Here is a 135,175-nt window from a genome sequence, read left to right as displayed (position 1 = left end):
CTTGTCAAAAATAATTTTGTTATTAAAATTGTCTTTTTCTTATCAAAAATAAAATAGACAAAAGAGGGGCATAGTTAAAAGGTTCACGTGATTTTATCAATAAAATAACAAATTTCTTTTTTTTGGTTAAAAATAAAATATATGAAAAGGTTAGGTAATTATAAGGAAAAAATAAGGAAAAACAAAAGTGAAATGCACTTGTTAGTGGAAAACCAATATTGCCATTAATTTGGCAAACCAATTTTATAGATTTTGTTTGGTTAAAGTAGGAAAGAAAATGGTAAATTTAGAAAGAAAAATAAAAAAACATGTTAAGAGTTTGATAGCAGAAGAAAATATATTTTCTGTATTTTCTGTAAAATATATTTTCTTCTGCTATCAAACTCTTAACATGTTTTTTTATTTTTCTTTCTAAATTTACCATTTTCTTTCCTACTTTAGAAAATATATTTTCTTCTGCTATCAAACCCTTAACATGTTTTTTTATTTTTCTTTCTAAATTTACCATTTTCTTTCCTACTTTAACCAAACAAAAATATATATTTTCTTCTGCTATCAAACTCTTAACATGTTTTTTTATTTTTCTTTCTAAATTTACCATTTTCTTTCCTACTTTAACCAAACAAAATCTATAAAATTGGTTTGCCAAATTAATGGCAATATTGGTTTTCCACTAACAAGTGCATTTCACTTTTATTTTTCCTTGTTTTTTTCTTTTTTCTCTTTCATACTATTTCCGTCCAACCAAACATAACTTATAAAATTGAATTGGTATATCATTGGCAATGTTGGCACCCTTAACAAGTGCATTTCACTTCTTTTTATCTTCAATGAAGTGGAATTTTGATTTAAAATGTGAAAAAACTATATTATATTATTCAATTGTGGAGAATATATATTTATCTACTTGTACTTTGTTTACCAATTTTTTTTTATTAAAAAACAAAAACATTGGAATATTGTTATATTTTTAAAATACTCTTATGCTTCAATTTTTTTTCATGACTAGTTTTGTCATTTCATTTATTGCTCATCAATTTTATCTTTTGTCCAGAGCTGGACCTCATAAATGCTCTTTTCATTTACTAAAAAGTTCAAATGGGAGTATAATCCGATATGAATATGGTTGTATGAATAATCTTACCATTTTTTTTTTTTTTTATGTTACTCGTCATTTAATCAACTATATTTAAATGACTCTTGGTCCCTTAATAGAATGAAATGAAAATTCTGTTACATCTATTCTCTCATTTGATATGACATTTAGGCTCGATTGTTTCGACGCAAAAAAAATTGAAAAATATTTATTTTCAAGTAAAATATTTTTTTTTTTATTTTTACTTTGTCGATTTGGCAAAAGTCTACGTCAAGGTTGAAGTCAAGTCCATCATGCAGGACATATAAAATAACTTGATTTTTTTTTTTTACAACAACCAAACACCAAAAAATAAAAATTAAAAAATTAAAAAATATTTTACACCCAAACAAACAGATCCTTAAAGTAATAATAATTATGCTTTCTGCAACCACCCCGCCGCTTTCCACCATCGCCATCTTCTTCCACCTCCCCCTCCCTTCACCGCATCCATCGCTCTCTTAGTCACTGTCGACACTCTCACGAATACCTTTCATATAATGGTAATTACCCTTCATATATCATTACATCAATTCATATTTGTAATTAAACAATAAAATGAGAACCATGCCTTAATTTGACTGCGTGCCTCTGTGTGTGTGTGAATATTGTGCATAGAATCAGGAGTGGAGTCCGTATATGTTCAGGAGCACTTGCCCCCCTTGTCTAGACTGCCAACTATATTACATGTGATAAAGTAGTGATTTCTTGTTTTTCGTGAAGTAAGAAGATTCTTTCGCATTTTTTATAGTAATTTAATGATCATATTCTATATGCTTTCTTTTTAATACAAAACCACTATCACTATTTATAGCTTCCGAATTTAATATTTATCAATACTAATTATAACAATAAAAGGTAAATACTAGAAAAAATAAAAATAAAAATCTCTTCACTGCTCAAAATCATGTCTCACCACTAATCGGAACTTTGTTTTATTTTTAAAAAATTATAAGTATTAGAAAATTGCATCCATAACTTAATACTAAAGTTATCCACTTCGGATATGGCCTAACGATTTACTCGTTGGACTTTGGAATTCGGGTTCAAGTGCTGTTGGATGTTCTTTGTGACTAGTCTTCGCTACAGCTACATTGACTTACCCTACTCGAGTGGGAAGGCTCCCTTCAATTCTCGGTAATTAGTCGGGTTGTTGAGAGACCCTAAAGGTTCGTGCCATCCCGGACACTCCTGGTTAATAAAAAAAAAACTTGATACTAAAGTTGACATTGCCTATTTGTTTGACTGTGAAATATAAATTAAACATTACACTATTGGCATACGAAAACATTGACTAAAAAATAATAAAAAATTAAAAATAAAATATCTATTTTTCTATCTACTTAATCAACTTAAGGTAACCTGCTGTTTGCACAACACTTCACTTACAATTTAAAATATTGTATACCTCCCTAAATGCATGCTATTTAAAAATTAGAAATTCAATCTATTTTTCTCTGACCCTTTGTCACAAATTGTCTCGCCTTTCTTATTAATTTTGTTTTATTTTATTTCAGTTTCTAATTAGTTGTAAACGCATTCCAATTACTCATATGTCATAATAAGTAGAACAATATATTTTTTTCTAATTCCGCTATAATAACAAAAAATAATTGACGTAATTAGAATATTCATGACAAAACATGCTATTATTATACTTTCATATTTTATTTGTAAATTAGTTGTTTTTCTTAATGTTTTATTTAATATGCTATTATTATTGGGAGGCGATATCCGCACTACACTTTTCAATATTTGTACTACAATTTTAAATGAAATGGCAATTTTAACCGTAACTTTGCAAGTAAATAATTATTACTTTTTAAATGACAAAACTATCCTTTTAGATTTATTCTCCTTATCTATAATCTTTATTATTTCAGGTCTCTTTTGACAAAATAAAAAATAAATTGAATAACTGAATTTTTTTTTTTTTTTTTTTACGGTACCAAGAAATAAAAATTTATGTTGAATAAATTGCATATTTTGATTGGACAAAAAATAAATAATAATAATAACCATTAAAAAAAATTATCTCTTTTGACATGAAAAAAAACCCCGAATTTTTTTTTTTTTGAATAAATTATCTCTTTTTATAAGACCCCCCCCCCCCAAAAAAAAGTTATTTTTATCTAATAAATTATTTCTATTGACATAACCCATAAAAAATTATCAAAAAAAAAGAAAAAAGTTACCTCTTTTGACTAAAAAAATTTAACTTTGTTGAATAATATCCTTTCAATTATACAAAAAAAAAAAAAAAAAAAAGTCATTATAGAATAAATAATTTCTTTTGACTGTCAAAAAATAAATTATTAGTATGGACAAGATTATTTTCTTTGAGAGGACCTCTGCAAAAAATAAATAGAAAGGAAAAATAATAATAAATAAAGTAAATAAGGTAAAAAATGTTGAAGTTGTATAAATGGTAGCTATGACATTATAAATTAAAGAATAATGCATTAATGAATTTAAGGAACTTCTTGTCATTTCTTTTAAGAGAAAAAGGTAAGTGTAGTGCAATTGAAGAAAAATGGAGTGCATTTATTATTTAAAAAAAAAAATTTTTGAAAGGTAGCTAATATGTAAAGTTACAACAAATACATCAAATAAAACAAAAATTCGGATTAGTGGCGGTGAGACGTTCCAGAGGTGAAGCGATTTCTATTTTTATTTGTTTGGTAGTTATATTTTATTATTGTAGTTTACTACAAATAGTGATGGTGATTTTGTAATAAAAGAAAAGCATATAGGTGGATTTGGAATGTGACCATTAGATTTAATCTAATGGTCACTATAGAAAGTGTGAAATAATTTTATTGTTCCACGCGGAGTAAGAGATCACTACTATATATATATATATATATATATATATATATATATATTGTAAAATGTCCCCCTAAAATTATTAATTTCTAAAATTATTTCTTAATTTTCTGGTTGTTTTCTCTTTGACTATTTAAATTCCATTTAAAAAAAAAAAAAAAAAAAAAAAAACCTGAAATCCGGTCTCCCCCGTGCATAGGATCCCTTCAATTTGACAAAACACCCTAAAACTGCGAAATGACCAATGTTTTTTTTGGCTTGTTAACATTAATTGTGACTACACAAATATTTTACAAAACAAATTAGGGGTGCAAAGACAACAAATATTATAATTAATAAATTAGATCGAATCAAATCATAGAGTTTGGTTTGGCTATGTGATGGGATGGTTCCGTTGTGTTTTTTAAAAAATTTAAAACATCGATAATTATTTAATTGTGTGATTTGAGGAAGAAAAGGGGATCATAATGAAAATGATGCTACTATGGTCATTTAAAGATTTATTCAATTTTATAGTTAAATTGTGTTTTAATGTTTCCATTTTGGGTTGTTGTTAGAATTTTTTTTTTTTTTAAATAAAATGTTTTTATCGATAGATCTATTCATAAATTGTAGTCAGTAAACAGCATGTTAGGTGGTGTTTGATGAGTCGATGACACATTATAATAAGTATTTTTCACAACTAAATGATTTTATTTTTATTTTTTTTGTAATATATATATATATATATATATATATATTAAACACTTTTATTGCTAATTTTACAATAATATCCTTTAACAAATTTTTTACAATATCAACTTTATTAAGAAAGGAGTGTAATTATCATTACAAAAAATAAAATGCACAAAATTGTATAATGAAAAAATTTTACCTAAAATGTTCTAACATCTACTCAAAACGTAGTTTTATAAGTTTAAAATTATAACTTCATTCAAACGAGGAACTAAATTTGGTTACCATTTGTAGCGTTACCAAACAAATTTAAATGCAATTTTTAAAAATAAAAGTATTTTTAAGCATTAAAGAAGCAATTCCAATTCCATAAGAAAGAAAAATAGTAGATTGAAGGAAGATAAGAAGTGATGGATAAGACATCCTATAAAGTAGATTGAGTATTTATTTCTTTTTAGTTGGTTAGATATAAGATGAGATAATAAGCTTGTAATTGTTTATATTTGGTAAGAGATAATGAAAAATAAATTTTTAATTGTTTTTACTATTATATATAATAATATTTATAATATTGTAATTTATAGAAAATAGTAATGTAATTTAAAACTTGTATAATTTATGATAGTAGTTGATTTAAAACTTCTATAACAATCTACTTATCTTCCTTCCTTTATTCCAGCCATGAAAATTTGTAAAAAAGAAGAATTATCCTTACAATTTTATTTTATTTCTTCGTTTAGTTTCTACATAACAAAAGAAATTCATTCCTGTTTTCTCTCCACATATTTTCCATCATTCCACTAGTCAAATATTTAGAATTAATGGCCTATATGGTAGGCAAGAAAAAAAATTTATGCAAGGGAGAGAAAAAATGATGGATGAGACTTGTAGGGAAAAAATTGTGTATTTCTTTATTTTTTTGTTTTGTTTGATAGAAGAGAAGAGAATACAACAAACTCAGAGCATTTTCAACCGTTGTGTATATTTTGTTGTGACATAAAAAATTTGAATTATTTATTTTTAGCTTCAGTAGTTTTTTTTTATACACTTTGTGTTACAAATAACAACCAATCATTATCATATGTGGACCCCACATATTTTTTACAAATCTACTTAATATATGATTGATTCGTTAATGGAATGAGAAAGAGAGAATAGAGGAAATATGTTGATATGGTTGTGTAAAAATGTGGTATAAAATACATAATAATTGGTGATGTGACAGCGTATACTGTTTTTAATTGTTTTAACCATTCTATCCAATAATATTTATAGTATTATAATTTATAAAGAATTTGTAATTTAAAACTTATATAATTTAGGATAATATTTAATTTAAAACTTACATATTTACTTTCCTTTTTTTTGGTTCGCATATCCTCCTTCATACCAATAGTCAAATAAACAAATATGGTAAGAATTAAGCAACAATCTATTTAGAATTTAGTGTTGATTTGAATTATCAAAGAACAGATAACATGATTAATATTCATAAAAAAATATAATAATTTTATCAAAAAATTACTTAAATCTGGTTACACGAGGTCTTGGTTGCAAGAAGGCAAAAGTAGAAGGGAATTTATGAGATTGGTTTCTTAACTTGTTAATTGTTTTGATAAATTAGATTTGGACAAAACACACATGCATCCGGAGTTCGGACCATTCATTCAAGACCAAATTTTATAAAATAATAATATATATATTTTTTTACATAAAAAAAGGAAAAAGTATTACTGCCTTTTTTTTTTTTTTAATTTCGGCTACGGATAGATAAGTTTATGAAAAATCAAAATAATAAATGCTTAAACAATCTACGTGTATGTAAATATACTAAAAGTTTAGTATAACTCGACAGATAATTTTATGAAAAATTAAAATAATAAATGCTCAAACAATCTACGTGTATGTAAATATACTCAAATTTTAGTATGATCCTAAATGTTTTATGGGCCGAGGCAGATTCAGGTTGTTATTAATGGCCCTAAACCAAAGGGGGTGCTGTAAATATTTTTGTCCCGCTCCTAAACAAACGTTACACACGGTTAAAACACGGAAAGGGAAACGAATCGGAAGAAATCCGGAGAGGGGGCAGCGCTCGTTTACATTTTCACCCCAGGGTGCATTTGCTCTCTCTTTAGGGTTTCTCGCCGTTTGATATCGAAATCAATAAAGCTATATATATATATATATATATATATATATATATATATACATATTTATTTATTTATCAATAGAGAGGGGAGAGTTTTGGAGAGAAATATATTGTTTAAGAATAATTAGGGTTCAATTTACGTTTCTCTCCGCAACTCTCTCCAGAAATTATTTATTGTGAAGAACATGGCGGGTTGTTCACGGTCTGATGATGTAGACATGGTCCCATTATCGTCGTCCGAACCCCAAATCGATCACAGGTGAGATCAAATTTGTGTAACTTTTTCTTTATTATTTATCATTTGAATTTGATCATGGTGCACCGTAGAATTCCGGATCGAAAACTGAGAATTTGATTGATGTTTTACTTTGATCAGATTGTTTTTTTTTTTTTTGGGACTCGAATTTCAATACTGGATTGCGCAAAGTTCCAATTCCATTTGATTTTATTCTTTAAATTCCTATGCAAAATGGAAATCCAAAAGCTAGGATGCCCATATGATAATTGGACATGTGTCTACGTATATTATGCTTGAAACATACACAACAACAAAACATTTTCTCAATTGCTTGTGTCCAAGCGCAAACTTGGTCTTCCCCTCCTCCTGACTAGTTCACTTATTGATACATGTCCAAACATCTCAGTCTATTTTTTCTCATTTTATCCTATTATTCGGAATCGTCAACCTTTTTTTTTTATTTTATTATTATTATTATTATTATTATTATTATTTTATCTTCTAAGTTCTAACTTTAAACTTCTCAGAATCTGAATACTTTTTAAATTCGTTCGTGTATTTTTCAAAGAGGATAGTGTATTAAATTCACATTCTCTTAAAAAGACGGAGGAGGGAGTAATTCAACCGTTTCATGAATACTTTGCTTTACATCAATCTAAAAAAGTTGCATTCAACTTTAATTGTGTTGATGGTGAGTGAAACAAAATCTTCTCCCAACTTTTAAGATATTATTGAGGATAAAACCGGAAACCGGTGGGGTCTGATTTACTTTTGTATTCAGGAATTATGAAGTTAAGTAGTTACATACATTAATATAATGTGCAACCACCAAGGGCTTAGCCCTAGTGGTATGACCTCTTCATTCCAAATGGAAGGTTGAGTGTTAAGAGTCCTGATGGAGTATGTGATTCACCTAAGAAGAGAATATATTGTGGAATTCTTTTTCTTATTAGTTATATTACGTTTATCTATTGATCACCTTTATCTTATTATTAGTAACCTCAAGACATTCCCTATACTAATGGGAAAAGCTAGAAAACTTTGCGCAAATGGCAATTTATTCAAACACTGCCAATAACCTATAATATATATATATATATATATATATATATATATATATATATATATATATTATATTCACACACTTGCCCACCAATAGAGACCTTCTTATAGTTTTGACTAACAACTAGAAATTTGAAGATATAATTTTTGGTCATTGTTAGGAGGATGTGCATTGCACCTGAAATGTATGAAGACTTTAACCCGAGTGAAGTAAAAATTACTCCTAATTATAAGATTATTAGTAGAAATGCATTTGGTTGAGGATGAATCTGAACATTGTTGTATTTGATTAGCTTTCGCATTGAGGAATTATGAACTCCAGTAGTTTCATACTTAGAATCTGGTTGGGCTTTCTTGTCATTACCAGTCATATTACTTTTATTTATTTTTAGTGTGTGCTAGGGTGGGAAGTGGGTTTAACTGCCCCCTCCCCCACAAAAAAAAAAAAAAAAAAAAGAAAAAAAAAAAAAAGAAAAAAAAAAAGAAAAAGAAAAAGAAAAAGAGAGAAAATCTCCACCAACTTTTATGCATTTGGAGGTCTTGGATCCAACTTCCAAGTGGCATATACTTGAAAAATTACGTGTTGTGTGTATTAGGAATCTACAACCTTCATTTGGATCACATCTAGACTTTTCATAGTTGACCAGATTATACTTCCACCTTTTTCCCTATTAATACTTGGGAGCAGAAGAAAATTGTCACTAATTTTTGTGCTGAATTTTTTGTGACGCGCACTTGATTCACTTGCAGCATTGCATTCTGTATTTTGACTTGGTGCATTTTGAAATCCAGTTTGACTTGCTGGCCTTTCAATAGCATTGCATTCTCACTCACATACTTTCTAGTAAATGATATTGTGTTATATTATCTTCTGATTCAGTGGTCCTTCAAAATTTTGCTAGTGGTAGAAATGTCTTTTGCTTGTTAGCCCGGAGGGAGATATCCCCAAGAACAAAATGCTCTCGAAGATGGCAATGGGGAGAAGCCTCCAAACGCACTACTGAGTCCACTTTTGAGCCGAGAGGGACAGTGAGAGATGCAAGGCGTGGTCTTTATTCATGGTATTTGGTGCAGCTCTTAGTTGCTTATTTTACTGTTTTCATATATGTGGTGGACATATGTTGTTTCCAAGGCACTTTATTTGATAATAGAACAGGTTTTACATTTTTCATATTATGTCAGGGCCGAGGCAGAGTCATTTCGGCATTTATCAGCCAAATATTGCCCCTTGTTGCCTACTCCGAGGTCAACGATTGCAGCAGCATTTAGTCCTGATGGGAAAACACTTGCTTCTACACAGTAAGTTGTTGCATTTTGTAGGGCTCGTTTGACAACTGTTTCTGTTTTCATCCAAACCAGAGGAAACAGAAACAATGTTTTTGTTGTGGAGTGTTCATTTGTGATTGGAAGCATGTTTGGTAAAGTGAAATTGTTGCAAGATTTTTGGAAGCAAAAACATGAAAACATGTTGGTAAAAAAGTGTTGCATGTTTGGTACCCCGTAGATTTATTGATTATATTGCTAGCCTATAATCTTCCTTAAATTTAACTTGTTTTGTATTTTTCAGTGGTGACCACACTGTGAAGATAGTTGATTGCCAAACTGGAAGATGCTTAAAGGTGTTGAGTGGTCATCGAAGAACTCCTTGGGTGGTAAGATTGATTTGTGTGTGATGCACCAAATGGACTTTGTTAGCTTGAATGGTGATTATTGTTCAAAAAGTGTGATTGTTAAAGGATGGTTGATATGTTAAGAATTTCACTCAAAAAGTCTCCCATCTATTGGGATTTAATATGTTGGTTATTGTTTCTTTTCAATTCTATTTTTCTCATTATGCTTTATATTGGGCAATATTTTATGTTGAGTTGCACATGATATATATAAGAGTCTCCTATTTCTGAAATTCCCCATTGTTTCCTCTCTTTTTTGTTGGGCTTCGGGTAGAGATTATAGATCTTTGGAGGACATTGTTGTTTTTTTGGCCTCTTTGAAGGCCTAGTGGTTTTTGCTTCTTGTTGTTCCTTCGGGATGAAAAAACAACAATGTCCTCCAAAGATCTATAATCTCTACCCGAAGCCCAACAAAAAAGAGAGGAAACAATGGGGAATTTCAGAACAGAAATAGGAGACTCTTTTCCTTCAAAGTATCTTTTGTTTCTCTCAGGCGAAATGCACCACCAAATACAAAGAGGCGTGGCCATCCAAGCATCTCGAATGTGAGCCCCCACAAAAGAGCCTTTCCAAGCCTCAATCAAACCTCTAGCCGAGCCAGGCATGACCCAAAGAAAGCCAAACAGGCAAGCATCAAATCCCAACAGTCCTTGGCCACAGGACAATGCAGAAGAAGATGGTCCACTGACTCTTCATCCCGACGACACGTAGAACATCGATTAACCACCACCTGATTCCTTCTCTTCAAATTATCTTGAGTCAAAATCTTTCCCAAAACAGAGGACCAAGCAAAGAAGGCCACCTTAAGAGGAGCCTTAGAACGCCAAACAGCCCTCCACGGGAAAGGACTAGCATTCTCTTGAGTGAGACATCTGAAGAAAGACCGCACATTAAAGCGACCCTGAGCATTGGGAGCCCACAACCAGATATCAGGATCGCCGACCATAACACCCTGCCGATACAAAATCTCCAGAAGACGAATGGCATCGTCTACTTCCCAATCCTGAAACAGACGCCTGAATCGAACATCCTAAACCAATCTCCCATTATCAAGATGATAACAGTTGATCACCCTGGCCTGCCTATCCGAAGCAATCCTGAACAGTCGAGGGAAAGTAAGAGCAAGAGGGATGTCCCCACACCAGATATCCTCCCAAAAACTAATCCGCCTACCATCCCTGAGACGGAAACGAACATGATTGGAAAAATCAACCCAACCCTGCCGAATAAACTTCCAAACCCCCACACCCCTAGGACTACGCACCTTTTGGTGATTAAATTAACTCAAACATAATATGTATTATAGATCTTTCTCTTCTTTTTTGATCCTTGTTTTTATTAAGTTATGGTATACAAGGAAAATTTTTTCAATCTCTTGTATTCAGATCCTCGTTTTTATTAAGTTATGATATACAAGGATAGTAGTTTCAATAAAGTTAATTTCTCCAATCACTCTTTTAGGGTTTTGATATATAGATATGCTTTATACCATTAAAATACAAATTATTTTTTAACTAATAATTTACTTTCCATCTGTTTGGCGATCTTAATAACTGCATTTTTTAGTTATTCGTATAGATGAACCATGTCACCCTCCCTAACTTGTGTGCTTGTGGGGCTTTAAAAGGTTCGATTCCACCCAGAGCATCCAGAAATACTAGCAAGTGGAAGTTTGGATCATGAAGTTCGCTTATGGGATGCAAATACGTCAGAGTGTATAGGATCTCGTGATTTTTGTAATTTCTTCTCTTCCTCCTCCTCTTCTCCTCGATAAGCAACTTATTATGTTATATTTATTTTTTGAACTTATCTAATTGCATGCATGTGGTGAACATGATTGCTCCATTATTTTCTTAACAGACCGTCCTATAGCTTCCATTGCTTTTCATGCCGAAGGAGAAGTTCTTGCTGTTGCTTCAGGGCACAAGGTGTCTACTATCTAATTAACCTCATATGTGGCTCTAAATGTTCTATTTTTTTTTTTCTTTCTAATTTTCCTTAATCTAGTAAGTCTACCTTGTGAAAGTATTACTTCTGTAGAATACATAGTATTTACATTTGAAATCCATTTTCAGTTATATATATGGCTTTACAATAGTAAAGGGGAGACTTCATCACCAACTATTGTATTGAAGACAAAGCGTTCACTTCGAGCCGTGCATTTTCATCCACATGGCGCTCCATTTCTCTTAACTGCTGAGGTGAACTTTTTCTCAAGGGATTTGTGTTGGTTGTTTGCTTGTACTGTCTCATCAATTATACTATTGGACTGGTATGCAGGTCAATGATCTCGACTCTTCAGATTCCTCGTTGATCCAGGCAACATCTCCAGGATGTTTGCGTTACCCACCTCCTTCTGTATATGTAGCAAATGCTGGTTCCGGTTTTCATCTTGGTTCGGCTGCTGAACTCCCTCTGATGCCTTTACCTTTGTTGTGCTTACCTTCATTTGCAAGAGATGATTTGAGGACAGATCTGCAGCCTGCTAATAGACCTGTTAATTCAAGTAGCATACAGGTTGAATCTTCTGTTACAAATCAGTTTCAAACAGATGCAAATGCAGCGGAGCAGCATGACCATATGATGTCTTCTATGGAGATTTCTCCTGATATACCTTCTAATTCATGTGCTACTACAGAGGACACTTCAACCAATTATCGCACCATTGGAATGCAGTGTTCTGTTCGTGACACTGCAATGGATGTTATGGATACCACTGAATTGCAACTCCCAGAGGGGCACCTTCAGTGTATCTCTAATCTGGATTCTTCTGGTGGTGGAAATAGTGCAGAACCATTAATTTCTCAATCTAGTGGAATTCCTGGACCGAGATATTGCCTGCAAGATAGGGCTTCTGTTGAAATTAGGCAACATCAATTTTTACCTTACAGAGACCCTCCTACATGTTGGGGACTACCTTTTCTGCAAGGATGGTTAATGGGTCAAAGTCAAGCTGGCATGCCCTCAGCGCTTTCACTCAATGGTGGCACACATGAACGTTCATCTGAATATCTTGCTGTGGGATCTGCAATGCTAACATCTGATTTGCCTACTTGTAACACGGAGACCCCAGTGGCTCCTTTAGCAATGCCATCCAGCATAAACCGATCCGTGGTTTCAGAAAGATCTGGCTTGCAGGATCGTCATTCACACACCTTGAATTCTGGTACCGAGTTCAGGCAAGGTGCTGCTTCTATTAATACCCCTCATAATGCCACCAGTGATTCTCTTCGTATCATTAGTAGGATTCAATCTGAATTTGCTGCCTCAGTGGCTTCCACAGCACCGTCAGAGTTACCTTGTACTGTTAAGCTAAGAATATGGAAACACGATATAAAAAGCCCTTGTGCTCCACTTGTTGCTGAAAGGTGCCGCCTAACCATCCCGCATGCTGTTCTTTGCAGGTATGGTTGAAAATTGAAATTATGTGATTTTAAATCCACGAACTCAGTTTATATCTATGAAAGGAATTACACATGGATAATTTGAATGGTATTTGGCATCCATGTTAGGATTTCTGGATAAATGTTCTCATGGCACATGAACTAAGCTTGGTCAAAATCTTTAGCAGATGCTGCAATCTAGTAGATATGTTTGGTCATCTTGTGGTCTTCTGTATGTTACAATCTCATTGAATGAAAGTACGATTGCAGTGAAATGGGGGCCCATTTTTCGCCTTGTGGGAGATTTTTGGTTGCTTGTGTTGCATGTGTGCTTCCTCAAATGGAAGCTGATCCTGGAATACCAACGCATTTCCAGGATGTCACGGCAGCTGCAAGATCACCTACCCGACACCCAATCTCTGCACATAAAGTCATGTACGAGCTTCGGATATATTCCCTCGAGGAGGCAACGTAAAGCTTCAATCTCTTCATTAATTCATGTATTGTTTACTCTGATCTGGTAAATGTACATCGTATCTATAGTGATTTAGTGTTCCTTCTACTTGTATAGCTTTGGATCCATTCTTGTATCGCGGACAATCAGAGCTGCTCATTGTTTAACTTCAATTCAGGTCAGTTGGCTACATAGATATTTGGTATTGTTTCTTATATCATTTATTTATTGGATAGCTCTATGTTATGTCCGTCACATGTTTACCTCTTTTAAATTATATATATGGATAGCTCTATTTATTCGTAAATGTTTGGCATCGTTTTTCTATTTCACTATTGGACAGCTCTTGTTATGTCTATGTCACATGTTTACCTCTTTGAAGTATAATATGGATACAATGCCTCTTTGATGTGGTAACTCAATTGTATTTTTTATTTGTTGAACCCAACAGTTTCCTTGTATGCAGGTTGATTTTTGTTTGCAATTGCTTAATTTTTTTAATGAATTTCTAAGTACTGTTTTAATGTATGGGAGCTGGCCCATTTGGTGGTGTTCTGTGTAATTCTTTTCCTGCAGATACAAGATGGTTGTTAAGTGTAGGTAATTTGCTTAAACTGAACTTAAACGAAAGTTTAAGGACTTTAGAAGAACAGTTAAGAGGTTTATACATTTTCCAAGACGGGCAATTTTACTTATTTGGAATTTAATATGGACTACTTGCTGTTTTGGAAAGGGTAATTGATGTCCTGGATGGAAGATTTCTGGAGACATGAAACATTGGAACTGGCCCATTTTAGTGGTTCAAGTATGGTACTATATTTCATTTTACTTGAACTTTTGTCTTTAGGTGGTGCAAGGACTTCATAAGAAACTTGAAAATCTTATAGATCTATTGATGAGGTTATTGAAACAAACTTTTTGAATAGCTGGTGTTTGCAGTGAATAATTTACTGACTGAATGGACTTTTGGGAATCCTTGAGTCGCTGTGATGTTGCATGCACTTCAGTTATAGTTCATACTAGAGTTTTGGAAGTTAAAGACAAAAATACTAAAAGGCAAAAGAATGACGATGACAAAAATTGTAAAATTAGATATTTGAGTTTTGGAAGTTGAAACCTAGTATTCATATTGCATCCTCAATGGTATAATAAAACTCAGACGCCCTTTATATTTTTTAGCTTTAAATTTCACGCCCTTAATCTTTTAAATGTCAGAATATTGTGTATATGCTTGCATTTCTTTTTAAGTGGTCATACTACAAGTTATTAACTGTAATGAGTAAGACCTCATGGTATTGTATGTTGAGATTGGGCATTTACCTTGTGCAGTTCTCGCCTACCTCTGAGCATATATTGCTTGCCTACGGTCGACGCCATAGTTCTCTTCTTAGCATCGTCATCAATGGGGAAACATCGTTACCGATTTACACAGTTTTGGAGGTAAAGATTCAGTGTCCACTTACCTGTATACTTCGCAAGATCATTGTTTCTGACTGAATTTTATGTCATTCTTTGCTTTAGGCAAAAGATTGATGTTATTCTAAGTATATTTGGAAATTTGAAGTCCTTGTTTTCCATCTGTTACTTAAGTGAAAGGTGTTTCATTTGGTCTCTTTGTATGCAGCTGTTTAAATTAGAATGATATAGAGAAGGTTAGAAGATTCCTTCACAAGGGTCACATATAGAACTCGTTTTATATGTATTGTAGAAGTACAATTGATATTATTTCATTGAAGAATAAAAAGGGGATCGTGAGATGGATAAAAAGTATTTGAAGGCAAAATCTGTAGTGCCTCTTGGTTGAGTCTTTAAGGGGATCTATTCAGATGCTTTGACGACATGTTCAGTGAAGATAAATGGATCACCTATGAGCTTGATTGTAAATGTCCATATATCCGCACAAATATTAGATGAAATACTTATAAAAAAAAAAGAAAAATTATTAGATGAAGACTTCATATTATTGAATACTGTTAGGAGTTGTGAAGAGGCTTGGGAAAGCCTTAGCAACTTTTAAAATCTATAGAAACAGTTCAAAGAAACATAAATTTACGATTGGCAGTAAAATTCATCAAGGAGTGAACCAAGGTTTTCCTGGTTACAGTTCGGTTATAGCAGTCACTGAAATGATTTGTCATGCGAGTTGATAAAGAAGTATTTGGGTGTATGGAGAAGCCGATGTTTTGGGATTGTAATTTTAATAGATATATTATCAGCATATGGCCATCTACGTTTTTGTATTTTCTGGTAGGTAATTTTATAGAGAAATTGCAAAAATTGGAATATTCTAATAAAGAAAATTCTCTAAGAAAAAAGTTTGATGTATATTTATGAATATGTAATAAGCCTATCGATTAATATCACAGAATTTTCTGGTCTTTCATATATATATTATAAGTTGTTAGAATGTGGGGGGAAAACATGAACCAACCAAAATTTGTGGAGATTCATGATTGTACTTCCAAGATGTTTGGACGTGGAACAATAGTAAGTTGGTTCTATGTATACTGTCATCTGCACTTTCACGCTGCAGAGGAGATTGTTCTAAGAGGTATCAAAATTGGTTATACATAAACTTAGCATATGACTTGCTGTGGGTCTCGTGTTACAGGATAGACACATTTGCTAATATCTTATGCACTATGACTACTTGACTGATAGTGTCCTGGTTTTAGAGGTTTGTGTTATTGGTTGTCTTGTCCAACTTGGTATATGATTAGAAGATTTCTAAAGCTTTATGCAAACTGCTGTTTATCATATCATATGTGGAATTAAGAATCTACAATAGCATTGTATCTCCAGTGTTTTGTTGATCTTTGTTTAGATTTAACATTTTTAAACTTTTGGGTTCAGGTATACCGAGTTTCAGATATGGAACTTGTGAGTGTGCTTCCCAGTGTAGAAGATGAGGTTAATGTAGCTTGCTTCCATCCCTTAGCCGGAGGAGGTCTTGTCTATGGAACCAAGGTGTGCGTTTGAGAATTCAGAAAATTTTATATAATTCTACACCATGTTTCTGGATTTTCAAGATTCTGAATGATATTAAATGCAGGAGGGTAAGCTTCGGGTACTGCAGTATGACGGTGCTCATGGTGTGAATTCTACTGCACCAAATTTTTTTCCAAAGGAAAATATGGTTGAGGTAGAACATTATTCCAGGCCACGGTTGATACTTCTATATGTTTTTTGATGTTCAGTTCTGTTTTTGCGTCAAAATGTCATAAACCGATATTGTATTTAAGACACTGTACTAATTACTGAGAACTTTACCTTTTATTGCATTTTGTATCTAGAAGTAGGGTTGATCACGGATCTGATCTGTTCGGTTTGGGGTAAAGTTTAATCCAATCTAGTCCCCACGGATTGGTGAAATTTGAAACCGAACCGATCCGTGGGGACATTCAATCCGAACCAAACCGATCCATGAAATATTGGATCGGATCGGATCGGTTCGGTTTCCGTGGATTTGGGCTTTTCAAACAGCCCAATTTGATTACACTTTATGGCCCATTAAAATATCAAATTAGTAATTAAAAACCCGTAATGACTAATGACTTTGATACCCTAGGGTTAACTTAAAGCCTTAAATAATGAATAAAAAAAAAAAGAAATACAATAAGTATATATATAGTTATATATATATGTATATAATATTAATATATAATTAAGGTAATGGATCGGATCAGTTCGGTTAACGGATCGGATCGGTTTTTTCAGGGCCCAATCTGTTAACCAAACCGCGAATAGCAGATTGCTATTTTTCTAAACCATCATCGAACCATAAGATCCGAAAACCGAACCGAACCACACGGATCGGATTGGTTCGGACCGGATTGACGGATTATTTGCTCAACCCTATCCAGAAGTTTGTGGTTAGAAATTGTTTAGAAGTATTGGTTTCCTTCCAAATATGCTAAAAACATGATTTTGCTAGTTTAAAGCATTTTGATCTGTTCTACTCATCTTTGTTTATTACTTTGAATTTTATTGGTTTATGTTTGAGCTTGCCTACAAGGTTACAAGTGGTGTGTGGGTTATATAGCCATCTTAAATTGTTTGATTGGTTTCTTTGGATTGTGGTGTGTCCCTGGAGGCTGCTATGAGACGAATGGCATGAACGTAATGTAGTTTACACCGATTGATGTATCACACTCTCCCTTTTTCAATCAATCTTCTTGGTTGGTACAGACCGGACCCGCTTTCCGTTTGTTCACCATGACACCCGTATGTAGGGGTGGGAGGTGGAACTTGGGTGGGCCTTACCCGAGCAACTCGATTCCCGCATGATAGTTATATGGGAATGGGCTAAGGTCATTGAGACCATAGGATGGGATTGGGTTTAAAATTTGGAGCCCGAATTTATTTTGGGCGGGATTTGGGCCAAGATTTTAGTAACCCAAGGAACCCGAAGAACCCAAATAACCCAAAAATAGTTTATAACTTTTATACAAGACTATAAGTAAAATAAAGTTAAATTTAGATTATTTGTAGTATCATCAATTATGGATCCATGGTATTCACCTAACTTTGTTACTTTGACACCTTAATTTTTATAAAATAAAAACATATAATAATTGAATTTTAGTTGAGGAAACAAAATATTAAAAAATATCAACTATTATTGAGTTTTTATTATGGGAACTTTTTGGACCGTGTTATCTGTCTTGAAATTAGGAATGATTGATATATCTTTTATTAGAAATTATAAACTATTGCTATCACATCAAATTACACATAATTTGGTTATTTTTTTCACATGATATGAGAGGTTTTATTTTATGTCTAGTTTATGTCACTATATACAAGACTATAAGTAAAGTAAAGTTAAATTTAGATTATTTGTAGTATCATCAGTTATGGATCCATGGTATTCACCTAACTTTGTTACTTTGACACCTTTATTTTTATAAAACAAAAACATATAATAATTGAATTTTTGTTAAGGAAACAAAATATTAAAAAATATCAACTATTATTGAGTTCTTTCCAAGTTTTTATTATGGAAACTTTTTGGACCATGTTATCTGTCTTGAAATTTGGAATGACTGATATATCTTTTATTTGAAATTAGAAATTATTGCTATCACATCAAATTACACATAATTTGGTTGTTTTTTTCACATGATATGAGAGGTTTTATTTTATTTGAGGTTTTATTTCTTACAAATTTAGTTATTTATGGTTATTAAAATTTGGGACGACCCAAGAAATCTGTGAAACCCCTGCGGAATGGCGTGGGTCGAGATACAATTTCTCGGGACTTGGGTTTGGCGTGGGCTAATCCCTTGGCCCGCCCAACCCGCCCAAGTCCCACCCCTAGTATTAGGGATGTTTTAAGTAAATCAAATTACACAAACTTTGTTGGTGTTCAAGGAAAACAAATAATACATTGTAGTTTTTTTCTTTACTCGGCAGATGTAAATATTTTGTAGCTCCAGCCTCCAAGGTCCTCACAATTTGGGAACTTTATAAGTCAAACATTGTATGATGATAATTGTGAAACTTGATTTGGTGGGTGAAGAAGGCCCTTTCATTTAGATGAAGACAGTTTAGTACCGAATCTCTTATTAAATGCTTAAAATATATTAAATATAGATTTTATATGAAAGTATTATTGTAGCAAAGCCAATACTTCCCTTTTGTTGTGTCTAATTTTGCCTCTTTCATTTTTTCTCTTGTGGATTCTTTTTCATGTTTATTCATGGACAAATGTTGATTGAATTCAGAATTGGAATGTGATTAGTTGTATATCTTCTCATTTGTTGCAGGTCCAGACATATGCTTTGGAATGCTAGGCAGTGGTCATCGTAGTTCACATATGAGGTGTGCAGCTCAACTTGACTGGTATGCGCTCTCATTTTCTATATTCCCTATCGACAGTTGCCGAAGTTCAAGTTAAGGATGAGTAGATTAGGATGGAATAATTTTTCTGTATGTATATTTTTCTGCTATCCAATGGCTTTGCAATAAGTAAACTTGCATGACCATCTAAGGATTTGGTGAACTGTAGATTACCAATGAAGTTTTGGGATGCCCTTTTATCATATTATGGTGCAGCTAACACGAAATATGTACAAGTATGTACATGTATAATAAGCAAGAAAATTAGCAACCTGTTATTGACTATACATTTTATGAATTTAGCCTCCCAACCTCCAATTTATTTATTTATTTATGTATTTTATCAGTCTCCTAACCTCCAATTCTAGTTAAACCTAAGCAGTGTTTATTCTTCTCCAGCCACTTGACCAAAAAGTGATCTTCCCTTCATGATCACTAACCTTCCAAGAGCCATGGAATGAGAGTGCTTATCCAAGTATGTTATTTTTTAGTGGAGAAGATGAATAATTGGGGATTTTAATAAGGTGTTGACTTGGCTAATTTTTTCCATCTCTTGAGATATGTTTGAAAAGGTCTCTTAAAATCTGGGAAGTTGAATCCCAAATGGTGACTTAGACTGGATTGTCTCAGATCTTGTTTGTGGTGGTTAAATTGTTGTTATAATTTCTATTATTTCATTGGTTTAAATTTACCAAATGCTCTTGTAGTGCTAAACTGTCATAATAATCTTCATGCAAGTTTGAATCTTGGAAGTAGGCGCTTCCAACTCATACCTACAAGTGGAAAAGGCGATTACGACAATGATTTATTTATTTATTTAAACTTGAAGCATGTGGCCTGGTGTTACAAGGGGAGTCATGTCCCACATCGGATCTGGATGGGGAAGTGATTGGGTATATATGGGTTGGGTGTTAGCACCACCTAATAGCTTAAGCTTTTGGGTCGGATCGCGAAGCACCCGGCCCGCTACAACTGGGCTAGGGAATTTTATTTCTGTTTCCACTAGATTTTTTGAACTTGATTGTTAATTCACTAACCAGAACTCAACTTGTAAATGGATTGGTCCAATTGAGCCTCTTAATGCACCAATTTTAGTTCAACTTTTGAAATGTTTATTTATCCATTTGTTAATTTATTTAAATTTGTTCGTAAATACTAATTTATCGTGTTTTACCTATCTTTAGTATTGTTTATTATTTTATATATTATTTTTACTGTTGTCTAGAATATTCTTAGAATTTTGACGGGCTAGTGGCTCACCTCATTGTAAGCGGGGTTGAATATCTCTTTGCATTTTCTGACCTGATTTGGACGATCTGGATGCTATTTGAGATGTTTTTAGTGCAACCCATGGTCAGTTCTGATGTTGGCTATGTCAAACTTTGTTATGTGCTCTTCCCCAGGCTAGAGCTTTCTTCTTGGGGGAAAACTTGGAAAGACTGCGTGCACTTTGAAGGGGGAGGAGTGGCATATTCTATCAATCAAAGGGTGAGGAAATGTTTCCTTTATTCTCTTATATTGGTTCTATGTAATTCCTGCTATGTGGAATGCCAGCTTTTTGACTGCTAAAGTGAGTTGTGACACAGCAGAGAAATTATTACATGGTCCCGGACCATGTAAAAATTTCTCTGCCCAGCATCAAACCTTCTTCACATTGAAGGCTTTATGTACCACAAAAGTAGAAAATATAAATTCGATTTCTCTACATTTTGGTAGAGTTCTTTATATGATTTTACTACCATATCCACAAGGCTTTGTCTTCTCACAACCCCTTCATAAAACTACATCTTAAAATCCCTAAATTATCCTTTTAGATCCCTAAATCAACCCAGTAATGGCTTTGCCAGCCGACCCATTTTAAATGTTGCTTAATAAAATGGTTGGAGCGACTCTTTTCAGAAATTTGATATGCTTTTTTCTGAAATAACTGAGATGTCTCGCCTTGAACTCTTCCAGTATTTATAGTTGGGGTCTAATCTATGGGGTTTGTTATGGCTCCACAATTTGTTGCTCTTCTGAATAATACTTAATGTTGCTTCTTCAGGAACTGATGGCGTACTTGTTTTGGAGATGATCTGGCTCGTGGGAACTGGGGATCTTTTATTCCCTTTTCCCTTGTACTTCTGATGTGTGTGTGTGTGGGTGGGTGTCAACATGTACAATATGATGGTCCGGAACTATCTCAAGGCAAGCTTGAATCTTCTTTTTTGGTTCTCTCCTTTTCTGTTGTTAATCAATCATCTCACGATTGAAGCAACCAAAACAACATTGTATATTACCAGAGAAATAGCTCAGCGTTTGGGGCACACCGTGTTGTAATTCTAAAACATGAGCTGCTTGCCCACAATCAGCTGCAATATATAGCCTCTTTTGTTGTCACGATTTGTTTTAATTTATAGGTGATCTGCATAATGAGTATTTGTATAGAGTTAATTTGGCTGTTTATTTGATGTTTGAAGTAAAAGATTTTAGTTTTTTCCTCTCGGAAAGCTGCCAATACAAAATGTCCCTACTTTGGCAAATTTAAATAGTTCCTATCGATTGTAAAGACAATACTTGTTTGGATAAAGGTTGTGGTTTGTTTTGTTGGAATTAGTGCTATTTCTTTTCTTTTTTAGTTTCAAAATATATATATATTTTTTCATAATTGGTGAGTTGTAGCATTAAGAGGAAAAGAATAAAGTGTCTGAGCACAGAGGGCATACCTCATAGACAAAAATAGGCCTTCCATGAATGAAAATGCCCATTTCCAATACAAAGTAGAGTACAACAGTCCTATACTTGTAGTTCATGAACATTTTGGACATCAAGAACTTCAAAAACCTCTCGAAGCAAAAAGTGGTTTGAAGCTTACTAACTCGTCTTAAACTTTTTCTTTGAACAAACAATTTGTTCAATTTTTTCTTGAAAACCAAACTAAAAAAAAATATATGTATGCAATTTGATTAAAGACCCTTTATATGTTTCGAAATTGTTTGTAGTGCTTTTGAAGGTTGTTTTAACCAAATAGATGTTCTATATTTCAAAGCGGACAACAAAGGATGTCGTTTCATCAAAAGAGTGATATTCAAGAAAGAGGGGTGCTGATCACAGTTAGACGCGTGTATTTTATTTCTTAATAATTAATTACTATTTTTCTCTTAACTTTCTTTTGGGTCTCTCGTTATATATAATTACTATATTAGCCTCATAACTAAGAAACTTCCTCTACATTCCATCTCACTTTAAAATTTTATTTTTTACCAAATTCCATATCTAAATGTTTGAAGTTCCAACACTAAAATTTTCTTAATACAAAGTATTGCTCTGATTTTTCCGATTAAAAAAATTTTAAAAAAAAATTATCATAAATAAAAAGAAAAAAGTATTTCATCTCACTTTTAAATTTTATTTATTAATTCCATATATAAATGTTTGAAGTTCCAACACTAAAATTTTCTTTATACAAAAGTTCATATCTTAATGTTCAAATCTGAATTTTTTCAAATGTATTCAAAATATTGCTCTGATTTTTCAGATTAAATATATATATATATATATATATATCATAAAATAAAAAGAAAAATGTACTATAATTTTTTTTCAGATCATACTTTTTTTTCATGTGATTTTTATTTTTTTATTTAAAAAATAACCGAATACTTGAAAACAAATAATAGGGATCTGAAAAAATCGGATAATTTTAGAAATAGGATCAGATTATAGTACTTTTTTTCACTTATTTATTAGTTAGGAGAGTAGTATAGTAATTATATATAATGAGAGACCCAAAAGAAAATTAGCATAAAAACAATAATTAATTACAAAAATAAAATTTTAAATTGAGATGGAACCGTGTTTACAAAGTTTGTGATTAGCACCCCTCTTAATACGGCAAAAGACAGACAAACTTTATTCACTCCCCCAAATGCATCTTTAATGATAACCTTGGCAAGGGGCATTATTGTCTTTTTAGCATGTGAGTCCCAATAACACAATCCACATTTCTGCAATGGTGCCGCAGTATTCTAACAAATCTGTTCTATATTTAAAAAAATATAAAATAAACAGTATTCAAACCAGATTCAAGTTCGTTAGAAATCTCTTACAACACATAAAATTTTAATTTAAAAGATCTATTCTATATTTTAGCACATGGAACATCTATGTATCGACAAACCCAACGGTGATAAATACATGTATGTTGACCAGTCAAAGGAACTTTAAATGGTTACAATAAAACTCATAAATGAGGTTAGTTGAATAGTACATACTTTGACCAATTGCTCTCCTTTTGACTAAATATATCACTACCTTGCATATTTAACTCCCCAAAAAAAAAAACACAAGAAAAAAACTAGTAAGAATTTACCAAGATTGAAGAACACACTACATGGTGAGTTTAAAAAGCAGCAAGAGATTGAGAGTGTGATCTGAAATCTAGGATGAGTCAAACTTGTAGTATTTGTCAACTGCAACAGATACGTCCCAAGTGCAACTGAGTCCCTTTGGAATTATGACTAGATCGCCGGCTCCGAACTCAACCAACTCCGTTGACCCTTTTGGATACACTTTCACCTTTCCTTTCACCAAGTAACATGTCTCTTCCGCATCAAATTTTAGTTGATACTTTCCCGGAGAGCAACCCCATCTTCAACAAAACACAACCTCGATCATATATATATATATATATATATATATAAAACCAGAGGAAAACCAGATAGAGAGAGATGGAGGAAGAGACTTACTTGGGCCAAGACTTGATACCCAAGTCAGATAGTTGTGACTCTGAAGGATTTGCTTGGACTATAATTCTTAGATTTGATGAAGAGTCTGATGATGTCGACTCTGCTGCGGCAGCCATGAAAGATGTACAAATATAATATATCTCTCTCCGTTCTGTGCGTGTGTGTGTGTACTCTCTCTAGTATACTTATCTAGTTTCTGACTCTGTATTGTGTGTGGGGCTTCTAGAGAGAAAAGGACTCTCTACATGGAACGGAAAAGGGGATAAGAGAGACCATACGTATAAAGCAATGATTGTAACTTTGGATATTATGTTTCCTAATTTATTTTCGTTGACCAACCAGTAACACGTCTTACCATCTTAGATTCTTAATGACTCGTCGGTTAATTAAATTTCTCATAAAATAAAGGAAATTGATTTCTGCATTCTAAACCTACTTTTTTTAATTGATGAATTATGTAATAAATAAAAAAATAAAATCTTCTACTTAATTATATTTGATATAAATAAGTTATGTTTGGTGTGTAAGAATGACATGAAATGCCCATTCTAACCATTCATTTATTTGATGCGCAGGAATGAAATGGAATGATCATTCCAATGGAATGAAAATCCATTCCATTTCATTTCATAGAAAGATTAAATATTTTTATAATATTTCCAATAAGCCTTTCGTCACATTCTAATAAGGCAAAAATATTTTACATAGACCAAAAATATTTCACATTCCATTTTTCAAGTTTCTGGAGCTTCTTTATTAGACGTGGTAAAGGTCTTTCACCTTCCCTCTCTTCTGAATATATCTAAAGCTGACAAAAAAAATTACAGGACCCTTCAACCATATATATATTATTGAGAATGATGTATCATTAAATATATATATATATATATATATTAGTCTTTACATCAGCTTCTTAGGTTAAGTATTCAACAAGCTTAAGTATTCAATCCATTTTTGAATAAAAATGTACTGATAGAATATTAAATAGTTTGATTTTATTAAAAAGTAATGAAAATGGTATTTTTGAGAAAAATTATTTCATTCTAGATTTAATGATAGTCACCAAACACTAGAATGGTAATAATCATTCCATTCCATAACGATTCACCGTGTCACACTAGTAATACTCATTCCATTCCAAGTGGCATTTCATTTTATTCCTGCACATCAAACGTAACCTACAAATATTCAGTATTGCTATCACTATTCTAAAAATAAAAGAGTAATTATAACATATTTTTTTATTTTATGTGCAAATTCTTTGGTAATTTTTCTAAAAAATTGAGTTGTGAAGCCTTACATATCTAAATTGTGAGAAATTATTAAATGGTGGATTTTTTATGTGTCATATTTGTAATTAAATATTTTAAGATTTTTAATGTGAAAAATAAATATTATTATTTTGACCTTTATATTATATATTAAGATTCAAATCTAGAATCAAAATGTTGATTAAAGACTAGACACTAGTGGACACAAAGGTGGAATCCAACTCTAAAAAAGGCACGTTTTTAGCGTCCAATCGATGAATAAGAAGGAAAAAGTTTTATTTACCTGAAAAACAAAATATAGGATTTATAATTTTTGACCTGGTCAAAGAGGGTTGATCCAGATAACAATAGCCGGCATAGACACGTGGCAATTATTTATTGGAAGGAATGTATGAATGTTTGACTAAGAGTACCGTGATATTATTAATTAATATGTCGACATCACCGTCAGATTTTTATTTTTATTTTTATTTGTCCCCCTTTCAGAGTGAAAACTATGGCACTTGCAACATCACGTGCCTACATGGGTTCCTATCTCCATCTGATGTGATTGAAGAAAATAAAAATTCATTTGTCATGATTCACGAGCATTTAGCCTTGTTTCGCTAGGTCAAAAAAACAAAAAAAGAAAGAAAAAGAGGCTTGTTTCTCTTTACTTTTTCAACTTGTCAATTCAAGGCAAAATCGACCCTAATGTAATGGTATTTTTTAAAGATAAAATGGACTATTATCTAATAGGAAAAATTACATATAGATGGAGTTAAAGTTCCATATTTATTTAGAGGCTGAGTCAAAATTCCATATTTCTTTAAAATGGATTGCTGAGGTGGCACATAGTTTTTTACTGTTTAGAAATTGTGATGCCTAAAATACCCTTCCGCGAAGGTACTACTTTTTCTTCGAAGGTACTAATTTTTTGAACTGAAGGTACTACTTTTTGGCATCCAGGTACCATGTTTTTTAAACACTGGCGAAGGTACTACTTTTTCTCCGAAAGGTACTACTTTTTTGAACTGAAGGTACTACTTTTTTGAACTGAAGGTACTACTTTTTTATTAGGGAAGGACATTTTAGGCACCACAATTTTTTAAACAGTAAAAAACCATGTGCCACCTCAGCAATCCATTTTAGAGAAATATGGAACTTTGACTCAGTCTCTAAGTAAATATGAAACTTTGACTCCATTTATATGTAATTTTTCCTATCTAATACTAGTATTTTTTTAGTTTTAAAGTGAATGTATTTCTTTGTTTTTCTTTTTTAAAAAAATATATACACTCAAAGTAATTTTATATTACAATTTAATGAATTCTGGAGAAGTGAACCTCACCGCATGATGTATCATTATTGTACTTAATTATTTACTAAACACAATAATCTTATTAATGTGCTAGACTTTTGCATGCTTGATGTTAAAGACTTTGGGTATTATTCAGTGACCAAATTAGTAGACAGTTAAACTTTCTGAGTGGATGTGCCCGTATTTAAATCTCTCTTTTCCTTAATTTATTACCATAAAAAAAAATGTATTTCTATTAGTTTATCATGATAAAAAAAAAAAATTTACTATTAAATATTCTCACCTCATAACGAGAATTCAAATTCACTTGGGTCACGCTAGAGAATTAATTTTTCACATAGTAGACTATGGGGGTGTTTTAAGTAATTTCGAGAAATGCTGTTTGGCTGAGGGGCTAACTCCTTTTTATTTTGGTAAAAAAAAATTCTGTTAATTTCATTTTAGCAAGTAGTCGGTTATCATTTGTCGAAATTAAATAAAAATGAGAAGGCAATAATTTTCGCCAGCTCCGTCATTCACGCACACTCCAAAAATAAATTTGCACAATTGAACATGAGAAGCCGTCAAGGTAACAAAAAGCAACAATAACACGACAAGTCTCTTTAAATGGTTGTTGACAATGCCCTCCAAGAAAGGAAAAAATGACTCACACAACCTATGCTTTCCTTATTGCTTTGCTGATTTAGTATCCACCAGAGATGGTGAATTCTGTATTGAGTGGTGAAAAATAATAATTACTAGTATTTCATTTATCAAATTGCATTTGCAGTTTTATTCTTAAACTAAAATCTAATGCTATCCAATTGAAAATTAAATAATATTTCAGTTTTGTTCTTAAAAAACAATGAAAAATAAGTACTTTGTATTAAAAAGAGAGTGCAGAAACAAACCAAAGCATGGTGACACAAATGCAAAAATTATCGGGTTATGATAGAGTTAATCTGTCATCAGTTTGGGCTACAAGGCTCAGGACCCAAACCAAAACTTAACTCCTCTTCAAGCAAGTTAAATTGATTTAAGCAGAAAGGCCCAAGAACCCAGTAAGTCCAAATAGGTATCAAGCCCGGCCAGATTTATAGTTCATAAAATTGTAAACAACAATTTTATGTGAGATGTTATATTGACATAACCATAGGGACAATGTTTCAGTCATGCTCCATTAAGACAGATTGTATCTTGCACACTAACTTATCTTAATAAGAGTTTGACACCCCTTTTAAACTTAAAAAATACAAAACATGGGTTATACCTCTTTTTTATAGTTAAACTCAACAGATCTATTTTTTTTCCTTACTCAACTTTGAATGTTATTTTTAATTAACTTATGGAAAATTGTATCTCCTACATTTTCTGTTATTTTTCATTTTCTTAAGATAGAAAACTATCCTTAAAAAAATTGAACTAACCATTTCTATTTCTCCCTTTTTTAAATCTACCTCAACTGTTTTTGAAAGAAACCATTGTCCCTCTTTTTGAAAGCCAAAAAAACTCAAAATTTGAACAAAATCTCCTACTCAATTTAAGCTATTTGAAAGAGAGAAAAATTATAAGGCCGAACAAATATAATGTTTTAACATATTTTAACATATCTGTTTTAAGAAAATGAATCAATCATTGCTAAGACCAAATTGAAATCAAAATCCAATATGAAGTAAAGTGGTAGAGGTCCTGATAAGGAATATTAAGTTTGGAATGATTGGCGGCTAAGGAAAAAGAAAGATGCAGATTGATAGGGAAAAATAACCCTAGCCTATCTTGACTTAACAAAAAAGGGAATTAAATATTGACCTGCCACCAGATTTCTCCAACTCTCAGACGATAATATCTCGTTATTAAGGATAACCATTCTATTAGATAAGAATGATGACAAATCGTATCTAGGATAGGATTTGTCATAGGATAAGTTCAAATCTTATCAAGGATAGGATTTCCACGAGGTAGGCTCCATGGGCTAAGGATGATGAAACTCCCTTATCAAGAAGAAGGGAAGTGACTATAAAGACAAAGACGACTCGGGGATAAGGTACACACAAAAAAAACTCCTACTAAGCAAATTACGATTAAAATTCTCTATCGAGAATCCTTGCTAACTTGATCGTCGGAGGGTCAACGGCCGGCACCACACCGGTGTTTGACTTTGCCATCCTTATTTTGCAGGAAACGGTGTCGTACTAGACCGTGGCGAAATTCAACCTCAACAGTTGGCGCCGTCTGTGGGAACAGCAATTCCATTGAATCGATTTATTACTCGTTGGGTATAGACGTTTGCGGTCCGGTATGGTTACCGAAGGAACACCGTCGCAGGGATCTGGTCAAAGGGAAGAGTCGGGTGAAAATCTAGACGTCCCAAATGACCAGACACGATTTGCAGTGTTGGAACTGCAGGTCCAAACTCTGAATCAGGGTATAGACCAGTTGATCCAACAAAATGCAGCACTCCTGCAACACCTTGTTCCACCGGTTCAACAGGGTTTGCCATGCCAAGACCTCTCGAATCCAAACAGGGGTAATGGGAATCTAGAAGAGCAGGATTGTAACACCCCCACATTTTCCACGCATAAGTTGATCAAGCTTATACACGAAAAACGAGGGATATCAAAAACAATTGGCAATATACAAGCATGGAATACAAAATGATGGAAATGAAAGAATTTAGACAGGAAAGAAACATTAAATAATACAACATCCATCCATCCTTTATTTAATACAGTACTTCATTACAACTTGGAAATCCTACGTCAGGGATCCCTAAATATAACCCTGAGAGTTCAACGTCAAAAGTAAATAAAAACTGAAACTGAAATACTACATAAAACTTCTACCCTGCACTGGATCGTAGGAGTAGATGAGTTCGGATGATGGTCCCACACTGCTAACCTCAGCCTTGAAACGGATACTGACCGTATCCTGAAATAACAACAATGGTGGGTCAACCCCACGAGCAAGTCCTCTCTACTATGACCCAAATCAGAGAATCAAATAAATTAATCATTATGAATCGGATGAGTACTATATCTGTATACATCCTACGGGAACTATCCGATGTATAACATGACCTCAACCAGAATAGACGGTGATCACTTAGACTCACACTAGGTGGTTAAGTGTCGCCTTTCCCTACCCGGGAAATCAGCTATTATACATGGTGCACGGTACTGACAACACAGACTATAACGAACTACACAGTGATAACACCTCGCAAAGTACTGATGAATATACTGAGCATATAAATTAGGCAACACATGCCAACAATATTAATAAAGATACCGAGAATGTCAATTTAGGCAACACATGCCAATAATATTAATAAATATACCAAGTATGTCAGTTAGGCAACACATGCCAATAATATTAAACCACATACCCCGACAGCCACACATCTGTCTATCGCAACGAATGCATAAGGTATAAATGAGTCTAAACTTATTAGTTAGCTCACATGGTTCTATATGGCAACACATCCATATAATATAAATGCGACATAATAAACAGTCCATTTATTCCCTGAAATGCACACAGCATAATAATCATGATTTATATACGATTAACAGTATAAACATCCCGTAAGATATCATGGATAATTTATCTGACTAAAACCATGGCCTTATTTCATTTAACAATAATGTTTGATACCATTAAATACGATAATAACACTATTTATATTTAACAATGTCGTTAAATAAATCACATTAGTATCCGTACTGCGAACGAGCCAATAAATGCTTAGAAAAGATTAATCGGCCATAAAAATAAGTAACGGGTGTTAAAATAATAATTTCGTGGCCCGTTAAACCCGTAATTACCAACACAGTACCTAAAAATCCAAGTTTAAGGTTCTGGAATTTACAAAACAGGCCCTAGGGGTATTCTGGTAATTTCCAGCAGCTGTAGGGACCCCACACGCGCCCTCACGCGCCTCCCAGAGCCTCCCCACGCGCAGCCAAGCTTTCCCCACTCTCCCACGCGCCTCCACGCGCGTCTGGCATCAGCCACGCGCCCGCACGCGCTTCCACGCGCGTCTGGAGAGTCCCACGCGCGCGCACGCGCTGCCACGCGCGCACTAAGGGTGCCTTGCTGACGCGGCGTCCTCCGGTTGGTTGGCTGCATCAGCTTTCCTGCATGCGCGCCACACCGGATCAATCCACCTGCATCTCCTCCATCCAACGTTCCCTGATCCGGGTGTACCGCGGTATCATGGACCGCGATGCACCGGATCAATCAGACTCCATTAATGGCCAGGATGCGCGCGTACACCCTCCTATGGTGCGCCGCGTCGCACCGGATCACTCCGGTCGTCTCCCCCACTGCCGGCGACCGGAAAACTCGCCGGAAGGTCGCCGGAAATTGCAGAAAATGCTCGAAAAAATCTAGAAAATTCTAGAAAAATCCCTAAAGTCTTATTTAATTATTTTTTAGCCATTATTAATTTCATAGGACATTAAATAAATATATACCATCCTATATAATTAAAATTCCATTAATTTAATAAAATAAAATTAAGAATTTATTAACCTCCAAACCTTGGCTCTATGCATAAAAATAAGCTAAACAATTAATTTATTAATTCAAAGGGGAAAAGTAGATAATAACTTGCCTTTTTGGATTTAAAATAAATCCGCCGGTCTGCACGTAGTCGGGTAAAATTGCCTACACCGGTCCAAGCTTCTTTCTCTTTCTCTTTTCCTTTCACTCTTATAAAATAGCTCTCTAGAGTTTATACTTTGCTTCTAACTCCCTTTATTTTTTTTCTAAGGCAAGCTAGTTAATTTATACACAAAATATATAATATAAATATTACAAATATCTAATTTATAATAACTTCTCACCCATTTCTCATATTCCTACCTATATGGCTTTAAGACAATGCTATCTTTAATCAAGATATTTGATCCACCATTCTACCATACTAAATGAAATTCTATCCTAGTATTTAATTTTCCATCATTACATTGATTTATTATAACTATTATTATTATTATTACTAATATTATTATTAATAAACTTTTATTATTATTATTATTATAATATTATTATTATTATTATTAAACTAATATAATTATTATTATTGTTATTACAAAATAATATATTATATCATCATAATACGTTATAACACAAATATAATATTCTAATTAACTAATATTGCTTAATTAAACAAAATAAACAAATAATAATACATGCACAATTAAATACATAAATTTACTATTTTAACATACACAATTAATTTACATGCACCATTAAATGAACTTAATATAACAATGAAGCATGCACAATAATAGGTACAGGAATCCACACATAATTGAATTTAAATACACTAAACTCTTTAATTAATTACGGGGTATTACATTCTCCCCCCCTAATAACGGAATTTCGTCCCCGAAATTCACTACATACCTGTATTAAAGAGCTCTGGATACTTGGCACGGATAATATCTTCCCGTTCCCAAGTAGACTCTGTAGCACTATGATGACTCCACTGTACACGTACTAATGGAATAGTCTTCGTGCGCAGTATCTGATTCCTACGATCGAGAATACAGTAAGGTTGTTCCAAATAGGTTGCATCAGGTTGCAACTCAATCTCACCCACATCAATGTGTTGATATCGGTCTTCGTCCCGTAGAAATTTTCGCAGCATAGATACATGAAAAACATTATGTACCCTATGAAGATTATCTGGTAGAGCCAGACGATAAGCTACTGCCCCAATCCGATCTGTAATCATAAAAGGACCCACAAAACGAGGCGATAACTTACCCTTTGACCCAAACCGCATTACTCCCTTCATAGGAGAAACCTTAAGCAAAACCTGATCACCAACCTTAAACTCCAAAACACGAGTTCGACGGTCAGCATAACTTTTTTGTCTGCTTTGAGCTGTACGCATCCGATCCCTAATGATAGCGATCTTTTCAGACGTGTCCTTAATAAATGCAGGACCCAAAAAGCTGTTCTCACCAACTCCAAGCCAACAGACAGGAGACCTACACGGTCTACCGTACAAAGCCTCAAATGGTGCCATACCAATAGTTTTCTGATAACTATTGTTATACGCAAACTCTGAAAGCGGCAAATATTCCTCCCAATTGCCCTTAAAATCAAGAACACATGCCCGCAACATGTCTTCTAAAATCTGATTAACTCGCTCAGTCTGTCCATCTGTTTGAGGATGATAAGCAGTGCTAAGATATAGTTCTGTACCCAAAGCCTGCTGAAAGCTCCTCCAAAATCCCGATATAAACTTCGGATCTCTATCTGATACGATGGACAATGGTACTCCATGAAGTTTCACCATTTCTGCAATATACAGCTTAGCATACTGTTCTGACGTAAAGTTTGAACGAACAGGCAGAAAGTGAGCGGACTTGGTCAATCTATCAACAATGACCCAAATAGAGTTGTGATTATGCTGTGAAGTAGGTAATCCCTCTATAAAGTCCATGGAAATACTTTCCCATTTCCATTCTGGTATGGGAAGTGGCTGTAACGATCCTGGCGGTCTCTGATGATCAATCTTAATCATCTGACAGGTGCTACATTTAGAGACAAAGATAGCTATATCTCTTTTCATGCCGGCCCACCAAAACTGGCGTTTCATGTCCTGATACATCTTATCTCCCCCTGGATGTACCGAGAACTGAGAAGTGTGTGTCTCTCTCATCACAACATTTCTCAAATTGTCAGCTGAAGGCACAATTAAACGTCCCTTATACCTCAATCCTCCATCAGTCCCTATAGAATAAAAAGGAACATCTCCGGAGGCTAACTCCGAAACCCGATCAATACACTGTTGATCTGAGAGTTGCGCTTGAATGACCTGATGAATGATAGAAGGAGTTACTACCACACATGCCATAAAAGCGTCTGCTAACTCATCAACCGTCTTCAAAGCATCCCACTCTGTTGTAAACAAAGCTGAAAGGCTGACATAGGGTCGGCGGCTGAGTGCGTCTGCTACAACATTCGCTTTCCCTGGATGATACTGAATAGAGAAGTGATAGTCTTTCACGAATTCCAACCATCTGCGCTGTCTCATATTCAGTTCCCTCTGTGTGAACAAATACTGTAGACTCTTATGATCGCTAAACAATCGAAAAGTCTCCCCCAAAAGATAATGTCTCCAAATACGCAAGGCAAAAACCACTGCGGCGAGCTCTAGGTCGTGAGTCGGGTAATTAAGCTCATGAGGCTTAAGCTTCCTAGACCCATAAGAAACTGGTCGCTCTTCTTGCATCAACACACAACCCAAACCCTTCAGAGAAGCGTCGGTAAATACGAAATACTCGATTCCACTCTGAGGTGTGGCTAAGACAGGTGCAGAAGTTAACTTGCTCTTCAATTCAGCAAAAGCAGCCTGACAAGAATCATCCCATACAAATGGTACATTCTTCTTAGTCAGATGAGTAAGTGGACCCGCAATTTTGGAAAATCCCTGGATGAACCGGCGATAATACCCTGCCAATCCCAGAAAACTGCGAATCTCTGTCGGTGAGGTAGGCTGTCCCCACTCCATAACGGCCGCAACCTTGGCTGGATCTACTGCTAACCCTTCTTCTGACACTACATGACCTAGAAATTTGACCTCTTTCTGCCAAAATTCACACTTCTCAAACTTCGCAAACAACTGATGTTCTCGAAGTGTCTGCAATACTGTGCGTAAATGTCTAGCATGGTCCTTCTCCGACTTAGAGTAAACCAGAATATCATCAATGAAAACAATGACAAACTGATCTAAGTATTCTCTGAATACTCTATTCATCAAGTCCATAAAGACGGCTGGAGCGTTCGTCAAACCGAAAGGCATAACACGAAACTCATAAGATCCGTACCTTGTGAGGAATGCTGTCTTTGGAACATCTTGTTCTCTGACTCGTAGCTGATGATAACCAGACCTCAAATCGATCTTTGAGAAGTAAGTAGCTCCCTTCAACTGATCAAACAGGTCATCAATTCTGGGCAACGGGTACTTGTTGCGAATAGTGACCTTGTTCAGTTCTCTGTAATCAATACAAAGACGAAGAGATCCATCCTTCTTCTTTACAAACAGTACTGGTGCTCCCCATGGTGAAGTACTTCTGCGAATAAATCCCTGGCTGAGCAACTGTTGAATTTGATCTTTCAACTCTCGCATCTCCACCGGTGCCATTCGGTACGGCGCCTTAGCAATAGGCGTAGTGCCTGGAGCTAAATCAATAACGAAGTCTATCTCTCGACTCGGTGGCAAGCCTGGAATTTCCTGGAATACATCCTGGAATTCCTGTACTACCGGGATGCTGTCAAGAGATACCGCAGTCGCTTCCTGTGAGTCCTCCTCAAGAACGAATAAATAAGTGCTAGGCCCTCTATCAGGTTGTGGTACAACAAGACGATACATCTCCTGTCCTGGTATAGAAAATACAATAGACTTTTCGTAACAGTTAACCTGAGCATGGTACTGAGATAACCAGTCCATCCCAAGTATAACATCATACGAATGCATATCTAACACTAACAAATTTGCAAGAAATCGAAGCCGGCCCATATCTATAAGGATATCACCGCTATACTCTCGTAAACTTGCGCCAACTCCCAATGGTGTATAAATATTAAGAGGTTGGTCACATAACTGAGTCGTCATACCAGATAAGATAACAAAAGATCTAGACACAAAAGAATGTGATGCACCAGTGTCAAACAGTATACGAGCAGTTCTACCATGTATAGAAAACATACCCTCAATAGCCTGAGGAGCCTGCGCATTATGTGACATGAAGTTATAAACTCTGCCATTATGCAACTGCTGTGGAGGTTGTCCCGGAGGAAATGGTGGTGCTGGAAGTGCCGGAAAATTCTGAACTTGCCCACGTGGCATCGGTGGGGCCGGTAGAGGTAACGGCTGATTAGGTCTCGGCTGCCCATACTGTCCCTGCTTAGCTTTGGGACACATCTTGGCCGGATGCCCAATCTCTCTACAGTGATAACAACGTCCCGTAAAAGGACCTGCCTGCCTTCTCTGTTGATTTCCCGACCACTGTTCCTGTCCGGTCTGAGGTATCCCACCTTGTCTACCCTGATTAGGGACTCCATCCCTCTGCACATCTAGGTTTCCTTTGTTTTTCTTCCAAGGTTGATGTCCTTGAAATCTGCCCCGATCATTGGACTTGGCACCACTGCTGCTTCCTTTCTCCCCTGTCTGGTAGTCTCGGTTAGTCCGCTTATCTCCCTTGGACTTCCGGTAATCACTCCTCATCTGGCAGTGCTGTAAGGCGGCATTAACCACCTGGATATAAGTAGTATATGCAGGACTACCTAAGATCACCACTTTAATCGGCCATATTAACCCCTTCACAAAGCGGTCTCTCTTCTTTTCTTCCGTATTGACCTCCTCTGGTGCAAATAATGACAAATTTATGAACTTCTGTTCATACTCAGCCACAGTCATATCTTCCTGTTGCAGATCCAGAAATTCGGTCTTCATCGCTGATCTTACTGACATAGGAAAATACTTGCCGTCAAAGCGAGTCTGAAATTCAGCATACGTCAATCTGGTCCTCTCATCGACAGTAGTAATAGACTCCCACCACTGCAATGCATTGCCTATCAGCATAAACGTAGCCAGCATCTGTTTCTGCACTTCGGTACAGATTACCATCCGAAGATGACGCTCGCTCTCCTGTTTCCACTGATATGCTAACAAGACATCTGTGGACCCCGCAAATGTCGGTGGATTTCCCCGGATGAACGAGTGACGAACTTTGTCCCATGACATTGGCTGTGCCACTGGTTCAGGAACAGGTACTATCGGAGGAGGTTGCTGGTTTCGTAGAGCAGATGCTACTCCTGCTGCCACCGCTCGTGCAATGATATCAGCAACTTGAGGAGAAAATTCCTGATTCTCATTTTGAGTTGGGGAAATACTGCGATGACGGTTCGCATTCCTTGTCCCGCGCCGAGACATCCTTCTATTAAATTCAGAAAGAATCTAACGTCAGTACATTATCATGGACCGACTAAAAGAATACAAAGAACCCTAATACTTAGGCTCTAATTATCAGAATACACAACGCGGAAGTATAGTAATCACAGATCCCTAAGACACTCGAACCTGGAATGCTCTGATACCAACTGTAACACCCCCACATTTTCCACGCATAAGTTGATCAAGCTTATACACGAAAAACGAGGGATATCAAAAACAATTGGCAATATACAAGCATGGAATACAAAATGATGGAAATGAAAGAATTTAGACAGGAAAGAAACATTAAATAATACAACATCCATCCATCCTTTATTTAATACAGTACTTCATTACAACTTGGAAATCCTACGTCAGGGATCCCTAAATATAACCCTGAGAGTTCAACGTCAAAAGTAAATAAAAACTGAAACTGAAATACTACATAAAACTTCTACCCTGCACTGGATCGTAGGAGTAGATGAGTTCGGATGATGGTCCCACACTGCTAACCTCAGCCTTGAAACGGATACTGACCGTATCCTGAAATAACAACAATGGTGGGTCAACCCCACGAGCAAGTCCTCTCTACTATGACCCAAATCAGAGAATCAAATAAATTAATCATTATGAATCGGATGAGTACTATATCTGTATACATCCTACGGGAACTATCCGATGTATAACATGACCTCAACCAGAATAGACGGTGATCACTTAGACTCACACTAGGTGGTTAAGTGTCGCCTTTCCCTACCCGGGAAATCAGCTATTATACATGGTGCACGGTACTGACAACACAGACTATAACGAACTACACAGTGATAACACCTCGCAAAGTACTGATGAATATACTGAGCATATAAATTAGGCAACACATGCCAACAATATTAATAAAGATACCGAGAATGTCAATTTAGGCAACACATGCCAATAATATTAATAAATATACCAAGTATGTCAGTTAGGCAACACATGCCAATAATATTAAACCACATACCCCGACAGCCACACATCTGTCTATCGCAACGAATGCATAAGGTATAAATGAGTCTAAACTTATTAGTCAGCTCACATGGTTCTATATGGCAACACATCCATATAATATAAATGCGACATAATAAACAGTCCATTTATTCCCTGAAATGCACACAGCATAATAATCATGATTTATATACGATTAACAGTATAAACATCCCGTAAGATATCATGGATAATTTATCTGACTAAAACCATGGCCTTATTTCATTTAACAATAATGTTTGATACCATTAAATACGATAATAACACTATTTATATTTAACAATGTCGTTAAATAAATCACATTAGTATCCGTACTGCGAACGAGCCAATAAATGCTTAGAAAAGATTAATCGGCCATAAAAATAAGTAACGGGTGTTAAAATAATAATTTCGTGGCCCGTTAAACCCGTAATTACCAACACAGTACCTAAAAATCCAAGTTTAAGGTTCTGGAATTTACAAAACAGGCCCTAGGGGTATTCTGGTAATTTCCAGCAGCTGTAGGGACCCCACACGCGCCCTCACGCGCCTCCCAGAGCCTCCCCACGCGCAGCCAAGCTTTCCCCACTCTCCCACGCGCCTCCACGCGCGTCTGGCATCAGCCACGCGCCCGCACGCGCTTCCACGCGCGTCTGGAGAGTCCCACGCGCGCGCACGCGCTGCCACGCGCGCACTAAGGGTGCCTTGCTGACGCGGCGTCCTCCGGTTGGTTGGCTGCATCAGCTTTCCTGCATGCGCGCCACACCGGATCAATCCACCTGCATCTCCTCCATCCAACGTTCCCTGATCCGGGTGTACCGCGGTATCATGGACCGCGATGCACCGGATCAATCAGACTCCATTAATGGCCAGGATGCGCGCGTACACCCTCCTATGGTGCGCCGCGTCGCACCGGATCACTCCGGTCGTCTCCCCCACTGCCGGCGACCGGAAAACTCGCCGGAAGGTCGCCGGAAATTGCAGAAAATGCTCGAAAAAATCTAGAAAATTCTAGAAAAATCCCTAAAGTCTTATTTAATTATTTTTTAGCCATTATTAATTTCATAGGACATTAAATAAATATATACCATCCTATATAATTAAAATTCCATTAATTTAATAAAATAAAATTAAGAATTTATTAACCTCCAAACCTTGGCTCTATGCATAAAAATAAGCTAAACAATTAATTTATTAATTCAAAGGGGAAAAGTAGATAATAACTTGCCTTTTTGGATTTAAAATAAATCCGCCGGTCTGCACGTAGTCGGGTAAAATTGCCTACACCGGTCCAAGCTTCTTTCTCTTTCTCTTTTCCTTTCACTCTTATAAAATAGCTCTCTAGAGTTTATACTTTGCTTCTAACTCCCTTTATTTTTTTTCTAAGGCAAGCTAGTTAATTTATACACAAAATATATAATATAAATATTACAAATATCTAATTTATAATAACTTCTCACCCATTTCTCATATTCCTACCTATATGGCTTTAAGACAATGCTATCTTTAATCAAGATATTTGATCCACCATTCTACCATACTAAATGAAATTCTATCCTAGTATTTAATTTTCCATCATTACATTGATTTATTATAACTATTATTATTATTATTACTAATATTATTATTAATAAACTTTTATTATTATTATTATTATAATATTATTATTATTATTATTAAACTAATATAATTATTATTATTGTTATTACAAAATAATATATTATATCATCATAATACGTTATAACACAAATATAATATTCTAATTAACTAATATTGCTTAATTAAACAAAATAAACAAATAATAATACATGCACAATTAAATACATAAATTTACTATTTTAACATACACAATTAATTTACATGCACCATTAAATGAACTTAATATAACAATGAAGCATGCACAATAATAGGTACAGGAATCCACACATAATTGAATTTAAATACACTAAACTCTTTAATTAATTACGGGGTATTACAAGGATACTCATCCTCCCCGACATGAGACCAAAGTTGAACAAAGCCAGGTGGGAAACCGACATAGAGAGGTGATCCACCCCTTTCTTCCACGGAGTTCCCGACCCCATGAAGACACGACCGTCATTGAAAAGACCGAGGAAATTTTCCACGTTGACCTAGAAATGCAGGATCTCAAGGCAAAGATGGAGGGTGTGATGCAGGCCATGAAGGGAAAAGGCATTGCAGCCATAGATGGTTTGGTGCAGAAAACCAATTTGCCATTCAGCCCCTCGGTTATGAAATGCCCTTTGCCAAGCAAATTTAGATAGCCCACAATTGAGAGTTTCGACGGAACTAAAGATCCCCTCGACCACTTGGAGACTTTTCAGGCGCTTATGCACCTACACGCGATGCCGGATGAGATCATGTGCAGGGCTTTCCCAACGACTCTTAAAGGATCAGCACGGGTATGGTTCAACAAACTAAAGCCAGGAACCATCGAAACCTTTGAAGAATTGAGTAAGGGCTTTGTGGGCCATTTCATTGCTGGCCAGAGGCATAGAAGGCCGGCTACCCACCTCCTTACTGTGAAGCAACAAAAGGGAGAGTCACTGCGAGATTACATTAGTCGTTTTAACACGGAAATGTTACAGGTGGAGGAAGCGGATGACAAGGTGGCCCTAGCCGCCTTCATGGGAGGATTTCAAACCTCAAGATTTCTCTTCTCTTTATCAGAGGAACCTCCTACCAACATGGCCGAGTTATTGGTTCGAGCTAAAAGACATATGAATGCTGAAGATGCAATGATTGCAAGAAAGGGAAAGAAGGGGAGGATAAGAAGTCAGACAAGAAAAGGCCGGCCCTGACGATCAGAGATGAAAAGGAAACCAAGTATAAGAAACCCATGGTCAACCAGAATGAAAGGGCATCTCGCTATAAGAACACGGAGAGGTATACAAATTACACTCCTTTAAATATGCCGATAGATCAAGTTTTCCTACAGATCCAGGATGAACCATATCTGAAGTGGCCATCGAAGTTGAAGTCAAATCCGGCAAGGAGACCTCGTGATAAGTATTGCAGGTTCCATAAAGACCATGGGCACGCTACAGAGGATTGCTTCGACCTTAAGGATCAAATTGAGACTCTGATCTGAAGGGGGCACATGCGAAAATTTATTGTGGGGAATGACAGAACCGACATTAACCCACTAAGAGTAGGCCGAGATAACCACCCTCCTGATCAACAACCAATAGGAGAGATCAGGGTCATAGCCGGGGGGTGTGCAGGAGGTAGAGAATCGAGCTCAGCCCGTAAGGCCTATGCAAGGAGAATGCGAAGCTCATCTGAGGTGTGCGAAGTGGGAGTACAGATTCAATATCAAAAGATGCCTCGTTTAGGTGATCCAGTTATTACATTCTCAGATGAAGACATGAAAGATGTGCAGTCACCATGATGATCGCTAACTATAATACTCGGCGAATCTTGGTAGATAATGGAAGTTCAGCTGATATCATTTTTCTTGATGCATTCAGCAAGATGAAGATTGGTAAGGAGAAACTCAGACCTACCAGATCACCATTGGTGGGATTCACGGGAGACAAAGTCTATCCTCTAGGAGCAGTCATCCTTCCTGTCACTGCAGGAACCAGCCCAAAACAAGTCACTGTCATGGTCAACTTCCTGGTGGTGGATTGTCCTTCTACTTACAATGTCATCCTAGGAAGAGCGACCTTAAATTCGATGAGGGCTATCACTTCGACTTATCACCTATTAATGTGCTTCCCTACCGAGCATGGCGTGGGCGAACTAAGAGGAGATCAGTCCATTGCCAGAGAATGCTACGTTGCCTCTCTCAAAGAAAAGAGACAGCAGGAGGCTTTGATTGTCGATGAAGTTGAAGAGAATGAGCAAGACTGGGCTAAGCCAATCGAGGACTTGGTGGAGATATGCTTGAATGACACTGACATAACAAAAAAGGTGAAGATAGGGTCTCTGCTCCCCTCAGATTTCACAAATATTCTTATACAGTTCCTCAGACAGAATCAAAATGTATTCGCCTGGTCACATGAAGACATGCCCGGTATTAATCCAACTACGATTGAGCATCGATTAAACACAGATCCTACATTCAAACCTATCAGGCAAAAGCGAAGAACATTTGCCGCGGAAAGGAACATGGCTATATCAGAAGAGGTGAATAAGCTTATGAAAGCTGATTTCATCCAGGAGGTTCATTATCCCGACTGGTTGGCCAATGTTGTTTTGGTAAAAAAGGCCAATGGAAAATGGAAGTTGTGTGTAGACTTTACGGATTTAAATAAGGCATGCCCCAAAGACAGTTTCCCTCTGCCAAGAATTGATATGTTGGTAGAAGGGACAGCTGGCCATGAGCTGCTCAGTTTTATGGATGCATACTCAGGGTATAACCAAATCTCAATGCACACGCCAGACAGAGATAAAACCTCTTTCATCACGGACTGAGGTTTATATTGCTATAAGGTGATGCCTTTGGGCTAAAAAATGCTGGTGCAACATATCAGCGGCTAGTAAACCTGATGTTTAAGGACCAAATCGGAAGGAATATGGAAGTGTATGTGGATGACATGCTGGTAAAAAGCTTGAAAACTCAAGACCATCTGGTTGATCTACAGGAAACGTTCCAAGTCCTCAGGAAACACCAGATGAAGCTCAACCCAAGTAAATGTGCCTTCGGAGTCTCCTTTGGGAAATTCCTCTGTTACATGGTAAGTAGAAGAGGGATAGAAACTAACCCTGAGAAGGTCCAGGCGATTCTCAACATGCAGTCTCCAGCATCGACCAAGGAACTTCAAAGATTGACAGGAAGGATCGCAGCTCTGAACAGGTTGATTTCCAGGGCGACCGATAGGTGTTTGCCTTTTTTCCGTGTGCTCAGGAAAGCTTTTTCATGGACCCCTGAGTGCGAGCAAGCTTTTACAGAGCTAAAGGAGTATCTCACTTCACCACCATTATTGTCGCGGGCGATGTAAGGAGAACAGTTGTATTTGTACTTGGCAGTTTCTCCGTCGGCAGTAAGCTCAGCCTTGGTCCGCGAAGAGGATGGAAACCAGAAACCGGTATATTACATTAGTCGTGCATTCAGGGGGGCGGAAGAAAGATACCTAAGGATAAAAAAGTTGGCATTTGCTCTAGTTATCTCCGCGAGGAAACTCAGGCCTTACTTCCAAGCTCATACAATAATAGTATTGACGGACCAACCACTTAGGCAGGTTCTCCGCAAACCTGATACTTCAGGGCTACTCATGAAGTGGTCGGTAGAACTTGGAGAGTTTGATATCCAATACAAACCCCGAACAGCCTTAAAAGCCCAGGTACTGGCAGATGTTATAGCGGAATTCACACCAAAAGATGGGCCAGAGCATGCTGCAGATAAGCAGGAAGAAGCTGAATCTACTTGGACGTTATATGTGGATGGGTCTGTCAACTCCCGTGTAAGTGGGGCAGGGCTAGTAATTATCTCCCCAAATGGGGAATGCATCAAATATGCACTCAGGTTTGGTTTTAAAGCAACCAACAATGAGGCAGAGTATGAAGCCTTCCTAGCAGGCCTCAGGATGGCGAAAGCTTTGGAAGTTGAACGACTAGTAGCATATACTGACTCTCAACTAATAACTGGACAAGTCCAAGGGGAATATGAAGCCAAGGATGAGAAGATGAAGACCTATTTACATAAGATAGAGGATATCAAGGGTTTTTTTAAGAAGTTTTCTATTCACCGGATTCCCCAAGAAAAGAATGCGCATGCAGACGCCCTGGCTCGACTGGCAACCACAGAGGAAGATAAAGCCATACCCGTGGGATATTTGGATGAGCCTAGCACGTTCTAGGATTGGCCACAGAAAATACACCAGGTGGCCCATGGCATGGAGTGGGCAGAACCCATTATCAGGTACATTGAGAACGAAGAGCTACCCCAGGACCGCATGGAAGCACGAAAGATTAGGATGCGTGCGGCAAAATATTCCCTCGTTGATGGGGTTCTCTACAAGAAGGGATTTTCTCTACCCTACTTGCGTTGTGTCTCCATTGATGAGGCAAATTACATTCTAAAGGACATACATGAAGGCCTTTGTGGAAATCATGCTGGGGGCAGATCACTAGCGCATAAAGCTATCCGACAAGGATACTTTTGGCCTACTATGAGGACAGATGCACTTGAGTTTGTGAAGAAATGTAACAAGTGTCAGAGATTCGCCAATATCCCAAAACAACCAGCAGAAAAGTTAACCCCTCTTACAGGGCCGTGGCTTTTTGCCCAATGGGGGACAGACCTCATCGACCCCTTACCCCAAGGGAAGGGACAAACTAAATACGTAATTGTGGCTATCGATTATTTCACCAAATAGGTAGAAGCTGAGCCATTAGCTCATATTGGAGCGAATGAAGTAAAAAAGTTTTTCTGGAAGACAATAATCTGCAGGTTCGGAGCACCAAGGGTAATTGTGACCGATAATGGGAAGCAGTTTGAAAGTGAGCAGTTCCTCGATTTTTGTAATGAACTTGGGATCAAAGTTCATTTATCCTCTCCTGCCCATCCCCAAGCCAATAGGCAGGTTGAAGTCACGAATAGGACAATATTGAAGATGATCAAGACACGCCTAGAAAAGGCCAAGGGCTTGTGGCCTGAACAACTACCTGGAGTTTTATGGGCCTATCGCACTACCGTAAGAACCCCTACTGGGGAGACCCCTTTTGGGTTAGCTTTTGGAAGTGAAGCTGTGATCCCGGTAGAAACAAAGGTTGCTACCTTCAGAACCAAGTATTTTGAACCTCAACAGAACGGAGTGGAACTACGATTAAACCTAGACCTGGTAGAAGAGAAAAGGGAGCAGGCCCAGGTCAAGGTTGCGGCTTACCAGCGGATGATATCCAAGTACTACAATGCCCGAGTCAAGCCAAGGAGGTTCGAGCCAGGAGACCTGGTGCTTCGTGAGGTTACCTCGGCTACTAAGGAAAAAGGGGGAAGGAAAGTTAGCTCCCAATTGGGAGGACCCTTATCGAGTAACCAAAAGCAACAGACCGGGGGCATACTGGTTAGAGTCACTTGGTGGAAGCCAGCTTCCCCACCCGTGGAATGCAGAACATTTGAGGAAATATTACCAGTAGGTACTCATGCCAGGCTGTGTTTTATTTTATTATCTCACTTTTAAAAGTGATAGAATGTTTTTAGCTACAATAAAGCAGACCAGTGTGTAACAGATGCTAATATTCAACTATCGATTATTATTTTCGATAGGTCTTTAATAAAATGGTTATTCGTATTTATTGCACGTGTTTCTACTGAATTTTATAAGTCACATAAGGACTAGTGACACATTAAGTCCCCTTCTTTATTAAAAGAAATAAGTGACTTTTCCTTACTAAAGGGACGAGCTGGGTGAAGCTCGTAAAAATATGTTCCTTCGAAAGAAGGACGGGCTGAGTGAAGCCTGGGAAAGTAAAATGAGTTCTGTATAAGGAAACAACAAGTATGGAACAATACTATGAAAGACAAAAGTAGAGCAACTATTCTCTGGATTCAAAGATATTCTGAAAAGTTTTAAAGGAACAACATACTGAGAAATCAAAAAACCTAATATATATATATATATATATATATGACTAATACTATGGAATTCAATCTTCCTCTTCGCTCTCACTTAGAACGTCATACCTAGAAAAGTCTATGTCTGGACGATTTTTGCCGACAAGAGCTTTGAACCGGTCAAAACCATCACAGCAAGCCTTGCCTATGAGCACCTTGAATTCATTAGAATTTTTAAAACTCTCCACGGCAGCTAGCTTCTCGAATTCCAGCTTATCAGAGTATTCTTTGGTAAGTTTCACTTTCTCATCTTGAAAGTTTAATTTTGCATTAGTCAAGTCATCTTCTTTTATTTTAAGTGTAGAAGTAACATCTTCATATTTAGCCTTGAGGGAAGCCATCTCTAAGGAAAGCTTCTCGTATTCTTTGGCGATAACAATAGAGTATGTAGTGCCCTATAAATAAATAAATAGTGGCGAACAGTTAAAAATAAATAAATAAATAAACGAAAAAAAAAGAGATGCGCATAATAAGGGTAAAATCTCACCTGGCTGATTAGATGAAGAAATTTCTTTGAAAGCTCAGATGCTGGCAGACTCTGTAATCTGGCAGTGTCGTCTTTTACTACCATTTTATGTAACCTGTCATTCGCGACATTAGCGTCATCGAGAATCGATTCCCCGTGGGAAAAGGCTTGGTTGGTTGATATTGAACAAAAACTTTCGAAACTAGTAAGAACCCCACCAAATCCGCTGAAACCTAGAGGTACAAGAGTAGGACCTGATAACACTCCAGGGCTTGCGGATGTACCATGATTCCCTTCTCCTACCCTTCGTAATTTTTTGGAAGCAGGAGTAGAAGGGAGATTACTTGACCGGACTTGGGTTAGGAGTCTTTTACTGAGCTTCTTGCCTGCATAAAAAGTAATAAGGGAAATACTTAATGAGATATTAACTAAAAATCAATAAGTTCACATATAAGTATGTTTGTTTTTCTTACCTTTCTCTAAGTGGGTGGAGGTTTCCTTTGAGCTATGAGCTCGTACATACAAATCTAAAGCCTCGTCAGTTATGAGATCGCTAAAGGTCTTTACTGGGTAAGAAGAGGCATTACCAACATTCTCGGCTTCTGGAATGGAGAGGGTTGGTTTGTCTTTAAATTCTGGGAAAAAGAATAATAAGTTGCACCTAAAAAAAAAAAAAAAAAAAAGTTCCTATTCATGAACAGTACCCGAGGGTACTATTCCCTCGGGTGCACAAAAAAAAAAATAAATAAATAAATATTCCTATTCATGAACAGTACCCGAGGGTACTATTCCCTCGGGTGCAAAAAAAAAAAAAAAAAAAAAAAAAAAAAAAAAAAATCCTATTCATGAATAGTACCCGCGGTATTGTTCATGAACAGTACCCTCGGGTACTGTTCCCTCGGGTACAAAAAAAAAAAAAAAAAAATAATAATAATAATAATAATAATTTGGAAACTATATACATATAAATCTTACCTGTTGTATCTGAATTATTTCAAATAGTTGGAAATTTCCCGTATTCCCCGGAAATAAAGAAGAAACGACTCTTCCAACCTTTATTATTTTTAGGGGTTGCAACAAGGAGGAATGTCTTCTTTGATCTACACTGGAAGTACCAAAAATTGTCTTTTTTCTTCTTGGGATAATAAAAATGCAGGAATTGATTTACTATTAGACGGCCATTGCCACACTTTCCCCAAACAATCAAACAGCCTATAATAATTCTCCATGAATTAGGAGCAATTTGAGAAGGAGCTATCTTCAGATGAGAAAGAATTTCTTCTACAAATGGATGAATCGGAAAACGCAAGCCCGCAGCAAAAGTCGACTCGAAAAAACATACCTCACCCAAACGAATAGAAGAACATCTATCTTCTGGTTTGGGTTTGTGAAGACGAATAGATGAAGGAATGGAATATTTAACTCTACAACTCTGTAAAGTCTCATCCTTCATTAAGGATTCTCCTTCACGAGGAGGTTGCTTGGAAAAAGCAGTCCTTGGTCTTGAGGAGTAATCAACACCAGATTCATCAGCATAGTCAGGATCGAGTTCTTCAACACTTTCAGAGGTTGAGTCCTCGGGTTGAGATTCAGTATTCAAGTTATTTTTCCGCACGAACATGATGAGGTATCGGATATCGCGAAAATAGCGAAACCACTTTGGAATTACACCAATAACCTAGTAGAGACAACTTGACCTAATTACGTATCTACAACGATCCACAATAAACTCACAGTTAGGATCCAGTTTGGAGAATTTCAGACCAAAAAGAAAAGGAAGGTAAATAAATAAATATATAACTATTTATAGGAAAGGAAATTCTTTTTCAAGTAACAGTGAAGTTCTTGTAAAGGAGTCCTACTACAATATGGAAGGGGTCTGTAGTAAAAAGGAAACAAATGGAATATAGAAAGTATTTCCTTGGTCCACCACGTACCCAGAAATAGGGGGCAACTGATAGGGAAAAATAACCCTAGCCTATCTTGACTTAACAAAAAAGGGAATTAAATATTGACCTGCCACCAGATTTCTCCAACTCTCAGACAATAATATCTCGTTATTAAGGATAACCATTCTATTAGATAAGAATGATACGATTTGTCATGGGATAAGTTCAAATCTTATCATGGATAGGATTTCCACGAGGTAGGCTCCATGAGCTAAGGAAGATGAAACTCCCTTATCAAGAAGAAGGGAAGTGACTATAAAGACAAAGACGACTCGGGGATAAGGTACACACAAAAAAAACTCCTACTAAGCAAATTACGATTAAAATTCTCTATCGAGAATCCTTGCTAACTTGATCGTCGGAGGGTCAACGGCCGGCACCACACCGGTGTTTGACTTTGCCATCCTTATTTTGCAGGAAACGGTGTCGTACTAGACCGCGGCGAAATTCAACCTCAACACAGATAAAGATACATAGAAGGGAGCAAAGAGAGGAAAAAAAAAATAGATCTGTTGGGTTTAACACTAAAAAATCGGTATAACCCATGTTTTGTATTTTTTTTAAGTTTAAAAGAGGTGTCAACCTCTTATTGGGAAATAAATAGATCTCTAGGGTATAACCCATGTTTTGTATTTTTTTAAGTTTAAAAGAGGTGTCCTGCACACTAATGTGTCCCGTCAAGACAGATTATGTCCTGCACACTAATGTGTCCCAATAATAGGTTAACACCTCTTTGAACAATACTTCAGTCCTGTCCCATCAAGACAGATTGTATCCTGCACACTAACGTGTCCCAATAAGAGTTTGACACCTCTTTTAAAATTAAAAACTACAAAACATGGGTTATATCCCTTTTTTATAGTTAAACCCGACAGATTTATTTTTTTCCTTACTCAACTTTGAATGTTATTTTTAATTATCTATCTTGATGGGGCATGACTGAAGTATTTTCCTAACGATAATATTAGTCTCTGCTGAAAATATGCTCAAATTTATAAATAGAAAACCAACTAACATCAACAGCGGCCAAAGAGAAACTATTTTTACCTAAAATACTACTATTAGATTTAACAGTTGACCTTATAGCACATCACATTTTTACATCAACCAAACACGGTCCTAAATTCAGCCCGTAACCTAATTAAATGTCTTTAAATCAACCTATATACAGAGTAGTACAGTACATAAAATTAATCCAAAACATTAAAATTAACTAGATGTTATTGTGGTGCACCCTTGTCATGAACCCAATTTTTAAATTCTCGTCATCCTGATACGCGTACCCGCCATGGTCGGTCAAATCCATTCTAGTCATTTCATCTTCAGACGATATCCTCAACAGTTTTAACTTGTGTAACAACCTGAACAATGACCCCATAGTAGCACTTACCCAACCAACAATCATTACAATCTGAACAATGTGAGATGCCAACAGCTTTGCACCACCACCCATTAGAAACCCATACGGCCTCCCCGGTAGGCCGGGGTATATTTCGTTGACATACGTCTCATTGGCAAACAATGCCATGAATATAATTCCCCAGGCGCCACACCCGGCGTGAAGCTGCGCTGCCTCCAATGAATCATCTTACTTTAGTACCTCCGCCAGCTTGTTACACTTGATGAGTACCAAAGCTGCCACAAACCTACACACTACGGCCGCCCATGGATCCACTACCGAGCAACCACCCGTGATGGCCGCAAACCAGCCCAGTAGGCCGTTGCAAACATCAATTAGATTCCAGTGTCCTATGAGTAACCTTTTCCCGAACAGAGTGGTCAATGCGGCTGTGCATCCTGCGAGTGTTGTTGTGACCGCGGTTCTTCCGACTGCGCTCCACTGGCCGTAATAAGAACCACTCTCAACATAAGCTTTCAAGATTGTGATAAATGAATCCGGGTTCAACCCGTACCTGCCGAACCATAACAAGAACGTGCCTAGGACAAGCAGTGTCCCGTTGTGGTCACGCAATTGAACCGGTTTGTCCGAGTGATCGAACCGGCCTATCCGTGGGCCTTCGATAAGGGCGCCCCATAACCCGGCAATGCCTCCTACCATATGAACAACACCAGATCCAGTGAAGTTAATAACCCCGGATCCAAATAAGAGTTTATCAGTTTTAGCTGCACTAGCCCAACCATCACCAGACCAAAACCAATGAGAAACAACTGGGTACATAAAACCGGTCAAGAAGGAAGAATAGATCAAGTAGTAGATGAACTGAGTACGCTCGGCGATTGAGCCACTAGTGATCCGGACCGCCGTAATGGCAAAACACCACTGATAGAGGAAATAGCCGCAATCGAATGAAGGTGAAGGGAACTTTTTGACGCCGAAGAAATGTCGGTCGATAAAGCCATTGGATGGCGTCCTAAATGCAAAGGCGAAACCAAAAAGATAGTAGAAGAGGCCACCTGCGGCGGCGTCAAAGACATTGGTGAATATGATGTTCACGGTGTTCTTGGCGCGGACGGAGCAGGCACAGAGCATGGCGAAGCTGAGCTGCATGATGAAGACGAGGTAGGTCGAGAAGAGGAGGTAAGTGGTGTTGACGGCAAATGATATATAGACGAATTTGTCTGATACGGCATTGAAATTGCCGTAGATGTACTCAACTGCGGCTGTGGCGTTGGTGGCGCCACCCAGAAATGTGGTCAGATTGGCGGCAGAACAAGAAAGAGCCGCTAAAAGATTATAGAGAGAAGTTAAAATGTGCAGATTAGTGTAAACTTTAAGAATATAGATGGAGATATATACAGGGAGAATATGAGAGATTCGTGGGTTGGCTTTCTATATATAGCGAGATTCTTGGGGATTCCATAGTACTCTGTAAAATGGTAGACCACATGCAAAAAACTATACAGTAGTTACTTATAGCAGTACAAACTAAACCATAGATACACTGCACACAGAATATCAAAAGTCAAAGTCAAACCTCGTGGGAGTGGAGTTGGTATATCTGGGCTTCACTTTTTGATGATGGATGGGTCGTCGTGATGGGCCGTGGCTTTAGTTATTGTAGACTTGGATTGGACTTGAGATATATACAGAAGCTCATGCAGTGGATAGTTCAAAGACTAGCTAGTTTTAGATTGGGCTTAGCACAATAGAACTTTAATACGATGGGATCCAATAAATTAATCTTCATTTTCAATTTTTTTTTAGTACTCTCTTGGTCCCAAAATAGATGTTCATTATTTTATTTTTGGCTCAATGCCATTTGAAAAGTCAAAGTAAGGAGTATTATTTTTTTGTAACATTACCAATTTAACCTTACTGCATTAAACTTATAAAAAATTAATCATCAACCCATGAATAGATTTAATAATTCATTCACTACCAATACATTAAAAAAATATTGAAACTCATATACTTAAAAAGTTATATTCCCAATAAAGGATATTTATTTTGGGATTGAGGAAGTATTTGGCAAGGAACTCTATTAGGCTTCCATCCTCCCCGAGGTAATGTTTTGTTAGTTGAGAAAGGGTGTTAAATAAAACACGAGCATAGTAATATTGTATTATTTGCTATGCTTTGTGAAGCCGCGGTTGTCACAATTGCACAAATTTAGATTTTGAATTTATTTATTCATTTTTATTACGTAAGTGTGTACTCATATTGGATTTGTGAGCCCCCACATTTATTAGACATTGGATTTGTGAGCCCCCCACATTTATTAGACTTTGAATCTTGTGAATGTGAGGCTGGCGAGTCCAAGGTAGAATTGATAATGAGTGAAAAATACTTTTTTTTTTTTAGTGGTGATATTATAGACAACCAATAAGTCATATCATTAGGTGTTAGGTCATTTAATCAAAATATCACCCACGATTATTATTTCTTGTTGCATTATGGTTTGTTAAAATAAAACTGCAAGGAGAGGAAGTGTATGGTTAAAAATTTGCAAGAAGAATTTGGATTCTGCATGATCTGCTGACAAAAAAGCAGAAGAACTGGCGCATGTACAAGAGTTGTATGGCAAGAGCTATGCACCATATCAGCATTTCAAGTACAAGATGTGTGAACTTATGGGCACATGCCGCATTGTGCGGCTTATGTTGACTATAAAGACACTCATATTTTGAACATGCCTTGTGAGAGAGAAGTTCTTCCCGCCAAAACCCGCCTCGTTCTTTGTCTCTTCTCAAGGTTAGGTTGTTTCACTAAACAAATTCAAAATAACTTGAAGACAAAGTCGTGTGTAAATAAATTCTTAATTATTATTATTTTTATTTTTATTTTGAAAATATATTCTTAATTGTTATATGCATGATTTTAAAATTTTTTTAATTAGAAACCTAAAAAGATAACAAAATAAAATGCAAATTAACAAACAAAATATGATAATGGAATAATTATTGAAATATAATTTTATAAACAATCTTCAGGATTAGACTTGTTTAACATTTTCAAAATATATCTAAACCATCCAATACGAGTGAGAAGACGATTAATATTTGTAAATAAAATAAATAGTGAGTGCTTATCCATCTCACTATATTAATGGTAATTTTTTTTAGATACCCAATAATTTTCCCAAAGAGAGAATATTAAAAAAATAAAAATAAAAATTCAAATAATCGAGGTTGAAGTATTTAGGGATTCAATTAATTTTCAAGGCATCGGCCACAGGCCCACGAGCAGCATCATTTGGTGCAATAGTAAATCTTGCGGGCCCGAATGAAAAGGACTGGACTGTCACATGCACCGTTACCTAACCCTATATCAACTCGTTAATACCCTAAATGCGTATAGTTGACCGCCATTGGACCTACGCATTAAAGCTCTCACATTTTTGACGCCCAAGTAGCCCAATTGTCGCACTGATCCATGATGACCTGTTTTGGATATTTTCTGGACCATCTCACTGTCACACCTCCCTGTTGTCCACGGAAAGGCTCTTTAACTCTCGCAACCTCCAATGGAGGAAAAAAAATACACACCTTTTTAAACATACTTTTCGTACATACAAAGGAACATACTTGTGTGTTGGCACATTTTGTAATTAAAATTGAGTTTTTATCTAGTTGTAATTTTTTTAATTTTTATTTGAATCTAATATTTTTTATATTTTATTTTCATGGTAACAATGTTAGGGGTTAATGGTTGGTAGTTAGAGATAGGGATGGACAAAAAACTCAAGGGAGGGGGGCAATACTGAATTTTTTTTTAATAATTTCAAGAGAGGCAAATATAATATTTAATTAGTGTATATATCAAAATGACAAGGGCATAATAGCAAAAAAAAAGAAAAAAAAGAAATGTAAGGGGCAATTGCCCCTATCAGTATATCATAAGTCCCTCCTTATTAGAGAGAAGGGAGAGAGTGCATTACTAGAACACAGCCTTAAGTACAGCATTTTCAATCGTTGTGTATATATTTTTGTATAAATCTGTGTCATGATAGGCTTACACAAAATTTTTGAATTATTTCTTTTTAGCTTCAATAATTGTTTTACATCTTTTATGTAAAAATATATCTTCCAATAACAACCAACCACGAGTCATGTCAGGATTTCACATAACTTTTACAAACCTATTTAATATATGGTTGATTCTTTAATGGAATGAGAAAGAGGGAGGATAAATGAAATATATTGACATGGGTTGTGTAAATAAGTTATATAAAATACACAATAATTTTACACATTAATAATGTGATAGGAGATAAATACAAAATAAAAAATTACATATCATACGCGACGACAATGTATATTTTATACAAAAGAAGCTAATCACTTGCGGTATTGAATTTTCTCTTTCAACTTTTCTCATGCCAAAGGAAACATACGCATTTACAAAACATTTCTAGTTTATCTAAGCGTTAATATTTGGATAATACTTAGTTACTCACCGATGAGTAAGGTGAAACTAAAAATAATATATTATATTTATTCGATGATTGATTCGAAAAATATTTTATTATTAAATGTGATGTGTTATTTTGTCATTGAACTAGAAGTGAATAGCTTCGCCCGTAACTAAACAGTTATGACATTTATTATTTGTCTTGACTGAATTGTGTTGGGCTGTCCACTTCATTGCCCTCATGTCTCAACTTGTTTTGTAGCCTCTGATTGTGATGTTTAAAAAGCAGCGTCTAGAGTCACGTGAGTAGATTTAGTGTCAACTCTTTGCTATAAGAATCTTTCTCGGAAAGTAACTAGAAAAATATTAAGAAAGTGATTGGATTCAATGACCACATTAAAGAAAGTTAACTGTTGACGGCAAACAACATGTGCACTTCGGAGGTTGTCCGCAAAAAATGGTCACACTTTTGTTACCTTAAATTTATTTATTTATTAATTTTATCATTATTATTAATATTAATTATATGCTTTAGAATTAAAGCCAGTTTGAAGAAGACCTAAAAAAACAAAAAATCTAATAAAAGAAATACTCCTACCCAGGTTAATTATCAAAAGGTTGTGTTTTTAATATTCCCTAAAAATAAGAAACAAGTGATTAATGAAATTAAACCACCAAATAAAAAGAGTGAGTATGAAAGCCAATATGAAATGGCAGTCTCTTAGCACTTCTCATATTCTATTTAGAAGAAATTGACTCCATTTTAGTTTTAAATATACGTAACAACTATATCTAATATAATTTTATTCATTTCTATTCACATAATCAAACATTTAGTTCCTTGTTTCTTTAATCTATGTTGGTTTCCTCAACAAGAGAAAGATTGCTACTTCTTTCTTTTTCTTCCTCAATAATTCAAACATTCATTCACCTCAACAGTCAATATGCACCATCGAGATACATTTATATATTTTTGTTTAAATTAACTAATATTCCTAAAGAGTTACATTTATACGATTACATATGACTAAAGAAGATGTTACTAAATTATAATTATTGATACTTATTATTTTATATTATTTATTTATTCTATTTTTTCAATAACATACTACATATAATTGAAAGAATATCATAAAGTCTCGCAAGTTTTTAATATACCACCAAAGTTCCATACTATGTATAATACAATTTTAACTTGTGATTATTTTATTTGTTTTATAAATAAATTTATTTATTCAGCCAGTCTTTTAGAAGCTCGAGATCCTAAACACTAATTTGACTCATATCTTTTTAAATTACTCATGGGAAACCTCAAGTTGAATGATTCTTTTTGGAAGATACTTTTTCTTTTTTAATTCCTTATTTAATCTAGACATTTTTAATTATGTTTACATTGATGATTATAATAGCATGAATCAAGATGAACACATTGAATGATTATAACGGCAAGAAAATTAGCGTATGTAACACTTCAACAAAAGGTATTATATATATTTTTTATTTCACTATTCCAGTGATTTTTAGGTCCGATTTTAACCCTTAAATATGGCAAATCAATAAAAATTTACACTCAATGAAAATATCCAATTTTTTATTAGTGATTAATGAAATGATATCACATCTTTCTTGTAATAGTTAATTAATTAATTATTTATTTATTATAATTTACTTATTTATTATTATTATTTTTTTAAACAAGTCTCGTGAAAAAGAGATTCAGTGCTATTTGATAAAATTGAAAATTAAATATTAAAATTTTAAAAGCTCAATTTTAAGTTATAAAATTTATAAGTGGTAGTTAAATTTTTTGATATATATATATATTTGAATTTTCAACTTTCAGTATTGTCTACGTTACTTAAATTTTTTTATATTCAAAATGCATCACTTAATTGCAAATGTTGAGATTTTAGCTTTGGGTTCTGGAGTTTTAAATGCTATTTATGTATTGAGATTTTATTTGATATAATTTTATATTGGATAATTATTCAGAATTTAGTAATAAATGAAATTATTACTAAATAAATAAATAAATGAAATTATTGTCACTTAAATATTTCTTTGGATAATTATTCAAATTGTGTTATGGAATATACTTAATTAAAAAATATTTTAATATATTTATTAAAATACAGAGTAATAATTTTTTTTTTACCAAGAGTAATAAATTATTAAACAACGTCAAAATAAATATATAGCCGTTGATATTCCGTTCTGGAAAAGCCATCGCGTCACATACACGCAGTCACGGCACATGCGTGTGTATATACAACATATATATATTTCGCCAAAGGTGGTTTCTTTTAATTTCAGTTACGAACAGATAGTTGTGTGTATAACTTCTTCCTTCTCTCACTATTCGTGGCACCTCTCTCTCTCTCCTCTCTCTGAGACCCACTCTTTACGTGACAACGAAACCCTAAAAGAGAAGAAAAGGTACGATGATCACATTCCTTTAACACATTCGCTGTCATTTATTTTCTTCCCTGGTCTTTTAATAATCATTATAATATGCAATTGGTCTAGTTTTTCTCTTTTCTTGGTTGCACAAATGACATGTTTCACATTTTCTAGAAATCATCAGGCTGTTTCCAATGATTTTCTTGAACATATATTTTATTTCTGAATTATTTTTTAATTTTCGTTAAACAGGGTATTGAATATTTGTACCGGAAAGGCCTAAACACGTCCAATTTGTGAATGAAAACAAGGCATTATATTATTCACGGTATAACCACGCTGAAGGTCAAGAAATATCTATTATCGGTTCGATTATTCGATGATTTGAATATTTAAGGGATTGAATTTATTTATTTGATGTTAGTTCTCTTGGGTTTCTTTTAATTTACTAGATAGTAGAAGAATTGGTTGAATCTTGTTACAGTTTATGGACTTTGTTTACGTGATTGGGGGGGGTTTTGGAGGTGTGGAATTGGAGTTTCTGGAAATTTTAATCAATTGGTGAAGTGAGCATTGAAGGATGTGTTTAATTTAGTGGAATGGAAACAAAAGAAGATGGTGATGCACAAGAGGTGTCACCGTATCAGGTGTTACAGCAAATTTCCGAGGAGGCAGTTAGAGTGGCCGGCGAGAAGATACAGAGTGTATATTCAGGTAGTTCAAACATTCCACCATTGCCGCCAGTGCATAGACGCAGTCAAAGTGAAGTTCTAACAGCAGTACATAGGCGTAACAATAGTTTTCAGAGATGGAAATCTCAGGTGCAGAAGGCTTTGCGGTGGGGTAGCAATTTACGGGAACCGAGTTGTTGTTCTTCTTTTAATCCTGAGGTGTTGGCTAACCAAAAACGCCAGTGGTATCAGTTTCACTCAAAGACCTTGGTATGCTGCCTTGAGTTTTCAGATGAATACTGCTATTTATTATAATAAATTTTTTATTTTAATTTTTATGGCTGTGTTAAAATTTTCAGTTGATAATGTGGTTCTTCGGAGAATAGTAGACTAATGCTCTGAAAATGATTCCCCTGCAGCTGGCTTTATGCTGTCATGCAGCCATGCTATTCTTTTTCAGTCCTTTTTCCCCTTCTAGGTTTTTTATTTGTTTGTTCATTGCACTTTGTCACACACAAGCACACACACACATATATTTTGTGACACTGACTGCGGTTGATAATATCAAATTAACTGTTATCCATTTAATCAGTTTTCTGAAAATAGATACATTTTTTTTTATGTTCGATGCAAAACATACTCGTGCAATGACACAAAGAACTGTTCATAATATAAAATTAAATTGTTAATGCATTTTGTTGCACAACTTATAGAACTCATCTACCATTGTTTGGTTCAGAATGGCTGATGTACATTGAGCTGGAAGTTGAAAATCCACCACGAGTCATTGATGACTATGTTTATATTGTGATATACAAGTTACTACTGTCTACATGCAATGGTTTAGTTATTCTCTTCCAAAGTTTCAATTTTTAGCTATATAATTATGTCAGTAACACTTTTTTCATCTTGTCCATTAAAAACTATTATTCTTGCTTCTCTATCTGCTCTCTTTTTCAGCCCTCCCCTTGCTCTTTCAAGGACTTGAATTTACACTTATGGTTCAAAGAATTTAGTTTCACGGACTCGCTTCTTGATACTGTTATATATATAATTATCTTTGAACCGTATGCATCGCCTCCTATTTTCCCTTTTTTTTTTTTTTTTTGGATTGTTCTCGGTTTTCTTGATCAACTAAGAAATGAGTTTATATTAGAGGTCGCTAGTTTGAGTATTAGAGGAAGAGTGAGTATTAGAGGGAGTGCTTCCATTAGTTCTATGCATTAGATTTACGTTCTACTGTCTTCTGACGAAAATCACAAGTGTACTCTCAGTAAGTTATGTTAAGCTATGTTACAAAAGGTAACTCCTTTTGATTTTGCCGATTATGATTATTTATTTTATTTAATTTAATTTTTGTTTTGTTGACAACCATCAACACTAAAAGCTTAAGCTGTTAGAGAGGGTGCAACTTTAATATTTATATTCTTCAACATATCTTATGTTAAAAACTTAGATTTTGGAGTATGTATATTGATAATATTGCTTGTTTTTGTTCTTCCCTGTAGTTACAGTGATAATCATTTTATAATCTGTTACTTGGGTGCCTATCTACACATTGGGAAATATATTTACTCTTATACCAAGTAACTCACACGAGGATGCTTTGTAGGACCATAAAAAATATGAAGAACCGACCTCGCTTTTTGAACACTTTGTTATTGCGGGTCTTCATCCAGATGCTAATCTTGAGGTTGTGGAGGAGGCATTTGCAAAAAGGAAAAAGTGGGAAATAGCAATGGAAAAATCCGAAATGATAGATTTCAGAATGTTGCAGTACGGGGGACCTTCAATTCCAACATTGGAACCACAGGTTGGCTGTTTTTTCTATATATCTGTGTAAAAACTGAAGTTCTGCTTCATTCTGATTCAGTATCTTTGCCATCTATTTCTTTTTGTAGTCAACAACATGATACTTGTATTCTGCAACTGGTGTTTTTGCCTTGAGTATTTGATGTATGCCTCAGTTCTCTTTTAAGGTTTGGAAGAGTAATGTTCTAAGGCATTTTAGTTTGTATTCAGAGAATATCTGTCTATCGACACTCTATCTATATTTTTATGTTAGCTATCTGTTTAGTTATATTAGGGGAGCTACTTTTATTTGAGACAAAGTTTATATTATGTTATAGTATGAAATGAGTTAACTCGTGTTAGGGAAAATTTAGATGTTGTATCATTAAAAAATATCTTGTACGTGGTAACCTGACCTGCAGATATTGCGGCAATAGATTCTTAAACCACTGGTTGGTTTTCTTGGCCACAATTAACTGAAATCTGCATTTTGTTGGATATTTATTTTCAGTGTAATGCTTTTCAGTATAGTGCTGACATCTTATTTCATATTTATTTTTCTATTCTACAGATCCTTTTTAAGTATCCTCCTAAGAAGAGGTTAGCCTTGCGTATGAAGGATTTAGCAGCCTTCTGTTTTCCTGGGGGTCTTAAGGTATAATGTTGCCGATTTCTGTTGCTGTTATTATGAACTTTAGATTAAATTTTATTTAGCACCTTCATTTGGATTGATGTAGTGCCACATCACATAACAGAAGTTATTTCTTTAACTAGTCTCCAAGTTGTGATTTCGTGCGGAGTGAGATTATCTTTGCTTCATCAAATTGTATATATCGTTGGTTCATATTCATAATTTCATTCCAACTGTTTTCTCATGTTTTTCTTAATCATCTTTTCTTATTCTTTTTGGATTTCTCCCACCTTTTTATTCCATTGTAAGACATGTTTTTGGTCATGGCCTTGGTTCGACTAACCATTTTTTTATTTTTTATTTTATTTTTAGTCTAAGATTTAAGTCCTCACTCTTCAAGGTACTCTAAACAATTATTTCACTATGTTTGTGCACATCTTTTCAAATTAAGATATTTTTACCTCATTCCCCTGACTGGTAGTAGAATTAACTTATCTAAAGTCACTTCTAATTTACGTATCAAAGAAAAAAAAAAGTCATTTCTAATTTATCGGCAAGTAAAGTATAAAACGAATGGAAGAAAGGCAAGGAGGTAAGGTATTATTACTAACTGCATGGTTCATTCTGAATTGCTTTAGCAACTTCTTTTTTTTCGTTATTTTACAACTGGTATCTTCTGTGCAAGACTCAGTACTGAAGGGTCCACAAGACAGATATGTGGCCATCAGAACTACTTACAACTATCATCCTTGTCCAACGAACTCCTTTGAGTAATGATAGCTGTCTTAGTAATAGTAATTGTTGTAGGTGTAATAGGGATTACGTAGCAAAAATCTGTTTGATTGTGATTCTTTTCCCACCTCGCACATCTTGGCCCACAACGGGCAGGTGTATTTGTCATGTTTAACTTTAGAATCTCATAAAAATGTGTTATTACGTTGATTTTATTGAATAACTAAAGATGATTTTTTATGAGTAATGGCTCATACCTTGAATTTCAAGTCATCATTGGTGATAAAAAATTATGAATTTCTACATTTCACTAATTTTCTGGCCACGAATGCACTTGAACGAAATTTAATAAAAATTATTAAATGAACATGTTCAAATAACACTTCAGTGTCTCAATGTCACGAGCATACATAATATAAATGGGGTAGAATTGAGGTTACTAGTTAATGGGTGCATTATATCATTATCCTACCTCTTATTTGGCAGAGTATGAGCGATGATATAGACTTAGGGTGTGGGGTGGAATAGGCCTTATGGATATCATTTTGCTTTTAACTAATAGTTGATCCTTATGTGAAATTCAGTTGGTTAGTTGTAGAGTAGAGACAATTTTTTGCGTGGAAATCCCAACAGGAAAATATCACGGGACCTAATTTAGACAGGCACAATCCACTATACTAGAAAGAAGTTGCAACCAGTTTGACATGTCTCACACCTAGGGGTGACAATATTTGACACGACACGAGATAAGCGGGTTTGGGTTTGGACTAATCGTGTTCGTGTCGACACGGATTGACCCGCTAACTACACGTGTCGTGTTCGTGTTTGACCCTGTAAAGACGATTATGACACGATTAACCCGATTAACTAAACGTGTCAGATAAACGTGTCGTGTTCGTGTAAAAAATGACCCATTTAGCAAAACGTGTAGAATAAATATGTCGTATTTGTGTCAAAAATGACTTAAATGTGTCTTTTCGTGTCGTGTTCGTGTCAAGGGTCTTAGATACGATTAATAATCGTGTCGTGTTCGTGTCAACCCTAATCGCTTCCATGTCATAATTGTGTCGACACGAACACGACACGCCAACACGAATTGCCACCCCTACCACACCCTAAAACCCTAGTCACGTATTGATACAGACTGAAGCCAGACTTTCCACTCAAGTCTTTAGGCCATCCGTCCGCTTATCAACAGATTTTGCTCTTCATAAACTCGCTTTTTAGTGATTGTCCACCCTTTGTAATGGTTGATTTGGATCGTGTTGTTGAACTCCTCCTTGATGAACTCTCAAACACATATGATCAAGTCTATGGAAAGCCTAAATTGAGTTATTTTTGGGATTCTACTCTCAAGGATTTCATCTCCCTAGATGATCAGAGACTTCAAAATCATATATAGACTAACTACAAATGCATATTTATAGGCGATATAGGTATCCCATACGTTTTGGTAAGTTGAGTCGTGTTTTCAAAGAGTTTCTAAAAATTTATGTTTGGCATGTTTGATCAACCCCTTGATTGACACCCTCAGGAGTTTCCTCGATCAATTGACCATACAATCAATGCATTGCAGTTCAGTACAAATACAGTTTTAAAAAATGTTTAAATCTTTTAACTGTGAAAAGCTATCCCTCAAAAGCACATTTAAAATAACATTGTGAGCCTCACCAAGATCTTTTTTTTCCCCTCTTCACCAAGATCAAACTAGGTCAATTTAAGTGTTTCTAAGGTAACTTACCTGTGTCCTAGATATGTGATTGAGGATGCGAATTTATCGACATGTTCTTCGCAATTCTGTGTCTGCCTTGTTTTCAAATGACTCAAGACACTTTGACTTCTAAGAAGGAAATCAACACGACTCATATATCTAACACTAGTCCTAAATGGAATCAGTGAGTGACATGAAGGATCCTCAAACTAAGACTGAGAGTGGAAGCTACTTCATTCAGCTGCTGCAGCCCAGATTGTAGGAAATATATATATAAAAGATTCCAAGATGTTATTATTCCGTGGTTGCTCTGAGAACTAGATTGGTGGATAATCTATGAGATGAGAAGATCAGGTGGGGGTGTGCTTCGCCATAGCTTTGTTGTGGCCAGGCCCTTGTCGTTATTATTAATTATACGAGAATCCTGGATTCACTTGCCTTACTTTAGAGAGACATCACGAACTGCGCAGCCTAATTTCGTACCCCAATGTATGAAACTTTCTTGATGCTGAATTACCTACTACTTTTTCTTAGCTTTTCGCTAGGGAAATACTACCAGCAAGAGAAGCTATATCGGTTAGTTTTCCGGCTTTGGTGCGGCTATCTGTCTGCTGTGGGCAGCCTTTTTTTTGGTAAGTCCTTCTTGTTATTATTGGAGATGCCGCAAGGATGACCATTAGTAATCACTATCAGGATAATACTGAGGATGCCCTGATGACAACCATGATTAATTACTTTTAGGGTAATACTGCCTTGGGGAGGGTAATATATCCATAAGGTTATCGTGCACATGTATATGATGGCCAGTATGGTGGATGATAGTTTGTGATGAATTTCTTAATCTGAAGTCCCAAAGCTTCGTAATATAGTTGAGGAGTCTTCAAATGATTCTTGTTGCTTCTGTCTTCTCTTTTAATAAGTTGAATCTCCACTAGTACTAGGAGTACCAAGATTTGAAGGTCTGAGAGGCAAAGAAGGAACAACTCTCCTACCTTCTAATTGTCTCAAACGTGATCTAGTTTGTATACCTTCAAAATCAGCTCCCTTACCAAAAGACTCATCACCACACCATAACCATGTGCTACTCCAACGTCGCTATCACCACTGTCACCATCAATGTCAACAGATGGACTCAAACCACCAGGGCACCACCATTATCAATTTGATTAGGTGTCGGACGACTTGGACTTGATTCAAAGAGGGATGAGCACAGCTGAGACAGACCTGGTAGTTGAGCAATTACGTATCCAGTTGTTGTGCTTTCCTTTTTTTTTATTCACGGAGCAGGGGGATCATACTCCCCATAAATGTTATATACATAGATGGGATTGAACTTGTTATTAATAACCAGCTTGCTTCTACAGGGTATAGCTCAACTTAAATTTCATGTTGCAACAAGTGGATACATATTTCTTAACCTTAGTATATTTCTATCCATTTATCGTTTTGTGTGCGACTGAATATGCTCCATTGAGGCTTGCAGTTATATAATGATGTTGTTTGACTAAGAAGTTTGATCACAATTTGTTGCAATTTGGGATCAGAAGTTCCATAAATAACCCACTATGTAGCTGCAAGTATATGAATGAACTTGATCAAGAATGTAAGACTTAAGAGACAATGAACTATATCTTTTTGTTGCATTTATGTATTTAAGTTGAGTAGTAGTTTATTTGTCAGGATTTGTGTGCTTGATGGCCTTTTATGCTAGAGTGCCAAAGTTTCTTTCTTGTTCTTGAAATAACAATAATGTAGACTGGAAGCTCCAGAGCAAGACCCACCATCATCACTATTTTTATGTTTGATCAAGTGAAAAATCAGAGAAATATATTTTTTAAAATGAAAAACTTACTAATTGTTTGAAGTCCTTAAAGGTATTGTTTTAAATTGGAGGTTCAGCTATTGTTCTTTTTCTATTTTTTTGAAATGGTTTGGAGCTAAATCTTAGGTGTATGTACTGGTATTATGGGTCTCTTGACTGAAAGAAGGAAAAAACAAAAAAATGAACAAAAATCTAAGTTTGTAAGTTCACTGCCTAAAAGTGCCATTTTGGAGCGTAATGGGCGTTACAAATGTGATTCATAAGTGCACCGTTATAACGGCGCTCGGGAGATATACAAGCATGTTGTATTATGTTATAATGAAACCAAATTCATCATTTTTGTCTCAATCTTTAGTTTGTCTATTCTATGTATAGTTCCTATTTCAACGAAAAGTACTGTGTTTTACACTCTGACGCTGACATATATCCATCATTAAATATATCATATAACCCCGTGTGTTTATGTTACAATGCAGGCACGCGTATTGGAGAGGACTCCGTCTTTAAGTGATCTGAATGAACTTGTTTATGGACAGGTATGACAAACTGGATTTAAGACTGTTCTAATGTTTTGCTCGTCTCTTAATATAATCAACAATGTCGTTAACGCAAGTAAATTCAAAGAATGAATTGCTTCCATAACCATGATCGGAAGTGTGATATACATCTTGTAAATTTCTGTTGTTCCATGGATACAACGGTCAACATAACATTAAAATTGTCAAAAAAAAAAAAAAACAACAGGAGAATTCATGGATACATAATATCTTTTACCAGAAAGATAATGTAAAAGTATTTTTTAAAATACAAAAATTCAATTATTAACTATAAGTATGACACTAATTTGATAGTATTTTGGCGTTTGTGTAAAATTTATCTATTTGTGTCACTGTGGATTTATGACCGGTCTTTTCTAGGATGAGGCTTGATGGTGTTCTAACTGATGCTGGTTAGAACTAATTTGATAGTATATTCAGCGTTTGTGTAAAATTTATCTTTTTGTGTCGCTGTGGATTTATGACCGGTCTTTTCTAGGATGAGGCTTGATGGTGTGCTAATTGACGCTTGGTTAGAACTATGTAGAGGCTAAATATACCAGATTCAGCTTATGTTAGGATCAAAACAGGCAGAAAGAACAAGAAAATAAAAAAGGGACCATTTTCTCTCCTTGATTTACATTCATTGAAAAGACAGAAATGGAAGATGATGTTTCCACGTTTAACTAGAGCTGGACGGATTAATTTGAGAGGTGTTCTTGGATGGTTTTGTGATAATTGATATGATATGGTCATGTGTAATGGAGATGAATATGATTCTAGAAGGAGAGAAACTTATATGTTAAGGGACCATGAGAAAGATTTGACACTTTAATTCAATAGTTATTTGTATAATATATATAACATTTGTTGTTTTCTATAAACTAAATTCAATATAATATGCCCTTATGGAATGATAAAAGTTAAAATAGCTGTGGATGATAAAATTTTATCACATAGCTGTGTAGCTATTGAAAACTCTTATATAACTGTTCTCTCGGTAATGAGAAAAAAAAAAAAAAGAACTGGAATTTTGATAGATGTAACAAATATGCTATTTCACTTTTAGGCATTTACAGAGTAAACTATGACATGTTTTTAATCTTCCTTAAAATTTATAAATTCATGCCAAGGAAATAAACCGTTGAAGTTACTTTTAGGTGATTGATGGAAGGATTATGAGAGAAAGTAGATGATTTTTAATCTTGGGCTAAGTGGCAGTAACATGGACAGAGACACACTCTGACATGGATATGCCAATATGTTGAATTTTAGAAAAATAGGGTAGGGAAATGACACAGGGATTATATGAATATAATTTTTTTGTATGCATCTATTAGTCATGGCAACTATATAATACTAAATAATTTTTAATTTTACGCTAAGAGTTACATAATTTAGAGATGCTATGCAAATATGGAAATTATACTATATTGCTCTACTTGGGCTTTTTCATTAAAATTATAATTACATTTTTATAAATATAAATTATGTGCATAGTGTTGATTTCTCATCAAGAAAAAAGGCTGGACAGTTTGAGATGTGTCATGGATGCGGATGTTACACAGACGTGCGTCAGGTATGGGTATGCAACCAAGCATCAGATTGTGTCAAATTCTCGAACAAAAAGACTGCTAAATATTCATCTTATTTAGTTGAAACAATACTATAATAAAATCAAAATATTTGATATACTTTTTATGTGCATGTTTAACTAAAAATGTTGGACACATATCCCCTATGCATGTCTAGTGACGGAGATGGGAATTCATTTCAGGAGGGGTGCCATATTAATTAGGATAATTTTTTTTTTTTTTTTTTTTTTTTTTTTTTTTTTTTTTTCTGGCAAACAAGCCGAAAAATAGAAGTGTATGGTACATTAATCAAAACTAATATTGTCTTAATAATTCAAAAAGCAATTGCTGTAAAAAAAAAAATTCAGAAACATAAAATACGACATTAAGGTTCCTTTTGGCAACAAGATCTATTTTGCATTTTCAATTTCATATGAAGTAGAAACAGTAACGTTTTTTTTTTTTGTGGTGTGATTTATTTCAAAACAAAAACATGTAACTAATTTGTTGCACGATGTTTCATAAAAAAAAAATATTTGAATTATTTAAATAAATGGCATTTACATTATATTGTTTTTTTAAAAAAAATATTCTCATTACAGTTGTTCAGCTACAATAACACAAACAAGTGAAAAATAAAGAAAAACAAAGAAGAATAAAAATATATATATATATATATATATATATATTAGAGAACTTTGAAGGGAGAAAAATAAGAGTTTGATTGAATAAATAAATGAAGAAGAAGAGTAGTAATGAAAAGAATGAAAGAATTAGAGAGAATTTTAGAAAAGGATAATTTTTTTTTTTGATAAGTAAAAATTTTATAAAAAACGCTCAAAAGGGGAGCGGATCCCAAGGAAACACAAACGCCAAAAAAACGCCTCAAGCCTTCAAAGAGGCCAAAAAAGAAGCAATCTCCTCAAAAGATCTATAATCTCTCCCTGAAACCCAACAAAAAAGGGTGGAAATAATAGAGAACTTAAGCATAGAGACAGGCTTCTCCTTTCCATCGAAATATCTCCGATTTCTCTCCAGGGGGCATTTTGTAAATTTTTATAAAATTGTATGCGTGGGTGTAAAACAAAAATAATAATAATGGGGCCAGCGTTGGCCCAAAGGGCCGTCCCTGCGCATGTCTGAGTATTGCGTGTGCAATATGATTACTTCACCAACTTTTAAAGAGTTCATGTAGCGTAGCTCTTAGCTGTGTTTATGTTATATAAGACTTGTGCTGGGAATATCTGGGGTGTGTAGGCCATCGGTATAGGATGTGTTGGCTAAGTGTTACACTAATGTTTGTGAAATTACTGACACGGACACGACACATTCATAGAATTGTCCTTATTTCTATTCGGTCTGCATAAGTATTAAATTAGTGTAGAAGGTTTGGAAGCTAATCAAGTGGGACCCTTAAAAGGAATTAGTTTCGCCAGTTCAGCTGAAGGGTGGTTTCGAATAATGTTTCATTTGGGGGGGCTTTAAAAAAGAAGCAGACTCTTGATATTGGATATAGATGCTTGCTTAATGGGCTATGTTCTTTGGTTAGATGGAAGGATGTAGTGGAATTCTTCATGTGACATGCTTGTGGGACTTGGAAATTTGGGTGATTGATTCCTTTAAAAGAGCGTGTGGATGTGTGATTTGGAGGTCGTATTGAAACTAGATATATATATATATATATATTATTTTATTATTATTATTTTTTTTTGTTAAGTAATGGAGCCATATAATATTCATGAAACCAATTATAGAGGATGTTGGTGGAGGTACTAATTTAAGCTTGATGTCACCAAATTTATGGCATTGCAAATAATTATTGCAAGTTAGTTCTAATTAGATGGTTGCAAGTTGATATGTTGATTTTACATTGTTCTCATAATTGATGGGTAGCCACACCTTTTATGTGGCCTCCTTTAAGCAGTTTTCTACTCCCTTCAAATAAATAACATTTTTGTTTTTATATTTCCATCAACAGGAGCATTTAGGCAGGGATAATTTAGCTTTTACATTTTCACTTAAGGTGAGTCAGTTTTATGTTCTCATTTTATTTTTATATTTGAGCTTACTTATAAGTTGCTTTCACAGAATGCTATATAACTATATAAGTTGATTCCAGTAGCTGGGATTCTGTCAATTACAGTGACAATAACAATTTCTTGAAGTTCCTTCTTTATTAAGATGCCATATTGGCTGATCTTTTATTTGGTGTATACTTTCCCTTTTTATCCTCGTGAATGTTTTTCCCTACTCTTTTACATAAATTTATATAACAACACTATTGTTTAAATTATTCCATGGTATTTTTTGTTACTTTGAAAATGTTTTTCTGCAGATGCTGGTTTTTTGGATATATTTTATTTAATGTATACTTCTCCATGTATGCTGGTTCTGGAGATTCAGTTACAGTCTCGGAATAAAGTGTTGTCAGTCATTTATTCTGTTTTTAGTATACTTTCTTAGTTCTCCACCAGCTGCTGGTTTTGGTATCTTTTATTTAATATGTTCTGTCTTTTGTTATCCTTGTGAAATGCTATTCCCTTGGCAATTGCATTTTTTGGTGCACTGTTGAAATAGTAATTGTACAACAACATCAACAACCAAGCCTTTTCCCAATTACTTTGGGTCGGCTACATGAATCCCATGTTTCCATTCCACTCTAATTAAGGCCATAGCCTCAGTCAATCCACATTCTATCATATATCTTTTTTTACTAACTCTACCCACATTAACTGGACTGAAATGGTAATTATAGTTTAATTATTTTGATATTTTTGGCCCTGCAATTACGTCTCCATGGATGCTGGTTCTGATGATCCAGTTATGTCTTGGAATGATTTCATATTAGTCTATCATTGTCGAGATTACTGCCCTAGCCTTGTCTTTGAGTAGTATGATTCCTTGGTTTTGGTTCTGGGGTTTTTTTTGTGCATGCATGCATGCGTACGTATATTGCACTGCCAATAAGATTGGGATGTGGCAGTAAGAGTTATTAGAGTTATCGAATGTAGTTTACTATGTGATTGGAAGAAAAACATCACGAAAGACACAACAATTACTGCTTATCTATTTGCTGGAACTAATCAGGTTTTCTCTGGTATTCTATGTTCTACAGTGTACTTAATTAAGAATATAGAGTTTACTGGAGCTAATTGTGCCAAGTGATTTCTTTTCATTTCTTTTGTGAAAGAGTAAAAGTTATCTGATATTAATGTATATGTAATATTGTTTCATTTTATTAGAATGGTTTTACTTATTTTCTCTGCATACATACATATATATATATATATATAGTCTAATTTGTCATTTTACCATCTAAATTTATGTTGGAACCGATTGATAATTTATTTAAACTGTTGATCATTGGAAATGAGTACAGAGTAGTGTTCTCTGTGGTATACGCAATGTCACCATGTGAAGGGGGTATCAAACTTTCACCATGAAGTGTTTTCTACTTCTAATAGGCCAACTAAGAAACAATTTGACTACAACGTCCGGGAGTCAATTTGAACTCTAGGCCAACAGCCTTCACCATGTGAAGGGGGTCTCCTCTCACCAAAACCCGATGGTAGTAAATATAAGTTACTGTGAAAAGGAAAAGCATATGGTGAAAATTTGCTGTGGACAAGGAGTTCATGAACTAGGGCGGGTAGAACAGTCCCAATCCAGTACCACTTCCCAAAAGCTAATAAAAGCTTCGTGAAGTGTTGTCTACTTCTAATTGGCCAACTAGGAAAGAATTATTTCGAGTCCATAAGAAGTGATCACCTCCCCCCTAGTTCTTGATTCAAGTGGGTAGGGTGTGGTTGGTATGGTTAAAAGAAATTGATTTGGTAGGGCAACATTAAGGTCTCTTTTGACATAGAATGATATCAAATATATTTATTTATTTATTTATATTATTATTATTATATGTAGAGGGCAACATTAGGGTTGCGTTGGGATTTTGGGTTGTGATTGGAAGAGGAATTCGTTTTGCTAGGCCTTATTATTATTATTATTATCATTATTTTTGAGAAAAATGACACGTTCTTGATCTCCTATTGGTGCCATGCCATTTATGTATTTTAGCGCTTAAATATTAGGACTAGCAAAAAAACCCAAACATTATGACTGCTAGAAAGAAGATTAACATTCCATTAATGTATTTTAGCGCCTAAATATTAGAACTAGCAAAAAAACTAAACACTATGACTGCTAGAAAGAAGATTAAAGATAAGAATTGGTAAAGAAAACATATCTAGAGGCGGCATTTCTTGTAACTTGGTTATAGAATGATGTGGATAATGAGATATACCAGTAGTAGCAGATGGATTTTTGGGGAGAGGATGTTAGTACTTAAAATCATGCCTTTTTCATTAGGGGATAGTGGTAATGGCATACAGGACGCCAGTGTCTAATTTTGGAATTGTATCATATTTTTTTCTTAAATTTCTTAGTGAAAGTGACCAATTGAGGGATTGAGAGGCCAGTTCAGGTGTCTTGATGGGAGTTCCTAAATTGGCTAACAACCATTGGTAGGGTGCAATGGGAATATAAATCTAAAGGGCATGTTGTTTAGTATGAAAGGATGCCTTGCTTAAAGTTCTTCATCAGTTGCATAATGTGTGTATGTGTGGAATCTTGGGGAGGGTGGTTGGGGTGGCTTTATGGGTGTTTGGCGCATAAATGCCTAACAGCCAGTGGTAGGGTGCAATGGGAATATAAATCTAAAGGTCATGTTGTTTAGTATAAAAGGATGCCTTGCTTAAAGTTCTTCATCAGTTGCATAATGTGTGTATGGGTGGAATCTTGGGGAGGGTGGTTGGGGTGGCTTTATGGGTGTTTGGCGCATAAACGCATGATTATTGTGATTGTAATGGCAGTAGATGTTGGCTAATGTAATATGATTTTGGGGCATTTTGGAAAATCATAGCCTGTCAATAGTTTGAAAGCTTTTACTTACCAGGTGGGGGAGTTGAAAGAGGGGATGTTTCACATTGTAGGACTGTCAATAGTATGACTTGAGTTTGGGAAGACCACGTGAAACTGCTGCTATTCCAATCTTTCCCAAACCCGGAGTGGTTAGGTGTAACGGGTCAGTTGCTTGCCATCCAACCAAAAAGCTTAAAGGCCTGTTTGCTAGTGCTTTTGAATAGTACCGAAGCGCTTCCAAAATTGAGGCCAAAATCGGAAGCATCAAAATGATGCTTTTGTTTGCTTCCGCACTGTAGCAAAGCACTATTAATTAATTAATTAATTAATTTATTATTATTTTTTTTTCCTTTCTAAAATAACATTTTTAACTAACCATTCAAATTTTCAAACTTGCAACACTTTTTACCAAACATGTTTTCATGTTTTTGCTTCTAAAAATCTTGTAACAAATTTACGTTACCAAACAAGCTTCTAAATAGTGTTGAACACACTCTAAAAGTAGAAACATTGCTTCTGCTTTGGGTCAAAGCAAAAGCACAAAGCAACTGTGGTTGCCAAACGGGCCCTAAGTTGTTAAATGGTGCTGCCTACCGAAGGACACCCAACCCAATCCGATGGGAACCCATGACATTCTCCCTCACTTGAACCCGCGACATCCTTGTTGCAATCGGGCTACCCCTCCGGCGGGAGGCCTGGACACCTCCGTGTGGGCGTTGGGCATGACATTGGGATAAGGAACTGGGTTTGCTCTGATACCAACTATAATGGGCTTGCCATCTAACCCAAAAGTTTTAAGCAATTAGGTGGTGTTGCATACTCACCCTATAAGTCCTTCTCTTCATAGGGCTCCGATGTGGGACAAAAACTCGTAATATTTTCCCCCACTCAAACTCATAACACCCTTGTTATGGTTGAACCACCCTACCTATCCGTCCACTCTAATTGTGGAAGGACCCAGTAACGTAACGACCTGGCCCTCCATGTGGGCGCTTGGCATGACATTGGATCAAGGATTCAGTCTGCTCTGATACCACTTGTAATAGGTCGAGTGCTTGCCATCTGGACCAAAAGCTTTAGGGCCTGTTTGTTTGGGCTTCTAAGCCCAGGAAGTCCTCCAATAATAAAGAGTGTTTGGTGAAGTTTTTGAAAACGGATTGACCAAAGACAATAAAACATGCTTCTTGATTGACTTCCTGCAAAATAAATACAAAATTCCCATATTTGTTCGATAGTTAAACCTATTTCTGGATTCATTGCAAACTCTTCTCTCTATATATCATCTTCTCAGTTGGTTCTCTCCCCAGGGAGCAAAATTTCTGGACACAATCTGCCTCGTCTTATCCTACACAGTCTGAATTCACGGATCTTTGTTGAAAAACAGATTGTTGAGAAACAATTCAACAAACCTTCTTTCGACCTATCATCGATTGGCAAACACAGATTTCATCTCTAGCTAATTGGTAACATGTTGGCGTGAAGTATCCTCAACTCTGGTTCAAGCATCACCCAAATTTGTTTGTTAGTTAAACCTATTTCTGGATTCATTGCAAACTCATCTCTTTCTATATCATCTTCTCAGTTGGTTCTCTCCCCAGGGAGCAAAATTTCTGGACACAATCTGCCTCATCTTCTCCTACGCAGTCTGAATTCACAGATCTTTGTCGAAAAACAGATTACTGAAAATCAATTCAACATTGATTTGTTTATGGGAAATCTGTTTTTATCCTTGTTTCAACCTATCATCGATTGGCAAAAACAGATTTCATCTCTGGCCAATCGGTAGTATGCTGGCGTGAAGGATCCTCAACTCTGGTTCAAGCATCACCCAAAACCCCATGAGAGTGATTTGGTCTTTGATCTGATCGATTAAATCAATAACTATACACAAAATATAAGTATATATATGTGTGTATATATAGAGAGAGTAAGAGGGTTGGAGAGGGGTAAAGAGAGAGTGCAAGGGGGCTCCAAGCATGAGCCTTCATTAGGTGGTGGATTTCATGGATTTATATGCACTGGTGTTAAAAAGATGAAATTTATGATCAACCAATCTTAAGAGTTCATTTAGAGATTGAAAAAAAAAAAAGGATGAAAATGAATCTACAAACTTCAATCAAGTTTCAGTGTAATGGATTGGAGGATCTCTTCTTTCTGTATGTAGTTTTTCTATTTACTTAATTCTCATTTTATTGAATTTCTTCGTATTTTCTCTTACTTTTTTATGTTGCAAATAGTAATGATAATTTAAAAGTTCCATGGAAATGGTGGTACAGAAGAGATGGGTTTGGATGGAAATGTGGTACACATGAGATGGGTTTGGGTGAAAATGAGACGTAACGAAGATGGGTAATATTGTCAAGCAAACATAATCTAAACATTAAAAGACACTTGTGAAACACACTCACCAAACATCCCTTTTTTTTTCAAAAATCTCTAGCAAAGTTACTTCTATGAAGCCCTCATCTAGAAGGAACCTATAACACTAGGTGCCTTTGAAATCTGAATGAGTGGCAAGAGTAGAATAAAGGGTGAAATGAGTAATATTTCTGGGATGGGTGACATGAATAGAATGGAGGGAATGCGGCGGGATCATTTGCTAGAATAAAGTTTGGTCAATAATTTTGGATATATTTAAATAGTCATATGGACTCTTTTAAGTGCAGACGAGCCTTCTTAAGAAATGGGATGCAAAGCCATAAGAAGGAGCCCTAGGGTAATAAAGAGGATGTTTTTCTTACAGAGGAAAAAGTGCTTGGCTATATCACATGACAATAGCAAACATCAATTGGAGCTGACTATGTAGGTATGCTCAGACTCAAAAATTAGGTTGGATAAGGTTTTGTCGGTTTGAGTATCCATCATTTTAAGGAGATAAAATGGAAGGTTCCTTCCTATAAGAAGGGAGATTTGATGGAGACTATTAAGAGGTGCATTGCTAATAAGGTGTTTGGTATTTATCATCGATAGAGTTACTTTATGTATTAAAAATCATAAGCATCTTTGTGCTACGTTATGTTGTTCTTCAAAAGATAGTTATTTATATATGTATTTTCTTGTTACCTTTTGCTTTAAGCTCTGACGTAAACTTGTTGAATTGTGGAAAAACTTGGTCTAGGCACTTCAAATTATTCTTAATGTGTTTGTCATGATGAGAAGGTATGCTAGATTTCTTGGCATATTCATAATTGGTAATATTCCTTGGTGAGAGAGTTTTGTTTTGGTTGTGTTTTGATTGTGTCTTGTAGCACATGAATTTGCCCGAGATACAATATTAGTTAGTTTCTGAAGGGATTCTATGTGCCTTTGTTCAGGGGGCAGACAATGCGACACTTTATGGTGTTTGCTTACATGTACAAGAAATTGTTCAGAGATCACCGGCTAACTTAAGTGCCTTATCACCTCTTCCCCAATCATCTGGAGGATGCAGTCGTTTTTTGGTTTCTGCACCTCGCTGTTATTGTGTTTTAACAAGAGTTCCTTTCTTTGAATTACACTATGAGATGTTGAACAGGTTTGCATTAATTTTGTTATTTTTTTGTGGAAGACTCTGTAATACATAAGCATTCTTTCTCTTTAATATGCATAGACATATTAATTTGTGAAATGTACTTGCACATTTCTGTTTGTTGTAATTACTTGGATGCAGCATCATTGCGGCAGAGCGTCTAAATCGGATTACCCAGTTTGTTAGTGAAATGACTTTTACTGATTATATCCCCTCAGTACCCAAACTACACGATCAAATGAATGAGAACATTGATTACCCATTCAGGGATTGTTTTACGGATTGGACGGCTTCTGCAATTCCCGTTGACAGTGCAGTAGCCCTTGCTGCTGCCGCTGCAGGCATTATACCAGGTGATGAGGTCCGGTCCTCTTCATCAAGGCAAGAATCTCAGTCTCCTGAAATTGTTACTGCAAGTGAGGCTTCAGTTCATATCCAACCAAAGGAAATATATAAATGTGGCAGAAAGTATTTGCATTATTTTGATGGTTATGCATCTGAGGCCTCAGTAAATCGCTCTGATAGTTTAGAAAGGATCTGTGGAAGTTACGAAAATGGCCAAACTACTCCGGAGATCGGAACATATGCCTGGCCTAGGAGCCGTACACTGGAGCGTCTAGGAAGTTCTGAATCCTTGTTCAGGTGGTATTCTTATCATCCACAAGTAGTTGGGAAAGTGAGAGTTAACTTTTTTAAAAAAATTATTTTTTATCTTGCTTTATTTCTTAACGGAATCTATTAGTATCGGAGAATTATGCTTACTAGTCTTATTTGGATGAAATTTTTATTAATCATCTGTTTTTTTGCTTTTAAATGTCGTTGGCTTCTCTTTGGTCATTCATGGCACATATTACTCAATAAGTATGTTGTTGTTAACCATATGTATTCCTCTCTTTTGGTATGATTTCAGTTAATATATTGTTGGCTTTTTGGCAGTTCAGTGAAAAGCATTGGATCGGAAGATGAAGACGATGAAATATTTTTAAGCCATGAAAAAGATGCTGGGGATAAGATGATATTAGAATGGGCTAGGGTTGGTTCATATGCTTTCAAATTTATTTGATGTTGGTGACATTTGATTTCCATTTATCATTATATTTTGTCATCTCTATTACAGGAGAACAAAAATGATCTGCTACAGATAGTTTGTGGTTATCATGCCATGCCTCTTCCAGCCCGAGGAAGCATAGTAGTTTTCCAGCCACTTGAGCATCTTCAGGCCATCGCGTATAGGAGGCCTCCAGTTTCTGCTCTTGGCTTAAGTGAGAAATATCTAGATCGAAAATTGCTGGATTCATTAGAAGCTGCCGAGGTATGAGGTTTGGCTATTGTTAGGATTTGCGCATTTTTTTTTTAAACATATCCAGTCAAGATTGCTAAAAATGGTGAAACATTACAAGGTTAATTTGAAGTTAGCTGGTGCCGAGGAAGCTGTTGCACTATCAATATGGACAACGGCAACTATTTGTCGAGTTCTTTGCCTTGAAAGTGTAATCTCTTTTCCAGCAATGTAATCTAAGCTCAAGTTAATTAGTTCCTATGTCTTTTAATCATGTGAATTAAATGATCTGTCAAGTAACAAAGTGGTTGATATCATATTTAGTCTCACCTGTTTTTTGCAATCAATTTGTTTAAGATATATATATATATATATATATATATATATATATATTTACACGACTAGGAAGTTTTTCAATTTAAGCAAAAAGAGTTAATTACAAAAACGTTACTTGAGAGCCTACGGTTTCACATTCCTTTGCTAGTCTTTTTTGCCCCCTTGTGGAAACATGAAATTTACGCTTGAATAGAAGCAGAACCTTTTTTTTTTTCTTTCCAAATTCATCGAAGATAAGAGTGCTATCACGTTAATTAGTGATGGGACAATTAAAACCCAAAATATGACACCGGAGATTTATTGTGTTTTATATTAAGCAAAAGATATATATATATATATATATATATATATATATATATATATATATATAGATATATGGCATCTTCTTGCTATCTGTTGTTAGTTCTTCTGATATTTATTGTACTTTGTTGCCACCAACTTGCTTATAATTTATAATAAAAGAATACAAGAAATTTTAGTAAGTACAGATACATTATTTGAAGGTCTTAAACAAAATACTCAAATAAATAAATAAATAAAAGCTTCTAATGTCTTGGCTTAAGTGAAGGTGAGAAAAGTAGCTCACACAGTGAATCTGATTGGTTGACAATACCATATTCAAGACATGTCTTATGTGGAAATTTTATTTTAAGTTAGCATAAAAATTTATGTCCCTAGTTAAAGGGGTTTTTCTGGTGAAAAAAAAAAAAAAAAAAAAACTAACATATATATATGCAGCCTACAAATAGAAAGAAAATATGTTCCTCTCTTGATAACAAACAATATTAAAGTTCTCCTAAAAACTAATTGTTAAGTAACAAAAATATCATTTATCTACTGTGTTACCAAGATGGTTTCTCAAAAAAATTTAATTTGTTGGGGAAAATATTATTTACTGCAAGTGATTATGTGGTTGATAGTATTTATTGGATAGGGATAAATGTTCTGTTGCCTTCTGTTAGTGCTATGTAGCAACAATTTTTGGAGCAGATTTGTATATTTATCTCAGTATATTTAGTCAAATATTAATTTTTTTCCCCAACTTTTCTCTCAATTGCTTACTGCCACTTTAGAATTACTACAGATCAATTTTTTATTCATCAGAAGGCTCATAAATAGTATTTAATGAAATGGGTGATTGTAGTGTGACTAATAGCCAATTCATTTGAATCCCGTGAAAGCAAAGTCGATTTTATACTTGATGCTATTGAAGAATAGAAGGTTAACTGTGCCAAATCACATATACAAGGAGATAAATGCTTTGTGGCAAGATACAAGTTTTGCAACATCTAGGAAGACTTTCTTTTTAATCGATCCACTTGATGTTAAGATATGCTGAACTAGATTTTTTATTTTTTTATTTAATTTTTTGAATTTGGAGGAGAGTTTGAGTTAGACATGTATTCGTTAAATCTGATGCTTTCATAATTTAAGAATGAGCACATCTCATTTGATCTATGTTGAATTGTAAGTTTCTATAAGGGAAACAGAGGTAGAGCCCAGAGGGTGCTAAAAACTAGGGGAGCACAAATTTACTGGCTCAATTGTGACCTGAACCAACCTGGCCTCCATGGGTTGGATTGGTTCCATAATGATTGTCTTGGTTTGGTTCCTGTTCCAAATTATTGGAACTGTGTCAACAGTCTATGCCGGTTTAGTGCTGGGTTTAGTGCTCGGGTTATCTGAAATTCTGAAACAGCCCAACACTGAAACGTCAAAACCTATATATTCAATAAACATGATGAGAGGTCTTTGTGATTGGAAGTGAAATCTTATTGTCATACTCCACACGCAGTGGCATTAAATATTAGGAGAGACCCTAAATTTTCTTCATCTCTGTCTTAGCCACCTAGTTGCTTTCTCACTTCTAAATTCAAAACTACAGGCGTTGCTGTTTAGGGATGTTTCTCTTGGCCTCTCACCTGTCATTCTCAGTCTCAGATCTGAAACATTTCCAAACTTCATTATTATTCTTTCTTGAAGGTTTCCTTTAAGATATTTAACTATGTATAGAACAGAGCCTTCCCTCTCCTTTTCTCTATCTATAATTTTTTTACTTATGTCTTAGATTCTTCTTCTTTTTTACTGAGGATTTGTTTCTCTTCTCTCTCTCTCTCTCTCTATATATATATATATATATATATGTATATATATACCCCTCTAAAATGCAAGGTATGATTTTCAAACTTCAATTTTGACACTAGGGTTTTGATGCAAATATTAATGATGTCTTAGAAAGTGTCTCGAAGAAATCAAAGAGTCATTCTTGTTTTTTAATACTAAGTAATAATTAAGCTTTGCAATTATGAAGAGATTACTTTGGAAAATGAAAAGCTGTTATTAATGCTGAATGGGGATTCCAAAGTCTATCTATGGAAGATTGCATGTCATTTTTGGTTGTATTATAAAAGAACAGCCCATTTTCTCTTCTGTAACTAGTCTTTATCAGTAATATTATCAGTTTGTTAACTTTTCTTTTGGCTTTTCCTAGATTTCCCTTTATAAATCTAGTAGGCTGCAATGGTGATCGGAGTGATTCTAGTCCTTCTTACTGCTGTAGGAGGATTACTTTCGAAATTCTGTTTGCTGCAAAGTTTTTATAGTTCAAATGATCTTCATATCTGTATGCTTTAGAAAATTTTGTATTAGGCACAATACTTGGCTGGAATTGAGAACCAACCAGGCCTTAACCCAGGCTGTTTTGATTTAGTTCCTTTGCCTGTTTGGTGGTTCTGTACCATTTTTCAGAAACTGACTAAGCTTGGTTAGCTTTTGGGATTGGCTTTTACATGAACCGTGTGCACCACTAGTTAAAATGAGCAAGTGTCAGTGTTCTTGAATGAACAAAATAGCTAAAGGAGAATTTTGTTAATGGATCAATAGTCCCTTTACAAGGCTGTTAGAACTTCTATTGATAAGAAAAGAACACTATGAGTACAAATAAATTAAATAATATCAAATTCTAGATCGTTAATATCTCTAATTGTAACTGCACTATAACAAATGAAAAAGAAAGATAAAAGGTCAGAACCTCTACATAATAATGTTATCATAGCATGATGATGTGGCACTAAAGTAAGGTGAACAGTTCACGCTATAATACTGCTACAGTACAACATCGCTTCAGTAATTGTTTCATTTCTTTTCTCCTGCATAACACTTTTATTTTTTTCCCCTATCATTGCAGACTTTTCAGTTTAAATATGTGAAAGAACCATTTAGTATTAGTATTTTGAACATTCCGGTTTATATGTTGCAGCTAATGTGGTCCATGTGTTTTCATATTGAGTCTGAATATGATGAATAATGCTTCTTCCAGGTTCTGGCATTGCTAGCGGGGGTATTACTGGAAAAACAAGTGGTAGTAGTGTGCCCTAATCTGGTAATTTTATTTCAGAGTAATAATGTCAATCTGGAGACTGTTGATCTCCTTGTTAATGTTGGTTTTTAGACATCATGAGCAAGAACTATTTTGCAAGTCCTAGGAAATAACCTAGTGGCAAAACTCTTACCTCACATCTTGGAGGATGGGAGTCCGAATCTCCTTGGAGCCACCCCAAGGGAATTTTTTCGGTAATTGTCAGATGCACGTGGCAAGGGAGGACTAGATGTGCCCGCTGGTAAACTCTGGGACTTGAGAGGCCCGACACCACCATCATCGACAAAGGAAAAATAAACAAATAAATAGAAAAAAATTTCATTCGTCTTTTTAAATCACAAATTTTAATCCATGCAGGGTGTTCTATCAGCTATAGTGCTATCTCTTATTCCCCTGATCCGTCCATTTGAATGGCAGAGCTTGTTACTTCCAGTAAGTACTTTAACATTTGGCACGCTGCTTGTCTGTTTGAAAATTTGCAAGCCAGTAAATGTCATTTGAACCTTGACAATTTCCATAAATTTGTTAAACATGTTTTCTTCCTCAAAACATAATTTAAGTCTAGATATTTTGCCCATTGAAATCTTACTTTGTGTGTGTGTCTTCTCCTTTTTTCCTGCCTTTGTTTGTTGTAGTTTTACAAGAATTTCAACTGTCTCTTGGAGATAATTTGATGCTCATTTGCTAATAGTAAATTCCATTAATATGCTCGTGTGTGCTTGTACATGTATTATATAATATATATATATATGGTATTCTTTATGCATGTTGCTTTGGTATGTGCTTGTTCAATAAACTATAAAGCACGACCAAACTTGAATCCAGATGTGCATGCTCACACGTCTGGTCTATGCATGCTTCTGTGTGATATTTTTTCTGAAGAAGATAATAATATTACTTCTTTTGACTGATTAGCTTTTTTCTCCTCACCTTTCCCTTAAAATGCTTATATATATATATATATTTGATTCAAAACTTCAGGGTGATCAGTTAATGCACTGCAAAAGACTAGATTACTTCATCAAATTTGATAGCCTCTAACTGTTAGGATTTCACACACACAATTGGCAAATAGAACAGATAAAAGCGCACAAACATTGAAACATGCAAAATGAGATTTAGTGGTTCGGCAAATTGCCTACGTCCACGGGCGAAGAACGACTATCTTTACTTCAAAACTTGATTACACACTCTTTCTCCTCAAACTCAACACATTTTTTCTCTCTACAATTATTTCTCTTTTTCTCTCTCTCTACTAATCTCTCACACCCATCTCTATTTATAGAGTCTTCACACCAATTGCTTGTTGGACAAGGGTTCACAATTTGCCTACCAAGGAATTTCCATATCAATCCTGCTGAACAACTTCCCAATTTGGAATAGGAAACTAATTCACTCACCGGTTGCGCTTTTTCAGAATGGAATTCTCCGCCAGAATTTGAGCCACAACCAACACTAACCTGCTCCCCTTTATATATATACACATTTTATTTGGACTATCATGAGGAAGGAGCTTTGTTGCACACTAGATTGATGTTTTATTTGGACTATCATCGTGTCCGTGTCCTATCCTACCTGTGTCCTGTGTCCGTGCTTCATAGTCTGCCAGTGTGAAAGGAAACTATTTTAGTTTTATTTTTGTGGTGCACTATATGGCTCTAAAGACCCATTGAGAGGAGGTTGAGATGGGATAGATTGCTTTTGAGTTGGAAAATGATACAGCCTTGGGACGGTTTTACAGTGCCTGTTTATCAGGATCGTTTTTTTCTTCTTCTTTTGATGTTAAATTCTTTACCATAAGGTTCCAAAAAAGGGTTTGAAAGAGCTCCTATCAATTAAAGGTCCTCATATTTTTATGCCTCCAAATATGCCACATGAAAAACAAAGCAACACCCTGGGCTTTCTTTAAAGTCATATGGATCTTTTTGCAGGTTCTTCCAGGGAAGATGATTGATTTTATAGATGCTCCTGTCCCTTTCATCGTGAGTCTCTGATCCTTTTTGCTTTATTCTTGTTTGTTTTATAAATTGAGTGTAAGCTATAATAATATCATTTGTAATTTGCAACCTATTTTGCACCATGGTTGGATTGTTTAAGCTTTGCCATTGACTTGGGAGCTTAAGATTCGCTAGCTTGTTCCAGTGACTTTTATAAACTGATTAGGAAATGTCATCTTTTGCATGGATTTCTTTAGTGAGATTTTAATATAATTGGCATTCTTTCTCAAACCTTACAATATCCCTACAGTGACACTTCCCCAAACAGGTTTTATAGTTTGGAGAAGTACATCCTTGTTAACTACTAAGAACTGATATACTCATGGTGATTTCATTTTCGAGAAGACGTCACAAGCCGCTGTTTTTATTTATAACCTTTTGTGTCCATTGTTTTGCAGGTTGGCATACAACATAAACCAGCAGATTTAAAAACAAAAGCTTCTAATCGTGTTCATGTTAATGTGGTCAAAGACCAGGTTTGTTAGTTCTTGCACCCATCTTTGGTTGTTTCCTTATTAATGACCTTATGGTCAAGTATTTGGTGTCAAGCTCATTAGTTGTGCAATTATTTTTGAAATTTGGCCAGCTGGGATAATCATTAATTGCCCCAGTTCTTCTAAATTTGAAATATGTTGTATATTGTTTCAATGAACCTGGATTAGAAGATTTAGCCATTGAATATATTTTTCCCAAGATTTGATGTATGAAGAATATATTTTTGTTAGTTTGTTGATTTGTTCCTCTATTGTCCCATGTTAATAATACTATCTTTCTTAATGTTATCTCATGTAATAATCATCATTGTAATTGCAAGGCTTATTAAGCTGGGTAACATGCATTGCTTGTTAAACTTGTTATTAGGATGAAACGATGATTGGATATAGCTATATAAAAGTGATATTGTGGCATTGATAGAGTTCAATGATTGTGATTGAGAATCCTAAACATTCTTTTGTTCCTGTTTTGCTTCAGGCAACATGCTATTAGCAAAAATGATATTCTATGCTCACTTTGTTTCGTATTTACACTGCATCGTCTAATTCTTGATACATCGATGTAAGGAGCAAGGTTTCTATGGTTTTCAGTTGTTTCTGGTTCTGTAAAAGAAGTTTCTGATTGTGGAATACATATATTTGCTTTAAGAAAGCGTAAACGAAACTAAGATTTTGTCCCGACTGTTTTAAGATGGCTATATGAATCTTTTCTTCAGGATCTGTTGAAGAATTATCGTATATTTTGTGTGTTGACTGCCTTATAGTAAGTCACCTGAAATTTTCAAAACTAATTATATTTTCTTCCACTCTGTTCGCACAGGTGAAAATGTGTTTGTTGCCTGCACTTCCTCGACATAAAGAGCTTATCTCTGAACTGGGGCCAATCCATGCGAGATTGTCATCTGAAAACTCTACTGCTAAAAAGCGTCCTGTATATAGGTGCAACGAAGTGCAGGTACTTATATGCCGCATTTAACACCTAAGCAGTTCCATGTGTGTCTGTTTCCAGTAGTAGAGATTTCATCTTCATGAAAACATGAAAAGTATCATACGTCTCAGAAAAGTTCAACTTCAATTTCTCAGTAGTTCTTTTGTTTTGGATGTGGAGAGAATTAGTTTTCTTTTTCTCTGTTTGATAATTTATGCCACGGCTGATCTCCTCCGGCCACAGCAAATGCCAGCTGAAAACTAGGGTTCCTTTGACGGAGAGGTCGAAGCCGGGCAAGTGGGACTTGCCACGGTAGTTGTCATAGACGATGAATATGCTTATGTAATAGCAGCTGTTGGGGATGGAGACTATGTAGTAGTTCTTCTTGCCGAAGGAGATGGGGAAGAAGCAGTGTGTTAGGAGTGAAAGAGTTTACGACAAGTTGAAAATCAATTTTGTTTTGGGCAAGCAAAATCAATTGATTGTATAACAATAATTTAAAATATACCATCTTCCATATATACATAGGAATGGAATTAACGGGTATAATTAATATCAATAGGGTATTTAGGTCTTTTTATCTTATTATTTAGGGTAAAATAAGTCTTTTGACAAAGTCAAAGGGTATGCAAGTCATTTTACATGGTGTTGGAGATCTAACGCCATGTGGAGGTAACAGCAGGGGGTGTTTGTGTAAGACGGAGCAAACGTGAACCAGTCGCCAAAATTTGCATCTAGCTAATATAAGGGGCAAACCTCAAGGGTGTCGTTGTAATTAACCTTTATTTTATTTAAATTGGGGGGAAAGAATATTACTTTCGTTAGAGAAGTTTCAATCTTCTAGCAGCCAAGCATTAAAAAGCAATTTCGTAATTCCCTGCAGCCTTGTCCTCAGATAAACGGAGCTTTCTAGAGTGGTTTTCCTCACTTTGATGTCTGTGTTGTGCTCTCTTTTAGTGTATTGCATCCCAACCTTCATATATGAATTTTAATTTTTACTCATCCTTTACTCAGGCAATAACATATGTCATAATTAAGCATGCAGGCTGAAGCTGCTGCACAATTTTTGACTGTCATGAGGCACTACCTGGAGTCACTTTGTTCAGATCTGAGGTCTCATACAATCACTAGCGTACAATCAAACAATGACAGGGTTAGATGAACTAGGTCACATTTTCTCTTTTCAAATGCTCTAGGATCCAAAAATTCTGGACGCTGGAGATTGTTTTACTAATTACTTGTATTTGCAGGTTTCTTTACTTTTTAAGGATAGCTTTATTGATTCCTTTCCTAGGAAAGACCGGCCATTTATTAAGGTAATTTACATTATTTAATTTTATTTCTTTAAAGCTTTGATAAATAGTTATCCTCATAATCTTTATTTGTTATATATCAACTTCACCTTTGATGTTTGGACTAATATTAGTTGATGCTAAATCTTTTTTATTACCAAAATGACCTTATCGGCCTTCACAATGTAAATCAATAATGGTTTCTCCCAAAAAGCATTGTACCATGCATTGAGAGACACCCTTGAATTGAAATTCTTACAAGTGATGTGCAATTGTAAAGATGGTGAATCAATCCATCTGATTTCTTACATGCTCCACCTCTCTGTCCTTATGGCAAAGACTCTTTGGAATGATTATTTTGAGTTTCCGGTGGCCTCGACTAATGCTAGTATTATCATATAAATTGCGTTTGGGGGGATGGGAAGGAGTAAAAAAACTTAAGGTCTTTAGAAGTGTGCTCTCCTTGCTTATTTAGATGGAGAGAATTGCTTGTACAAATATTTGACTCTTGTAACTTGCCTTGAGGATGTTATGGAGTCATCACTACCCCTTGATTTTGGGTTCTTATTTTTGTTTTGGGGATGATTTTATCATATAGTTGGTTTTTCTTCAAGTGGTTGGACGTCTTGTTTACCTTTGCACTTCATCATTCATGCTTGTAAATGGGGTGAGATGGGTAGCCCAGTTGGCAGAGGCACTCCCCCAAGTCATGTGGGACCCAGGTTTGACTCACACCCCATCCTCCCCACTCCTTGCCAGGTTAAAAAAAAAAAAAAAAATCATGTTTACTTATAAAAAAAATTTAAAAAAAAAAAAAAAAATCATGTTTGTTAATAGTGTATATTTATTGTAAAAAATAAATAAATGCTAAAACAGTACTTCTCAGTGCTATGATTTTGTTAACAGCATTACTTCAAAGTCATAAGGAGCATTGAATCTATGATCACAATTGGAGAGTCCATTTTGGGGAACTGCTGAGAAATCTTAAAATCTTGTTACCTTTAATTACTATTTGTGTTATGGTTCTTTTGTAGGGCTTACTTTAGCTAATTTTTAAATGAAGAAATGATTTAGCTTGTGTATTCGGATCTTTAAGAATACTATATCGGACTCTTTTAACTGTTCCAGAAAAAGGAACGTGGAAAAAATTATTGAAAGGCAAGTTCAATCTAAAGAATCATGAGTGGAGTAGAGTCGATAAATTTTAGTGCATCAAGATGTGTGTGACATGTACTAATTTCATGTTGTCAAGCGATAAAATTTACTCTTTTTTTCACTTATCAAAAAAAAAAATTTACTCTTTTTTTCAGGCTAATCCATAATTTATTTCAATTATGACACTACATGATGTAAGTGGGATTAGTTAGATAGTTGGTACAGATTCTTTATCTATTTGCTACTGCGGTGTTTTGTTATTTAAAATTTATAAGATGCCAACATGGCATCACTTTTTTGTCTCCTTTTTTCGTATAGGATTTTATTTCTATTGACAATGCACAATTTCTTTGGTGAATGCATGTTGTTGCAATGCTTTCTCTTATATGTCAAATACACGCATATTTGATAATTCAAGTTATTTTATAATTGTGAATAAAACCCTTTCATCTTTTCCTTTTATAACATTATTTCTTCAAAAGGAGGGCCATGTTAAACACCCTGTTACATAAGAATACTATTTTGCGGTATAAAATAAATTAAAAGAAAAATATAAAACAAAAAATGAATATTTAGATATAAATCCTAATGTAATAGGGTTTGGAGATCTGTTAAATGTGACATCTAACACATGCTTACATTTATATATGTACACAAGTCCTTTTAGTAATTTTGCAGAATAAAACTGTTGGGAAAAGGCTTTGTTGAGTTGAGTTCTAGAAGAAAGCTTGCTTCTCTAACGGTTTCTTCTTGAAAAATAAAAAACTAAACAAAAAGCCGATTACATGATGATCTTTGATGATAAAATAATTTCAATGCATTATGTCTTGGCTTGGCTTAGAGAGCTCAAATGAGAGAGACAAAAATGTGAAGGAGCAACATCTGGTCAAGGAGATAGAAGAAATGAGACAGAAGTAGGCGAATAAAGAATCAATGTGTCTCACCTTTTCCTTTTTTTTTTTTTTTTTTTTTTCTTTCTTTCTATTGCTCGTTGCTTCATTAGTTGATAATAGTTCAAAACGTTGTCTCATGTATTAATTTGAATTTTACATGATACCAACAAAGTAATACTGACATATTGCAGTTCACCATATCATAGAAGTTCAATCACTTTTCTAGTGCTACCTTGGTTCTTCCTTGCCTTTATGGGGACTTGAACGGTTGAACCCGTGACTTCTACTTGGAAGGTGAGGAAATACCACTAGGTTATAGCCCCTTGGTCACTAACTTGAGTGTAAATGTGGTCTAAGATTAAATTTTTATGCTAGCAATACATTCGAGGGTCTGATGAATATTTAGGCACAAGAATTAAATCTTAAATCTTAATGGTGGAGATACTAGTGAGTAGCATCTACAATTGAGGCATTAGTTGCTGCTGACTTTGGGTTTTATTTGATTGAAATTACTCAGATCAACTGATATTTGCAATATCTGTCCTACATTGGCAAATGTGTTGGCCCTGACATTCATTTACCCAACTTTTTACTGTAAAATGTTGAACCTTTTTTGGATACACTAAGCATGCACCAGATGAAATTGAAGATTTTGTAATGAACTGAAGTTCTGTTTTTCTTGTTTGTCAAAGTTTGCTGTTACAATGTTTTCATGGAAAGTGCGCTGCTTTTTGCAGCTGTTTGTTGACACGCAGCTGTTCAGTGTTCTGTCAGACTCTCGTCTATCGAGCTATGAGACTGAGTGTTGATTTAAACATGCTGCGAGTTCATTATGCGGTAAAACTCCAAGACGCAAAGCAAGAAAGTTACCAGAGCAGAAACTAGGTAGCGAAGATGAAGGATATGGCTGCTACCATTGGGGCTGGTAATGGCCTTGTACTAATTTTGTAGATTTAGATGCTTTTGGGGGATTAATACGGGCTTTATGCAGCACGAAAAGTTGAAAAGATGATTCTTGTAGCATACATATGATATAAAATGATAACGGTAATCAATTCACAACGATAATCAATCTGTTGTACTGCCTAATGCAAAAGATTCGTCATCCCAATCTTTTAGTGGGAATGATGCTACTTATTAATGATGAGCCTCATTTCAAACCTTTGTCAATGTGAATAACTCTCTCAATATGGCAAGCGATTCTTTCTTTTTTATGGAAGTATTTTTATCTTTGCTTTTGTTGACAGATGCATATCATCATATAATTGGTGCCAAAACATGGCTTGCATGTTGTTTCATAGTGTTATTTCGTACTGGTTGATACAATCATTTGAATAATCCATGCATATCTAAAAATTGTATCGACTGGCACGGAGCAACAAAATTTAGAAGCAGTATGGTAAAAATGGATGCAATTCCAGGATTTTCACCCATGGAACTGATCCGATGGCGGAGATGGATATAGAATATGTTTTTGAAACCATTCGAGTCAAATACGAACATGATATTTTGGTGAACAGAATTGATCATCTGGTGAAGGGAGAGAGTGGTATCAGAGAATTATTTTATGTGGCATTAAGGTAGGCTAAAATGAGAGAGCCGTTTCAATGACAAATATTAAGTAGCACCCTTGTATGGAAATAGAAACAATTTTGTCACACATGGGGGAAACAGGAAAAAAAATATAAAAATAAAAAAATTTAAAATCCTGGAAATGAGTGGTGGTATATCTTTTGGTAGAACTTTTGTTATTACCGTTGTTTTTTTATTTTTATTTTTATTCTCTCTTTGTACAACATATGCACATGGGTGAGTGATGGTACATCTTTTAATTTCTGTACTGTGACGAGGTTCAATGAAGCAAGCACAACTACAAATGGAAACATCTATCACTTGGTATATTGATAATGCAATGCCATTTTGAGATATTTTCTGTATAGCTCTGGCTCACATAAACGACAAAAGAAAGAAATTTTCTGCTCAAATCGTTTAAAATGACTCTTGGACCTGAAGCATCTCTGTACGACTTTGGAATTAATGACATCATGCTGATTGTTAGTGGACACCATTTTTTATCTTCATATTCTTTTTAAGATGCAATTTTGTTAAATTTATCACTTCTTTCTACTTTTTCATGTTTCTTTTTCCATTTTCTACCCTCATTTTCCCTCAACATTTACGATTTCTCTACATTAATTCCATATAAATAGAGTTAACCACAAGAATTCTCTACATTCATATATATGTCAAATTAAAAGGTTATTCTGTTTTCAGATACGTTCTTTATCTGCTTTTAAAACCCATTTCCATATAAAATGAGAAGACGCAAGCTACGCAATCTTGTTAGAAGACAAGTTATGAGAACTGGGAAGGAAAAGCAATTTTGTTCAATAATAATAATAAATAAATAAAGAGCCAAGATTAACATTACTTGTGATACCAGCACATTGTTTTCTGAACACAGCTACTGCATAAAGAATTTTACAATGCCTCAAGCATGGTTCTATCAACTAAGTGACAGGTGAGACATCTCCAAGATCCAGCTGTACAAAAGGGGAAATAATTGGGAACCAGCCAATATAGAAAGAAGCATAATGAAGAAATTATTGTAGTTATTTTGTTTTTGAGGATTGGACAAGTACCATAAAATCGTAATGCCGAAAAATAAAAGTTTCAACATATTCTGATTATTTCTCTTCATCCTCGGAATCAGACTTCGCAAAAAGTGGTTCAGGCTGTGTCTCAGCATATGCTGGAGCAATGAATTTAGGGTCTTTTGCTGCAACATCAGCATATTTCAGTATAGCTTCTCTTGGATCTTCCTCCATCCATGTTTCCTTAATCAAGCCCCCTTGCTGCAAATTGCACTCATAATGTAAGTCTCTGCCACTAGCTTTATCTTTGCAGAATGGAATGGAGAAATAACGGAGACATGCATATTACCTTAAGAAGGTATTGAGTCAGCAAGCTTCCCTTTGTTGTACCGACTCTTCCACCGTGGCCTGGTCCTGTAATGGGAAGTTCAGGCTTATGAGACTTCATTGGGTCTTTCAATATTTTCTCCCGCTGACGCTTACGGCTTGGCTGATCTCTGAATAAGGGTAGTGCATGGGGGTTGTGGATCACTGGCTGTGCTACAAAATCATCAACAGACTTCTTTCTCGGTGCACGTGCAACACAAACAAGAGCTCCTCTATCACTCTGGGATGGATCATACAGTATGTGAGTTCCTCCTTGGCTTTTATCCCCAGCTGTGACTAAGATCTGTATAAACAAACAGAGTAATTCAAACTCGTATTCCCTGCCTGCACATAATTTGTGATGTATGCATCTATAGATAAGAAAGAATGGGAGATAAGGGAAGCTAAGGACTATCATTCAATATGTGCAAATGTTATACCCACCAAAAAAATATCTTGGAGACAAGGGAATAAAAAACAATGAATTTCAAACTAAATTGGAAGTTGACACTCTTTCTCTTGGCACAAATACGTAGAGTAATGTTCAAAAAACAAACAAGAATTTCATCTCATGTTACCTGGTTCAGCTTTGGGTGCCAAGCACACTGCACTACACTACAAGTTGGCGATATTCCAACTCTTGACACAAGTTCAAGTTTTGTTCGATCATAAAAGCATAGCAAACCACCAATTGTGCTATCCCTTTCAACAGATGTTCCGGTCAAGAAGAGTTGCTCATCAGGACTAAATGCAATATTTGTTTGAGCATAATGATTATGAAGATCATCAAACACCCGAAGAGGATCTTTCATTTGGCGCAAATCCCAAACCTAGCACACATTTCATATTAGTGTGAGGCGAAAGGTGTGGCAGTAAATGACACAACATTTCAAAGTAGAAAGTGCACAACACGGTCCTCTGAGCTGCCTTATTACCTTTAGTGAACCATCAAAGCTTCTTGACAGTAGAATTCGCCCATCACTAGAGAACTTAAGTCCAGTGATATCGTCCGAGTGACCATTTTGAACATGTACGTCTGGCCTACTTCCCCATCCAGGTTTAAGACTCCATATCTGTTAAGATAAAAGACAGCAACAAGCAAGTTATAGAAAAGAAGGCAAGTACAAGTAGGATGATGTTAAAAAAAAAAAAGGGCACTAAATTTCAGACCAGCCAGGAAAAAAAAAAAAAACCCACTAATTTTCCCCCATGGTTTCTAGACAATAAATGCCGTAGAAATACCAAGAGATTGAAAGAAGTACCTGTATGGACCCATCTCCTATACCACCTGCAATGCGTTTTCCCTCACGGTCCCAAGCACATGTAGTGACAGGAGTTCTTCCAGGCCTTGCAAGTTTTGGTTTGATAACCTATCAACAGAATGATTATACCAATGTAACCAATCAGCTAAATGTAATAACTTTCCACTATTCAAGACTTCAACAATCTCAATATTCATGCTACAGTGTGTACCCACATGTAGAATCATCCCAAATCCCAACTCATATTCTTGAATATCAAATGGGCATTGAAATAAAATTAAGCAACAAAAAATCCAGTAGATTGTAAGTGTACAACTCTCTCATCAATGTACCATCAATTCTTCAAAGTGTTTTCTTGAAATCCATTCAGTTTTAGGAATTACTGAGACACAAACTACTTGGAGTATGTCATAAAGTTCATCTATGTATAGTCATATATATAGGGAAAGCTAACCCCTACAATAATTGGAGTTGGTTAGCTCTCTCCCCATTTTTGAAGGTCCATAAATGCAGCCCATGGAACAAAGAGAGAGAGAGAGATGCCAAGCAAAGAAAGAAGGATTTGGGGTTGTAGGCAAATATAGATGAGGGCATGGCCATGGTGTGATAGTGGAGAGAGTTGTAATGTACAAAGTTTTTAAAAAAAGTAGTGTAAACTATTTATCAAAAAAAAAAAGTAGTGTAAATTGTAAGAGGCCATTATCCAACTTTAGTCCCTAATACGGGTTGTTGGGAGGGATAGATTTTATTCCAAATCCAACCTTTGGCATTATCTACATTTTCGCACAATAAATTGAAACTAAAAATCACGTTTTCCTTGTTGGCCAAACATGTTTTACACATGCGCTTTCCATTGATGTCCCAACAATTTCATTGAAGGAACCAATCTAAAATATTTTTTAAAATTTTGAAATAACCTTTATATCTGCAGCAGTCTGCAGTCTTTTCTAAAACAAAATGAAAGACGAAGAAAAACATAATCACGTAATTTGTCAGTTTTTTCAAGAAGTTAAACGGAAAATGAATGGTATTATACAACTCTTGACACTGCAAAAATGTCCAGTGAATATAAAAATACAGACCTGCTTTTGACTTTTAAAGTCATTAACGTCCCATATACGTAGTGAACCATCTTCCGATGATGTCAAAATTGTCTCCTTTGTTTTTGGGTGCCACTCCCCACAAGTCAATCCAGATATGTGGCCCTTGGTATTCTTGAGGTCACGGATATACATATCCCCCTTGACGAACTCACCCAGAGTAAGTCCATCACGATCATATATCTAAAATAAATGCAAAGACAAAATTTTCAACAAATGCTTGCCTGCGAGCAAATAAAAACACTAACATGGTAAGTATCTAAAAGTACCTTAGCTTGAGCAGAACCAGTCACACACAGAAATCTGTCCGAGGTAGGACTCCAACTGAGAGTGCGAACTTGGTGCCCTTCAGAAGGTTCAAGCTGTCTAAAGGATTGCAATCGAGCATTCATCCCTTGGAAATCATACATGCGAACTGTGTAGTCATAACTACCAGAAAGGACTCTAGATCCCGAATGATCAACAGCAAGAGCAGAAACAACCTGCACATCACCAGAGAAATACATTTCCAATATTATACCATAAACCATAAGCTTCACAGCCTAAAGTCTAAGCAAAGTGTTCTAATTGGTCTCCATCACCGATGTTGCTTTCTCCTTTCCAAACTTTTCTTCTCACCTGGCAACTCTTTGTAGATTTCAAAATTCTGTCATGAATGTCTACCATGTTGTTTCAGAGTATATATACACAATTATTTCTTTTTAAGAGCAACTCTTTGTAGATTTCAACAGTCTGTCATGAATGTCTACCGTACTGTTTCAGAGTATATATACACAATTGTGTCTTTTTAAGAATGTAATGCGCAAGTATGTACAAGCCACAGTCAACTTCTTCCAAGTTGTCCGATTTCTCCAACATAATTATTAGCAACCAAAATTTTCATCATTGGATAATTATTTGCATTATCCAGTTTTCAATTTCATCATTTTGAGATTGGATAAAGTCTCAGCACTATATCATTATATCTATATTTAAGAACATATTGAAAAGAAACAATTTGCACTCCCATCTAAAAAAGAAAAAGAAAAAAGACACTGGAATGATGCATCTAATAGTTTTGTAATGTAATTATAGCTTCAATAAGTAAATCGGAAAGAATAAAAAGACACTGATTACTGAAACTAAGTAGTTAAAATGATACCTTGGTGTGACCCTTCAAGACAATCTCATTACTGAGAGGTATCCTATACACGTTCTCTTCCCCAGCATCAGAATCCTCTTCCGCATCTGAGTCATCCAATCTCGAATCCAGTGGAGGGCGAAGTGGTCCAATCATCTCGCCGTCGTCCTCTTCATCAACAGCTGCTGGCCGAGGCGGCCCAATCATCTCGCCGTCGTCATCTTCATCAACGGCTGCTGGCCGAGGCGGTCCAATCATCTGATCCTCATCATCAGAAGCAGGAGGCGGCGGACGAGGCGGACCAATTATCACATCTTCGTCCTCTCCACCGTTTACCGAATCCAAAGCAAATGAAGGTCGAGGCGGTCCAATCACAGCATCGCTTGCAAGATTAGGGTTAGGGTTAGGGTTTTTGAGGGAGTCCAACCAGGATTTGGAAGTGGAAGAGAGAGAAGGAAAATCTTTATTAATGTCAGAGAGAGATTGAGAAGATGAGGGGAGGTTTTTTTCATTGTTGGCGGTGGCGGTGGCGGTGGCGGTGGTGGGGCGACGAGTGGCTTTGTGAATGGATTCGATAGAGGTTTGGGGCTTCGATTGCTTACCGAAAGCTAAAGGGAAATGACCTCTCATACCATCGTACATCTCTGCTTCGTCCTCCTCCATTTCTGTTGAATCTGTTCTTGATCTTGAATTCTTAACTTTGATATTCAATTCTTGATAATGAAGTCTTGATTTTGATCTGATAACAATTTATAGTCTTCGGCTTCGTCTCTGCCGCCATAGAAAGCTTTCTGGTCTTTTAATCAAAGGGATGGGTGCATGAGCTCTGAACGGCCCAGGTTCGTAAAACCTAACCCGCTTGTGCTGTCTTTATTTTGTATGATATTGGGCCTGATTACTTACCAAAAATGATTGGGCCCAATCACTAGTTAGGCCTGAATAAATTTAATTCAACCTCCCCACAGAGCAAGGAGCTTTGGAAATATTCAGGACTCTCTTGTATGTTAGTGGGCGAGTCTGATCTTGTTTTATGGGCCTGATCAAACTTGTTGCTTGTCCATTTAAAACCTAATACTAGTATTTAACATTAGTACGTATATTAGCAGTTGCAGGTTAATTTTGTACTCTAATTTAATTTTATTTTTTTAATATTGCTACTATAGTACTATGGCTGGGAATGAACAATATTGATGTTCTTTTTTAATTTGGTTTTTTATTTATCTTGATAGGTCTAAAAGCGAAGCTTAGCTCGAATTTAAGTTGAGTTTGCTCACCTTAGCCATCAAAGATAGACTCTTAAAATCTTACTGTATATAACTGGGAAGGTTCGAGCAGGACATTGTTGACTTATTTCAACCTTATTTTGAATCTTGACGTTGATTGATTTAAAAAGTATAAATGTCCATGAATCCTAGCAACTCTTGCTTATATTGTTTATACATGACTTTTATATTATTACGACCAATTTATAATAAATAATAAAAGATAAGAGGGAAAGAGTGCAACTAAAAATAACATAAGATGAAATTATTAAAAATAAAAAAGTTAAATACAGCAGCCGGAAAGGTGTGCAATAAAAATCGGAGATAGAATTAATGTGACGGACTCTATTTATAGTCCATTAACCGTCCAACCTTTAAACAAGATCCTAAATAGATTGGTTTTGCAAGGTTAAGATTAGCCCGGCTTCAACCGTTTGTGATGATGCTAGTGGTAAAACAACAGGTTATAAGAAATAGTGTCATCAAAAAAATGATTGCATTTGATATGCAACAGTTGTAAGCATGGTTCGCAATATCGGTTGCAGTCGCGGTGTAATGGACTCAGACAAAGTTAGTGTAAATTGGTCAATACGAGTCGCGTATCGAATTTGAAAAAAAGTAAGTCGCGTATCAAACGATAATGCAAACCATGGTTGTAAGCAATATAATGTAGAAGAAAAGTGTATGAAATTATAAACAACATTCTTGGGAGCACTTCCTAAAAAAAAAAAAAAGATAAAATCAACTAAAATGATTTGATCATATAAAGTCAAGGACACAAATTGTATAGTTTCTAACAGCCTTCTGGTTTAGTTTTTTTATAATAGTTTTATAATCTTAAAGAACTGAAAATTAGACTATTTTCATAAAACAATCTTTTATAGATAAGAGACCTTTATAATTTTTAAGAACTGTTTTTAAAAATCTGAATCAAACATCTCTTACAAGTTTCCACCATGTTCTATAAGAAAAGGACACTGAAAATTGTTCTTGGTATAATCTTATGATGTTCTTAAATATCCGTTGCAGCATATCAAGGCCTTTACTTGTGAAAGAATCATTTTTTTTCATTGAAAATATATACTTTGCTTCCTAAACTCTAAAAATAAAAATATTTACATCTAAACAAACAGAAAAACCTGAGAAACCCCGAAAAAAAAAAAAAGAAAAAAAAAAGAAAAAAAAAGGAGGTAAATGGGCAATTCTTAATCTCTAGTAGTGGTAGTAGTGGTATGTTTCACCTCCCAATTAGGGGGCTTGTGAAAGGGGTCAAGATGTAGTTTGTCACTGTTATTTTTGAAGCAACAAAATGAATTAAATAAAGAGAGGGGACGATATTCTATGTTGGAAGTGGTCATGTCTAGGGATTGAAATGTCATGGAATACAAATCCATCTTTTTGGCATGCATTTCACCTACCAACATATCAAACACATTTTTTTTTTTTGAATGTGTTTGGATGATGGGGAATTGATTCAAATTCCTCATCAACATTGTTCAAAGTGAGTAGCAGTGAATTATCCTTTGGATATATACCAATTGGCAGCTCCTATTTCCATTTATATGGCAATAATAGAGGGGACATATTTCACTAGAGATATTATACTCAAAATTGCATATGTTTCAAGAATCACAGATATACCATTCAACAACAAAGAGAGGGAAGTCTTTATGATAGAGTGGTATACCTCATCAAGATTGTTCAAAGTGAGTAGTACTGGATTATCCTTTGGATATATACCAATTGCCAGCTCCCATTTTCATTTTTATGGCAATAATGGAGGGGTTAGATTTCACTGCTATGCTCGGCTACATAGAATTGGAGTTTTGGAATTAAAATTGGTGGAATTGGAAAGAAATTTGATTCAAAGTTTGTAATTTCACCAATTATAATTCCAAAACTCTAATTTTATGCGATCTAAAATAGTCTAAAAATATTCAAAACAGCATATGTTTCGAGAATCATCCACATAAAACATTCAACAACATAAAAGGAGAAGTTATAAAGTGGTATACCTTTTATCCTAATATGTCTTTTCATATAGGGGAAGAGACTGAATCTTTTATGCAAAATTATATTTTTTTATTTTTGGAGAATTTAAGAAGAGAGAAATAATTAGGGTATGTTTTCTTGTTTATTCGGACCATGGTATATTTATCCAAACTGAACTCTCAGAAAGCACATTTCTTCCAAATTGATTGATTCAAGCGCATGAGAATGCAATGATGGGCGTGTATCTTGCAAATTGCTAATATTCTCAGCAAAAGTATATTATAATTACAAACATGAGATAATTTTTTAAACGCAGTACTAAACAATGATTATACATCCACACAAAAATACAGTTCAAATGAATAGCATGTATACTCAATTTATTTGGTTATGATTAAGATGAAGTGTTATATATTGGTTAAACACTCTTTTATGACATAATATATTTTAAAGTTGCGATGATGGATGACCATGAACCTATCAGATTTCTACAATTAAATGTTATACAGATAGGGTGAGGGCTCTTACATCTCAAGCATAAGACCTTTCCCTCCATCTCATTTATAATTAATTAAATTTTGATTCCAATATATATATATATATATTGGTAATATGGGTGTTATACTACTGAAGTTTAGCAAAGTGAAATATTCTCGTCTTTAAAAACTAAAGGTTGAGGTCCGAATCTCCATGAAGCATAATGGGTGAGTGTGCATAATTTAGAGTTATCTACTTACAAAGAAATATGGTACTAAATGCAACTCACTATTCGTGTATCAAACATAAACTCAAATAAAATCACTAAAATTTATGTTAAAAGGTGAAAATTTAATATGAATATATGAAAAGTTGTTTTTGTTTTTTATAAGTAAAAGTTACTAAAGATGATATTAGAATTTTGGTTGTCCTTAAGTATCATTATAAAGTTTTTATTAGGTGCACTACAAACTTTAAGTGCCTCCTTTGACGGACGATACTAGTTGAGTGTTGAAGTACAATTACTCATTTTGGAAGTGAATGATATTTTCTGCTTCACCATAAGTAAGGGACTTATTAAATACAATTAAAGTCATGTAGGCTCCATTTCATCTTCATCTTCATCTTCATCTTCATCATCTTCTTTTTTTTTTTTGTTTTTTTTTGTATTTTGCTTGAATTTATATTTTATTATTTTCACAAGTTGGTTGAGTGTGATGTGTAAAGATGAATTGTCTAAATTAATTTGATCAGAGAGTTGATTTTATTTAAGCTTATCATCTGTGTCACTTTGCACATGGCATGTGCTGGTTACTTTCATTATTTTTCTATATGCCAAGTAAAAGTGGAACATCCAAAGCACAATTCATATGGTTCTAAAAAGGTCACATTTCATTGAATTGAATGTGCTTCAAAATATACTTACCTTTTTCACAAATTGCAACAATCATCCCATTTGTTTTTCACAAATTGCAACAATCATCCCATTTGTTGCTTCGTATTTCTGCCCAAAATTCTTCCAATATGTTAAAAGGGTGGGGGAAAGAATGTAGAACAGAAGCGAATATGCCAGAAAAATAAAAATAAATCAAAAAGTAGCTATATACGTGAGATATGGTGATTACAGAACCAAAAAAAATAAAATAAGATAAAATAATTAAAAAAACTAATATTTTTCATTTTTCAAGAGAAGTTAAGGAATTTATGAGACCCAGGCCAAGTGACTTACCACCACTTGAATCAACTTGGGGTTATTATTCTTATATGGTTTCTTGAAATATATCGTCAACAACCAACAATATGATTTTTATTTTTTATTTTTTATTTTTTTATATTATATCATGTTTTTATTAAGTCATTCTTAAAAAATAATAATAATAATAAATATTGGGAGATGACTACCAAATTGTGTTTTCCACCTTTAAGCCAAATAAGTTTGTGTATTTATTTGCAACCTGTCTTTCCTTTTAAAATGATTTGGAGGTATTGTTGGTGTATTCATGCATGGCATTGAAGGGACATCCAAATACACAAATTTTGAAACCGTTGCTAATAACCCTATACAACAATATCAACTTTAATGATATCGTTCATTTTTCATTCAGTTCACACGATCCAGAGGTTACTATACAAAGATTGAATACAACTTGTAGCATTTGATATCTATCATATCTTCATATGCTACCAATACAGAACTACTTTATTGACTACCATTCAATGTTGGCCGGTCCAACTACCCAATCTATTGGGAGATAAATTTAGAAAATATTTTTAAGCATTTTCATCTAAAATGATATGCAAAATATAAAAAAGTGAAATTTCTTTAAATTTTTCGGCCAAAAATTTTGGTTGAAATCCTAATCAGAATAACATTACTCTAACATTCACAGTAAACAAAAAAAAAAAAAATAAATAAATAAATTTAACATTTAATATTATTTTATATGTACAAAGTGATTGCTTTCGATTCCAATATGCATATTTAGGTATGTGTGACATGAGTTTTTATTATTTTTAATTGTACTTTTAAAGTTTAAAATTAATTAACTACTAACACTGCTCAATGTAGGCAATTCTAACCTTGCTCAACTTTTTATTACACCTTCGGATTAAAGTTTTACATTGATAAGTTGTTAGATGAAATTAAGTTGAATAAATGTGTACTATCATCTTAAACCCCTACCTACTTTATTGTGATAATGATGCAACTGGCACCTACCATATATGCCTTAGTTTTCAACAAAGTAGTAATAATAGTTCATTACCGAAGGCTTTGAATTCTTACAGGTGAATATTTTTAAAAAGGTCACGAGCAATAAACAGTTGTGATATGTAAATAGGTACACGTTCTTATTTATAATATTTATTTTGGTGGGAATAAGCGCACGTTGTTGTTAGTAGAACTAAAAACTAAAGTAGCCTTATGTTACAAGGAGTTATTTGACCTATATTGAATCCGGGTGAAAAAGTGATTGAATATAAACTAAGTTACATAAAGCGGGAACGAAAGTAAGAGCAAATTCTAGAGTGGAATCGCAAAAGCAACAAAATTAAGTAACAGATAGTGATAATGCGAGTGAAAGCGTGAGAGCAATACTCGTTGAGGGAAATTGTGCGACTTAGGGTATAAATAGGTGGGTATATATGTAGTTTAAATTTTTGAATAAATGGGCAAGTGCCTACCCGTTATAATTGGTATCAAGTCAAATCTAGTCCTTAATCTAGTGTCACGTCAACCGTCCTAGTGAGCCACCCTGAGTAGGCAGAGTGGCCCGACTATAATGAAGGCGTTGCAAGTTCGGGTGGAAGAGAATGTTATAAGGAGATATTTGTCTCACATCGGATTCAGATGGGAAAGTAATTAGGTATAAATAGGTGAGTACAAGTGCCCACCCGTTACACTTTATGTATTTTTTTAAAAAAAAAAAACAAAATAAATATAAAATGACCAAAGTATCCTAACCAAAAGAGAGAGAGATTATATTTATATAAAAAATGGTATAATTGGCGACGAGACATACCTATTGGTGCTTTCTCGTAGACTCCTCTTGGAATTTGATTCTGAGATTGCTGTATTCCTTTCAGCGAGATCGAATGACGAGAAGGAGGACAAAAAACATGATAAGGAAGATGACTTCCTTTTGAAGGGCGAAATTTAAAAAATTTATTATTTAAAATAGACATGTATAATGCGAAAGATATATGTATATAGTGTTAGCTACCGCTTAACATTGACTCCTGACATCATCCCTTAAGACTTTAAAGGTAGAAAATAAAAACTTTTCCGACAGCAACTTTGTTCCGCTCAAAGTCACTACATACTTAATTTCATTCACAAATCAAAGCATACACACCCGTTAGCCGATTATTTTGACCTATGATGTTGTGATTCATTGGACCATATACTCTCAAATTATATAAATATTTTTATTACTCGTATTCTAAAGAGGGGGAGCATTATACAGTAAAATTTTCATATAGTTTGTAAATATAAGAGGTAAATTTGTAAAATTCATATATTTTCATTACATCATAAAAAAATGTAAGCAATTCTGATGTTTATCAATTTATGAATGAAAAATCCAACCTAATGGACTTTACCTGTACTTTTTATTTGAGCCAAGACAGAACTAATAATGATAAGCAAACAACAACCAGATAACAAATAATAATCAGATAATGTTTTTTATTTTCGAAACTAGAAATAAAAATGAGTGACCACCACTTCTTTTATGACATTCCTCATGGCAAAGATGCTGTCCAAGAATATACATTCTTCTGCATGCATGTGACAATAAAACCACTGTTTTGTGATGCCATTGCATTATATATTTGTTTATGTATATTATATTATATTGTATTATATTATATATATGTCCAATATCAGATGCATGGAGCACCATTGGAAATGAAAGAGTCGGCTCCCTCTTCCTAACATTGTTGTTGGTTCAAATCTCATTTGTACAAGAATGTAGTAATAATAATAAAAATAAAATTTACTATATATATATATATATATATATATATATATATTTTTTTTTTTGTAGGATTAATGCTTTTGAAAATAAATAATTGTAAGATTAAGAAATGTGTTCAGACTTGGGATAAAGAAAATCAATTTGACATGTCTTGCATGGTTATTACTACCCAAATTTGCAAATCATAATTGTTGCCTTCATAATAAAATGGCTTGCTAATTTTTTAACCAAATTTTCTATTTTTTTTAATCATGTTATGGTTACTTTTAGTTTATAGTGCATTGATTTTTCATAGAATAAGTAGCGTATTACTTGGCAATCAATGCAATCGAAATTAAAGCACGACTACACATCGATTTAGTGTTATATAACTACAAAACTAAAATAGGAATAAATTTATATAGTCTTGTCAAGTAAGAGTCGGTAAGACCCACGCAAACTTAAATTACTAGAAATAAAATAAAATAAACTAACCCCACAATGATGTAACAGACTTGAACCTTCAACTTTTAAATGTACAATAATACTGCAATACTCACCACTAAGCTAATATAAAAAAAAATCCCAGTCTAATAGATTTATTAACAAAATTTATACTTTAACTACAAAAAAGAAATCTTGAGACGACTCTCTGGACTGGAAACTTCTACCTTCTGATTAGGTATGTGATGAGGCAGACAAATCACAGTCATTTGTATCATATCCTGTCAATAAAATTAAAAAACAGTTTATATTAAATGATGGACCAATTTCATTATATGATAAATGCAAAATAAATTTTCATAAACTAAACAAACCAATAACGTGACGTATCAAGCACAACCCATATCTCATCCTCCCTTCAATCTCTAATATCTTATCCTCCCTTCTATATTGAATGAAGAGGAGATGCACAGAAAATGAAAGTTTGGCAATTTTGTTTACTCTTTACAAAAAGCAGAAACAGCCAAAAGTGATAAAAACCAACTTTTTGTTATAAATTTACAAAGTGCAGCCCATGAGATCTTGATCATTCTCTCTCTCTCTCACACACACGCAGCCCTTTTCCACTATACGTGTTCTGATGAAGGAAAATAAAAACAACTAAGGATCTGGCATCCCTATCTGTATCATAATTGGAAAAAAGCTGTTTTATATTTTCACTTCAATAAAAAGGGACGAATATGAATTATGACAATTACAGCAATATGAGCAAGTACAGATAAAATGTCGGACTCTAGATAGTCCAAATCTAAACGAGAAATAACCATTTTGTGATTGATCCCGACTGAATTACCTAATATTTTTACTTTTGTCATTTATGCATTTTATTAAAGATAAATTATACTCACTTCTCTTAAAGTTTGAATAAATAAGACAAATAATACACTGCAGCACTAGTAGAAATTAGTAGACAGTTTAGTATTTATTACTTTGATTTTTTCTTAAATTTGTTTTTTTTTCTATTTGTAAGAATGTGATTTTGAAAGTGAAAAATCAATAATACCTTATATTACAATAATATAATATATTACATCTTAAAAAATAAAAATAAAATTATCATTTTATAAAATTTAATAACGGGTGTTATGGAATGGACAAGATCCTCTCCAGTGTAAGAGAGGTCTAGCGCAGTATTTAGTAATTGAAATTGAATTAATAAATAAAATACACTAGTAATGAAATAATCTCAATCATTAGATATTTTGCTAGACCTCTAAAACACTGAAAGATAATCATTGTCCGTTATCAAACACACCCATCAAATCAAATCTCAAGAATAGTAATAAATTCAATTGTTGATGTATAATTTGTCATGACGTAAAAGAGTGATCATTGTAATTTATTAAATGGTGAGATAAAATGACAATTATGACATCCCTTTCACTATACTCATTACTCAATTACCTTAATTAAACAATGATCCTCATTTTATTAAAAAGGGGGAGAGTGTCCATGTCATGATCAAAAGTAATCAACTAAAATAAGAACCTCAAAGGCATATCATCATGCCATCACACTCATACTCGCATCATAAATCCACCATCCAACAAGTGTAATGTGTAAAAACGCAACTCATATCTCTCTGTCTCACACACACGCACACACAAATCAACCCTTGCAGCGAAATTCTCAAATTGCTTTCATGATGTAATCAACCAATTACTTATATACCCAAACATCATAATAATATTCTTTTCGCTTACCATATCATTATGATTCCCACACACTGTATGAGTATATGATACATTATATATATATATATATATCTCTCTTTGATTCCATGTATGCAATAACTGAATTTGTGCATTTAATGAAGACAAAAGAACACCTGCTTTCAGCTAAATTACCTTTCATTCAGCTAACAGCTACCCATCCCAGGAGTCCAATTCTCGCACGGCTCTCCATCAGCGTAACAACCATTCAATTCTAGGTAAGTAAAGAAAGAAATGTTTTAGGGAAATCGTTGCATAATTTAAATAACATGTCTCTTTTCGGTGAGTTAATATTATATTACTGGTATATATACATTGTATATACAATTGTATGTATACACATTACAGATTATGGTGGATCACCTGATTCACCTCCGTACTCTCTCTCTGTCTCTCACGAAAGTTCCAGCCCAGTCATCACCACACCGTCATAAAGTAGTGCAGCCGGTGGTGGTGTTGTTCATATTTTCTCTCTCTAAACTCTTAAGCAGCTTCTGCTACTGCTGTCTTTGTCGTGCAGAATCATCGCCTCGGCAATCTCCACCGGCTCACTTACCGAATTTCCAGAAAAGCGCCATACCCAGGTCAGATTTTTGGATTTTCTGTAATGGGTTTCTCTCAGATTTCAATTTCACGGAGTCTGTTTGTCTCCTTTTGTTCTGTTTAGATAACTTAGAGAGAGAAAAAAGAGGAGAGAGAGAGAGGGGGGGACGGTTACTTCCTCTCTCTCTCTAAAACTCTCTCTCTGTCTTGGTATTCCGTGTTACAATTGATGAAAAAAAAAACTCTTTGTTTTCATGTGCAATGCGTCTGCAGATTCTCTCTCTACCAACAGCTATTTGTTTTATCCCTGCGACTTGTCACCATTTTAGCGCATTCAGTACAGCAATCATCACCAAATGGTGAAATGCCCTTCACGAGATTCGATCTCTCTTGCCTGAATATTTACACACTGCATCGACTCACCGATTTTGATCACTTTCTTCCGCAAAGGTTAAACATCTACTATGGGTATGAACATTCTGTTCAGTAGAATCTCTGGTTTATCATTACCGACCACGCACTCTTTTGCTGGAGGCAACCTTTTGGGGTCGTTTCAAGGTTTGCCTATATTGGAACTATCGTCAATTTGCATCAATCTGACATTGTTTCTTGTATTCCTATTCATCGTATCGGCAAGACAGATATTCCTGTGTGTTGGTCGAATTCGAATCATTAAGGATGATTCAAATGTAAATCCAATCCCAATTCGGCACACAGTTGATGGTGAAATCCGGAGTATCGAAATTGGTTGGAGTTATAAAGCTTCGGTATACTGTTGTTTCTACGTGTTGTTTCTTCAAGTATTGGGTTTAGGGTTTGATGGTGTTGATTCGATTAGAAGGGCTGCACATGGAGAAGGTACATATTGGACCTCTCTGTTGTTGCCTGCAGCTCAGGGTTTAGCTTGGTTTGTGTTGAGCTTTTCAACTCTTCACTGTAAATTCAAGGTCTCTGAGAAATTCCCATTATTGTTGAGGGTATGGTGGGTTGTATCATTCGGCATTTGCTTGTGTACTTTGTATGCCGATGGGAGAGGATTTCTAGTCGAAGGTTCAAAACACTTGAATTCTCATGTTGTGGCGAATATTGCTGCAAGCCCTGCTCTTGCCTTCCTCTGTTTCGTAGCAATTAGGGGTGTTACTGGTATACAAATATGGAGAAACTCGGATCTTCAAGAGCCATTGCTGCCTGAAGAAGAAGCAGGGTGTCTTAAGGTTACTCCTTATAGTGAAGCAGGGTTCTTTAGTTTGGCTACGCTTTCATGGTTGAATCCACTTCTTTCAATTGGTGCAAAGAGACCACTTGAGCTAAGGGACATTCCACTTCTTGCACCAAAAGATCGTTCCAAGACCAATTATAAAATTCTTAACTCAAATTGGGAAAAGTTGAAGGCTGAAAATCCTTCGAAGCAGCCTTCTTTAGCTTGGGCTATTCTCAAGTCTTTCTGGAAGGAGGCAGCCTGTAATGCCATTTTTGCAGGCTTGAATACTCTTGTTTCATATGTGGGTCCGTACATGATTAGCTACTTTGTAGATTACTTAGGGGGGATTGAGGCTTTCCCACATGAGGGGTATATTCTTGCTGGAACATTCTTCTCAGCCAAGTTAGTTGAAACCTTGACAACCCGTCAGTGGTATCTTGGGGTCGACATTCTGGGCATGCATGTGAGATCAGCTCTTACGGCAATGGTATACCGAAAGGGACTCAGGCTCTCGAGCTCGGCCAAGCAAAGTCACACCAGTGGAGAGATTGTTAATTATATGGCAGTGGATGTTCAAAGAGTGGGGGATTACTCTTGGTATCTCCATGACATGTGGATGCTACCTCTGCAGATCATTCTTGCGCTAGCTATTTTGTATAAGAATGTTGGGATTGCTTCTGTTGCAACATTGATTGCCACCATTATCTCCATCATTGCAACTGTCCCACTGGCGAGGATTCAGGAAGATTATCAAGACAAGTTAATGACTGCCAAGGATGATAGGATGAGAAAGACTTCTGAATGTCTTAGGAACATGAGGATTCTCAAGTTGCAAGCTTGGGAGGATAGATACCGCGTGAAGCTGGAGGAAATGCGGAGCGTGGAATTCAAGTGGCTAAGGAAAGCTCTATACTCTCAGGCTTTTATTACATTCATCTTTTGGAGCTCCCCTATATTCGTTTCAGCAGTCACTTTCGGCACTTCCATATTGTTGGGTAATCAGCTTACAGCAGGAGGTGTTCTTTCTGCTCTGGCCACTTTCAGGATCCTCCAAGAACCACTTAGAAATTTCCCCGACTTGGTGTCAATGATGGCTCAGACAAAAGTATCTCTTGATCGAATTTCTGGGTTTCTGCAGGACGAAGAGTTGCAGGGAGATGCAACAATTGTTATACCTCCAGGCGACACAAATGTGGCAATAGAAATTAAAGACGGTGAGTTCTGTTGGGACTCTTCTTCTCCAAGGCTAACATTATCGGGTATACAGATGAGGGTGGAAAGGGGGATGCATGTGGCTGTTTGTGGCATGGTTGGTTCTGGGAAATCAAGCTTTCTGTCTTGCATCCTTGGTGAGATTCCAAAAGTCTCTGGAGAAGTAAGTTGGGTTTCGAACTATATTATATTTTTCTCTCTCTCAGGTGTCCTTTTCCTTTTGGTTATATGAAATCCTTTTTCTTTTGGGATTACAATTGTCATCTCTTAATTCCTGTTATCTTGGTGTTTATTAGGTTAGAATATGTGGTTCTGCTGCTTATGTCTCTCAGTCAGCTTGGATACAATCAGGAAATATAGAAGAGAATATTCTTTTCGGTAGCCCAATGGATAAGGCAAGGTACAAAAATGCTATCCATGCTTGTTCTCTGAAGAAGGATTTGCAGCTTCTCTCACACGGAGATCAGACCATCATTGGTGATAGAGGCATAAATCTTAGTGGTGGCCAGAAACAACGCGTGCAGCTTGCCAGGGCACTCTATCAAGATGCAGACATTTATTTACTTGATGATCCCTTTAGTGCTGTTGATGCACACACTGGGTCAGAATTATTTAAGGTTAGGCTTAGTTTTTGTTTATTAAATTTTCAGTTCAGATGATTAAACTTTGGCTAAACAATTAATGTGGTGCTGCAGGAATACATACAGACCGCACTAGCTAGGAAGACTGTAATTTTTGTAACCCATCAAGTTGAATTTCTTCCAGATGCTGATATGATACTGGTATCTAATCGTCTTTCCTTTCTAAATCTGTATATTATTTATGCAATTAAGGGTCCACATTAATTTACTCTTTTTGTCATGAGTCTGAGTTAGCAAGGTGGCCCTTTTTTGATAATCTTGAAGTTTTTCTTGTCTTTTGTTTTCAGTTTTTAGTTATGGTGATTAAAACACGCTGACTGTTTAAATTCAGTTTATATTGACTATTAAAATACAATGCAGCATCCCTTTCTTGTTTTTCTGAACTTATCAATAGTACCAAATGCAACATAGTGTTCAAAGAGAGAATAAGTTGAAGAGAATTTAGTGACAATATGATTTGTAGGTCTGAAATAAATTTTCAAATATTTACCTTCCATTTTGCAGGTTCTTAAGGAAGGCCGTATCATTCAGGCTGGGAAATATGACAATCTTTTGCAAGCAGGAACCGATTTCAAAACTTTGGTTTCAGCTCACCATGAAGCAATTGAAGCTATGGATATTCCGAATCACTCATCTGAAGATTCAGATGAAAGTCATCCTCTCGATGGATCTGTTCTAATGAGTAAAAAATGTGATTCTATTGGAGATAATATTGACAGTTTGGCAAAGGAAGTGCAAGAGGGTGTATCAGCTGCAGACCAGAAGGCAATTAAAGAAAAAAAGAAAGCTAAACGGTCAAGGAAAAAACAACTTGTTCAGGAAGAGGAAAGAGAGAGGGGCAAAGTTAGCATGAAAGTGTACCTGTCATATATGGCTGCAGCATATAAAGGCTTATTGATTCCGCTCATTATTCTTGCACAAACATTATTTCAGGTGCTTCAAATAGCTAGCAATTGGTGGATGGCTTGGGCCAATCCACAAACCCAAGGGGACCAACCTAGAACAAATAGTATGGTCCTTCTTGTTGTTTATATGGCCCTTGCTTTCGGGAGCTCTTGGTTTATATTTGTTAGGGCTGTTCTGGTGGCTACATTTGGCCTAGCAGCTGCACAAAAATTGTTTCTGAAGATGCTTACAACCATATTTCGAGCACCGATGTCTTTCTTTGACTCCACTCCAGCTGGGCGGATCTTGAATCGCGTAAGAATATGTTTATTTTGATTAATCTTGTCTCCTTCCACCTATCTTTTTCCTCATTTCATATAATTTTAGAATAATGGATTGTTTCTGACCTACCAGGTGTCTATTGATCAAAGTGTAGTTGATCTTGATATTCCTTTTAGACTTGGTGGATTTGCTTCAACAACAATCCAGCTTCTTGGTATAGTTGGTGTAATGACAAAAGTTACCTGGCAAGTCTTGCTTCTTGTTGTTCCTATGGCCATTGCTTGCTTGTGGATGCAGGTGATTAATGATCTCTTGCTTTAAACTTATAATCTGAAATTATTATTTCTCAGAACTTGCAGCCCACAATTTATGTTCTGAGTTCTTACACAGTCTGCATATACGCACTAGAGACGCTGACTGTAGCACTTCGTGTTTACCTCCATTAGGTGTATATATCTTTTCTCAATCAGCTTCAGAAAACCTAATTCTTGGGTGTTTTTTAGTTCTCGATTCCACATGGTTACTATCAGATTTCCGGTTTACTCCTGCTGTAGTCTTCTGTTAGCTAATGCCATGTATTGATGTGTGTCTTGTTCTTGATTCTGACATTTTATTATCTCATTTCTGATTTATTATTATTCCAGCTGTGATTTCTTCGGTTAGAAAATTTATATATTAATAATCTGAAGGATATGCATTTATAGAGAGCATTCTGCTAAATACATTTCATGCCTCTTTTATGGTCATCTGAGACCATTGCAATTTGTTTCTGAAATGCCTATTTTATCTACATCTTGACAATCTTTTCAGAAGATCTGCAAGCTAGCACTTCAATAATAAATACTTTAATGCTTGTGAAATTACCTCTGCCTGAATTTCTTCTATTATATATATTTCAAATACTATCGAAGGATCAAATAATCTAATGGTCAAAGAAAGACTTTTGGTCCTAGTGGAGGTTAAATTGAAATGGAAAGAAACAGGTACAGAAACTTAAATTTTTTTGTCAACTATGCAACTCTGTCACATATATATATTCTTAATTTGAGAATTCACTATCATTTTTTTTTTTCTTTCAGAATTTCAAAGCAAATCACCTTAGATATTTTATTTTTATTTTTTTCCATTGAGGAATCTCTTAGAAAGTACTGCCCCTAACAGAATTCAACGGCAGAAAAATTCTCATGTGTACCCTTCACATGAACATATTTTTATTGTTGTTTTTTCTTGGAAGAGTGGGAAAAACCGTTCAGTGGGTGTTTAAAGTTTGGTTGCGCTTTTTTGCTCGAGTCACTCTTTGCTTGGCCTATGAGGTGGCTGAGATACTTCATTTTCTGCAAGATCTAAGATTTGTCAGTCCTTGCCCACTCAAGCATTTTATTATTTTATTTTGTACATATAGAATGTATTATTGTACAGAAAATAAACAAAACTGGATTGAAGGTTGCATTCAGGGACGGAGGCATTCAGAGTCCAGTGGGGGCAATTGCCCCCACTGGAATTTTTTTTATTTTATATTATACACCCTGTAAAAAAATTATTTTGAAATATATACCTATAAAAATTAACCATTGCCCCCATAGAAAATTTTGAAAATTAGCACTATTGCCCCAACAAATTCACATTGGGCTTCTTTAAAGAGAAAGGGCCAATGGCCCAAACCACTGAAAGCATCAATCCAACCATCAAACACGTTACACAGAAGGTTATTATAATGGTTTGAATTTTTTTTTTGCTTATTATAATGGTTTGATTTTTTTTTTTTTTTTTTTTCTTCTTGCTGTTAAAGGTCGCCCCCACTCACATAATTTTCTGGATCTTTCCCTGGTTGCATTGTGTGAAACTACAAAATTTGCATCCATCTACCTTTAACTTTTGTCAATCATTTTCTCTATGGAAATTCAATTGTTTTTAGAGAGGAGCAAGTGTTTGTTTAGTTGGTGGTATACTTGAATCCCCAGAATAATTTTTTATTTTCTGATGTTTGGAGTTCCGGTGCTCAGTGAATATATCACCTCTTTGTTACAATATACAAATGCAGAAATACTACATGTCTTCATCAAGGGAACTGGTCCGCATTGTTAGCATCCAGAAATCTCCAATCATCCATCTTTTTGGTGAGTCTATTGCTGGAGCAGCCACGATTAGAGGATTTGGACAAGAAAAGCGGTTCATGAAGAGAAACCTCTATCTTCTTGATTGCTTTGCCCGCCCATTCTTCTGCAGTCTTGCAGCTATTGAATGGCTCTGCCTACGCATGGAGTTACTCTCAACCTTCGTATTTGCTTTCTGCATGATTTTACTCGTAAGCTTCCCCCATGGAAGTATTGATCCGAGTAAGTAAATAATTTTTTCCTTTACTGAACGACCAAATGTATCTGCTTCTTACGAGAAATTTTGCATGACATGTAATTGGACATGATTCATGACAACATGATCCATACCATGGGCTGTCTAGCTTAAGTTAGATCTTCTGCCACCACATAAGGGAAAATGTCTTGTTCAAACCTCAGAAGAAATGTGAATGTGCGTTTCTTACTTTGCAATAAAAATAAATTTATAATGATTCATGGTTACATTTCTAAGTATCATTTGACATTAAAAAGAGAGAAAATTGATAGTTGATGAAACAGAGTTAATTGTTGTAGTGACACGGTTTCTCTGTGCTGTGTACTATGAGATGGCTAATCTACACCAATGCGCCTGATTGTAAAACTCATGGAAGGTGAGGAAGTAGAATTTTGTGACATAAAATTGTCTCTTCAATAAATTCTGTGAAATGAATTGGACATGTCACTGAGCCAGTATTGATGGTGCGGAGTAGTTGTGTCATAAACCACAAGATTTCCCCTTATGAAGCATTTGAAATCTAAAGCCAATTCAATTGGTGAACCTATTCTAGGAATAAATTCCTTGAAATAGTATTGGAACAAAGCTTAAAGAACGTTTAAAACTATTTGGTGGATGAAGATTGCAGAGAATGAAATCCAGAACTACTGAATTGCTATGGAACCTCAACTATGCTATGCTGTTCCTAATCAAAGGTGTTTCTCTTTTATAGGTATGGCTGGCCTTGCTGTGACATATGGCCTTAATTTGAATGCACGCCTATCACGTTGGATACTTAGCTTTTGCAAGCTTGAAAATAAAATTATTTCCATAGAGAGGATTCATCAGTACTGCGAAATCCCAAGTGAAGCTCCACCTATCATTGAGGATTCTCGCCCCCCATCCTCGTGGCCAGAAAATGGAACAATTGAACTGATTGATTTAAAGGTGTGCAATTCAGCTTCACCTTACCTTTTTTGCGTGTTTCTGCTTCTAGGATGAGGTTTCATGAGTTGGCACTGAAAATTTCCTAATATCTGATCTTGTCAATTTGTTGTTGGTTGTTTTACTTGATACGTGTTTATCTAATCAGTTTTATAAATGGCCTGGGATTTTATTACACAGTTACTGTGCAAATCAGGTTCAGTGCAAGGTTACACCTGATAAATCATTTATTCTAATTTTGACACCATCTGTTTGTCTTAATTATAGAGAAAATGATTTCCATCTGACTTAAAGGCCTTGTGGAATTTCCAAGAATGCTTAATACATTGAGCACATTAGGAACTTATGATACTCTTTTAACATTTGGTGTTTTATGTGCAAGTCATACAGTATTAGTGAATGAGGGTTGCTGAGCATTTTTTTTTTTTTTTTTATCTCCATTTTTATTTGGGAGTCCATTAGTTTCTTAATAGATTCTTATTGATCACCTATTTTTCAGTTAATCTCGTATCAATATCAAATCGATATTATTATTGAAAAAGCATCCCAACTACGTGCTTTCTTATGCATTTTACATGTAAAAAAGGAAAAAATAAATATAAGGGAAATGTGTTTTCTTGTACTTTATAGGAGCTTAATTTATTATTACTACTCATTCAAGAGTTTGAATTCATGCGAGACATTATATTACAAGGCTTCAAAGATTGAGTAAAAAGAAGATGGTGGGATTTACATTCTTAAAGATCCGTAACCTCAAGCTAAAACTAAATCCATTAATTCTCAAATCAGCGGAAAACTTGAAGTCATAAACTAATCAGCAGCAATCACAAATCTTGTAATATGTACTGTATTACCTTGCATCCCTTTCAATATTTTAGTTAGGGGTTTGTTGTGTGAAAATTTCTTTCAGGTATTAACTGGAATTTTCTTCATCATCTCTTTTTTGCAAACTTTGTGGTTGTTTTCTTACTTCTATTAGACCCAAATATTCAGGTTCATGCTGGATTGTCCTAAGGAATACCTGCATATATAGTGTGCTCAATGAATAGGGTCTTCCTTGAAATTTGAGTCTTCTATAGTCTGGTTTTGATCTTGTCCCTCCTGAAGAAAATTGTGTATAGAAGATGAAATTTTAATACATAAAACTACAAAGAACTTCACTCCTTTGTCACTGGAACTTCTGTATATTGACTAGTCAAACTGATTATATTTTCTTAGTTCCTATTTTATGTCACTTTTTTGGTGATTCTTCCCCGAAGATGTTTTTATTTGAAAGAAGGATGGGTTTCTTTAACCAGGTTTGTTTGTTTATATATTAAGGAGAAAAGAAAAACATGCTGACTTGCTGGGTTTCTGTAACTATATTTGTTTGTTTAAAAATTACGGAGAAAATAAAACCATGCTGGCTTTTTAAGTATTTCAATTTTGGTTACAAGTTATTATGATAACTATCTGCTCAAAAATAAATTGTTCTGATGTCTCTCCTGTACTCCAAAGGTTCGTTACAAGGAGAATCTTCCTGTAGTGCTTCATGGTGTAACATGCCAATTTCCTGGCGGGAAGAAGATTGGAATAGTAGGGCGTACAGGAAGTGGTAAATCTACTTTGATCCAGGCACTCTTCCGATTGATTGAACCTGAAGGTGGCAGGATTATTATTGACAACATTGATATTTCAACAATTGGTCTTCATGACCTACGTAGCCGTCTGAGTATCATACCCCAAGATCCAACTCTTTTTGAAGGGACCATTAGGGGCAACCTTGATCCCCTCGGAGAGCATTCAGATCAAGACATTTGGCAGGTTAATTTGGATTTGCTTACCCTCTTTTTCCTTCATCTAGTGTCCACATGCATGATAACTAAATTCTCTGGATTTTTTTATTTTAAATGTTCAGTTTTTTGGTTAATAAAAAAGAAAGAGAAGAATTGAAAAATTTACCATGTATGGCCCATAAATCTCTGAAAGAAATATCGCAGATACTATGAAAATCCCAAATTATTTGGATAATCGTTAAGTGAGAAGCAAATCCTTTTTTTTTAGCTCGAATTGTTTTTCCTCTCACTTGGGTCATTTTTGAAATCATTTCCTTGAGTAAATTCTGTGTTGATTTTGTTGCTAAATTGTCGGCTTCCCATCCTTTTCACGATAATTTGCCTTTTTAATCTATTAATGTGATATCATTCCTGTGCTAAGTGTCACTCTGGCCATGTCCATCTGTAGTATTGTGCCACATTGACTGATAAAATTTTAATTTGTCACAGGCGCTTGATAAATCTCAACTTGGACAGATAATTCAACAAAAGGAGCAAAAGCTTGACGCACCAGGTATATACTCTACACATTTGAACATTAAGTTTAACCTCTTTTGATATTGCGTCTAGAAGTTTTCTTTTTGGCTTATGCATAAACGGATTAATATATCTGAAATTGGTAGTTCTGGAGAATGGAGATAATTGGAGTGTGGGGCAGCGGCAACTTGTTTCCCTGGGCCGGGCTTTACTCAAGCAGGCAAGAATTCTGGTGCTTGATGAAGCAACAGCCTCAGTTGATTCAGCCACTGATAATCTTATCCAGAAGATTATCCGAACAGAGTTTAAAGACTGCACTGTTTGCACTATTGCTCATCGTATACCAACTGTAATTGACAGCGATCTAGTTCTAGTCCTCAGTGATGGTGCGTACTGTAACACTTTTTCTTATTTCTTCAATTAAATAGATATTGAAATATGAGTTTAGTGCAGTGTTCCAGAATTTTGGTGAAGTGACAATTTGCCTTGGCAATGTTATCATATTGAAAACTTTTCTGTTTTCATTTGGAATTCAAAACATCAAATTTTTTAAACATTCTGGGAATTGAAGAGGTAAGAGTGCGCAAAGCAAATGTGGTTAGAAATCCACAAGTTAGTACCTTCAATTACAACCACCTAGCTGGAGAAGTGTCAGGATACAATAGATATAGACAGTTCCTTGGGCATGAAATAGCCCTTGGTGAGTCCTGCTTCTCTATACAACTGTGCAGCCACATTGGTTTGCCGTGTTCCTCATTGGTCTGCCTTTGTTTAATAGTAGTAATTTATTCAGACAGTGATAAGAAATTATACACTTTCACCTCGGGAAATGAAGAGGAATATCCGTCGAAGGGTCCAATGTTAAGGTTGATGTTTTTATGCTTTAACAATTTTAAGGGTCTTCTTTTTTTACTTGTTATTTTTGAATCAATGGATTTATCAACTTCGTCTTAAAGAAAACTTGAATTGTTCCTTTAGCTTGTTTTTCATTCTTGTGGTGCTGGAGGAAGGTTGTGGAATGAATCTATATATATTCCCACTGTTCTCCATCTCCAGCCAAAAGGAGTATTTTAGATACTATGATTTGTTATCATAATTTGTGTAGAACTACTCCATGATGGTTTGCTGAATTATTCTTTTTTATGTCTGCTTTCTTATATTTATTTTCCTCTGCTTCTTTGCTCATGTCTTTAAGGCCTAAGTTGCATCTACTCGTATTTCATTGCACTTCCTGTTTCTGTTTTTTGTCGACCTTTTAATATTATGTTTTGAAATGAAATATAATAAATAAATAAAATTGTATATTTCAGACTGGAGCTTGATTGATTCCAGGTTTGAATATAAGTCCTTGCGTTTTGTAAGAACATCAAACAGACAAACACCATTTTTGAATGTGGAAGTTCACATCAGAATTTGTTTTAGAATAGTTCAGAATGTTATTCATCATTCAGTTCCCATTCTTAAATTTTCTTTGATCATGTGTGCTTCTGCATGCACCAATTGTGGCTCATCAGACTTGGTTTCAATATGTTTTGTAGGTCGAGTCACAGAGTTTGATACCCCGGCACGACTATTAGAGGATAAGTCTTCCATGTTTCTCAAGTTGGTGTCAGAGTACTCGTCGAGGTGAAGTGGCATACCAGATTTTAAAATTAGATGGCATGCCTGGTAAACCTTTGATGTAAAAACAAGAACAACAGAGGACCTTCCTGGAAAGCAAACCGGTTGATGCTGCTGCCTTTCTTCCTGCATTTCTTAAAATTCAAAAGACTAATGGGAGTGGAAGAGGTATGTGCATCCTATCAAATCAAAAGGCCTCTAAAAGGTGTATAGTTTCAGTTTCAAGTGATTATGAGAATTTTTTCCCAGTTGAGAGCAACGGGGGAATTCGTGCTTGGCTGTCATATTCCCTGACATATAAATAAGATGGGCCAGCAGAGATCGATAATAATTACACAAATAAGAAATGGGGCGGCGAATTGTATCTGAAGATGTGCAATAAAGTAGGTTTTTGCATTGAAGCAATTTGTAATTTTGTTAGGATGTTTTTTAGACAGGCCGTGTTTATGTCACTGTTTTCACCGGCAGAATTTTGTTCGGTACATTAGTGAATTTACTTCAAACCAAGCAGGTCTTTCTTTTATGCCGATTTCACTGATCTCTGAGTTGCTTTTGCAGTGTAAAAGGTAACATGGTGATTCCACAACAATCTGTGATGGACTCAGTATAGAGAGAATTTACTGGTTATGATAATCAAAAAAAAACTTTTCTTTTAATCTGTTATAGTTTTACAGCGTTGTTAGATTTCAATCAGATCATTGGTTTGCTTATATATATATATTTTTAATATATGCAATGATGATTATAGCCCGAACAATGAAATGCTGCTTCAAATTGGATTATTGTATATAATTATAATACATGAATCTGATATTGTTGTATTTGCCAGTGGCATTATGCTTAATCTGCATTTCTTTAAATTTACTTTCACATATTTGTTAGGCCATACAACCATACTTGTGTGATGACATCATCAACCCACCCAGACTTTAGAATAATTTGAACCAATTGGAGCATGAATCATCTTGACGATGCCATCTCGCCCACTACACTGAACCACCCATTCCGTTGTAACAGATCACATTAAAAAATTCCTAATATAGACTAAAACAAGTTAGTTAGTAATTTTTTTCGCCCAAGTGAATTGAAAGATACCCAAAATGAGTTCAACAGAGCTGAGCCCACTCGTGTCAAAATTTCAAATCTATTTGCTACCAAATTATTGTTTCTTAACCTTCCCGAAAAAAAAAAAAAAAAAAAAAAAAATTATAAATCTTGTTTCTTATGTTATTGAACTCGGATCTTTATCCAATACTAGATTGTCTTAGCTGAGATGAATGCTTATAGTGAATGTATTGGTGAATATTCTCCTAATCCATGGAAGAAAGGGCAAATAAATTTGAAAATACCAAAGAAAATGAAAGTGATAAGGAAAAATGACCAACATTTTTATTATTCATTAGCTAGTCCATGGTTAAAATGATCATCTGATTCGTTGTTAAATTTTAAATGTTTATTTTATTCGTAACAAGGAAATGCATTAATTTAAATCTAACTTAGTTAATCAAGTTGGTTGAAGAGTTGATTTGATGAAAAGTAAAACAAAAATTTAATAAATATGAAAAATATCTAAGCATCGGATTCCACTGCTATTAAATTCACAATCTACGAAATATACATTAATTGATTTCCAATTTTGAAGTAGCAATCTATAAATCAAGAGATTATTGCATTAATAAAGTTTCCTGCTCAACCTTAGATTGAAAATTAGTTATACATACTAGAGGAAAAATTAAGCAAAATAAAACATACAAATTGAAATAAAAATGTTTTCTGCTTGTGCGGTGCCTCTGAAAGAGTATTTGTTCACTCTACCAATTTTGCTGGAGTACTTCTCACTTGTTTGTCCTTTTTATTCTGGAATTAGTCTTTTATTACAAATAACCTGAAAAGATAAAAAGCTTATTTAATTAATTAATTAAAATAAATATAATAAGGTAATAATAAATATAATTTTAGGGACAATATATATATAAAATATTAACTCATCATGATTACTAAATCCATATGACACCATTATGATTTCAACTTTTTAAGAACTAAGTAAAACTTATGATAAAACAAAAAAAGAAAATGATTTTTGCATGATCATTATACAATAAATAAGAGTGTGAGATCATACACTTACTTGTATTTAGCATAAATAATTAATCAAAAATCATTCGAACATTCCACTGTGAGTAAAAAAATTACGATAACCGTCCATATCAAAAAGTAATTATAAGAAGCAAGGGACTGAGCCGATGCATGCCCAAAGGGACCCGCCCCTTCCCTTATATGTATATCATTTTTTGTTATTTTTTTATGAGAAATTTTATAGCATCCTCTAGAATTTTCAATTACTAAAATTATCTTTTCTTTTTCTTTTTTATTTTTCTTTTTAAAAAAAGTTACATTCCTATTTTAATTTCTTCAATCAAATCCTAAATTTTTCCCACGCAAAGCTCTCATTTTTTTTTTTTTCTTCTTTTTCTCTACTTCTTAAAATTCTTCTTAATATTGCACATACGTATGATGTATGTAACTTTTTTTTTTTTTTTTCTCTCTTCTTATTTACATTTGTGGTTGTAATTTATGAACTCAATGTGTGTAAATTCATGCATTGCTTTCAAAATAAATCTATATTTGTTGTGAATTTTATTTAATCAAGTACTCCCAATATAAAATTCTGACTCCGCTATGATAAGAAGACTAGAACTAAATAAATTTCTAGCCTATTATTTTACTACCAGGCTCTACTTAACCCATGTGTAGCACTTTGAAGGATTTAAATCTGGTTAAGCCCTTGAGATTTATATTAGGGTTGTCATCTTATTACCTATTTAATTATTCCTAACCTCATAGATTATTACAGTATGTTAGTCCCTTTATTCCGAAGTATTCATAATTATCTTCGAATGCTAGTATGTCTACCTCATGATTAATTAGTTTATATGACATTATGACTTCAAATATTGACGTGGATTATAGAACAAGCATTATATTCTGCAAGCAAAAAACATTTCTTCAAATATTGACTCAAGGGATACCATAATTACATAATCGTTGCAACTTTATTTATTTATTTTTATTCTTTCGTAATAATTGCATCTCAATTAGTCCAATCAGCATTATTATTATTTTTTAAACCAGACGATTGAGGGAACTTATTTGGGCTTAATTGATCAAGTTCACTCCCCAGTTGTTTTTGTTTTTGTGAACACCATCTACCACAAGTTTTCAACAAACCCCTTAAATGTCCTTAAAATAAATGGAAAATCTGGGTTTGTTGGGTTCTTCAAATTTCATCTCTGTTCTGGAAAAAATATGTGTTTCTGGTTTTCAAATTTCCAAACCCAATAAATAAGTAACCCTATGTAATCACCTTTGTATTTTTGGATTTCTTGGGTTCTCCAAAAACAAGGAAACAGATGGAGAGAAGCAAAAGAGGCAACTCTAAATGAGAGAAAAACAGAGATCAACGGTGAGAAATTGAACACGTAAGGCGGAGAGAGATTGAATAGTGAATTCTCCTCTAATGGATCCAAGATTGAAATATTACAAGAGAGAGAATAGAAAACTGAAAGATTGAAAGATCAATAAAGAAGTAAATTTTCTGCAAGTAATTCAAAGTTATTCTGATTATATCTAGTGATTATTTATTATATCGATCCTCCCCCCATTTTGGTATCAGAGCCATATAATGGCTTAAATCTATATTGTTAATGCTTTATGTTCTAATAGCATAATCCTTATTATAGTTATGTACTGAATAATAGGACTACTAATCTGTTTAACTCCTGCTTATACCAGCTTCTATTATGGTTCGTCCAAAAGTCGCGTTGGAATTGTAAGACCTATTTTTGCATTAAATTGCGCCACAGGTTGTTGTTTCCAGTAAACCGTTGACAGACGAGTGATAGGACCTCTCTTAAGCAGCACGATGACAGAATAGTAACTTACTATTCATTATATAATATTATAATGGTTATACTATTATTCAGAAATCAAGCATTAACAATATTTTAACAGTCATGTTAAACCCCTCTTCTTCTGAAATACAGGATGCACAGGATTCTGAATTAATCAAGAATTCAGAATTAGTGGAATACACTAATGTTCAAAATAAATTGAACAAATGGACTATTCCTCCAGTAGATGCTTGCAGCATCTATAAAATCGGGATGCTTAACCTTACTGATCTATGGGCAATCAAAACCATGGAACAGACGATGCAGTTAAGTAGCAAGGATACAATACTCAAGTTATTGTCTCCACGGGATCTTCAAAGATACATAAAGAAGTACAAGTACATCCATATAGGTTTAATTCAAATTGCGTTTAAACCTTTAACCCTACTTGGGATGGATGTTTGTATCCAAGCAACACTTAGAGATGCTAGGTGTTTGGATTTCCACTCATCTTTGATGGGTGCTTTGGAAACTAGTCTATGCCACGGACCAGTTTATTTTGATGTACATCCTAGTCTGAATTTATCCTTGATGGATATAAATATATACGAAGCTGCTAGTCTTTGTGTACAGACTCATGGATATAATTTCTTACCTGGATCGGAAGTGATAAACGTGATTTATCGCATCCATTACAAGGTACTTGATACCTATTGTCCAAAGGCCATACGCAAAGACTCTAAAGGAGTAACAGCGTTATGGGATACAAATATGTTCACATCGAATATTGCCACAAAAAGGATAATACCTTGGAGTGAAATAACATTCCCTGACCATTGGACAATTCCCAATGCAGTTCCAGCTAAACCTATTGCAAATAGGAGTCTGGACTGTGTTATCCAGGATAAAGATGGTGATGTTTTTCTGAACTTCAGAAGATCACTGGATCTTCCTTGATCTACATCATCCAGTGGGATTCATCTTCCTTACAAAGTCTCCTATCCTCCTTCTCGCAATTCTATTTCAGAATTCCGGATGAGCAAGACAGACCCAACTAAGGTAGATCGTCTTAAACTGAAGGGAATCCAGCAGTCTCCCAATGAGATTCCAAGCGGTGTTTATGAACCAGTTCCACCTCTACCCAAAGGCGATTCTCGTCGGGAATTTGGAATAAAGTTTAGCCCCACACCATCGGAGATGGGCATCGGCGAAAACACTGAAAACAGAATTAACGAAGAAGATCGTGTTGAATATTAGCCTTAATGGATTTTACACCAGATAGAAAAGCCATTAATGCTGAATTTCAACAGGAGCAGTATAAAGAGTTTAGAAATTGCTATTTTAAAGCTTTTGATCAAAATCAATTACAGCTTTTTAAAACCTAGTTTTATGACTATCTCCAAGTAAGCAAGATGGTTATACCCTTTGTTTCTTAGTTCTGTATTACAAAACATTCCTTAATGAATTTAAACATTTTGGAAGCTTTTTTGAAAACATGGACCATCAAAACTGATAAAGTTATTCATGCGGTTCATCCCCCAACGAAGCTCTACTTTTAAAAACCACAGATAAGGATACTGGTTCAAAAGTAGAAACCCAGGCTTATAGCCAACCATCATCTTCTATTGATAGAGACACCAGTTTTATTGTCAAAGAAGATATTTATAAAGTACACCGACAGAATATTTATACTAATGTCTGTATGCAAACAGTAGGTTCTCAATTAGGAAGAATCGAAACAGGAGTTGATACGGTGTTAAACATTCTTAATACCAAAACCATTCCTTTTAAACCTTCTTCATCTGAAGCCACTCTCTCAAAGGCCCTTGTTCAACCTGCAATCGAAGTTCCTGATTTCAAGTTGACTCATCCTAAGAAGAATGATGAATTTCTCACTCTTCTTACTCAGAAAATCCAGGGTTTAAAACTTAACACCCTGTCTCATGAAGACTCAGACTCTGAGTCTCCTGAGCTCCCTCATATTGAGGCTTTTCAGGCTGAATTTTCCACCATGCCTGATCTTAACAGAATTGTCTATGATAAGAATATCCACTCGAATACAGCCCTTGCTCCTAGTAGATATTATTACCCTAGACTAACCCCTCAAGATATCTTGTATGAAGAAGATTATTTTCATACACATAAATCTTTTCATGGGAAAACCATTTATGAGTGGAACATAGATGGTAAATCTGATTATCAGATTTATGAAGTTGTACATCAAATGTTGATGTATAGTCAAGTCTGTAAAATCAACTAGAACACTGACCCAACAATTGCTAAGTTTATTGTTGCTGGTTTTACAGGAATCCTTAAAGGATAGGGGAATAATGTTCTTACAGATGTTCAGAAAGCTGAGATCTTTTCTGCACAGAAGATTGTAAAGAATGAGACTACTCAGCAAGAAGGTCCAACAGCAGATGCGGTTTACACCTTCGTCACTACTATCGTTCAACACTTTGTAGGCCTAGAAGGAGCAAACAGTGAACGTAGTAGAGAGTTGCTACAGAATCTAAGATGTCCATCATTAACCCACTTCCGGTGGTACAAAGATGTATTCTTAGCCAAGGTTCTCCAGCTCAGTGATGCAAATCATGAACATTGGAAAACAAAGTTTGTGGATGGTCTTCCTACTTTCTTTGCAGAACGAATCAGGAAAAAGTTGAGAGATATGAATAATGGTATCTTTATCCCTTATAGGAACTATACCTATGGTGGATTAGTTAATATCGTAATCCAAGAAAGTTTAGCTCTATGTAATGATTTGAAACTACAGTCCCAGTTAAAAGCACAGAGATTAACTGGTAAAAAAAAAGTAGGTGAATTTTGTGATCAATTTGCCTATCAGACTCCTTTATCTTATCCTAAGCCTAGGAAAAGACATAAAACTGAAAAGCTTTATAAAAGGAAATATTCGAGAAAAAAGAATTATCAAAAACCAATTGATGATTCAAAACAGTACACTAAGCCAAAAAGGAAATATATTCCTAAAGCAAAGGGTAAAGGAAAGCCCAAAGCAGAGGCTAAGTGTTTCAAATGTGGACGAATAGGCCATTATGCCAATAAGTGCAGAACTAAGGAGAAGCTTAGTAGTCTTCACATAGATGACGAACTAAAGCTCCAATTAAGTAAATTGTTACTTAATACTAGTTCTTCTGACCACAGTTCTTCTAAAGATTCCGAGAACATAGTTATGGAATTACAGTCTTCTTCTTCCTTTGAAACAGAAGATAGTAAACCAGAATGTTCTTGTAATCCTTCTCATGATTACTACAAAGCTATTGTTGAAATAAATGGGCTTAGTTTAAATGTTTTAACTACCTATCAACAATCTTTGTTGGATCTTATAGATTAAGTCCAGGATCCTCAAATCAAAATGAAATTTTTTGAGATAGGCTATGCTCTTGCACAACCTAAAGAGGATAATGATAATCCAGACTTCTTGAGGTCTGAAAATCATTATAGTATGAAAAAGGTTCTAAAGAGATTAGAACATCAAAGCTAAACGTCTAGACCTGCTAATCTTCCAGATCTAAGGATGGAGGTTAATCTTTTGAAAGCTGAACTTCGCCAATTGAAACTCCAGCAAACAAACATGGAATTGGAAATTGGACTTTTGAAGGACAAGGCTAATCATGTTACAGAAACTTCATCCTCACAGATTAAAGAAACCAAACCTGAAGGTGATTATCTTCATCTTTTAAATCAGGTTAACTACCAAAAATGGTACATCTCTATTAATTTGGTAATCAATCAGGAGTATACTATCTCTAATGGTATTGCTTTAGTTGATAGTGGTACAGACATGAACTGTATCCAAGAAGGATTGGTTCCTACTCAATATTTTAAGAAAACCACTCAAGGTCTTACCAGTGCAAGTGGAGGTAAGATGCAGATTAAGTACAAACTTAATCATGTTTTTATCTGTAAACAAGGTATTTGTCTTCCATCTACCTTTTTACTTATTAAAAACATGGCACAACAGGTTATTTTGGGCACTTCCTTTTTAGCTTTGATTATGCCAATTGAGAAAATTGATTCTCATGGAATATGCTCAGTTCTACAGGGTCAGAAAATCACTTTTGAATTTTTGACCAAACCAGTAGACAAGCATATCAATGCTCTTAAACATAATATTTTCTTTAAGGAAAATCAACTGAATTATTTGCAAAAGGAAATCTTTTCCTTAGCAATTAATCAAAGATTGGTACAACCCACTGAACAAAAGAAAATTGATTCAATACGACAAAGTTTTCTAAAGGATATCTGCAGTGATGTTCCTAATGCTTTTTGGGAAAGAAAGAAGCATATTGTTTCTTTACCTTATGAAAAAAGATTTACCAATCTTATGATTCCTTCCAAGGCAAGTCCTAGTCACATGAAAGCTGACTACTTGGAACTTTGCAAGACTGAAATAAGCTCTTTAATGGAAAAGAAGCTTGTCACCACCAGTTACTCCCCATGGAGTTGTAGAGCTTTTTATGTAAATAAAAAATCTGAAAAGGAGCGAGGTATTCCTCAATTGGTTATTGATTATCGACCTCTCAACCTATCTTTGAGTTGGATTCAATATCCAATCCCCAGCATCAAAGATCTGTTAGATAGATTACAATCTGCTGTAATATTTTCTAAATTTGATCTTAAATCAGAATATTATTAGGTTCAAATTGCAGAACAGGACATATATAAAACTGTTTTTTGTGTACCTTTTGGACAGTATGAATGGACAGTAATGCCTTTTGGTCTTAAAAATGCCCCTTCAGAATTTCAACATATTTTGAATGACATTTTTAATCCTTATACTGAATTTTCTATTGTTTACATTGATGATATTTTCAAAATCAATAGAAGAGCATTATAAACATTTGAAAATTTTCAAAGATGTTATTTTCAAAAGTGGTTTAGCAATATCTGCTCCCAAACTGAAACTTTTTCTTACTCAAGTCCGATTTCTTGGTTATGAAATCAGTGATGGAAAAATAAAACCTATTGATGCGGTATTGAGTTTGCTTCTAAATTTCCAGATGAAATTAAAGACAAAACTTAACTTCAAAGATTTCTTGGTAGTTTGAATTATATTCGTAATCACTACAGGAATCTTGCACAGGATACAACAATTTTGTACACAAGGCTCAAGAAGTCTCCTTCCCCTTAGACTTTGGAGTATACCAAAGCAGTACAGAAGATTAAACTTCGAGCCAAACAAATTCCTTGCCTGGCTCTAGCTAACTCTTCCTGGTTCAAAATCGTTGAAACAGATGCATCCAATATTGGATATGGTGGAATTCTTAAACAAAAGAATCCAGATACAGGAATAGAGGAGCTTGTTCGTTTCACTTCAGGAACTTGGAAAAATGCTCAATTAAATTATTCTACCATTAAGAAAGAAATCATTTCCTTGGTTAAATGCATTTACAAATTCCAAGATGATTTTATTAATCAGAAATTCTTGTTGCGCATTGATTGTAGTGCTACTAAACAAGTACTGGAAAAAGATGTTAAAAATTTAGTTTCTAAACAGATATTTGCTGGCTGGCAAGCTGATTTATCTGTTTTTGATTTTTCTATCGAATGTATTAAAGGCAGTTCTAACTTTTTACCTGACTTTTTAACCCATGAATTTTTACAGGGTTCATGAGTCAGCCCCATAATGGGGAAGGCCGTGGCAAAGGCAAACAGAAACAGAAAGCCAATGTGGTTATACCCCTTGACGATGATCAGTATCCAGCTTTGGAGCATCTGGCAGATTTGCTTCGCGCACCAAATAAAGGGGTGGGCAGCTCACAACAGAAAAAACTAACCATGAAAGAAGTTCTTGAAAAAGAAACTCCATAGATACCTAATCAAAGGTATATTCAGACAGTATTGGTACTGGATTCTCAGGATGAGCAACAGATGCCAGATCCTTGGGAAGTAAAATCCAGATATCTCTAAACACAGTAGTATACAGCACCGGATGGCCGTCATAGATTTGTCTATGAAGCCATGCTTACTGAAACTTTCTCTGTTGAATTTACCCACACGAAGCAATTTCCGAATTCCAAAGATAATCCTCTTACTTATAGTAAAGCTATCTTTAAGAGGCTTATGAGGCCTAGTGAGTGGAGATTAAATCCTAATTTATCCAGAAAACTTATTTTCGGGTACAGTTACAATTATTGGGATTATATCTCATGTCTTATTCCTTCCATGGCAGTAATTTCATCCTCAACTAAGAGGACATGATCATATTCCTGTAGGGAAATCCACCCTATTGTTCTTTACTGAATTTGGAATCCCTTGGATTTGGAAATGGGACTTCCAATGCAATTATGATACTAACCACCTCCCTGTTCTTTAAAGAATTTTTTATTACAGGTGGTGGGCAGGCATGACGCAGGAGCCAATTACAGCACTCCTAAATCTTATCCAACAGAAAACAAAGGAGTATCATGATGCTATTTCGAAACTGTCATTAACTCAGTTTCCCGATGCTCCTATTCTCTTCAACCCTTTCGAGATAGTCAAAGAAATGATCAAAAAATAGCAACCATCAATTTCTGAAACAGATTTAATGGTGCAATGCATGGATTTTATGAAGGATAAATTTGTTAATACATTTGGATCCTCCACTTCCCGAGCAAGGGATGACATTTCCATGATATCAGTATCCAGTCAAGCCAGTCAAGAAAGTAACCAGTTTTCCTGTCGAGCTGGTGAAGCATAAGATCCTAATGAAGATCTTATCCAGGATGAGGACCCCTCTGCAGAAGATTATTGGGTTTCTCTTATAGTCCACTTGGTAGAAAAGATGAAGCCTCCCAAACAGTAGAGATTCACTCTTATCCTGTCGACAGAAAATGACGAAGTACTTTACCCAAAGTCTTTGCGTCTACAGGAACCTACCTTGTCAGACGTCTATCTTAGCTCTCAGACAAGGAGACAGAACTTAGTGGTGGGCCACTCGACTGCATTATTCAAGCACACGCCACCCAGCACTATGCAGACTTCAAAATTTTTATTTGAAGTCCATTTCATGTATAAATTTTTATTTTAAGTCCTTCTAGATCAGTACCATCTTTTTTCTTTCTTTTCAATATCTCTATCCCCACTACATTTTTTTTTGTCTCATTCATTTCCTTCGCTCTCTCTCTTTTACGTGATCCGACAGGTCTGACTTGGGTATAGGGGCGAAAGACTAATCGAACCGTCTAGTAGCTAACTCTCTCTGTCTTTCTTATCCTCTCTCTGTATGTCCTTATACAATATCACACAATGGGGAAAAATCACGTAATTTCTATGACTATTATTTTCGTCCAAAAAATCCCTTCTAAAATTAAACATTCTCTTAAACTAACAAAACATATCAAGTTACCCCAAATGACAAAATTGCCCTTACAAGTTAATTATAAATTTAAAACTTATAATATTATTATAAGATTACAAAACTACTCCTGAGTTGGTAGGTCTACTGTTCATCTCTATCTTCATTTGATTTCAAGCACTAGAAACCCATATTTGTATACACTTGTTAATTTTTGAAAATCAATTTTAGATCATGTCTTATATATACATGTATATTATATGTGCATATATAGTGAGAGATAGTCAAGTTTCTCTCTGTCATGCTTGAACAAAATCAGTCAAAACGTGATTATGCTTTAACTATGATCGATGCCCAAAAGCGGTACAGGAACATTTGATTGCAGGTAATTGGGTTTGATTTTTGGGTGTCATTTAGTTTTCAATACGGGTTATTGGGTTTGATTTTTTAGGTTTCTTTTAGTTTCAGTGCATTATTGTTCATACCGCCTACCATCTCACCACCACTCATCTTCCATATCACCGGTACAGTCGGTACAATTGACATTGATTACATGGGGCTCACCTTGTTTCTTTCCTTTTTGGACCAATATGATATCGTCCTCTATCGGTGAACCTATTTTGGAAACACCGGTGATAAGAATTGCTGGAATTTCAACCGGAATCGACGAGTTGGGGTGTCCGTCGGCAGTGGATATTCAGGCGAAGACGAAGTCCGATCAATTTGGGGTGTTTTTAGCTACTTACAAGATAATCAAATAGAGGGAAAATGTTGTCGGAGTCGCACAAGGAGGTCCAGATCAAAATTTTAACTTAATCGGGTTAATGATTGTGGAAACGCTACCTCAGAAGGAAGGGTTCACAACAATACTTTGGTTCTTACCTTGCTGGTGGTGAAGTTGTCAAATTCGTCCTCAATCTTCTGTTGCAACTCATCGGAGTCAGTGTCGACGGAGAGGATGATGGCCCCCAATCGGCGCTATAGATGATGGAGGTAGGGCAGACGTGGAGGAGGATCACGCTGTCCCTGGGGCAAAGGCAGTTCTGTACCTCCCACTTGATGGCGAAGACATTCTCGTTGCTGAGGTCGACAACGATGGTGATGTGGCGGTGGACTCCGACGGTGGAGAGGGGGAATTTAGGGGAAGATGGCTGGATGTGGACCGCTGGTAGCGACTGAATCGGAAGGTCTTGTTCCAGCCAGGATTATTGTTTTGGATTTATAGAACTGTATTAGTTTGTGTGAAAAAATGTAAAGAGAGGAAGAGGGGACAGAGATGTTGGCAATTGAAGGGTGGCAGTGGTGGCTTAGGGTATTTTTGTAATCTTATAATTAACTTATAAGGGCAGTTTTGTCATTTGGGGGAAACTTGATGGGTTTTGTTAGTTCAAGGGGGTGTTTAATTTTAGTGGGAGTTTTTTGGACTAAAATGATAGTACAGGGGGGTTATGTGATTTTTCCCCTCACACAATTTGATCCATTGGACAATACCATCTTTCCTTTTCCACGGACTGACCCTTCCTGCCTCCATCACAAAAATAAAAATAAAAATAAAGGAAAGCCTCGCTGCCAAAGGACTATCCTTTTTATGCAAGTAGCACTCCTAATGCTACGTTTGATGTTATATTTGATACGTAGAAATGAAACGAAATGCAAGTGGGAATAGAATGAAAATGAGAATAGAATAAAATAAAATGACTATTCTCATTCTATTGTTTGGTTGTAAATATAAAATGTGTAGAAATGGAATGATAATAACCATTTTAGTGTTTAGTTGGACCAATTTAAAATTTAGAATGAAATAAATTTCATATTGAATTCTCCAAAATATCCCTCTTAGTAATAAATAAATTAAATTAAAAAATGACATTCTTTAGTAATTTTAAAAAAATAAATGGTAGCAGTGGCAGTGGTGGATGGTAGAAAGCGATAGTGGTGTAGGTAGTGGTGTTGGAAGGCGATAGTAGTGGCAATAGTAGAAAGTGGTGACAGTGATGGTGGTGGAAGGTGGCAGTAGTGTGGTTGAAGGAGATAATGGTGTGACTTTGGTGGTGGTGGTGGTAGTGGTGGAAGGTGGTGACAATGGTGGTGGTGGATGGCAGTGGCGGTGGCGGTGGCAGTGGCGGCGGCGGTGGTAGTGGTAGCGGTAGCGGCGGCGGCGGCGATAGTGGAAGGTGGTGGTGGTGGTGGTGATGGAAGGTGGTGGAAGGCGATGGTAGTGGTGGAAGGAAGTGGTCATGGAGGTGGTGGTGGTGGCGGTGAAAGGTGGTAGTGGAAGGCTGTGGTGGTGGTAGTGTAGAGCGGTGGCGGTGGTGGTGGAAGGTGGTGGCAGTGGTGAAAGGCGATGGCGGTGGTGGTGGTGGTGGAAGGTGAAAGGCGATAGCGATGGTGAAAGACGGCGGTGGTGGTTGCAGCAAACGGTGGCAGTAGCGGTGGTGGTGGAAAACGGTGGTAGTGGTGGTGGTGGTGGTGGAAAGCGGTGGTAGTGGTGGTGGTGGTGAAAGGCGAAGGTGGTTATGGTGGAAGGTAATGGTGGTTTTTGGACTTGGACATGAGGTTTTTTTGGCAAGTTAATTTTTTAAGGGTTAACTTCAGTTACAGCCCCTGAGGTATGTCCAAACTTCAAGGAGACCTCCTCACGTTTGCAAAAATTCAGTCAGACCCCTTACTTTTTCTGACACACATCAGTCTCCCCCCTCGGTCAATAGTCAAAACTGGTCAGAGACACTTTTTGCCGACATCAACAAAAAAATAAATTTTAATACCCAAATTACCCCTCAACGGTTATGTTTGTCTACATACTATCCATCTAACCAAATAATCCCCTCAAAACACTCTCTCTCTCTTTCTCTCTGCAAACCCATTTCTTTTTCTAAACTTTGTCTCTTTACAAACCCATTTCTCTCTCTAAACTTTGTCTCCTGTAAACCTATTTTCTTGGTCTAAGATTCTCTCCAATAGCTAAGGTGGCTCGACCGGTTTTCTGTGAGCTCGCATCTCAAAAATCAGCGGTTCCTGTTCCAGTTCAGAGGGTGAGGACCTCAGATGTGTCGTCGGCGTCATCGACGGGGACGAATAAGGTGAAAATCGTGCTACAACCTTGTCTATGCACGCTCAGATCATACAATTCTGATCAGGTGGGGGTGATGATGAAGCCGCGGAGGGATGGTGGTGATGGGTGTCGTCGTCGCCGTTATTTGAGTTCTTGTCGGAGTATATAGAGAGCTCCAAGAAGAGTCAGGACTTTGAGATCATCTCCGGTCGTCTTGCTATGGTACGTTCTTTATTAATTGCTTTTTTTGACTCATAGTTGCTTCAATTGGAGTAGACTGTAGACCTGTTAATATTTGGATTTTGACTAATAAATTTTCTAATCCAATAAATCGGTGACACGGATTGAATAAATCGGTGAGGAACTGTGAGGATGTTGCGATTGCTGCGGTGATGAGGTTGATGGGGAACGGCGGTGAGCTAGAACCGGTGAAGAGGCTGACGACCAAGTCATTGAAATGACGGGCTACTACCCAATGAGCACAATGGATGACAGCGGTAAAGTGGCGGTAGCAATAGATTGAAACAACAATGTCTATCTATCCCAGATTTGTTTCTTGATTTTGAATTATACACTATGGAAACAATAGGTGACTGGACAGACCAGTTTCTCACCCTACGTAACGGGGCAAAATTGCGACGTGTTGTTTTGAAGATGAAATCTTCCCTTAACGACGATAATATTGATCGTGTATGCGAATGGATTCATAATACTACGGTGATTTTTAAGGCGGAAGAGCTTGATCTATCATTTGGAATGTCAATGTCAACTGGATGGTTTGAAGAAGCAGGATGTTTTCCTCTACCACTATCCACCTTCGTAAGAGCGATTAAATTGAGACTTTATGACACAATTCTCGAACTATACTCCAGTATAGGCAACAACTTCAGGTTCGCTCCAGGATTTGGACATAAAAGACGTAAGACTTGATCTTCTCAACTTATCTAAGGATTGGGTTTCATCTCTCTTCCCCGTAGTAAAAAAGTTAAACCTGCAAAAGGTTAAAGGGATAAACTATTGCAATATCATAAGCCCGTCTCTTGAATGGTTAAGCATAAATCCCTGTGGCAAAGGGATAGACTATCTCAATATCACAATCCCTGGGTTTTTCGGCGAGCCATGCAAACCCAGTTTTTTGCAACCCTAACTTTGCTACTGAGATATGAGGGATGAGGGAGATTGACTATTTGGTTCAAGAGATAAAGCTAAGAGAGTTATAAAACATGTTTGGTTCAAGAGATTGACTGCTTGGTCAAGTAGATATAAGAAAACGACAAAAGGATAATTTAGTCATTTTATTCATTTATTTGTTTTTGTCAACCGACAATGTCTGACATGGGGTCTGACTGAATTTTTGCAAATGTGGGGAGGTCTCTTTGAAGTTTGGACATACCTCATGGGGTGTAACTGAAGTTAACCCATTTTTAAAAAAAATTTACTTGGGAATGGCGATAGTTGTCAAAGGCGCTGAAGGCGCGCGCCTGAGACGCAAGGCACCATCATATCGCCTATAAGTGCTTAAGGCGACTGGCTTGAAATGGGCGCGCGCCTCTGCTAAAAAGGCGCAAGGCCACAAGCGCATAAAAGGAGCGCCGAAAAAGGCTTTTTTATTACTTGTTTTGTTATTATTTTTGGTTGGTATTGTTTATTATTATTATTTTTGGTAAGTATTATTTTATTATTACTTTTTATATAACTTTACAAAACTTACAAAACAAAAAAAATAAAAGAAAATCAAAAGAGCAAAAGGAAGGAGCCAGATGCTAGGGCTTGCGAACCGTAGTGAACGCGAAGGCGAAACAATCTCGGATCTACCGAGTCACAATGCCGAATCTGCCGGATCTGCCTACTCACGGTATGTTCTTCTTCTCTTCTTCTTCTTCTCTCTTCTTCTTCTCTCAGCATCCTTTCTCTCTCTTATTCTTCTTCTTCTCTCTTCTCTCGGCTCTATTGAGTCTCAGCAGAATTCTTTTATTTTTTTCTTCTTTTTTTCTTCTTCTTCTCTCTTCTCTCGGTTCTCTAAAGTCTCGGCAAATTCTTTTATTTCTCTCTCTTTTTTGGTTCCCAGTTTTGGGTGGGTAATTGTGTATGCCTTTTGGACTTTTGTTTTGTATTTCATAAGGACACATTTAATATATATATTGATTGCACACGTGTTTGTACTTTGTAGCCAAACTAAAAATTATGTAACTGAAATTTTAAAAAATTATAAATCAAATTAATCAATTGAACATTATTTTTCTTACCATATTAGTTTTGTTATATGTTTTGACGAAAATATAAATAAATTTTTTTTTTATTTTAAATATTTGCAGTCATTGAGAAAAACTGGTTGACTAGAGAATATAAGTGTTTCACTACATATATCAATTTAAAAAATTCAAGTGTTCATTGAAATTATTGAATCACTAAAAATTAAATAAAATCAATCAAGTTGCAATATTTAGATGGTTTTTTTTTTTTTTTTTTTTTTTTTTCATTGTTGTGTAGTTGAATTAAATTTTTATTTATTAATATATGAAAATTATTTCGATCTCAACTCATATATATATATATATATATATATATATATATATATATATATATGAGTTGAGATCGAAATAATTTCCATATATTAATAAATAATATTCTGCTTTCTGCATCAACATTGTTTTCTGTTTTCTGCATCAACATGGAGTCATGAAATAGATGTTTTTTGCATGAAATAATATTCTGTTTTTTACATTTTGCATTTTGTCAAAGCTCTGTATTTAAAAAAAAAAAAAATTGAAATGTTAATATTGCTTTGGCATGTTTATGTTGAATATTGAACTTGAGTAATTGATTTAGTTGACTTTTACATCTTTATATATACTATTGCATCTTTATTGCCTCACCTTGCGCCTCAGGCTTCAGGAGGCCGTTGCGCTTTTGTGTGCCTTGAGCTTTTAACAAGTATGGCCATTCCATAGGTTTAGCTGTGGAATGAATTTTTATTCCAATGGGATGTTCATTCCCACTTTAAATTATATACCAAGTAAATGAATGATTGAAATGAGCATTTCATTTTATTTTATTTCATTCCAGCACACCAAACGTAGCATAATGTTTCTGTTTATTATATATTTGAATTTTGAAGTATACATATATGATAAGAGTATAGCTTTAGTGAGAGTAACTAATATTTATTTAAGAAATCAAGTTTGTGGGATACGAGATAGAAACCTCTAATCAAATGGTGCCAGTGATGATAAAACAAAACTATTTGTCCTTTAACTCTTTTTACTGTCTGGATTTTGTTATTTGTGGCACTCAGTTTAGATAACTGACCCTCGGGAATTCTTTTTTTACTTGGAAAAGGAAAAAGAAAAAAGAAGAAGAGCAAACTACAATGACCTCCCCTGAGGTTTGGACTAATTGCAATTGAACTTGAGGTTTGCCATTTTTTTGTAATGTGTCTCCTTAAAGTTTGCTATTTTTTGCAAAGACCTCTCCTATGTACAAAATTCAATTATTTTTGTCATAAAATTTGGTTGAAGTGACTAAAGCACCCATCAACTAAGTTTAAAAGACCATATTACCCTTATAATGTTATGAAATAACCAAAAAAAACCATGTGTGGACCAAACTACCCCTTAATTAGGGTTTTTCATAATACTAAATTAATACAAAAAGAGGCCACCACCACTCCACCGGCAGCCACCATCACTGCCAAACAAACCCACAATGGCTGGTCTTATATAAAATAATCTATATATATATATATATATATATATATATATATATATATATATATATCACCACCACCACCACTTCTACCACCATTATCACCAACCAATCGGACCCACAACAAACCCAATTGCACCCATGACAAACCCAATTGAACCAAGAGGAACCCCAAGTCAAACCTGAAAGCTTCGTGATCGCCATCCATGGCTATCTTCGGTATCAACCACAACAACCAATCAAAGACCGATCGAAGGAAATTCATACATCGGCCTACACTGAATGGAAAAGCCATCGAAGGATGTAATCATCAGTGGCGGCCAGAATTTGAGCAGCGTGGTGGTGGAATCGGTTCTGTATAAGGACCTGGCGGTGAGTGAACGACGACTGCTTTTCTGGTGAAGTCAAAAGTGTGGTGTCTTAGCTGGTGTTTGGGTTTCTGATTGAACCAAACACACACCCCTTGCCCAAACCCTAGAAAAAATTTCACAAATCAACGAGAAACACAAGTTTGGATTTTATTTTGTGAAGGGAAAATAGGTGCCGGCAGACAATCGCACCAAACCCAGTCCTCAATTAGCTGCCACGGACGACGGCCACCGATTCGAACACATCTGAAGCTCCATTTTCAAGGGTTGAGAGAGTCATAACACCCATATTATGGACAAATTGAGATAGGTCGAGACCTTAGTTACAGCAACAGAGAAATGGAGAGAGAAGTAGTTGAGGTAGCCATTAGAGTCGCCGGAGTAGTGGAGGAGAGAGAGAGCAGCGTCGGAGAGGTGGTGCTTGGATTCTATTAAAACAGTGGGTGTTTGAATTTTTTTAGGTTAATTCAAATGATTTTTGGATTCTATTAAAACAGTGATTGTTTAGTTTGTACGATGTTGTGTTTTCAGTGAAATTCTTCAGTTTGATTTGGTGTCGACGGTGGTTGTGGGGTTGATGATGGTGGCGGTGGGTAGTGGGTGGTGGTGGTAGCGGGAAGGGGCTGGTTGACGAAGTGCAAGAATTGGGTTGCAAGTATAAGGGACAAAATAGTCCTTTGATATTTTTAGATATTTTTGATTATTTTTAACAATTATAGTAACGAGGGTAGATAAGTAAATTTATCACAAAATTTGACTGGTAGTTGCAAAAAAATAGCAAACCTCAGGTTTGGTTGCATATAGTCCAAACATAGCAAACCTCAGGTTTGGTTGCATATAGTCCAAACCTCAGGGGAGGTCATCGTAGTTTGCCCAAAAAAAATACAAAGACCTAACGGTACAAGTCCTTCGTCGTTAGCCTTATGCCGTTAGGTCCCTCACTTGTGAGTTGTGGACTTGACACTTCTATTCTTTTCCGTTACCGTTAGATAGAAAGGGAAAGGACAATTGACGTTTTGAGGCACATCTAATAAGAAATTCGCTCTGCATAGCTGGATTTTTCTGTAATTAATGCAATATTGGTACACTCGAGACTTTTAACGGACTAAATTATAAAAAAATTAAATTTTGGACAAAAAAAAAATAAAACATATACAAAATGAAAAGGTGACAGATGTTCACATTTTATTTTTCACTACTTTGTACTCCATTTGAATTTTTTAACCCAAGTGCGTGGATAGTGGGAATTAAATGGATGAAGTGGGAGAGGGGAAAGGTAATAAACTTAGGTGGGTGGAGAACAGAGAGAGGTACGTAGTGTAATAAATAAAAGTATGTTGTGCGTGTGTGTGTGTGTGTGAGAGAGAGAGAGAAAAAAAAAAGAAGTGGGTATGAGAGAGAGAGAGAGAGAGTGTATGTGTGAAAAGTGTGAAACTGTAATGTGGTGCAGAGATGGAAAGGCATGTACTGAAGTTTTACTATCGAAGCTTTCTCTCTTTTGAATTTCATTGATGTTTAAATAAGGGTGGCCACGGATTGGATTTCGATCCGTTTGCAACGGATTAAGAGATTTTGAATCCGTCACAAATTCATTAGTCCACGGATTGAATCGGATCGAATCCGTGAAATAACGGATCTCATCTTTATCTCCATCTCTATTTTCTTCTCCGATCTCCTCCTAGGGTTCATGTGAATCATGTGGTTACTTTTTGCATGCGTCCAATTCACCAATTTTCTTCTTCTCCGATCTCCTCTTAGGGTCATTATTTCTTCTTCGACTCTCTCTCATCATCATCATCATCAACAAATGAGACCCAGACCTTTCCATCATGTTAATTTTCTTCTTCAAATCATTTTCGATCTCATCGATTCATCATCAACGAGAACAAGAAGAATCAGCTGTTGGTAGTCTCTGATTTATTCAGTCGCAACCGAACCCTAAATCCGAAAGAAATTCAAACCGATTCGTCTGACTCTTCACTGGCCATGCGACCTTGGTTCGCTGTGATCTCCCTTTCGAGAGAGGACTTGTTCATAGGGGTGCATAAAAGAACCGGAACCGTGGAACAGGAATCGGAATCGTGACAACCATGAGAACCAAAAAGGTTCTCATGGTTCCAGTTCTGGTCCCGGTTCCAAATTTAGGAACCGTATACATACGGCTCCGGTTCCAGCCCATAGGAACCGGTAAAAACTAGAACCGTATATATATATATATATATATATATATATATATATATATATATAAAATTAACCATATATATATATACTCCCTCTGTTCCAAAAAAGATGTCATGCTTTCCTTATATATATATATATATATATATATATATATATAAAATTAACCATATATATATATACTCCCTCTGTTCCAAAAAAGATGTCATGCTTTCCTTTTTGATCCGTCCCAAAATAGTTGTCCATTTTCCTTTTTTAAATAATATATTTTACATCTTTACATATATGTCCTTGGAGTTTAAAATTTCAAACTTGAATATAAGGGTAGCAGGTCCCACATGTTCCCTTAAAAATTCTTACTCTCTAAGAGCGACATCTAAATTGGGACAGAGGAAATATATAGATATTTTTTTTTAGTTTTGTGCCCTAAATTTGAGCCTCAGTGTCCCCAGTCGCCTCCAATCTCCATCTCTATTCTCTCGAATCTGAACTTGCCCTCTCTCTCTCTGCAACTGTAAGTCTGTAAATTACAAAATCTACAAGAACCAAAAGTTCAAAACCCATATATTTCAAATCCGTCTGCAAGAATAAAAAGTTCAAAACCCATATCGGCATATCATTTCAGATTGTTCAAAAAATCAAAACCCATATCTTTCAGTTTCCATCTCCCGTTGTTCCAGTTCGGGTTCGCAAACTTCAGCAGCTGTCTCTCAACTCTTGGTGTGTGTTGTGTATGCACTAATTCCACTACAGGTTTTTCTACATCCACTCCATTGCAAGTATTGGATGTAGCAAATAGTGGACTGAAATTAGAGTTCCTGTACCCATGGAATAATGATCTTTTATTTTTAATTTTGGTTTGAT

At 35.3% G+C, this 135,175-nt stretch overlaps 6 protein-coding genes and 1 pseudogene across 10 annotated transcripts; 4 read left to right on the top strand and 3 right to left on the bottom strand.

Moving 5' to 3' along the window:
• The first annotated feature begins 6,692 nt into the window (after nucleotides 1-6,692).
• On the top strand, nucleotides 6,693-22,028 carry LOC132269100 (uncharacterized). 3 transcript variants are annotated; one of them, XM_059770133.1, is made up of 16 exons: nucleotides 6,693-7,047; nucleotides 8,991-9,149; nucleotides 9,271-9,387; nucleotides 9,656-9,740; nucleotides 11,386-11,494; nucleotides 11,619-11,686; nucleotides 11,834-11,959; nucleotides 12,039-13,162; nucleotides 13,412-13,612; nucleotides 13,713-13,773; nucleotides 14,925-15,035; nucleotides 16,449-16,562; nucleotides 16,648-16,737; nucleotides 19,364-19,418; nucleotides 20,840-20,924; nucleotides 21,481-22,028. In XM_059770133.1, the coding sequence occupies exons 1-14, from the start codon at nucleotides 6,974-6,976 to the stop codon at nucleotides 19,388-19,390; spliced, it is 2,466 nt and encodes an 821-aa protein (XP_059626116.1). In that variant the 5' UTR covers nucleotides 6,693-6,973; the 3' UTR covers nucleotides 19,391-19,418; nucleotides 20,840-20,924; nucleotides 21,481-22,028. The 3 variants fall into 3 exon arrangements, with proteins under 3 accessions (XP_059626116.1, XP_059626115.1, XP_059626117.1); XM_059770132.1 differs by having other exon boundaries at nucleotides 6,694-7,047; nucleotides 19,364-19,439; XM_059770134.1 differs by having other exon boundaries at nucleotides 6,694-7,047; nucleotides 8,969-9,149; nucleotides 9,245-9,387; nucleotides 19,364-19,439.
• A 1,507-nt stretch (nucleotides 22,029-23,535) lies between these two features.
• LOC132268361 (uncharacterized) lies at nucleotides 23,536-24,394 on the bottom strand. The gene is made up of 2 exons (XM_059769217.1): nucleotides 24,164-24,394; nucleotides 23,536-24,066 (listed from the first exon to the last, which is right to left on the bottom strand). Exons 1-2 carry the CDS (start codon nucleotides 24,277-24,279, stop codon nucleotides 23,856-23,858), a joined length of 327 nt encoding a protein of 108 aa, XP_059625200.1. The 5' UTR covers nucleotides 24,280-24,394; the 3' UTR covers nucleotides 23,536-23,855.
• A 16,684-nt stretch (nucleotides 24,395-41,078) lies between these two features.
• On the top strand, nucleotides 41,079-42,110 carry LOC132269632 (uncharacterized). Its single transcript, XM_059770883.1, has one exon. It carries the CDS (start codon nucleotides 41,079-41,081, stop codon nucleotides 42,108-42,110), a length of 1,032 nt encoding a protein of 343 aa, XP_059626866.1.
• Nucleotides 42,111-48,792: 6,682 nt separating this feature from the next.
• On the bottom strand, nucleotides 48,793-52,534 carry LOC132269631 (ammonium transporter 1 member 1-like; annotated as a pseudogene).
• Nucleotides 52,535-55,801: 3,267 nt separating this feature from the next.
• On the top strand, nucleotides 55,802-86,780 carry LOC132269098 (uncharacterized). 2 transcript variants are annotated; one of them, XM_059770129.1, is made up of 19 exons: nucleotides 55,802-55,915; nucleotides 56,132-56,820; nucleotides 58,163-58,363; nucleotides 58,913-58,996; nucleotides 63,714-63,773; nucleotides 67,326-67,370; nucleotides 73,576-73,775; nucleotides 73,911-74,411; nucleotides 74,706-74,802; nucleotides 74,887-75,081; nucleotides 75,170-75,259; nucleotides 78,704-78,766; nucleotides 79,121-79,195; nucleotides 80,695-80,745; nucleotides 81,159-81,236; nucleotides 82,075-82,209; nucleotides 83,228-83,335; nucleotides 83,433-83,498; nucleotides 86,278-86,780. In XM_059770129.1, the coding sequence occupies exons 2-19, from the start codon at nucleotides 56,479-56,481 to the stop codon at nucleotides 86,329-86,331; spliced, it is 2,445 nt and encodes an 814-aa protein (XP_059626112.1). In that variant the 5' UTR covers nucleotides 55,802-55,915; nucleotides 56,132-56,478; the 3' UTR covers nucleotides 86,332-86,780. The 2 variants fall into 2 exon arrangements, with proteins under 2 accessions (XP_059626112.1, XP_059626111.1); XM_059770128.1 differs by having other exon boundaries at nucleotides 86,260-86,779.
• Nucleotides 86,781-87,922: 1,142 nt separating this feature from the next.
• On the bottom strand, nucleotides 87,923-92,795 carry LOC132269099 (uncharacterized). Of its 2 annotated transcripts, XM_059770131.1 has the most exons (9): nucleotides 91,986-92,795; nucleotides 91,114-91,326; nucleotides 90,827-91,027; nucleotides 89,745-89,852; nucleotides 89,418-89,555; nucleotides 89,061-89,312; nucleotides 88,466-88,786; nucleotides 88,165-88,377; nucleotides 87,923-88,065 (listed from the first exon to the last, which is right to left on the bottom strand). In XM_059770131.1, exons 1-8 carry the CDS (start codon nucleotides 92,625-92,627, stop codon nucleotides 88,210-88,212), a joined length of 2,043 nt encoding a protein of 680 aa, XP_059626114.1. In that variant the 5' UTR covers nucleotides 92,628-92,795; the 3' UTR covers nucleotides 87,923-88,065; nucleotides 88,165-88,209. The 2 variants fall into 2 exon arrangements, with proteins under 2 accessions (XP_059626114.1, XP_059626113.1); XM_059770130.1 differs by having other exon boundaries at nucleotides 87,923-88,377.
• A 9,154-nt stretch (nucleotides 92,796-101,949) lies between these two features.
• LOC132269097 (ABC transporter C family member 5) lies at nucleotides 101,950-114,471 on the top strand. Its single transcript, XM_059770127.1, has 13 exons — nucleotides 101,950-102,085; nucleotides 102,216-102,451; nucleotides 102,684-104,986; nucleotides 105,120-105,440; nucleotides 105,519-105,605; nucleotides 105,969-106,664; nucleotides 106,764-106,928; nucleotides 108,673-108,967; nucleotides 109,693-109,907; nucleotides 111,402-111,707; nucleotides 112,169-112,232; nucleotides 112,342-112,581; nucleotides 113,734-114,471. The coding sequence occupies exons 3-13, from the start codon at nucleotides 102,875-102,877 to the stop codon at nucleotides 113,823-113,825; spliced, it is 4,593 nt and encodes a 1,530-aa protein (XP_059626110.1). The 5' UTR covers nucleotides 101,950-102,085; nucleotides 102,216-102,451; nucleotides 102,684-102,874; the 3' UTR covers nucleotides 113,826-114,471.
• Nucleotides 114,472-135,175: the final 20,704 nt, after the last annotated feature.

Source organism: Cornus florida, unplaced genomic scaffold (genome assembly GCF_030987335.1).
Source record: "Cornus florida cultivar Cherokee Brave unplaced genomic scaffold, ASM3098733v1 CherokeeBrave_3.0.0_Hap2_Chr08, whole genome shotgun sequence".
Classification (NCBI taxonomy): Eukaryota; Viridiplantae; Streptophyta; class Magnoliopsida; order Cornales; family Cornaceae; genus Cornus; species Cornus florida.
Note: the sequence above shows the minus strand (reverse complement) of the source record. Positions and strands in the feature narration are given on the sequence as shown.

What these genes read in the sequence shown, in the direction of transcription:
- LOC132269100 (XM_059770133.1), top strand. Translation starts at nt 6,974, where the DNA reads ATGGCGGGTTGTTCACGGTCTGATGATGTAGACATGGTCCCATTATCG. An exon ending in ATCGAAGAACTCCTTGGGTG is followed by an intron (nt 9,741 to 11,385) that starts GTAAGATTGATT and finishes GGGCTTTAAAAG; the next exon opens with GTTCGATTCCACCCAGAGCA. An exon ending in CGATTTACACAGTTTTGGAG is followed by an intron (nt 15,036 to 16,448) that starts GTAAAGATTCAG and finishes TTTTGGGTTCAG; the next exon opens with GTATACCGAGTTTCAGATAT.
- LOC132269099 (XM_059770130.1), bottom strand. Translation starts at nt 92,627, where the DNA reads ATGGAGGAGGACGAAGCAGAGATGTACGATGGTATGAGAGGTCATTTC. An exon ending in GCTTTGATGGTTCACTAAAG is followed by an intron (nt 89,313 to 89,417) that starts GTAATAAGGCAG and finishes AATGTGTGCTAG; the next exon opens with GTTTGGGATTTGCGCCAAAT. An exon ending in GGCACCCAAAGCTGAACCAG is followed by an intron (nt 88,787 to 89,060) that starts GTAACATGAGAT and finishes TTGTTTATACAG; the next exon opens with ATCTTAGTCACAGCTGGGGA.
- LOC132269632 (XM_059770883.1), top strand. Translation starts at nt 41,079, where the DNA reads ATGATGATCGCTAACTATAATACTCGGCGAATCTTGGTAGATAATGGA.
- LOC132269097 (XM_059770127.1), top strand. Translation starts at nt 102,875, where the DNA reads ATGGGTATGAACATTCTGTTCAGTAGAATCTCTGGTTTATCATTACCG. An exon ending in CCATGGAAGTATTGATCCGA is followed by an intron (nt 108,968 to 109,692) that starts GTAAGTAAATAA and finishes TCTCTTTTATAG; the next exon opens with GTATGGCTGGCCTTGCTGTG. An exon ending in TTGAACTGATTGATTTAAAG is followed by an intron (nt 109,908 to 111,401) that starts GTGTGCAATTCA and finishes TGTACTCCAAAG; the next exon opens with GTTCGTTACAAGGAGAATCT.
- LOC132268361 (XM_059769217.1), bottom strand. Translation starts at nt 24,279, where the DNA reads ATGGCTGCCGCAGCAGAGTCGACATCATCAGACTCTTCATCAAATCTA. An exon ending in GGTATCAAGTCTTGGCCCAA is followed by an intron (nt 24,067 to 24,163) that starts GTAAGTCTCTTC and finishes GTTTTGTTGAAG; the next exon opens with ATGGGGTTGCTCTCCGGGAA.
- LOC132269098 (XM_059770128.1), top strand. Translation starts at nt 56,479, where the DNA reads ATGGAAACAAAAGAAGATGGTGATGCACAAGAGGTGTCACCGTATCAG. An exon ending in ATAGGTGCAACGAAGTGCAG is followed by an intron (nt 82,210 to 83,227) that starts GTACTTATATGC and finishes TTAAGCATGCAG; the next exon opens with GCTGAAGCTGCTGCACAATT. An exon ending in AAGACCGGCCATTTATTAAG is followed by an intron (nt 83,499 to 86,259) that starts GTAATTTACATT and finishes TGCTTTTTGCAG; the next exon opens with CTGTTTGTTGACACGCAGCT.